General features: G+C 37.4%; 6 protein-coding genes and 1 pseudogene across 10 annotated transcripts; 1 reads left to right on the top strand and 6 right to left on the bottom strand.

Annotated features, from left to right (window-relative positions):
• Nucleotides 1-9,118: 9,118 nt before the first annotated feature.
• Nucleotides 9,119-35,938, bottom strand: LOC307171856 (palmitoyltransferase ZDHHC18-B-like; annotated as a pseudogene). Its single transcript, XR_013824102.1, has 9 exons — nucleotides 35,566-35,938; nucleotides 35,182-35,342; nucleotides 34,942-35,091; nucleotides 34,074-34,211; nucleotides 31,757-31,808; nucleotides 31,225-31,327; nucleotides 31,002-31,111; nucleotides 30,682-30,784; nucleotides 9,119-10,812 (listed from the first exon to the last, which is right to left on the bottom strand). The product of XR_013824102.1 is annotated as a palmitoyltransferase ZDHHC18-B-like (transcript).
• Nucleotides 35,939-38,037: 2,099 nt separating this feature from the next.
• On the bottom strand, nucleotides 38,038-40,386 carry pigv (phosphatidylinositol glycan anchor biosynthesis, class V). Its single transcript, XM_079895510.1, has 3 exons — nucleotides 39,975-40,386; nucleotides 38,611-39,756; nucleotides 38,038-38,527 (listed from the first exon to the last, which is right to left on the bottom strand). Exons 1-3 carry the CDS (start codon nucleotides 40,062-40,064, stop codon nucleotides 38,225-38,227), a joined length of 1,539 nt encoding a protein of 512 aa, XP_079751636.1. The 5' UTR covers nucleotides 40,065-40,386; the 3' UTR covers nucleotides 38,038-38,224.
• Nucleotides 40,387-42,230: 1,844 nt separating this feature from the next.
• Nucleotides 42,231-63,778, bottom strand: arid1aa (AT-rich interaction domain 1Aa). 3 transcript variants are annotated; one of them, XM_079893998.1, is made up of 20 exons: nucleotides 62,795-63,778; nucleotides 55,497-55,694; nucleotides 53,314-54,015; nucleotides 52,383-52,493; nucleotides 50,732-50,939; nucleotides 50,375-50,464; nucleotides 50,118-50,288; nucleotides 49,171-49,507; nucleotides 47,841-47,989; nucleotides 47,616-47,719; nucleotides 47,300-47,509; nucleotides 46,992-47,196; nucleotides 46,391-46,523; nucleotides 46,148-46,305; nucleotides 45,864-46,005; nucleotides 45,638-45,760; nucleotides 45,445-45,541; nucleotides 44,495-45,332; nucleotides 44,266-44,396; nucleotides 42,231-44,180 (listed from the first exon to the last, which is right to left on the bottom strand). In XM_079893998.1, the coding sequence occupies exons 1-20, from the start codon at nucleotides 63,701-63,703 to the stop codon at nucleotides 42,243-42,245; spliced, it is 6,954 nt and encodes a 2,317-aa protein (XP_079750124.1). In that variant the 5' UTR covers nucleotides 63,704-63,778; the 3' UTR covers nucleotides 42,231-42,242. The 3 variants fall into 3 exon arrangements, with proteins under 3 accessions (XP_079750124.1, XP_079750123.1, XP_079750125.1); XM_079893997.1 differs by having other exon boundaries at nucleotides 46,148-46,311; XM_079893999.1 differs by lacking the exon at nucleotides 55,497-55,694 and having other exon boundaries at nucleotides 46,148-46,311.
• A 6,796-nt stretch (nucleotides 63,779-70,574) lies between these two features.
• On the bottom strand, nucleotides 70,575-74,173 carry gpn2 (GPN-loop GTPase 2). Of its 2 annotated transcripts, none has more exons than XM_079895739.1 (6): nucleotides 74,105-74,173; nucleotides 73,229-73,695; nucleotides 72,997-73,153; nucleotides 72,743-72,903; nucleotides 70,877-71,007; nucleotides 70,575-70,766 (listed from the first exon to the last, which is right to left on the bottom strand). In XM_079895739.1, exons 2-6 carry the CDS (start codon nucleotides 73,646-73,648, stop codon nucleotides 70,694-70,696), a joined length of 942 nt encoding a protein of 313 aa, XP_079751865.1. In that variant the 5' UTR covers nucleotides 73,649-73,695; nucleotides 74,105-74,173; the 3' UTR covers nucleotides 70,575-70,693. The 2 variants fall into 2 exon arrangements, with proteins under 2 accessions (XP_079751865.1, XP_079751866.1); XM_079895740.1 differs by having other exon boundaries at nucleotides 70,633-70,766; nucleotides 73,783-74,162.
• A 323-nt stretch (nucleotides 74,174-74,496) lies between these two features.
• Nucleotides 74,497-79,370, bottom strand: snip1 (Smad nuclear interacting protein). The gene is made up of 4 exons (XM_079894885.1): nucleotides 79,060-79,370; nucleotides 78,760-78,889; nucleotides 76,441-77,012; nucleotides 74,497-75,328 (listed from the first exon to the last, which is right to left on the bottom strand). Exons 1-4 carry the CDS (start codon nucleotides 79,218-79,220, stop codon nucleotides 75,070-75,072), a joined length of 1,122 nt encoding a protein of 373 aa, XP_079751011.1. The 5' UTR covers nucleotides 79,221-79,370; the 3' UTR covers nucleotides 74,497-75,069.
• A 507-nt stretch (nucleotides 79,371-79,877) lies between these two features.
• On the top strand, nucleotides 79,878-81,945 carry dnali1 (dynein, axonemal, light intermediate chain 1). Its single transcript, XM_079894886.1, has 6 exons — nucleotides 79,878-80,090; nucleotides 80,241-80,377; nucleotides 80,867-81,036; nucleotides 81,110-81,288; nucleotides 81,606-81,770; nucleotides 81,847-81,945. The coding sequence occupies exons 1-6, from the start codon at nucleotides 80,010-80,012 to the stop codon at nucleotides 81,886-81,888; spliced, it is 774 nt and encodes a 257-aa protein (XP_079751012.1). The 5' UTR covers nucleotides 79,878-80,009; the 3' UTR covers nucleotides 81,889-81,945.
• Nucleotides 81,945-95,766, bottom strand: gnl2 (G protein nucleolar 2). Its single transcript, XM_079894884.1, has 16 exons — nucleotides 95,580-95,766; nucleotides 94,299-94,383; nucleotides 93,861-93,955; nucleotides 93,575-93,714; nucleotides 90,836-91,020; nucleotides 90,628-90,694; nucleotides 90,367-90,525; nucleotides 88,333-88,446; nucleotides 87,471-87,599; nucleotides 86,315-86,419; nucleotides 86,065-86,223; nucleotides 84,480-84,587; nucleotides 83,718-84,175; nucleotides 83,530-83,609; nucleotides 82,549-82,625; nucleotides 81,945-82,432 (listed from the first exon to the last, which is right to left on the bottom strand). The coding sequence occupies exons 1-16, from the start codon at nucleotides 95,641-95,643 to the stop codon at nucleotides 82,298-82,300; spliced, it is 2,160 nt and encodes a 719-aa protein (XP_079751010.1). The 5' UTR covers nucleotides 95,644-95,766; the 3' UTR covers nucleotides 81,945-82,297.
• Nucleotides 95,767-137,421: the final 41,655 nt, after the last annotated feature.

Consider the following 137,421-nt stretch of genomic DNA (forward strand, 5'->3'; position numbering starts at 1 on the left):
CCTCAAAGCGCATTAGTGTATACTCTGTCTGTAGGGATCAACAGGGCTTTGCTTTCCTAAACCTGGTGCTTTCAATTTGTATTATCCATCCTCATACATAGTCTCAACTAGAAGGACAGAAACGCCAAACTGTCCTCAGATCAGCTTTCATACTTGCCAGCACCTGTCACAACAGTGAGCTCATTCAGAGGGAGTCTATCCTAGACAGCTGGGATGGATGTGTCCCGTTTATTTTAAGATCTGATTCTCAGGATGTTAGGTTAGACAGCAAATAACTTTGTTGTTTCTATCTTTTAAGGAGGGTCCTGCCAAATGCCACAAGACTGGTCTTGTAGCCTGTTTGAATAACATGAAGCCTTTAAAGATACAACAGGGGGCTCATTCACACAAAATGTGTATTCATGCAAATCAGTAAATACCGAAAAAATGCTAGGAGCTTCCTGTAATCCAAAAACAGCCATATTTATACTGCTAAATTTAGGCTTATTCACCCGTTCAATAAAAAATAAAAAATACTGGATCTGGACAGTTCGTGCACATTAATTTTTCGTCCAATGTGGATGGTGGACCAGACTAAAAATAGTGTGAAAGTGTTTAGCAGGAAACAAACAGTGCAACTGGTAAAGTCAGATTGCCAAGCTAATTACTGAAGCCGGCTCTTTTTAGTGAAATGATGAAGTGAGGTATACTATTCCAGATCTAATGACTCTTATGAGTATGTTCTTTAGTGAAATAATAACATAAAGAGTGACCAGAGAAGTCCGATTCCCAAGCTAATTAGTTATGAGACAAGTTTTTTAGTGATTCAGTAACATACAGCGCGAGCAATGAAGTCTGATTCCCAAGTTAACACAAGCCGGTTCTTTTTACTGAATCCATAGATCCATAGAACAGCACAAGCAGTGAAATCTGACTCTTGCACAAAAGACTTGTATGAACTAGTTCTTTTCCAACTTAGATCAGTTTCTCAGTTATCTGAAGTGTATGTCATTCATTTCATCATGTGGACATCAGTAAACCATGAACTAATACTTGTGTCAGGCTTTAGAAACCTAAATCGGTGCAGTTACTGAGTGGTGCATCATATGACAAAATATGACTTTTGTTCTTTGTTTTTTTTACATTAATAATTCAAATGAATTTAAACCTAATATTTCTTTCTTACAATAAAAAGAATTGTGGATGGAACCGTTAATGAATGATCAGAATCGTTATTCCTTATGATTCACCCCATAGCTATATTTAGGAGTGTCACACCCTGCAATTTTGTTGTTCCAATCCGAAAGGACTGGCTAGCTAAGCAGAATGAGTGAGCATTTGCCTTTGGCTCCTAGCGGCCCATCCTCTGCCAGCACTGCACAGTGTCCAGTCAGGCCTACAGTAGCACCTAAGCTAGGCCTGTGTTTGGTTTGGGAGCAAGGAAGTGCGGTTGGGCAGTAGGATTTGGTCTGGCCGGCATCACCCTCCCTCCTCCCCCCTGCAAAAAAACTCCAGAGGCCTGCGGCCTAAACACTGCTGCCATTCAGCTGCCCCGCGTGCTGGGGATAAAGTTGGGATTGTTTGTCAGCGGACTGCAATGCGAGGAATGCAGAGCTCCAATTCCCCTCTGGGAAAGGAACATTGAAGTGTGGACATTCCGTCCTTTTCTCTCTCACTCTCTTTCTCTCTCTATCTAACTCTCTCTCTCTCTCCAAATCACCATTTACTCCTCAGGAACGATCCATTTACCACATTCAGCAGCAGCCTCAATCATAACGGTTGTGACTGAAGTGGAATAACAGATCGGATCTCTCCCTGGTGAGCTATTCTGAGTTCCTGGCAATAGTGAGCTTAGAGGCCCACAAGCCCCTTCACATGAGGATTCCATATCCACAGTCCACCCAACTGGCATTTCCTTGCGCACTCCATCATTCCCTGTGACATCACATTTCTGTCAGACACTCACGCAATTTCCTCCTTGCATAAACGCGGTGAACTCACAGTGCCACCAGCTTTACAGCTTGACATATGGGACCGGCAGCAAGGGGCGACGTCCTTAATGAATATGTTCCTGAACTAAACAAACTCAGTGAAAGGCTTCTGCTGAGATTTTTAAAAGCTCCTTTTGATGTTTCTCCCAACAAATGAGCCCACAGGTCTGCAATGAGAGGCTGATACAAGGAGAACTTGCTTTCTAGCTTGTTAAGAGACCACACAGCCCATAAAGAAAGATGGTGCCTGTTCATATTTGTTCAGTCCCATGACTTAGACCAGCAGAAGCATATGTTAACCTTTGACTTCTATAGAATGATGTCACTTTATGATAATCATGTGACTAGCAAAACAGTTTAATTAAAAACACCTACTGCAGCCTGACAACATCTGCTCTTCTGGCCAGCTGTGCGCTCACATGGTTCAAGAAACCACCAATGGCACGCTTGCTCTGCCTAGATTCAATGGCTGGAGAACACATTACACCAGGTGCTTGCAAGCTCATGACCATTTCACTAAATTAAAAGATAATTGGAGGATCTACCTCACTTTTCTCTACTACATGTGAGCAATATATTAACTTTTATTATAAACTCATTCATGATGTTTAAAAGCTCTCTTCTAAAACCTATAAATTGCCTACAGTACATAGCTGTCTTCAAAGGCAGAAACCTAACGGTCATTGAACCTCTTAAGTGACTGATTTGAAACACACCATATAGCCTACAATTTGCATGCCATAAAAATAAGAATACTGTGAGAAATTTAACTCAATATTGAGTTCAGTGTTGCAAAGGGATAGTCTGCATAAACATGCTTAGCGCACACAAATTTTGTTTTAATCCTTGATACTTTTCATTTATTTAATTTACATCTGTAATGCATAACAATTATATTCTTTTTTTCTCTCACTTCGTAAGCCATCTTTGATTATTTTTTTCCCAACTGAGCTTGTCGCAATGCATTATGGGGTTAGGCTACTCAATAAATTGGTAAAGACCTTTTCTTACCAAAAATAATAACTATAAAGATAACTATATTAGCATCCATTCGTTAACATTCGTTAATTCGGTAACATAAGTCAATTCATTGTATGATTACTTACGAATATATTTTAATAGCACTTATTAATTTAGCTAAATTTTGATTTATAAATATAATAAATCATAAATCATGGGCCTATAATGTTTCATTGTTCATGTTAGTTCATAATACTTAGCTATTGTTAATTTATAGACTACAACTTGAAATATATATATATATAAAAAATAGTAGTAGCAAAAGCTATGTAGAAATTAATATTAAATAAGATTTACAAATGTTATAAAAATATTGCTAATTGTTATTTCATGTTGCAATTGCATAATGTTCACGTATAGAAACTTACTTCAAAGTTACTAATAAATGTGTAAAATTGTGAGGCAGCTAAATCAATTGCTTACCTTTTAGAACATAAATCCAGGTGTGTGTCTCCCAAATACCTCAAATCATAAAGCAAGCAAACCCATGTATGTGGTTTTCGTTATTTTTTCTTCAACTGTCATGGCAAAGCAAAATTTTAAGAACTTAAGGTCAGGAAAATTATATCGGTTTCACAGACAAGGCTTAAATTAAACTAGTCCCAGACTAAAATGCATGTTTGAGCTGTTTTAACTGAAAGCAACTTGCACTGACATATCTTAAAATATGCCAGTGAGATAATTTTGTCTCAATGCACATAATGTTTTTTTTTCATTCTAAGGTACATTTATAAAAGCTACTTAAATGCCCTAATTGACCTTAGGCCTAATCCTGATTTGATCTAAGCCCTGTCTGTGAAACCGGGCCTATATCAACACATCCAGATTGAACCCTTATTAGACATTTGAAAGTAAATCTATCACCCACTTGAGGTTTATTACCACCAAACTTATTCACAGCTGTGCCATCTTTGATTTTTTTATGGGAATGAAAGAGAGGCTGTGAAGGATAGACATACAGTACATCTTTTAATGTGTTTTCGGAATGTTCTGCTGACAAACACTGCAAAAATGTCTTTCCAAGAAACTTTTTAAAAAGTCCTGACAATATGAGGTGTGGAAAATAATAGATGACCTAGGTGCTTTATACAGCTTTTTACTGTGGATGCCTTTGAAAACACATTAAGTCTATCCCTCAGAGCCTTTTGCGATAATATCAGCTACACTGCCTTTGGCTATGAGTATGTAATGCGTAATTACATTGCGTTAAGTATTTCAGGTTGGACGCATTTAGAACCCAATGACCCACAAAACTGAGCTTGTGTAACTAAAATTGTCTGCATTCTTATACTTTGGTATAGCTTTTTTTGGACCTAAGGCATCATACAGTCACACTGATGTGAAGGGTGTTTGAGTAGCCTACCTTTTTTATTATAATTATTGTTTTTTTGTTGTTGTTGTTGTTGTTTTTATTCTGAGAAAGCACTGCATGTAGGCCTATATCATATCCTGACATTTAGCCTATGTTTTTCAAAGATAACCTATAAACGAAACAATAGACAAATTGAGCATCAGCTACATTAACTGACATGTTCAATATTGACTGATGAATAGCCTATATATTTCTTCCAGTGGTTTGTTCCGTAATGCCACTGATTTAATAGCAGTGGCTCAGCAGATACGTCTGGTGCTGCAGTGCTGACTGTGGGAGTTTTGAGAGTTGGCCAGCTCTGCCAGAGGGTTCACCGCCTGTGCTTGATGACCCAAGTCGGTTCATGCCAGACCAAAGCCGTTTGAGCGAGTTAATAGCCTATCAATAGCTGTCCTCCCTCGTTGGTTAGCTCTTAACTCTCATTACACAGACCACACATTATCAAAGACACATGCAGATCACAGACCTCCTGTGGACATCAAAACTACACACATATGACATCTACTTAATATAGTGAAAGTTAATGTGGCCGCATTGTCCTGTAGTTGCCTAGAAATACTCTATCATTAACCATTAATATTAAGCATATTTTAATGGACTGTCCTGATTTTAATTCTATGTGATTTTAACCCCCCCCCCCACCCCCCACCCCCCCTACACACACACACACACACACACACACACCTATGGAAATAGCATTTAATGCTAACAGGGCACTAAAGTAAATATGGTCATTACTCAAAAAATGTAACAAGAATTTTCTGACATTTGAAAATCAAATTACACCGATTAAAAAGGAAAGAAAAAAAAAAAAAATACGAGATACTTCGTAAGGAACACTAGAAAAAAAAAACGTCAACGAATTAGGCTATAAGGAGTGACCTACCTTTTGTGGTCTGCACATCGTCAAGTTACAACATTATAGCATTCCTTCAAAAATAGGACTTATTTGGTTTCTTCCTATTGAAAAGAGGCTCGCCCTGTTCATTTTTCCATTCTTTTCTCTGCCCTGATTCGAATGACGAAACATGTGATGACTTCTTCCCCCCCCGAGGCTTCAGTTCATATCGTGCATTCCAGTCATGGATTTATGGTTTCATCGTGCTGTTTCTCCAACACTTTTCTGGATACTTATTTCAGTGATGGTTGGTTTATAACAATGGTGTTAGATTTGACACAAAGATTTAATGTCAAGATAGCCTACTCCATATCGAAAAGAGCAGTCGTGCTTGAGGGAAAACTTGTTTTGATTGTTTGGTTGAACGTGTGTGATCTTTTTAAATGAATCGGGAACCGCATTGTGTGCGGCAGACACCTTTTAGGATGTTTTAGACAGGTTGTAATTTAAAATCCTCATTTATTGAGATTGATTCAGCTATTTTGTGTTACACACCATCAGAATCATCAATCTACTCAGGCGCTGCTTTGAATGTTGCAGACGTTTTAATTTAAAAGGCTCATTAATGGAGACTGAGTCATCTCTTTAGTAACACATGATTAAAACCATCAGTTTAATTTTTTATTGACCTAAATTTGGCATGAGTTCACTGTCAACAGGACTGCACAAGATCAAGAATATTATCCTTGCTGAGTATGGATGAGTTCTCTGAAACAGGATAAACACATTCATTAAATTCAAACTTAATTTGTGCTCTTTCCAAATGTCAGCCTGTCAGGTTTATGAATACCATGAACATAATTATCTAAACAGTGAATATTGCACTTTCCCAGTGTTGCGGCAGCGGTCCGGTTGACCTGCCCTCAGTGATTCAAGGATGAAGACAAGGAGTGTCATTGTTCCTGGGGAAGCAACACAGACAGGTGTGACTCACACACATAGATGTTATTGGCATGGACAGGGGAGACATATTTCCCAGCCCTACCAAAATATTAAACATTAAATTCATTTTCCATTAAAGCTTTTCATTTTTACATGAGCCACACACTTTTAGGCAAACACATTTTGCTGTGCAGAATGTAGGCCTACAGTTGACCCAAAAGGTATTTGGACACTTTTGGACATTCAAAATATACTTAAATATTATTGCACTGGACACAAAATATCAAACAAATCGGCATTTTACATTTTATTTTAAATAACTGGTGTCAAATGTGATTTTTATTGGATGTATGAAATCTGTTATGCTCATCAAGGCTGTATTTATCGCATAAAAAATACAGTAAAACAGTAATATTGTCAAATATTATCACAAATTAAAATAACTATGTTGTATTTGAATATATTTTAAAGTTTAATTTATTCTTGTGAAGTCATAGCTGAATTTTCAGTCTTCAGTGTCACATGATGCTTCAGAAATCATTCTATTATACTAATTTGCTGCTCAAGAAACATTTAATATTATCAATACTAATACTTTTGTGGAAACTGATACATTCTTTATTAGGATTCTTTAATGAAAAGAGAGTTTTAGCAACAATGTAAAAGTCTTTACTGTCACTTCTGAGTCTTGCTAAATAAAAGTTTTAATCTTACTGACCCCAAACTTTCAATAGTGTAGTTCATCTACACTAACTTTTCTAAATACTTTTTTTCATCTTACTTTTGAACAATATATTTATTGTTCTATCATTTAAAACCAAACTGGCTTATTTATTTTTTGTTAAATGATTGCTTGAAAAGTGTGTTTGTTCTTTACTTTTAAGCGTTGTCTTGGTGTCCAAACAACTTTTTGTGATTGCTGTATCTTTGTAGCCAAAGTTGTTCATAATAACATCATATATGACATATTATATTACCATTTTGTACCATGAAATGATATTGTCATGAAAGTACGCATGCTGTTGACCTCATTTTGAAGGCTGCCGTATTAAGTTACTGATTATATGTTTTGCATTTTATGTTCTTTTTGAACACAATTCTGTTATGACATTTTCCTTTTCTTTTTTTCTTTTCTTTTTTTTCTGAAGTCAAATACTGGTTTCATCTGCAGTTACACTTGAGGAAAAGGGTAACAAAAACTCTCTTACGGATAACTGTGTAGATAACAGAAAATAGCTGATATAAATTACATCATAGCTTGTCCCCTCTTGTCCAAAACTTGTCTCAACATGTTCGAGCATGTCCTTATATATCCCTGAATGTCTGTTTCACAACCCACTGAATTAAATAGCACTACCTCATCCTAATTTTTTAAGCCACTGTCTGACACAGTGTTTCGCCAGTGACACTGTTTGCACTGGGCCGGGACATTACACATGGTTTACCAATGGCTGTGCTTTAGTCATTTAACTAGGCGGGTATATTTATATCCTTATAATGTGAGAGCTAAAATGAGGGAATAAGTGGAGTATTATTCCCCTGTTGTTCTACTTCAGCTTTATGACTGTGTTCCCCTGATGCCTTTTGAATAGCGTGGGCCAAAAATGTCTCTCCCTGACACACTGCAATGAAATATCACCTTCACTTAACAGGGTTAGTTCACTAAAGAATGTAAATTTCACCATTATGTTCTTAAAACATAAATTTACTTGAGAATCAAAACGGTGTACAAGAATACTTGTTTTCAAAGTTTAAGTTGACTTTTTTTATCCCATTGGCAAGTGATTCTCTTCAATGTCATAAGAGTATTAAATTATACTACTTCATAATTATTTATTATTATTTCATTAATAAAAAAAGCATATTCTCAGAAAACAAGCCTTAATATTTTTTAAGGATGCTTTTTATATCCCAAAACTGCAAGAACATAAATCAGTCAGATGAGCTCTAAATAAAAGCAAAACATACATGTTCTCGTATAATTCTAAATGTTGTGCGGAAGAGAAAATTAGTTTATATTTTTTTACTTATTTAATCTCAGGGATCTTTGGATGAATTTCTGAATATATACTTTATTGATTGATTCCCAAAAAGCAATGGCACAAAAAGACTCAAGAGCACAATGGTGAAAGGAGAATTTATGGATCATCCCACTTGTCTGAACCTAGTTACCAGTCCTGACGATGAACTACTATGCTAGCACCGCAAGAAAACTGATGTAGAGCTCTTTAAATTGGCAAAAGAATGAACCTGTTGCAGTGACAACTTTTAAATTAAAGAATTAATGCCAGGTTTCACAGACAAGACTAAAATTGATGTTTTTCTAAGGCACATTTATAAAAGATACTTAAATGTCCTAATGTAACTACGGCCTACTTCTGGCTTAATCTTAGCCTTGTATGTGAAACCGGGCTGAAGACTATTTAAACTATTAAACTTTGAGCATAAAGCAATTCACAATGGTAAATTACAGTATATATTATTCTACTAATCAGTAGTAATAATTTTTAACATCGCATCCCTTGATCAGTTAGCTTACAACGCAATACCAGCTCCTTGATGTTTACAAAAACAATGACATGGATATGGCTTTATGGAAGGAAATAGGATTCTATCTCCAGGGGCAGCATGGGTGGGTTAACAAAACAGCCTTTGTCTGTTACCTTTAGTGTCACACTAAAAGAGAGGCCATTGTGCTTTAGAAATGATCCTTATGGTTCATGTTCTGGAACTGCAATGGATCCATTTCCTCAGATTAAGAGTCAGCACACATTCAGACCACAACAGTGCTAGACTTGAAGTTTCATCACTGACCACTTTCACCTCTGCTCTGCTGATATGGAAAATCCCTACCGTTTGACATTATTTCCCAACACAAATTGAAATGTGCCTATAAATATACACTTGAATTATAATAATTACAAAGTGTGACCACTACAACTTCAAAAGTTAAAAGAGGTCTAGAACACATGAAGATGGGTTTTGTGCTTTTTTAATCACATGGAAATACATGCCTCCATCCCTGAAAATAGAGTTTTACAATTAACAAGGAGACTGAAAAATTGTTTTAGAGAGAACAGGTCTCACTTTTTTTTGTACAATGTTTTTAGGCACTTGGAATTACAACAGCAAACATTCCGTTCTTCATGACAAAAATAAAATTTCTTTGGTCCTTTAAAAAACCAAAAAGCAAAACAGACGTTGATTGAAACCACAGTCTGGCATAAAAAAAACAAAAAAAAAACAATAAAAAATAAAACCCTATAGCTTCATAATGCAAAACGCAGCCTTCTCTCCCCACTTACATAACCTGCAAGAGTTTAACTGAATCTATAATGAGTTTGAGAGAAGAAAAAGAAAGTTTTTTTTCCCCCTGCTACATGTGAAAAAGATCTTCGTTCACTCTGCAGAACAGAAAACGTTAGGATCGGCTCAAATTAGACATACAGCAGTGAACAGTCATTCTATATATGTCACATTTAACACAAAAACAATTGCCATTGTTTTGTAAAAGCTCTTCTTAAACGTCCATTTTTGTGTAAAAAAAAAAAAAAAAAGTTTATAAATTCACTTGCATATCGTCTTCACCACATGGGAAGGTACAAGGGCTGAAGTCGATTTTTATCAGATGTTCTCTGCAGGGGTCAGTTGCAGGGCAACCACGTTGGGTAGGAACTACTGCAGGTGTGCACCAGCGGCTGCACGTGTGCGATGTAGTAGTTACTGAAGTTGATGTCTCGCACGTAGGGTGCCGGCTGGTAATAGCACGTGACGTTGGTAACCGTGGGGATGGCGTTCTGTTCAGCCAGCACCCTCAGTGCGAGCATGGAGATAAGGTTTAATGTCTGCCGTCGTTCGTGTCCCATCAAGCAAACCGTACTCTCATTGACCACGTGGTATAACGTGACCAGACAGTCATACCGTTTGTGCTCCATTCCGGCGAAGTGATTCTGCAGGTACGCCTCGAGCTTTCGCTGTTGCTCGCCTATGTCTGGAAAGTCAATGAAGAACCGAGAGCACATGTACCGCTGGAGCGATTTCATCTCCGATTCGGAGGTCGGCCGAAACCCTCGCACCAAAAGGTGGCAGTATTTTAAGAGACCACCTCCCCGGATCTCCTCCGGGTTTCGTGTTGCGATGACCTTGTTGCACAGATGGCCGAGAGCGTCCTCAAAGTCCCCGTACATGCTCTCGCCCAACACTGTCGGATGGAAGCACTCCGACATGGGCGTCTCTGAACAACGGTCGAACAGAAGAAGGGAGTCCAAGACTATGTGGAAGGAGTCCACGCTGAACTCAAATTGCCGCCTCAGAGAGTCTACAAACTTAAGCTCGACGTTCTTGCCGGTGTTGTTGGAGAGGGAAATGAGGCTCCAGCGGTCGGTGTCATTGCAAACCTTCACCAACTTCTGCACATAGGCCTCCTTCAAAGTAAGTGGTGAGATTCTTTCCTTGCTGACGCCCTCGGGTAGGAAGTCCAGAAGGCTGTCGAGAACCACATCCTTAACCACACGGAAAGCCTGATCATCTGACAGTGAAACACCAAAAATCAGGTCCAAGTCCTTGTATCCGAGCCCCGTGTCCTGGTGCAGAACGTGACTGGCAGCAGAGCCGTTCAGCCTCACATCTCGAACCGTGATGCCTCGCTCCTCCAAACGCGCTCGAACCACCTGCAGAAATAGTTTAAGATCAGAGATTGTTTCATTTATTGGTCAATATTGGATATTTAAATGTACATATTTCCCCCTATTTTTACATTCAGATCACCTATGCTGTCATAATGCTCACTTCAAGTTACTCTTTAAAAATGCTAATCATTTAACACTGTTAAATGTACTCTTTAGCAAATCTCAAAATCATTAATGTTGTGATTCCTACACATCTTTATTTAGACACTTATTTATTTAGATAAATATAGAATTGTATTATTAGTCAGCTAATGGTTATTCACAATAACATAATTATTTTCAGCTTACCGTATCAGCCATAATTTAAATATCCCTAATCGGTACCATCTAAGCACTACGTGAACACGTAAACCCCGGAAAACGCAATACCGCACTAAGTACTGCCTTATTTGAACAATTTGAGGATACTTTGTTCTGCCACCACTGCAATTACATAATTATCTTATTAGCTAAAAAGCCTAATAAGACTAGCTAGGCTTCAATGTTGTATAGTGCATAGACTCACAGATTTATTGTATTTATTCCCACTCACACTGAGAACAATCACAGTTGGTCTATAGTCAGTGATCAATAACACATCAATTAACAATAGTTTGCAGCCGCTGTCATTTTTTCTCATTGTTGCTGTGATTCAGGCTGTCGCATTATAACATATACAACATGCCACATAAGCACATTTAACATTATTTACTATATTTGGCCTTTTAGTGTTAATCTTCTGTGCTAAATGCATTTATTTGCAAATGGGGAGTTATTATACGTATATGCACTTCAAAAACAAAAAACTAGCCTACACCTCACCAAATTAACAAACATCTTAATTTTCCTTTTCACTACCAAGCATGTTCATAATGTTCCCAGTATATTTCACACACAGACTACAGCTGAGGCTGATTGTAAAGAGTGTTAATGTGTTTATATGGAATGTGCGCTGACACATCTGTGCATCGGCAGGAATACATCCACTGAGACTTGGAAACCACTGTGTTGGCTACAGCTGCACATTAAACAAAACTGCTCGCTTAAGAATACGTGAAACTACAGAGGCAGTTGTAAGATTTCACATTCACATGAAGGTCTCATAAATCTTGAATGTGAAATCGGAAAACGCATTCATAAATGCCTAATTCAATAAAGGCAAAAATGTTCATTTTGGCACAGACCACATTTTCTGCATGCCAAGCAGATTTATATGCTTTTTATATTGTTTCGCAACCGTTCAGAGATTAAAATGTACTTAAATCAAACTCATTATCTCCGTCCAGAATGCACGTAACCTTTTTTCCACAGCTCGGTCGGATTAATGTCAATCAGCGCACCTACCCTCACTCCTGTCAATCAAATCATTAGCCTTCTATTTTTACACATTAGGTCAGATTGCAGCAATTGACCAAGTGAATGCAGTGTAACCAAGCACACATGCTGCAAATACTTGAAGCACAATTAATCAACAAGCAAATTGCAATACGGCCAAGTGCAATTTATTAAACCACAAAGGGTGGGATTTATTTAAACAAAAAGTCGGTTTACTTTATTTCATAATGGACTATTGTCAATATGAACATAAGTCAATGTTGTTTCAAAAAAATAATGCCAACGACAAACAGAAACTCAAAGATTCTTTAGTTTCCACCAGTGGATTGAGGGTTTAACCGGATCGCCTTGCAGTGCATGTGAATATTATGATATTAAGATGATGCCAAGTCAGGTTCACAATTGCATTAAAAACCTACATTTTATGGTTCAACTGTACATCACAGCCCAAAGCACAAGGTGCAAATGTGCAATCATGACATGGTTATGATGATAATGAAAACAGCCACAAAGTCCATGTAATGACATGGTGCCGTGGCAAATCATTAGGTTTAAGGAAAACGACTAACACTGAACGAGCGGCCATCTTTTGTCAATTTTGCAATGGCATGTGGAGGCTGTGCAATAAAACATCAAAGTTGTTTTTACAGATTTTCCATTAAATATAATGGGCTTCCTAGTTGGGTTTTATTGACAGGACATTACTATCCGTTCAAACCCAGGCAGATGGAGTATTAGCCTATGTAACAGAGATTGTCAAAAGCTTGACCATTTATCACAGTCCACTCCATGAGGAGCAAAACTGGATCAAAGGAGAGGAAACTGACAGATTCCACAGTTCATAGTTAGTTTCAATCTTCATTTAATTAGAACCAATAGGCTAAGGGCCAATCTTAGGCCAGTTTCTAAGATATGTCACCGTATAAAAGATGAAATAAAAGATGTCAGATTTACATATATGATTAATGTGCGTATACACATTTTCTGTTCGACTGCAAGCACATTCTCCCTAAAGGACTTAAAACAAACCCTCTCTTGTTGGATGAAACTATACTACAGGAAGTTATCTGGAGAAAAGATCAATATCTGCTTGCATGTGTAGATGCAAACCCACACTGCTTGTGTATGAGAACAAGAATTCTTTTCATTGAAAAGGGGGGCATTGGTGCTGGTTATCACTGGACTAGCTCAAGCAGTGTTACACTGCATGGGATTAAGGTCGGTTGTGAGTCGCACTCAGTGTAGGATTCGTGAGAATGTCCAAGTCATTAACAAGTCACTTAAATTTGCTAAGTGCACAGTTTTCTGTATCTGCTGGAGGGCCAAAGGCTAAGAATGTTTTGCTTATCCTTGGGGGGGTTGAGACATTACACCAATAGTTGGCCATGCAGTGACAGGCCAGAGATTGAATTTCAATTATCAAGATCAAATTTGAGTTTTTTTTTTTTTTTTTCATTTATTCTTTAAAATTAACTACTATCTATTTTTTCTTAGACTATGACTTTTTTCTACAAGTAATCCAATAGTGACTAGCATAATTTACAATTGCACTTGTATTTTTTATTATACTTCCACATATTTCTTGGCTACTAAACTATCAGTATAGTGAATAATAATACCTATTCAATTGCACATTTTTGACACTGAATTCTGTGTGCATCTGTGATTCAGATATCAACTATTCACTTTCGATTAGTAGCTAATATATTTTTAAAAAATTACTAGTAACTCTTCATTAGGTTCTAGTAGTCCCCGTTGTATTATCTATTCCAGCTTTACTTGTATTTATGAGATACTAGTATCCATCCTAGTTATAACTAGTTGCTTTTTACTTTATAATTCAACTAAAAATCTTTAAAAAACTGATTTAAATGTTAGTAACACTTGAAATACACACTAGTGGTCTAATATAGGTCTAATAGGACCTAATGTATATTCATTTAGTACTGAGACAACTAGAATATATATTAGTTACCATAACTTAGTTTACAACTAAGAAATACATACTATTAGTAAATGAAAAGTTAGTAGTAGCCTAAAACTGTAAGGTACTACCCAAGCCTAATGAAGAATAGCCAGTGAAGCAGAAATAAGCAATACTACTCACTTTTGATTACTTGCTAGTAATTAAAAAATAAGTAAGAGTAACATAAAACAAAAGCGTGCTAGTTTTAAATAATACATTTTAAAACAATGTTATATAGACACGTAAAAATGTATAGGCCTAACTAAATTTGGCTATAGCCTAGTAATGTGCAGAAAAGGTATTCAGAGAGATGTGCTTTCATAATAACCTGAACAATCTGTCGCGGTTGCACCGAAAGCGTCGGGAAGTTTCCACGTCCGTGAACTGGAACCGTCTCGCCAAGAATAGAGTCCAAACGTTGCACCTGCTCCCAAGACAACACGCAAAACCGCCGACACTGCTCTGACACATCACCGGAGGACATGTCGATGGAAAGAACAACTAGCTTTAAAAAGGCAAAAACTTCTGCTCTACTCCCGCACAGATATCGCTGTCTTTCCAAACAGATGAAGCTCCAACGCAAAATCGTCTGTGAAAGGATCAGTTATTTCACAGTTGCTCGCGTTATCAGCTATTTATATATCGAGACGGTTCGTGAGGTTATCCAGCTGCGTTAGTGATTCACTTTTCCCAATCCACGCACAAGCAAGAGTCGCTGTAAATAATGCAGTTATGCTAGAAACGCACCATCCGAATGGTATTTATACCTATGAGATTTGCATACAGGAGTATTATTGGTTGAATATCTTCTCATGAATAATGTCATGACACCTTTGGATTGGATTGGCGGAAGCGTGCAGCTGTGACACACCCACCGGCCTCGGTTATCACATCAGTGCGTATGAGCTTTGTAAGAGTCAATGACTCACTTTTAAAGAGATGAACCAGAAACAAAACGGCAAAATAAGAATAAATATATATTTTTTTTACTTGTAAGTTATCTGTATCTGTGAATTTAAACCTAGTCTTGCTTGGTACATTTATATTGTGCAAAACTGGTAAATTTATATTATGTTGTAGTCAATGTATGTTTCCCCCCCCCATTTTTTGCATAGTAAAATAAAATCTGTAGCTGTAATGTGCTGAGTAATTTTGTCAGATAATTACATTGACCAGGTTTACCTAGTGTTTGTTCTTCCCTCATATTTAAAAACTATATAAAATACTATACTGGAGGTTTGACTGAACTTGTAGTTCATTTAAAAAAAGCAAATATCTCCACCGGACATCACTTTTGGCCACTACTCTCTCTGTATGTGTGTGTGTATGTGTGTATTTGTTTGGTACATTTTATATAGCTAATAAAACACACTACTACTAGCATCGAGCAAATCAACAAGACTGAAAAGATTTCATAATGATATAATATGCATACTATTATTTGCATAGATTCCCAGAGATTTTTTACCTATAAAATATTGCCATGCATGCCTTTAGGCCATTATTAACTATAAATGTTTTACATTTTATTTTTTATAATAGAAACATTTACAATTCTTATATTTTTAATGATATGAGCCAAATAATTGAATTAAATTTGACATGTTCCAGTGGCATAACTAAGCAAAGATTAGAACAGGATTTTTCTTTACAGGTCCCAGATGAGAAAGAAAAGAGAAAACATAAACCCCATAAATCAGGAGGAAGCATCTGAACAAAAAGATGTTTAGTGAACCAAATCAGACTCAAACATCTAAAAAAAAACAAAAACAAAAAAAAACATCTGGAACCATTAACTCCAAATGATGTTAACTGCAAATACACAGTTTATTACAACTGGGACTGTCCTAAATCTGAACTTATGAGTCTCCTCTGTATTAGTGAATGAAGAATGCATGGTTAAATATGTCTTTATTCCCAATTACATGATAATGATTACTGTATAACGTTAACAGGATGTTGGTGTGGACTGCCTAAGAAAACATCCAAACATCTGTTCAGATTGAATTTATTTGGCTACACAGAGGATGAAAAGAAAGGCTGCTACGCACGATTCTCTGCAGCGTGGCATTTGTGGATGACTCACAGCTCGCAAGCTGTTGATCAGTCTTGGGGGCAACAGCAGCGGGGGTTTGTCATAATAGATTAATGTGTATGTGATCAGAGAGCTGAACTACATACCATTTCAATAGGGGAGGTCCTGACGGTGTGTGTGCGATGTCAATTTCAGTTCCCCTGGCAACAGCATCCCCCGTCGCCAGGCAGCGCGAAAGAGGGAGCCCTCATCTGTGTTCTGAGCGGGTGGTGATATGAGACACCTGCGTCATTGGCCTAAAAATAGCTTGCCTTGAGGTAGGAAAGCATTGTTGGTGAAAATCCAGGGCTGGAATGATTTAGAAGGGTCCCGAACATTCAAATAGAGTGAAAGCAATTAAGGAAATACTTTAAATTCACCTCGTTGTCAGCGAAGGCCCTGCTGGGTGGACATGGTTCTGTAATAGCAATCCGTGAAGCACACTTCTGGGTGTATCCATTCTGCATGTAGACAAATACCTTTAGCTTAAGTATCTTTTTTTTGCAAACAACCAAATAGGCTGTTCCCAGTTTCACACCCAAGTAAGTGTGCATCTAAATCCCGAAACTGTTTATAAATGATTCATAAGTGGTCTTTTTTGTTTGCAATGCAGTTCTTAGAGCATTCTTAACACATCGCCCATCACAGCTTAAGGTCATATTGAATTTTACAGCCCGCATTCTGGTGTAATTGTGCTTTTCATGGTAGGTTCTGACAATGACTTACTCAAATCATCAAAAGAATAAACACAAAGGGCTCAATACAGCACCATAATGTTGTACCATAACTAGTTGCAGTATGGAATGCATCAGACCACATCAGTCACTTGATTGGCGGATTGATTGTCATTACAAGCGGCTGATAATAAAGAGAAAATATAAATAAGGCCATTCTTGAAGGCAAAAGGCCTATAAAAGAGCATACAGCTCCCTCACTAGAATGACAAATCCTGGAGAATGTCACAAGACTGACATCTCAATGTGACTAAGCAGGGTTTGACATGATGATCATGAGTAAATTTTGTCCATACTTCATTAGAGCTCGGGTGAGGCAAGGCTTTGTGAATAGGATAGAAACAACAGAGTTATGACGTACATTACATAACACTGCAAGCGAATAGTTGGCTGAAAGAAAGAAATTCATACAGGTTTTGGAACAATTTGAGGGTCACATGTCCGCTAAAACTATTTTGGAAACAGTGGACTATTTCCACATGCCAATTAGTGCGGTAATTAAATTAATTGACATATTTTAGCAGGAATTACGTGTGTAACGGTGAACACGATAGGTGAATTACCTTTTAAAAGTTTACATTTTTTGAAAGAAGTCTCTTATACACTTACTAAGTCTGCATTAATTTGATCCAAAAATACAGTAAAAACAGTGATATTGTGAAATATTATTACAATTTAAAATAAGCTGTTTTTTTATTTTTATATATTTTAAAGTGTTATTCCATTGAAAGCAAAGCTGAATTTTTAGCATCATTCCTCCAGTCTTCAGTGTCACGTGATCCTTCAGACATTATTCTAATATGCTGATTTGGTGCTCAAGAAACATTTCTTATAATTATCAATGTTGAAAACAGATAAATTTATAGTATACTAAGAAAATTATTTTCGGGGGGGTTTTACGCACAAAAAGTATTCTCGTCGCTTGATAAATTTAAGGTTGAGCCACTGTAGTCACTTGGACTATTTTAAACATTGTCTTTACTAACTTTTCTGGGCTGGCAGATGAAATTACAGAGAAGCCTATGGAGGAGTGATCCAGCTCTCAGATTTCATCAAAAATATCTTAATTTGTGTTCCGAAGATGAACGAAAGTCTTACGGGGTTGGAACAACATGAGGGTGAGCAATTACTGACAGAACTTTCATTTTTGGGTGAACTAACCCTTTAAACAGGTACCTGAGAGATTCCCTATGACAACAATGCCATTTGTCTTTTAGTTTTGGTGTTACTAGGCCATTCTTTTAACTATTGTAGGGATTGCTCCTGTTAATGTTTGATAAGATCCACAGGTTCTTATCTAGAAGTCCCATGAGACTGTTCAATTACTGGAATCACGTTATGTAAGCTTATCTGTGATGTAAAAACATTCTTGCTGACTGAGGGACTTTTACGTAACATAACGTTGTAATTTAAGTCAAACTGAACACATCATTTTTACACATTTGCTGCAGAGCTTATTATGATCAGTTTAAACGTGTATCTTATCTCAGGTTTGCTTTCATTTCCAGATTTCATAGCTCATTGTTGCATAAGTGCAGTACACACAGGCTTCTTGTCTACCTGGTCATGGTGTACAAAATGCTAATTCTCCATGAAACCACACAGACAAAGGAACAGCCCAACCCATGATAATCTCCCTTCAGGCCCTGTAACACTTTGCACTTAAAGTAGCCACTCTATTTGATTGATTAAAAGCTTATTTTTTTGTCATGTTTGCTTTACATTTGCGTCACAAGGTGTGTCACCCGCAAATTTCCTTCAATTAACTAATCTTATGTATTTATTTATGTAACTAAGAATTATTCTCTTCAATTAACAGAATGCTTAACACTGGTTTTATGAAAGATTATAACTTGTAGTTCAGCCCTATATAATATTCAATTTAGGTGGGAGGGGTGGATGCTGTAACAGTTGCTCTTTTAAGCACAAGTGTCAAATTTACTTTAGGCCACTTATTACATAAGGATATTGTCGCTGGAGAAATGAAAAGTGTGGGTGGATATTCACAGATGAAAAAATGACTGGTACAACAGTCATTCTTGGAGGATTTATGAGCATTGTTCCTCTCTCACGGCAAACCATATGTAAAAAGATTGTTTATGTAATACAGTTTAGGAATCCAACTGGTTATATACCATTCATAAACCATAAGCCTGCAAATCTCAAGAGTGGCATGAATTGATTATGTACCACATATCACATTTTACAGCACACTTCCTAAGAGAGAAGGAAAAGCGAACCTAAGATTACAGGACCTCCCCTGAATGGAACATCCCAGATCAGGGAGAGAACCCCAGCCTTAAAAGGAACCATTTCAGGAGTTACACAACAAGCGCACATCTGTCCTCATGTATTCGAGCTGGTTCTCCGTAGCCAGCCTACCTCACCAGTGAAACGGAAGAAGCAATGATGCATACTAAAGGCCAGAATTGTGCCCTGACACACAGAGGAATCCTCTAGCAGGCAAGAAACTCTGCCAACTGTCACTGCCAGTGCAGACGTCATGTAAGCTCCTATCTCAGCAATATTATCCTGTTAAAAAACACAGCAATAAGTTCAAATTTGGTGCTTTTAGATAAACAGACCGATAGATAGAAAGATAGACAGATGTTATTCAGTGTTTCTTCTCAAATCCTAAAGGGCACATCCATCTTTGTGCAGCTTCCAGTCTCAGCGCTACTGCCAAAGTCCATAATGACAACGCATTGTCTTCCAATAAAAACAGTGAGATGCTATGATTATAGAACTATGTTCCATCTTTAGTGCTCACAAGTAAAGAGCAGTGACAAGAGATCCAAGAAAAACCACCATGATCTACAGTAGTTGCTTGGCCAATTGAATGCTTAGTAAATCTTCATAAGGCATCTATTTGTGTAGATCTGTGCTATCTGTGCCAACCACCATGGATTGAATAAATTAGATAATATATACCTTCATAATCTTATTCCTGAAATCATGAGCTTTCCAAGACAACAAAATACAGATTTTTAAATCAGAATTTTTGACTTTAGTAATTGGCTCTCAAGTAAATGTATCTTGTTTTAGGGATTTTTAGATATTTCTACTGGAAAACGAGACAAGAACACTTTTTGTTTTGCAGTGAAGTTCCATTGATAATTTTATACCATGCTAACCTCTCCAACCAACATCACGTACAATTTAATCAGGAAGATATGATTATGTGACTCAGAATCTGTTTGCTATGCCATGAGGTCATTTTATGAGTCCTGGTAGACATGCACTCTATTTAGATTCATTAAGCATCCTTTCTGGCATATCAACCTCTGTTTTGAATGAATCAGATACTGTGTGCATATACACAAATAGAGCTAAATACACTCAGCATGTGTAAGACATGTGGTTGTACTTTTTTGGGGATATTTGTTCACATATTACACACAGGGATTCATCAACCACATTACTGAGATAGCCTGAATCTCCTGTTACCTAGATAAACACAACAAGGTTTATGGAAACACTTTCTTTATTGTTATTGCACCTGCTATGACCTATTTAACATGTAGTCCGTTACATAACCTTTAATGTCTCTCCTCGTGAAAAAATACCTCTTAGTCACTGTAAACAGATGTGCTGTAAAAATGATTTGATTGTATATGTCCTAAAAGTAATAGGGAAATAACCAGATAAACAATGATGCCATAATGCACGTTGGGGAATTCACTGTGTTTGTGGACGCTGACCTTTTAACTGTGATTTTATAGCGATTTTTCATGGTTTTATAAAGATAAGCAAATTGGTTTGGATGTCAAAAGGAGCTTGTTGAATAAGTCACTACACTCTCAGATTTATGGGCTCTCATCACAGAACTTTTTTTGTTCTCTATGAATGCACTGGAGAAAAATTTATCATCCTGATAATTTGCTGACAACATCTCGCACCAAAAAATGACAATTCTGTAATTTACTCACCCTCATGTCGTACCAAACCCGTTTGACTTACTTACTTCTGTGAATCATAAATAAAGAAAGGAAGTGAGGGGGTGTCAAACTCCAAAAATGACTAAAATATCTCATAAAAGTACCAAAAAAGTGTTCAGAAGTCATTTGATAGCTTTGTATGAGTAACAGACTGTATAAGTACTATGTCAGGTTGGGAACAAAAATAAGGTAAGTAAAATATGACAGAATGTTCATTTTTACATTCAGAGACACAAATTGTAACAGACAAAAGGAATCGCCGGTGCAGCACAGATGTCTACTGATTAAAATATTTATTTAAGGTGCATAACAATGAATGACTAACGTTTCGATGTAAAGTTACATCTTCATCAGAGTCCTTGAAGAGAATGAGCAATGAAGCCATTAATAAGGATCATCAACAGGTGTGATTAAGGGGGCGTTGGCCACCCAAAAAATATTTACAAAAAAAATAATACACAAATTGTAACAATTGTATTTCCAGTTACCATGCAGGGAAATAAGTGCTAATGAGTTCAAATGAACGTTTAACCAGGGATATTAAGCAATGAACTCATTAGAGATGGAGGGAAAGCATATCAGCAGGACCCTGATAAGATCTGACCTGCTAACAAACCAAAGGTACATAGTCACGATTCTGCAGAGAGTCATTTCCAATCATGTACAATGGATTACAGAACCCTTTGTCCTAAAAAAAAAAAAAAAAAAAAAAAAGTGTTTTTTTGCCAAAATCTTTTTGTGTACTCGTTTCAGTAAAATTCCACAATCTATCACAATTTATCACAATCACACATAATCGAAAGGCCATTTAAAAATATTCAAAGTGACATTACACAAAAGCACTTAAAACAACTTTTTCCACTTTCGGGCTGAACGGTTCGAAGAATATATATTCACATTTCCACTAAAGCTTGGTTCAGCACGGCACGATTGCAAACCGTTCTCGGCCCAATTCTCAGCTAATCATGCTGGTAGAATGCGTGTAATGACATCGCCACTCAGGATTGGTCACTTGTCTTCTGCCTAGCTACCAGTTTCTCTGTAGCTGGCCAAGAGTGCTATTTTAGCAAAGTAAACAAGTTAATAATAAAATTAAAATAAATATCTGATCATCATAATGTAGTCACTATTTACATTCCATACTCTCTGTGAACTCTTGAGTTACACCAAGGCAACAACTGACACATTTGTATTACATTTCAAAGAGTTTCGTTTTCAGCCCCACGATGAAACCGGATCGGCACAGAATGGAACAGTTAAAGGATTTGTTCAAATCCTTCAAAATGAAAATTCTGTCATCATTTACTCACCCTCAAGCTGTTTCAAACCTGTATGAATTTGTTTCTTCTGCTGAACACAAAAGATTTTGAAGAATGTTGGTAACCAAGCAGTTGATGTACCCCATTGACTTCCATAGTATTTTTTTCCTACTATGGAAGTCAATGGGGTCCATCAACTGTCTGGTTAGACATTCTTCAAAATATATTCTTTTGTGTTCAGCAGAAGAAAGAAATTCATCAAACAACTTGAGGGTGAGTAAATGATGACAGAATTTTAATTTAAGTGAACTATTTCTTTAAGCAATGAGAACAGTTTACTAATGGGTTAGGATTAGATTTAGATTAAATTATACATAATTTGCTGTTATTATTGCAAGTCGCTGTAAAATAAAGATTTCCACTGCATTACATCAGCTGCATGTTCATATCAAGTGAGGACAGCTGAGTCAAAACCTCAATGTAATTATTTGACTTAAAACAAGCCTGGAACCTTCACCCTTGAACAGTACATCACAGCGGCAAGTGTGTACATGGTGTGTGGGTGGTCTATAGCGCTTCATGGAGTAAAGGGTTCACACATGACTCATAATTGGGGAAATTGATCAGTGATTCATGGTGAATTTATTTGTTAACACAAGTTTTCCATTAACATCCAATATTATTTAAGGGTCTGTTTAAGTTTGATCGTCACTGCAACATTCGAATGCAAATGATAACTAATTGTGAGTAAATGCAACTCACTGTCTATTAGCAAGCTTTGTCTAATCCTTCACCTGTCAGGCTACTGATCCAATTACAAGTGATGGGTAATTTGGACTTACCTTTGTCCCATATCTTGTCCCATTGATCAGCATAGACAGCTGATTGAGCAGAGACTGAACAACTTCTCGTGGAGGGCACAGAAAATGTGAAGTGAATGAAAACTGCTTAGAGTACCGAGACCCTATTTGCTTTCTCTGAGGAGAAAATAGAATTAGGTCCAGTTTCAGTGAATGATTTGATAAGCAATGCAGTGGCTGTAACTGCGAGGGAAGCACACATTCCCTTTTAATTTTCACCATGTGTTTGAAGTGAGTGCTCTCCAAGCGCTTTTAACACACACAATGAAGTGATACTTTACCCTTCTGTGATTTATTGTATTTTCCTCTAGGCACTCTCAACTCAGGGAAACTAATTTAAAACTCTTCAGAAAAAAAACATGCCTGAAAGCAATGGTATAACAATATGTTGCTACAGTAAATGAGAGGGTTGTAATAGTTTTTGAGGTTCTGGCAAGCAAAATGCTTTCAAACAAACAGTTTTACTTTAAAATAAATAAAAGCTTCATGTTTAAAAAAGTAGCATGAACATTCTTCAGAAATGTGTTCCACGGAAGATATGATTACAGGTGAAAGGACATGGTGGCACAATTTTCATTTTTGGGTCAATTTTGTAATACACCCTGCCATTTTCATAAGCTTATAATTTATGTAATATGTCTCGACTTTGGATTTCCTTCACTAGACTGGCTGCAGTGCAATATTTTTTTGCCTCTTGTTTGCATGAAGTTCAATATGTTCTAACTTTTTGAGGATTTTATTTCAAAAGTTTTGGGGTCTGCAACATTTTTTAAAAGAAATCAATTATTTTATTAAGCAACGGCACTGTAAATCAATCACATGCAAAAACCCAGAACCTAATTTCACAAAGTAGTACAACAATGACCTGCATCAACATCTTTGTTTATCTTGGAACAACATTCCAATCAACCAATTAGATTTAAGGGACAAGTTTACAGTTTAATTCAAGTTTCCCGCAGAAAAGCATAAAAAACTACTACTGCTGCTGTTATAGTTAAGCAAACAATATGATCAACATATTGATGCTAGTGCACCAAAACAAGCCTGAATCTTGAATATTCAGATACATAAGCCATGTCTAAATCAATGCAGACCTGTTTTTCTGGCTCAAAAAAGGAGCGCATGAACTCAGGTCTTTGAAGAATTATACCTCCAACCCTCTGCATATAGGACAAGATGTCCATCTGAAGAGCATTATGTTTTTGCCTTATCAATCACTGGCCTTGACATCTGTAATAAAATACTGCCCTCTTCCTTTGACCTGTGCCAGCAAACCCTTTGTAGTACTCAAAAGTCTAATACCATCACGAGATGAAGCATAAAAGCACTGGTATATGATTTCTTGACTGTTGATTAACCAAGAATCACCTTACATGAAATCCAACGTATGAAAACAGAAGAACCACTTGCAATGACAAACTTTCACAAATGAACAACTCAAACATAAATGTCTGGTGCATGTTAAATAATTATATTCCAAATATAGGAATTCAGGAGCCTTACGGCACGATTAAGATAAACTGATAGGAGAAACAAAAAAATAATTACAAAGAAACAGGAACAACACAAAAATAAACAGGTGAAAAAATATGCAAAGATTAATGCAAAAAAGCTTCTTTGTCAGATCAATCTGACATGTAGTACTTTTAATATTGGACACAGATGCTGACTTCTGAGAAACCTTGGCTTCATCTTCTTCTAGACTAATAAATCTAAGACTGTAACCTGCTTTTATAGCTTAGGTAAAAAAAACAAAAAAAAAACAAAAGCTTTTGGGGTGAGTTTTTGGAGTCAAAATGCCAATAAAAAATGCGTCACTGATACAAACACTGACATGCTAATGAGATCTGTAATTAAAAACAACAACAAATAACAATTAATAACAAACTAGATTTGTACTTGATTGATCTAAAGTTCAACTTTAGAAAATGTGTTTATTCAGAACACCCTGGATGGACACAGATGAGGCTACAGTAGTTCCAGAGTTTGAGGTATAATGACATAATATGCTTATGTAAATAAATGTAATATAAATTACCATGCTTATATTTAATATACATGTGTACATAACACATCATGTAATATTAAGTTATAAAGTTATAAATATTAAGTTCATTTTAATTCAAATAAATTGTCATATTTGATAGTGTTAAATTGAGTGATAAATGTCTGTTAGTGTAATTAATATGAAAATGAATGTCATTTAGTTATATTATGTGTATTTGATCTTTTTTAACAATAATCATGATAGTTGCACTGTAACAAATACCTGCAACCAGTACAAAACACCTGGGACTAATAAAAAGTGGAGCCTCAACTCAATTTCAATGCGTTCATTTTATTCAAACCTCTTTAGTACCTGAGAGATGCGCAATGACTAGTGGGTAATTTTCCCTATGCCAGTCGCAGTGCCTTTCAGATTGGAATCTCATTCAAGATGGCGAAAAACCCAGTGAAGTCCACTTCGTAGGGCACTCATGGTCGAATAGAACGCGACTCTAGTATCTAGTCCCTTCAATGTTCTATGTTCCTTCAATTTTTCTTGCCCATTTTATCATCTGTCAAATGAAAACTGTGAAATGTATCACTTAAAAAATTAAATTGCAGTCCAATTTGAGATATATCTGTAGCACACATGGATTTGTTCAATCCTTAACCCTAAGTGTAAGCAATAGTAAAGGCCTTAACAAGCACCACTAATGTGATATGAACAGTCGTAACTATTTCCTGTTTGTCTAGCATCTACAAAGAAGATGTAATTTCCACAATATTAAAGTGGCTGAGGAAGAATGTTTTGCGTCTGAGATGCAAAAGAAGGTACAAATTACTACATGCTGACAGTGTTCATTTTTGCTTAATTGAAATCAGCGTAGGTGGAAAAATAGCAACTTGTGATATCTTCAAGCCAATGTGAAGTGGTCCAGACAAAACCCGCCGTCTACAATGTGATGCTTTTGACTGTCTTCCAGTTGGATAAGAGGATGTGGTCTAGGCCAAACACCATTTCATGGCTTTGTAATGATAGACACTTTTCTTTCGCTAAAACCACATTTGATGCTGCTTTTAAAATTATCAGTCAAAACGAGCGGATGTTTTCAGTTTAAAGCAAATTATTCAAATAAAATCTAAATGACTTGGACAGGACTGTTGTGTTCAAGTTGTCAACAATTAATTCTATGTACAAAGGAAGAGTTCCTTAAATGCCAACCATAGTCGCTCCAAATGACAGCTTGATGGCACTGTGGGTAAAGCCAAATATCACATCCAAAAAAGCTCAAGTACTGTGAATGCAAATACTTGAATCAATCAAACAGGCAATCAATCCACAATGCCTCCAGGAGAAATAAACTCCTCATCTGATGCATGCAAACAAGAAGTGGAAAACTGTGCCATCTACTGTTTAAATGAATGTGTCCTGTCTGGCATGCAGCAGATCATACGGTAACAAAAGATGTTATGATTGTGTCCCTCAAAATCAGATGAAAGCATTCATACAAATAAATAACATCTGGAAAGAACATTTGTTTATTACTTTAAGTCTTCAGGTGAAAAAGGATAGTAACACAAAACACAAGAAAAGTTATACATTCTCTTACTTTCCCTCAAACACTGCTGGCAGTGATAAACTTCTATTTAAGGTCTAGTTCTTAGATGTGCAAGACATTTCTGCAACTTGTACGGTCAACTTTATTAATGTGCCAGACTCTTTACAAGAAAAAAAAAAAACTGTCTTAATGATGATGTACATGTAAATGACTCATAATTCATCACTAATCAATCTCAAGGCAAAAGGTTTCAGTTATAACAGTTCTTCGATCAAGCTTAGTAAAAACACTTTAATAATAACAATCAGAAAACAATCTTTGAACCACTAATGAAAAGTCAGAAATCCTACAGGGTTTTTCCTAAATTAAAAATGATTTTCGGTGGTATCTTACATACATGTGCAAATTTGATTGATTACACTGAATACAAATAACTAATTATAATATATATATATATATATATATATATATATATATATATATATATATATATATATGCATCATAATATGTATTTTAATTGTCATTATATTTACACAGGATATAAGAGATCTAAGCATCTGGAACTTTATGAATTTGACAATTTTTGGTAATACTTTACAACTAGGTTCAATTTCTTAGGCTTAAAATTAAAAACTTTTCACAGCATGTATTAATCTAAGTTGTAGTTAATGTTTGTTCATAATACATTAATGTTAGTTTATACAACTCGAAATGTTAAAGTATTATTATATGTAGAATTTAACATTAACCTAGGTTAACAAATGCAGTAAAAATATTTTTCATTGTTAGTTCATGATGCGTTAAACGAATGCATTAGTTAAAACTCTACAACAGAGTGTTACCAATTTTCCTACCTCAAAATGTTCAAAGTCAAACTAAAGTTTCGAACTTTCAGAATTCTAAGAAGAAAAAAGAAGTTCACTTCCACATTTGCATCCCAAAGATTATTAATTATGAATTTAGGGCTAACTAGTTATTTAAGGTGTTTGACTCCTCAATGGGTCACACAGGCTGTATGGTCTGTGGCTCGTGTTGTGCAGAAGCTTTCCATTTCAAAACGTAGAACTCAGGATAAAGAGACAACGATCTTACGGGGAAAATACCGCATCAAAGGCTAATATTATTTGCTTTAGGAAACCCAAATTTTCATGTTGGTGGCCACCGAAAAATGTTCAAAGAAGGAAAAACCCTGTATTAAAAGAGCATAAAATAAACAAATATAAAAGTTGTTAATTCACTGAAAGTCGCAACATTATACAGGAGATGATAAGCTCTGGATCAACAGTAACAGTGTATCATGTACATAGATAACTCTAACACTCAAATCCTGAGCTCTCCGATACTATTGGTGCAAATATTTTTAAACCAATGACTTTATTGTAGAAGGTCTTTAACACCACACAAAATAAACAGAAATGAACGAGTGACTCTGAAGTAAGACTTTCTTAGACCCAAGTGACCTTTCAAAGCATATAATTATTGCATAAATGCAAAAGGCTGAAAAAATGGCTTGAGGTTCCGAAAAAAACACTGATCATCTGCTGATATTTCTGTGCAAAAGGACTGAAAACCAAAAGCATCTACTAAAGATGTTTTGCAGTTCTCTTCAACAAGTGTATGTTGATGATAATGGAACAAAAACTTGAAATCCCAGTTATCTAAAAAAAAAAAAAAAAAAAAAAAAAAAAAATCAATGCAGGCTTATTCTCATTTGTTGAAAGATGGCATGTTTCCTGAGAGGATCCTGAGTATAGTACGTCACAGTTTCTTAAAAGGTGTGATGCTGTTCTCAAAAGGGATAACAGAGGAGAATATTTGCACAAGGCTGCTGGTGGGAGAGATACTGCGCTCAGTTCAGTGGGATAAAGCCCATGTCAGGAGCGTCACTAAAAATGAGCGGACTGTGGCCGAGGGAGTACGGGGGGCTGGGTAGATGCAACACAGGCTTATGGGTGTGAAGAGCAGCCCGTTTGTTCCCTCTCTGGGGGCAAGGCATGTCTGTGGGGCGTCGGGCCTGGCGGCCTGAGCAGCCGGTAGAAGGCTTGCTGGGGGGAGAGACCATAATGGAGACTGTACTTAGTAGACTCTCTTGGGTAACCGGGGCAGTTTTGGGTGTGCCCGGAGTGCAGGTGCTCTGGATCACTGTAGAGTGTGCCATTGATTCTATAAGCTCCTTTGTGCCCTGTGCGCACTGCAAAAGAATGGCAACAAAAAAGGGTAAGAGACTAAAAACACTAACAATATTAGATCACAGTCATACTTATGGGGTAGCTGATGTTGATGTTGATGTTGATGTTAAGACAGCAGAGCAAGTATGAGTATGAGAAGCTAGCCAAATAAGAATAAAGATGAAAGTAGGTTAGTACTGCCAGGAAAATGATGAGAAGAAAATGTGGAAACCAAGCATCTCGTTTTACGGTTTTCCAATGAGCTCAGGGTGAAGTGGTGCAGCTGATTTTATAAGGGGTTCTCCAGGGGTCACAAAAGGATGAAAACAACTCCTTAACCTCAGGATAAACATCCATCATGAGAAGAGGTGGAAAAGAACATGTGTGCATGATAACTAGCATGACCTCAGTCGACAGAATCCCAAGACTGGATGAAAGAGAGATAAGCACAGACGAATCTTGATGATGATACATTAATTAGGAAACAATGACATAATGGAGGAAAAACAAAACAACTGCAGACCTCTGGCGAGCACTAATATATGAACACATGACCATTATAAAATGGAGTAAAAACAGATGTCAGCTAAAACACTCAACTCATCCAGGAAAAAGAAGGAACAGGAGAATAGACGACGATATCAATGATTTCCGCTCTCATGACGGACATGTTTTATGATAGTGGTTTCAATGCAAAGAAATGGAAGCCAAGCAGACGGCCAACGAGTCATGAGAAGGTGGTCACGAATGGCATGCAAGCAGCCCCATAACACACCCTTACCATTGAATGTCACTGAGCTGCAGGAGCCTTCAGGCAGTGCAGGAGAGAGCAAACTCCTCACAGTTCTCCTCCTGTGTAAGGTTTATAACTTCAAACATCAGGGCTTGATGCAGGTCAATATCAAAACAGCACAATAAACTAATATGATTTGTATTTGTATTTGTGGACTTCAATATTTTCCCAGCTAAAAGCATTAAAAACATTTCTACAATAATATCCTCCCTGGCATGATTTTACACCACTTGTAACTCAGAGATTTTTCCATGTGCATAATCATATCTTCACACATCAGGTGCAAGCCTCATTAACTATAACTCTTTCCCAGCAAGACATCACTAGCCAGGGTTTACATTAAATATGATTAAACCTGGATAACCTCACATGCATTTTCACATGATTTTCTGTGTCAAAGCTTAGGTTTCAGATCTGTAAAATTGTGGTTTCTGTTTATATTTGCACTACTGTTTAAAAGTTTAGGGACATTAAGACTATGTTTTTGAAAGTAGTCTCTTATGGTCACCAAGGATGCATTTATTTGATTAAAAAAATAAATACAGTAGAAACTGTAACACTGAAATATTATTACAATTTAAAATAGCCGTTTTCTATTTTAATATTATAAAATGCCATTTATTTCTGTGATGGCAAAGCTCCAGTGACTCCAGTATTCAGTGTCACATGATCCTGCAGAAATCATTCTAATATGCTGATTTGGTGCTCAAGAAACATTTCTTATTATTATCAATGTTGAAAACAGTTGTGTCTGTTTTTGCATTTTTTTTTTTAATTGTTTTTTTATTTTTTTGTAATAATGTAAAAGTCCAAGTTAAATCTTACTGACCCCAAACTTTTTAACGGTAGTTCATGGCTTGAAATGCCACAGAATGCTTTTTGGTGGATGGTGGATGGCGGATGCAGTCATGCATGAGGATTTTATACCATAGCTACCAGGGCTGTACAGGGCAACATATATGTGACACATGCTAAGAAAAATATAACCTGTTTTATACCTGTGCAACAAATGTGTGGCCTGTGCTACAAAACTTTCAACCTCTGTAGCACCAGTACTATGTAAAAAAAATAAAAATATAATAATGAACATACAGCCCCGGCTACAATGCTTTAATTATAAAAAAAAATCCTCTTTATGTTATCATGATCTTGGAACTAATGCTCCAACTTGAAGATATCAAATGACGAGGCACTCTTACCATGTTTGTGTCATTCTTGGACATGAAAGGAGGGAGCTCAGCATCAGAGGTCACCGTTTGAGGTGCGTCATCTGGAGGTAAAAAGCCTCTTCTGTCAATCAAGCTGTAAAAGATGAAAAGGATGAGTGCGTGACCTATTTTGACTTTCAAAACACAGCATAGACTGAACTCGAAAAGAAGTCAAAGAATTGCACAATTAACATGTCATAGCTGAGAAACTGTACGTCAGTCTGAAGCTAAATGACAAGCAGTTGACATCCTTCACTTACTCATTAACAAACTCTGATATTTATCATTTTTAAAACATCAGCGGTACTTACCTGGGTGGCATCGGCCCACACAGCACCACACAACAGTTTGTGAAGATGTTGTTATAGGTGTAGGGATTCCCTGAATCTTCACCTCTTTTACTGGACCAAGAGCCTTTGATCTGCAATGTACAAAACACTGTAATTAAATAAGTATTGACTACATTATTAAATAATTAATTATATAGCTTTTTGATATTATTGATTAAATTTATGCATGCATGGTGATATTTACATCTTCGTTGGTTGTGAGGTTGGAGGCCACAAGATAAGTATGGAAGCCTGACAGACCCAGAATGGACCAGATGGAGAAGAAGCAAATGACCAGCTCCACAACAGTGCAGGAAGGGTTAAGGGTGCAAATTTGTTGTAAATGTGTGTCAGTGTCCAGATAAACATTATAAATTCACAACAGGAACAAGATGATATCATTTTGTTTATTCTAAGCATGAGCTGCAATTTTCTTTTTAATCAGTTGAGAAAAAAAAATTCTGAAAATAGATTTCAGTTTATCTTTGCCGTTATTGTTTATAGGTGTGATGTAGACTCTGCCACAAACTTAAAAGGGGGCTGGACACCAGCGGAATCTGTATCTAGCGGCAGCTGTTGCTGTCCTGACAGGAAAGCAGGGGCGTGGTGGAATCCTTGAGCCGATTAGGGATGAATGGGATTAGGAAATAGGCGGAACCAACAGCAGTTTAAACATATAGTGAACTCTGTCAGCCCTGCTATTGTGTGCTTTCTGTTAACACAGTAAAAAAGGATATCTGGCTGGCGTGTCCTGTATTGCCTTGATGATACCGCCGCCAACTTGTGATCCTGTTGATAAGAGTAACTGATCAGAGAACAAAACTGCTTCAAAACTGACTCACAAAAAGTCAGTCAAAACACAATCTCAAACGTATCTACAGTACTGTTAAAAAGTGTGCATTTAACTGATCCAAAACACAATAATAACTAGGGCTGGGTATAGAGTTCGATACTTTTTAGGCACCGACCGAATTGCCTCGATACCATAGAGTATCAAAAAAATGTCCAAATTTCGATACCTGAGGGCCATATCTTGTCAACATCAGTGAAACAATAAGTATGCAGCATGCATGGTGTGCCATGCAAAATCAAGTGCTGGTGATTGGCTGTGGCGAGGCATCAAAGAAAAACACTGGTTTATTTCGACTTGATAGCAACAGCGTGATGCAATGAATGGCAAAGACGAGCACCCCGGCGTTCATTGACACAGAGACATGCAGAACATGCAGGATTCATATTTAAATAGTCCTTTTACGGTTTAATATTCTCACGTTGACAACATTTCATTTGGGAGAAACTATCATCACATCACAGAAGGTGGTCTACACAGCAACCAGTCAAAAAAAAAAGTTTGGTTTCACTTAAACGGCAATGAAATATATTACTCTTGTGCAGTATAATGTACAATTTAATGTAATACTACTACTACTAGCCTCTGCTATAACATAATCTGTTCATAAAATTGATATCGAAAAAGGTATCGGTCAGGAACCGGTATCGATATCGACATTTAAAAACAAATACCCAGCCCTAATAAAAACTGTAATAATGTGAAATATTTTTGCAATTTAAAATAACTGTTTTCTATTTTAATATACAGTGGGGAGAACAAGTATTTGATACACTGCCGATTTTGCAGGTTTTCCTACTTACAAAGCATGTAGAGGTCTGTAATTTTTATCATAGGTACACTTCAACTGTGAGAGACGGAAAATCCAAAAATCCAGAAAATCACATTTGTATGATTTTTAAATAATTAATTAGCATTTTCTTGCATGACATACGTATTTGATCACCTACCAACCAGTAAGAATTCCGGCTCTCACAGACCTGTTAGTTTTTCTTTAAGAAGCCCTCCTGTTCTCCACTCATTACCTGTATTAACTGCACCTGTTTGAACTTGTTACCTGTATGAAAGACACCTCTCCACACACTCAATCAAACAGACTCCAACCTCTCCACAATGGCCAAGACTAGAGAGTTATGTAAAGGACATCAGGGATAAAATTGCAGACCTGCACAAGGCTGGGATGGGCTACAGGACAATAGGCAAGCAGCTTGGTGAGAAGGTAACAACTGTTGGCGCAATTATTAGAAAATGGAAGAAGTTCAAGATGACGGTCAATCTCCCACGGTCTGGGGCACCATGCAAGATCTCACCTCGTGGGGCATCAATGATCATGATAAAGGTGAGGGATCAGCCCAGAACTACACGGCAGGACCTGGTCAATGACCTGAAGAGAGCTGGGACCACAGTCTCAAAGAAAACCATTAGTAACACACTACGCCGTCATGGATTAAAATCCTGCAGCGCACGCAAGGTCCCCCTGCTCAAGCCAGCGGATGTCCAGGCCCGTCTGAAGTTTGCCAACGACCATCTGGATGATCCAGAGGAGGAATGGGAGAAGGTCATGTGGTCTGATGAGACAAAAATAGAGCTTTTTGGTCTAAACTCCACTCGCTGTGTTTGAAGGAAGAAGGATGAGTACAACCCCAAGATCACCATCCCAACCGTGAAGCATGGAGGTGGAAACATCAATATTTGGGGATGCTTTTCTGCAAAGGGTACAGGACGACTGCACCGTATTGAGGGGAGGATGGATGGGGCCATGTGTCGCGAGATCTTGGCCAACAACCTCCTTCCCTCAGTAAGAGCACTGAAGATGGGTTGTGGCTGGGTCTTCCAGCATGACAACGACCCGAAACACACAGCCAGGGCAACTAAGGAGTGGCTCTGTAAGAAGCATCTCAAGGTCCTGGAGTGGCCTAGCCAGTCTCCAGTCCTGAACCCAATAGGAAATCTTTGGAGGGAGCTGAAAGTCCGTATTGCCCAGCGACAGCCCCAAATTTGTGTTTTAGATTCCGTCTCTCACAGTTTAAGTGTACCTATGATAAAAATTACAGACTTCTACATGCTTTGTAAGTGGGAAAACCTGCAAAATCGGCAGTGTATCAAATACTTGTTCTCCCCACTGTATTTCAAAATGTAATTTATTCCTGTGATGACAAAGCTGAATTTTCAGCAGCCATTATTTCAGTCTTCAGTGTACTTACGTAAAGTGAGGTTAGTAATCACACAGCCAAATATAAAGGAGGTCAGAAATGATAGTGACACTATGAAGGCATAGAAAAAGCGATAGTTGCGCTTTCCAACACAGTTCCCGACCCAAGGACAGTGATGGTCGAACCGCTCTACAAGGGGGAACAGAAGAACAACATTCTGAAAAACAACGCTTACAAGAAACCTCTGTGCATTCTCATGCAATGATTATAAGGAAGGGATTTGTTTTATAACTATTACACATTCATTACCACAGCAATATGCAATATGCAATATGACATTTTGTAGCTTTTAAAGAAATAGTTCCCCCCCCAAAAAATCTGTCATTATTTACTCATCCCCATGGGGTTTCAAACCAGTATGACTTCCTTCCATGGAATTACAATAAATGGGTACATGAGTTTTTAAAGTTCAAAAAAGAAAAAGCACAGTAAAAGTTTCATACAAATTAACCATATGACTTGTGGTTTCTTTGTTTATTTGTTTTGTTCAGCACTTTGGTCAGCTGTGTTTGCTGTTTCAAAATGTGCTATATAAATAAAATAAACTTGAAAAAGACTATTCTATGGACAAAAAAAAAAAAAAAACACTGAGACACTTCTCAAAATATCTTCTTTTATGTTCCCACAGAAGAGAAAGAAAGTCATACAGGTTTGGAACAACATGAGGGTGAGTAAATCATGACCGAATATCCATTTAATAACTGCATGAAAAAACAGCAACCAAGTCATCGTTTCATTTGGGGTTTAGAATAAAATGCAGGTGAGTAATAGATAACATTTTAATCTCTCAATGAAATATTAAAAATGATTAAATATTATTTAAATGTAGAAAATTTGTATGCTGAAACTCCTGCCTTACCGACACAGTTGTCACACAGGCTGCAGTGGGATGTCCGGGGCGGACGGAACATCTTACATGTGAAGCAATATTTAAGCTTTACCACCTGGTCATTTATAAGTATCTCTTTAGTGCGGGGAGGTGGACGGTATGTTGAAGATCCAGAATTATCTTGAAAGAAACCCACAATTTTATTATAAACATTTACAAGTTAGGAGGCAAAATGAAGACAAATAACAAAGTACATATTCAAAGCCTCACCAATCTGTCTCTCTATGTCCACGGCCTCATCCGGCAAAGCCCTGGGTAAGATCCCTGGGTCTGTAAAACTGGTTTGAAGGAGGGTGAAGATGACAAATACAAATAACACCCCACCGATTACTGGAATGAAGATAGTGAGGTGATGCACCAGAAAGGGGCAACTGTTATGAATCAAGCACAAAGACAAGGACAAAGTTATCAGCTGATACAAACATGGTTTAAAAAGCTTACTTTCTGATGATAAACCATGACCATGTGGATGCAACTCTTTCAGACTGGCATGATGTCAAGAAGGGCGATGGAGATGTCTCTATTGTCAAAAGTAGTAGTATTGTCTAGCAGTGTGAACACTGGTGTCTCTGTGAGTAAGTGCATTCTACTCACTCAAATGTGAAGAATAAGCCACAGGTGATGACAATAAGGACGATGGTCAGCGGGAGCACACCGCACTGCCTGGCCAACATAATACGACCATCACAGTAGAAGCGATTGTTCCCAGGGAAAGTCTCCCATTTTCTCCGCAGGCGCTGGGAGCTTTTCCTCCCACAGGGCAGGGTGGAGGACGTTCGGGTGGTTGATGTTCTGAGCGCTCGTGGGTCTATTTGTTGATACTCACAGTTTTTCATTTTCAGAAAATGTAACTGACAGTCTAGAGTTCGGAGAGTATTAGATCTAACCTTAAGAACAGGTTAAATTAACTTGTTACAAACCAAGCCCTAACAAAGAGGAAGCTAGATCGAAACTATATATCAGCTGTGAATCTCCACCACATATTACTACAAATACCGTCAGAAATATACTGACAATTCACTTGGTAATATTAATATTAATGCTAATATTAATATAATGCTAATATTAATAGGTCAACACAACTACTGAACTTATTTAACGTTAACTGAAAGTCCACAAAGCTCATAATACGTTGCTCAATGCATTCATTTGCAACTAAACATCCCCTATAGGGATTATACCGACGAACAATTACTATATTATCATGCCATTTTGTTGCTTTCAATAACATAGGAGTCTCTTAGCTAAGCTAATTACGTTAGCCTTTTGACTAGCTGTCAACTATCTCAGCGGACGACATTACTCCACACGCGCTGTTCAACCGTCATTTGAACGACACTCGGCTCCTCGCGCTGCCCAATCGCAATGAGTCAGCTGGGAATTGAAAATTAGATCAGACCATGTTGTTTATAATTTTCTAAGAGCTAATATAACACATCGTTGAGATACTACAATATTTAATATTTACCTCAGTATCACTTCCCTAGCCGAGGACTACCTTAAGAAAGCGACCAATGACCCAATGACTCGCAAGGGATGCGTCATCTCAGTCAGACCAATGAAAGATCACTTCCGAGTGATCATTAATAAACAAAATTTAAAATGTAACAAATATATGCATAATATCCACAACCATGAATGTAACACAATAGAGAGCCTAAGTCCCTCCCCTTCCGGTCGACCACCATGGGACCTTATTTCGGAAAAATATTGTATGGTAGTCAATGGCGAGAGACAACAAATATTTTGATCTCGTTTGAATTGTGCCCTGATTTACACATATGATGTTTGTCAATTTAAAAGATACATTTTAAAGTCAAGAAAGTCGCAGCTTGATGTAAAACTGCTGAGGTATAAGACTGTGAAAACACGTAATTACAAAGACTACAAACCCAGAAGGCGCACACGAGACGTCATACCTTTTCTCTCAATGAATGAAGCTAACTTTACTGAAGCTAACGTCTGACATTTTTTCTATAGTCTTACATTATAATCGTAACGTTACGCCGTCATGCCTGAGTGTTTTGAGCCAGAATACACACATACGAGCAACGGATCTTGTGACGTACATAATAGGAGACGAGAGATGTAGTTCATTGAGCGATTTTCACATAAAACTAAACGTTACTCTTCTGTTTTATGACAAACTGCGACTTTCTTGACTTTCATAATTACCTTTTAAATTGACAAACATCATATGTGTAGTTCAGGGCACAGTTCAGACGGAATAAAAAGATAAGTTATCTCTCGCCATTGACTTCCATACATATTTTTTCCGAAATAAGGTCCCATGAGCCGGAAGCGGAGGGGCGGGACTTAGGCTCTCTATATGTATGCATTAGGGGGTGAACATACCAAACTTTATAAAATAATAAATAAATAACACATTTATTTTAATTACCCTTTGTGGGCCAAAGTGATCCAACTTGGTGTTCTCCTTTTTAAAAAACAATAAAGAAAAGAGCACTTTTTTTTTTTTTTGTAAAGCTGGTCCAGTTCTTTTTTTTTGTCTATATAAATTTTTTAAATCAGTAAGTTGAAATAAAATCGAAAATAAATATTAAATGGGAAAAAAATACGATAATTAGAAATGCTACTTTGGCAACTAACTGGAATAAGTTAGGGTTAATTTGAAGTACTAAAATTACTAAAACAGACAAAATAAAGATAATAGAAATAAAAAAATATATATATTAAAGATGGCAATTACTAAAAATTACTAAAACGTATAAAAAATAAAAAAATAAAATAAAAAGGCCAACTAAAAATATTAATCAATACTATAACAGTAAAGAAATAATATTAAAATAACATTGGAACTGTCACAGACTGTTATTAATTTTACCATTTTTGTATGAACAGACCACTTATGACACTGTGTACCCACTAGATGGTGATACAACACAATATAACAGGGGTCTTGTGATGTGACCATGTGCAAGCCATGCCTTGATGAGCCTTTTTTTTTTCCATACAAAGTACAAACCAATTTTATTTGGTCTAAGTTTTTTTTTAGCAATGTTTCTTTTTTCTAATAGAAGAGAAAAAAAAACAGGACTAATTTCTAAATGATCCAACAAGGATATTTATTAAATATTTATCTAATACAAAAATATATATATGAGGCTTTTAAGGAACACCAGAAATGTCTTAAAATAATAAAATGCATTAATTACAACAATATTTGCCAAGCAGCAATAATATTATTCAAAACTAGGCCAGAGGAATGTTATGAAGACTGAAACAATAACAGTTAAGTCCAGGGAAGGAAGTTACAGTGCAGAGCCAGACCTAAAAACCAATATGATATGAAATACCCTAGGATGCATCTTGTATAAACTGAGCAAGACTGCCATTGCATCAAGAGGTAAAGGACTTGATTATTTCTGCACATTCCCACAGCACATTTCAGGCCAGGTTTGTGATCCTTTTGTTGTTGTATTTGGTCAGGCCTGAACAGCCTTTCATTTTGCAGCAGAGGTTCATACTGAAAAAGCAGGTGGCCACTGATCCAGTAGAGCACAGGCGAGGAGGAAGCAAGAAACCGTGTCAACACCTGAGAGGACACAATAAAACAAGGCATGTTGAGCAAGTATACTACACACGTCACATGATAATGATCAATTTCAAGAATCTTACCTGCACATGCATAGAGAAAATTCCAAACAGAAGAAGGACAGAACTGTGCACAATGTAAACAAAGACTTTTGGGTTACAGAAGCCATGCGTTTTTATGTCTTTTCCTCTGTGTCCCAAACCCAAATACATACAAAACACTGGGTTAGCCAATATGTACATATATGAGGCGATGAATCCCAGAACTGCAACAGGCAGCGCCAAAATAAAGTTGGGTATCTGCTTCCATTGAAAGTATCGAAGGAAGCCCACATCCCAATAAGCATCTTGTATATACGAATACAAAAGTGGTATTCGCCATTGGCACCAACTTGGTGTTGGAGATGCTGCATCAGCCACACGGTATCCTTTGTCCTGGGCCAAATTAAGCAACACAGGGGGAACTTCAGTAGCAGTTGGATGGCAAAATGTTTGGTAACCATAAAACTGAAACAGGCAAAAAGGTAGCACTACAAAAGCTGCATAAAATGCTCCTGTGAGCACAAAACGAATAAGCTCCCAGATATAGTGATGATATCGAACGCACCCTTCTCCTTTGCTAAAGGCCCGGGTACGGGCAAGAGCCCATTGCAAAGAGAGATACAGCAAAAAGCCAGCATTCACAAGGCCATTGGCACGAGCACCTGTAGCAAACCCCAGCAGAAGACAAGCTCCTATTGTGAATCTTTTCTCTAGTAACCAGAGGCCTGAGAAGGTGAGAGCTGCAAAGAGAGTCTCTGAATAGCCTGCAACCATAAAAACATTAGCTGGTGTCAGACAGTACATCAAGACTGCAACAAGGGCAAGTTTTCTGTTGTGCACCACCAAACGACTCAGTTTGTATAGTGCCACGGCACTTATGACAAAAAGAATACTATTCACTATGGCCACAGCTAAAACTAATCGGCCATGCATTGTGAGAAATCCACACATAGGCCACAGAGCCGTGACTGCCAGTAATCTCAGGATGAGAGGAAACAGAGGAAAGAATGCAAAATTGTGTTCATATATGTATCCACGTTCTGCAATGAAGATGAAATGCTCTGCATCCCAGTGACTAAGGCCGCCAAATAATGCTTCGATGACAGGGTCAAGCAGGAGAGGGGTCTCTGATCGCGGAGGGCTAAATGCATCTGCCACATGGTCTGGAATCACTGCATTCAGTACAGCCTGCAAAAGGGCAAAACATAAACAAACGGCAATTTTTCATATGCCCAGTTCTGCAGTAGGTGTCACTCTAATCTCAATTTCACAAAAAAAAAAAAACAGCAAGCGCTTATTTTATGGAGCTTTATATCAATAATAATAAAAAAGAAAAAGAAAAGTAATAAGTACAAACACATCATTTTATTTTAGTCAATTTCAGTCATTTCAGTTGCTTAACTTACCTGTAAAAACAGGGAAAGCAGTCGCGTGAACGTTGCAAACTGTACAACTGTCCACACGTCTTGATTTACACAATTGTTTGAAGGTGACATGTTTTACAGAAACTTTCATCAACGAAAACAGAACATTTCCCTCACTGAAAATAATAATCAAATTAGGAACAGTAAATTAGCAGATACGATAAGCGTCTGAGTTTGCCGTTTAAGGCATCCTTAAAACAAAAGGAGCCAAAAAAGGCAGTATGCTTTTTTTTTTTCATTGAGTTTGTAACAGCAAAAACATCGCTGTCGCAGTCGAATAACAAAACAAAGTAGTAATTCGACAAAACAAAGTTCCAATTCGTCTCATAAAGCCACTAAATGGAACGATAGAAATAAACGACACGCACTTCCGTCATGCTGTCTCATAAATGTCAAAATAAAAGTCCCAATATCTTAACCGATACAATAGACCTGCTTTATACAAACCATTTATATTATATTATATTATTTATCTTGCCCTGGAAATGAACACCTTCAAAATAGTTATCTATTCAATTATTTTTCTACTGCATAAACCCAGAAAATATGTATATTTTACTGCAGCTTTTTATGGTCTCACTCTCAACTATTTTCATTCCTTTCAACTGATATTATTAAACACTAGTATTAGAGTAATATTGAATATTTCTCATTAAACTAATTTGTTACGTACGAAGACGTTATAAAAAAAATATTTTTTTTATAAATTTGATTTAACCTTCCATTCATAATCACATTCTAGGATAAATGGCCTGTACTTTATTGAATAAAATAAAACATCTAAATGAAAATAATCACAAACATCTTACCAAGATTTAATGTACATTTATTCTTACCACGTGGAACATATAGTATAAAGATTTCATAGTGAATAAATGATATTCATTGAGCCAAAAAGGGGAAAAAAACAAGGAATTTACATTAAGCTACATAGTCTGAAATACAAATATGCAGAATTCATATCACTGGAGAAAAAAATATCTCAACTGTGTTCTTCATCTAGAGTTATTTTGTTGTACCAGGAGATGAAATTAAAATATTTCAGTTGTTTGCTGCACTATAGAGGAACCGTAGAGGCCAAAAGATGGTTCAGTTTATATACCTAGGGATTTTGATGCAATTAACCCAACTTGAGTGTCCGCTCTTATTCTTCAAGGATAAAAAGGGATAAGAAGCAAGAGTGTGAGAGAGAGAGAGTGTGAGAGAGTGTGAGAGAGTGTGAGAGAGAGAGAGAGAGAGAGAGAGAGAGAGAGAGAGAGAGAGAGAGAGAGAGAGAGAGAGAGAGAGAGAGAGAGAGAGAGAGAGAGAGAGAGAGAGAGAGAGAGAGAGAGAGAGAGAGAGAGAGAGAGAGAGAGAGAGAGAGAGAGAGAGAGAGAGAGAGAGAGAGAGAGAGAGAGAGGTGTAAATGTACAACATCTTATATACAGTACAGCCTCAGCTGAATCTTAAGTTGAAAACCAGTCCTAGGAGGTGATTTCTTTATAGGGGTCAATTCATACAATCAAGGGTTAAAGAGAAGAGGTCAGGGTGTTGTACGTCCTTGATACTTTGGGGTTTATTCTCCTCACCAGCAAACTAATGGTTTAAAAATGGTTTAAAAACGGAGCTGACTGAGCCAACATTTTCCCCACGTGGAACAGTGCAGTACGTTTGCAGTATGTTTACAGTTGTGGAGTAATGTACAGAAAATGATAACTCATTTCTGCTGTACACGCATCCAGAAAGTTTGACCGTGTAGCATCAAAATACAACCACCAAACAATGAAGAGTCTACCTGTTAATGTGAACAAGAGCTGTGTATTATTTGCACCCTCTGGGGGAGAACAAAAGAACAATTAACCCCAAAACTCACTGTAAACAAGACAGCAACTTTGGTAAATAGTTTGTTTTTTCAAGCTATTTATTTTATTCATTTATTTGTTTTATTATAAAAAAGTTATTTCACCTCAGACAAGGACACAAAAGTTGGGGTCCCTGTCCATGTCATCTAGTTGGCATCAGTGTTACAGTTTGTGTCAGTGTGTTGAGGCTCTGGTTCATGAACCACAGCAAATTCGTGACAACCTTCCCAAAGTGAGACGCAGAGAAAAGGGGGTCCAGTGGGTGTAATATGAAAGGGCTTGCATAAATTAAAAAAACAAAACAAGAAAGTCAATTTTCTCTGCTTTCAATCCCCACTCGCAAATGGGGAGGACAGGCAAGGGGAAGTACGAAAACCAGAGAAGGTGGAGCCATAGCTCCGCACAGCTGTCATGACTGGCCTATCAAAAAGAGTACATCACAGATGACATGGGACACCAATGAGTTCATGAGTGGGGAGACAGAAAGGTCCAGTAGCCGCGATTCATAGAGCGTAAACTCAGAGTGGTTCTCCTCCACCTTAGCGAGGGCAAGCAGAGCCCGAGCAGCCCGCCGCATCATGTCCACACTTGTTGGCTCAAAGTGTGACCCCTGCATGTGCAGTAAGGAACCTTGGCTCTGCTGGAACTGTGTAGCCGCTAAGCTGTCCTCCAAGAAACCCAACAGATTCCCTACACTGGCCTTCTGTACCGCAATGGCACGGGCCGCCAGGCTGTCACCCTGTGCAAGATTGGCCAGCAGCACAACCGCCATCTCCCGACAAACAGGCACCTTTCGCTCTCCAACTAGACGCACAAGGTTCCCAAAGAGCTTCTCTAATCTACTAAAAGGTGGCGTCGCCAGAATTAGGTCCACATTGTTGTCCTGAATGCTGAGCTTACAGAGGGTCTCCAGGACTAGTCTCTGGGGGGACAAGGCGCCATTAAGCCCGAGACTAGGGAAGGGGTCTTGGGCTTCGGCTGAAGGACAAACGGCCCAATGTAGCAAGCCATCCAGCAGAGGCAGGCAGATGCTCTCAGTGTAGACTGAGAAGTCAAGCTGGCCTGAGATGTTGGCAAGAGTGACTAAGCAATTTTCTCGCAGTAGCTCCAGACAGTCCCACCACCATTCGTCTTTCTTGCTGCCAAGACTCTCATCCAGCTCTTCTTCTTTTTCGTAGGTTAAAGGTGCCTGCTTTCGCTCTGGATGCAGATGGTGGAGAAGCAACAGGCGGCCCAGCAATAGCAACAGCCCTGGGTGCTTGGACATCTCAGAGTCATTGCCCGGGATGAACGAGAGACTGCGGACGATGTTGGAGACACAAAGGCAGCGACGGGCAAGGGAATCTTGCCAGTCTGAGAGCGTGACAAGAGGAGCTTCATCCTTGCTGTGTGGCTCATCTTCTAAAATGGCAATGCAGCGCTGACCCTGTAATGATGGGCTTGGAGGTGTTGGCCTAATGTTTTCTGGAGTTGTCGCCTCTGACAATTTTTTTTCTTGATCCTTCTCTAGGTGTGATGTCCCCTCAGAGACAGTTTCTAAGCAGTCAGCAGGTCTGTCCTCCCTCAAATCTGAAATTCCGTTGGTCACTTTCTCAGTTGATGACTCTGGAGAGGCTGCCGGATGACTCTGGAGAGACTGCCGGTCCACTTCTTTTCGGTGCTCTTCACTGGATGAGGGCAATGAAGGTGCCTGGCTGTCCTTCTGAGCTCCTCTCTTCCTGTCTGGGAACTGGGCAGGTAGATGCTTCCGTTGGCGCAACAGGTCCATCTTGTTTTCAAAGTGGGTCTGGATGTGTTCTGTTGTATCACCACCACCGATACTCCAGTGCAGAAGGCCACTGTCAAATTCCTGCAATCGGCCAAGCTTATTAGAGCAGTCCACCACAAATGGATCCTTCTTTCGCACAATCTTCAAGGGAAGCTTATCAAACTTGCTAGCCTGTTTAGGCTTCTCTTGAGCCACAGCCAACTCGAGACAAGGTGGCTCCGAAGTCTTGGGTTCTGCAGATAACTCCCCTTCAATCCCATGGCAATCTTCTTTCTTCACAGAGTCATCAAGCATCCTTGGCTTTTCTTCTTGTTTTATCTGGAGCGGTGCTGAATGTTGTTCTTGATGTTTTAACCTGTGCATTTCCTCTCCTTCATCTTCCTCCTCTGTTTCTCCATCTTCCTCCATGCCCTCCACCAATACCTCATCATCCACAGTGTCTTCATCTTTTTTGAGCACGCTGGGATCCAACAGAGCTCTTTGTCCTGGATTACCAACTTCATATTCCCTCAGAATCCCAAAGATCTCAATGAGACAACGGCGGAAATACTCAACGATTAATTCCAGGAAACCAGGGAGCTACAAAAGAAGACATTAATATGTTATTTAGGATGAAAACTTAAGTAATGGAAAATATACTTGTCATTTCCCCAAAACAACTCACCTGTATAAGGTTGAAATTCGAAATACTGTTGTCGTCATATAACAAGATGTTGATGGTGTCTAAAGCCCATGTGCTCTCTGCCAACAGTCCTGATTTAAGGGACATCATGACTCTCCATGCTTCTGGAGTGCCTACAAAAGTCGTATACAGTTATCTTTCCATATCTCACAGGTCTAAGACATATAAATGACCAAAATGTAATTCACTACAACAAACAATGAACTCTTACCAATTTTTTTCATGGTAAGACGCCTGCGCGATTTGAGAACTGGCGGCGTAGCCTCAATTGATCCTGGAGGGAAGGATAGGTCTCTTCTCATCATTGGAGGCTGTACTGAGGGAGGTACAATGTGAGATGCAGGGACTGGAGGTCCCACCTTCTGCATTTTGATATTGCTGGGCATGTAGGGTGATTTGCTGGGGGAAGTCCTACTTTCCATGGGGCGAGGCATGGGCGTGGGGCTTGACACCTGCGGAATGTGATTTTGCATGGTTTGAGGAGACTGGTAGTTGGACTGCAAGGGTCTGCTCATTGGTGGACCTGCGCTACCAGGACCATATGGGGGCTGTCGTGGCCCAGGCCACTGCCCATCATGATTCATGCGTGGTTCAGACGACATCATGTCTTCAGATCGGTTCATTGTATGGTAGCCAGGTCCCTGGCCAGGACCAGCAGGTGGTCCTTGACGGTTAGGGTAACTGGGGTAGCCCATATCACCTCGGCCCGGCCACATGCCAGCTTGAGGACCGTCAGGACCAGACTGCATTGGACTGCCCATCATTTGAGGTGGCATGGAACCCTGGGAGTTTGGGCCTGTCCCTGCTTGCATCCGATCTCTTCCAAAAGGGAAAGGGAACTGATTCTGAGGACCGGGTGGACGGCGCTCCGAACCAGGGTAAGAACTGTTATACTGGTTAAACATTTCCTGCTGACCACTTGAGGGACCACTAGGGGGAGCCTGTGGTGGTGGCTGTGGCTGCTGAGCATTGTAAGGCCCACTGAACATCTCACCGTCATGATGCCGTTTAGCTGGTGGGTAGCTGCCATCACCAGGCCTTTTGTAGTTCTAAATGCAAACAAATTATATAAAATATATGTCAAGGCTTTTGGTAATTTTTATTCATTATACTAACATCAAATAGAAAAATACCAACTCATTCTATTAACTGCTTTCCTACCAATTGTTGTTGCGGGTACATTCCAGGCTGCTGATTTGGATAGGAACCACCAGGAGGCGCACCCTGCCCAGGATACTGATTACTATAGGAATCATGTCTGCACAAGCACCATACGTAAGAGAAATCAGTATAAAAGATATAGCAGATATACAAATACAATCTTCATAAAAAACAAATGGAGTAGTCGACTGACCGCTGCTGCTGTGGAGGGTAACGATTTGGAGAGTACATCCCAGGTTCAGCATTGGAAGGCATTATATTTGGCTGTGGCACTCCAGGCCCCATGCTGCCATCTGTGCCCATCCCTGACTCTGGTCTACGCAGAGCAGGAGAGGTTAGAGTTTATTGCATCATTTACATAGCACCAACAAAAAAAAAAAAAGATGAGCTTATTTACAAAAAGTAAAGATTTAGTATACCTTCTGTCATAGCCGGGGCCATATGGATACTGGTGCCGCTGGCCCATAGGTATGTTTCCCATTGGGCCTTGTGGTCCCCTGTTGCACTGATCACCGAGACTGCTGTTGGGACCCTGTCCACTAGACATGAACTGTTCTCCAACTAGGACCACAAGCACACAAATCATTATACCATGTAGCTAACCATGAACTATAATGCCTCGTAACACTATTCTAAAATATGAACTGATATACAAGGTGTACAGGACAAATTATGTTACAGAAATACAACAAACAATACAAACCTTTACGCATACCACTAAAGTGGTCTTTATTGGGTTCATAGGGTCCCATGCGAACAGGCATTTCCGGGGTGCTCATGCCTGACTGGTAGCCAGAGTTTGGGGTCATAGTACTTCTCCGTGAGAAGTCGCTATCAGCAAATGGATCTTGCAAGTTCACACTGCTCCTAAGAAACAGGGCAGGTAAGAAGCGGTTCACAGTCAAATGACACAGGCAGTAGCACAAGATAAACAAACAAAACTCACCTGCCACTTGGAATTGGGGGCATCTGGCTGTGTGGGGTGGAGGCAGGAGTAGGGGGCTTCAAGTCTCCGCTTTCCGCCATGGAGCTGCTGGTGGACTGTGGTGTCTGGGGCCCCTGGAGAGACCCAGATCCAGCTGTGACATGCAACAAAAAAAGGAGAGAAGTTTTGGAACGTTATACTTCTATGTTCTCAATTTATATGCAAGTACTACAACATCAATAGTACCACATCTTGAATCTGTCACCCATTCGAATCTGCAATCATATCTGTTAACATCTAAAAAAAAAAGTGTTTTAAGGTTTCATGACGCTTTAAAGGTATAATTTATGACTTCTGCAACCGGTCATAAGTGATAATGCTTAAATACATTAGTTCAAACAAAGAGCTTGGATTGCAACTGCAATATTAATTGATGAACTTATAGTGCTGCTTCAAATAACAGTAATTTTTTTAACTGTAAAAAATTTAGCAAAAAATGTATTATACCTTGCTTCCCTTCATTTTGGAATAGGGGTTTTTGTTGCAGCAGTTTAATTGTTAAGATTTACCTGTACTTGCTTCAATACATGGCATGAGACAAATCCAAGTCACCAGCACTCACCTGGGGAGGGAGGCTGAATTTTGGCCTGGTTCTTTTTGCTATCTCCAGATATAATTTCAGGTGGTGGGTCCTCTCCACGCTCAATTTTACATTCAAAAGCATACAGACATTGGATGTACTGCTTTTTCAGAGAGCTGGCGGCACTGCTGGAGGTCCCCACGTTCAAATTTGTGGCCAGCTCCCTCCATTTTTTGTTCTTATTAACCTGCAATTACAACAATGCCAAAGCATATAAGCAAACACCCTTGAGAGAAAATGAGTTGAGACCTTCAACATTATCAAAATGTGTATGGACAGGCTGTATATACCTGTGTAAGACCTCCAATCTCCTTGACGGACATGTAGAGGCGGAAGAGATCAAGGGGCTTACGGCCCACAGCTGGCAGGTTACTCATGCCCATGGCTTTTTCCTCTATGAAAGCCAAGTAACGGTCTACCCACATCTTTCTTTCTGGCTCTGGGCCTAGCTCATACAACCGAGTGATCTTCTCATTGGTTGTTGTGGAGGAACTTGACTTCTAGAAAGAAGCAGTTTATATGGAAGGAATTACACATGAGGTGCAACAAAGGATGACTGATTTCTGCTGTAAAGGCATTATACTTGCATCTAAATGTTAAGCAAACCTTGGATTTTGATTCTGTCTTGGGTGTGCCCTCAACTTTGTTATTTATTTTCTGGGCTTGGTTAAGTTTCCCATCCATAGCAAAGTCCGGACCAGGGGACATGCCTAGGAGAGAAACATATGTTAACCGTGATTTTAACCTGGCACAAGATTTGACTTTACAATTGAAGTACTTTAATTTCTGCTAGGTTATGTAGTATACAAAAATAAACTTTTATTATCTTACCACTAGTGTTGTTAGACATGTTACCACCCATGGGGTAGGGAGAACCCTGAGTGTTCATCATCCCAGGCATGTTGTTCATAGAGGAGCCATACGGAGGTCCTGAGCCCATCATACCAGGACCAGGAGACATATTGGTGTAACCTGGTAGTCTGTGAGGCAAAACGCAACATTTCAATTCAAATAGACTCATACCACCAGTTTGTATAAAAAAAAAAAAAAGAGAAAAGGCTAACAAAACAGACATTTAAAATGTAACGGTACATGTTTTCGTCCCGAACCGTCACAATGTTTTGTTGTGTTTTATTGAGTGTAAAAAAAACAAACAAAAAAAACATTAGTTTCTAATGATGTCTTCTAATGATTATCGCTGGTGTTTCTTACGTCACAAACTACTTTGTAGCCAATCACGCCAACGTGTGGGCAGGGCTATATCATTAACTATGCTACAAAGCAGGGGAGTCTCAAGAGAAGCCAGGTTATCCCGATATATTTTTCTGTTGATATGAAAAATTGGATACTTTTAGCAATCTTAAGTGTGTGAATTATGTACGGTATATGATGTATATTACGACGTTATGATGAACTATATGCCTTTCTCCACTGACGTTCTAAGTTGTTAAAAGCGTTTCTATTTTTAGAAGGCAGCTGTCTGACTCTGAGATGGCGAAATGGAACATGGTTTGTGTAACGTTAGGAACACATTATTAGCAGTTTGATAAGGTAGTCAAGCAAAAGGCTAATCATATTAATTACCATTATGTGTCCGGCGTTGTAAAGAGTGATACCATTGTGCAGCGTTTACTATAGTAAGTTGAGTAAAGTTACGAGTAAAGCGAGTGGATCTCTGAGCTCGTGTGAGTGAGTGGAGGCAGGGCTAATTTGCATATTGATGTTCCACGTATACTAAATGAAGCAAGGGTGTAGTTACATTCAAGCTATTTTAAGGCATGAAGATTTTTTTTTCCACTGGAAAAAAACATTTAAATATGTCATTTGGGTGATCAAAGATGAGTTTTAAGGGATAAAATTATTGACTAAAGGGGGACTTTAACACACTTCCTCAGGGGGAAGGCTACCTCAGGGGGAACTAAATGCCGCTAGTTGGAACAAACTGTAATTTGTTTCCATTACTGTCTGTATAAAATAAATTAAAAGTAAATTAATACCTTGCATTGGGGATTTGTTTTTGTTTTTCTGTTGTACCTAACTCGTATCGAACCGTGACCCAAAACCAAGGTATGTACCGAATCGTGATTTCTGTGTACCGTTACACACCTAGTATTTGTTAATGATATTGTGAAACTTCAGTTGTATTTCAGTTCTTGCGTACCTGTTGTGTATTGAGTTGGAAGGTCCGTGCTGCATTGCTGCGGCCTCCTGCGGCTTTCTGTTGAGGCCTGGAGGTGGGCACATCCCGGTTCCCACTTGAGGTGGTATGTTGCCCATATTAGGGCCCATACTGGGACTCATGTTGGGGCCCATGTTGGGGCCCATGTTGGGGCCAAAGGGGCGTGCACCCATCTGGCCATGAGGCATCCTCCCAGAAGCCATGCCAGCAAACAGTGGCCCTCCTCCTTGCCCAGACATGGGATTCAAGGATCCACCCATGCCAGGGCCTGGGTAATTGGCATTAGGCATGCCACTGTAACCAGGCTGCCTGGGGTAGCCTGAAGAGGAAGATGGGAAGTTATAAACAATGCTATATAAATAATAGTTTTACAGTGACAGTAAAGCCAGTTAAGTTCCTCAACACAGCACATTGCTTATGCCATCTTTTTGTAGAGAAAAATGTATATATTTAAGAAATCTAATCCAGGGTTACATTTTCTGCAATGAAACAAAAAGTCTGAAAACCACAATAACAGAATAAGCAGTTTGGTCAATTAAAAGTCAGCATTGGACAAATGTGGTGGGGTCTGGAAGTCTCATTGGTGGACTTCCAGGCCCTTGAGTGCTTTAGCAGCATGTAGCGCTGCTGTAACCCACAGTCACTGTAGCTGCTCAACTGACGTGAGCCATGCTACGTCAACTCCCTTTTTTCACTAATGCTAAAAATAACCACACTGTGATCCACTGGTCGCACAAAGAGAAAAAGAGGGAGAGTGAGAAGGATTTGGAGGGACAGCAAGAAGAGAAAGAAAGAGAAAGACTAAAATAAAAGTCCAATATCTGCACCTCCACTACAAATCACTTCTCTTAACATAATACCTTTTTAAAATGCGCATTTTTTCTTCATTTTTTTAGATGGTGTGAAATGTTTAGCACTATGCCACATACCTTGTGGTCCATATTGACCACCCTGAGGCCCATAGTTTGCCACAGAGTTGTTCTGCTGATAAGGAACCATTCCAGCATGCACCTGGCCTCCAGATGACTGACGAGGAGACAAAGCAGAGCTAGACTGTGGAGACCCATAGGGTGCCATCTGAGGGTTTCTCTGTATAAATCCTGTGCAGACAATAAATAAAAAGTGAGCATGAAGATGGAAAACGAGTCTTGTCATTGTAAAGTAGGACTTATACAGACTGAGCTACCTCTCTCTTGGCCCATGCCGGGTTGACTCATCGAAGAGTGCATGATCCCATCAGACTGTCCACTTGAAGGGCGGGGAGGCATCTGGTTCACTATAAATGAGAAATGCACAAATTGTGAAAAAAAAAAAAAAAACACATTCTACAACTGAGATCAAGATGAAAATATTTTGTGTGACATTGTGTGTTTAAAATGTAACATTTTGTGTTAAAACTGGAGGAAAACAGATTGCAAATGAGACTACAAAAATACATCTTATATTTAATTTCAGTAAATATTCCAAATCCTCTGCATGATGACTCAAAGTGGTTTTAACACATTTTAGGATTTCTAAATAATTTAAAGTTTACTGGCTCTACCTGGCATCGTGGCAGGAGACAGAGGCCCAGAGCGAGATGCTGAGGCGCTGGCAGGCGAGCCCACCGGGGGAGAAGTGTGGGGGGAGAAGGGTGACTGTGCTGGATTGCTCTGTTCTCCTTGACTGCTAGATACTCCAGATGTGCTGACTCCAGGACTCAGAGCACCCTCCGTACCAGTAGGTAGGTCATCGATAGAACCGGATAGGTCCTAAGCAAATAAACCGTAAAGGTCAGAAAATCAGAAACTAAAGCAACGATGGAAGAAATGATCTGTTGGTACTTCTGTTACATGTTGTGATGTACATCCGAGTAAAACAGATTATTGAAAAAGAAAAAAAATGTAGTGAGGGGACTTGGTTCTGTCGAATAGTTTTTGATTGGATGGAGGCAGATATGAATGTAAGCTTGCAGTCGATCGTAAAAAAGGGGCAGGATTAAGCGCACTAAATGATTGGAGAAGTCTGGCATGTGTCACCAGAGAGAGGTCTGTCATTTCACCGGAAGATCAAGTTATGATATTTAACAAAAAAAAAACATGCATAGATGAATCCTTCACTGTAAGATCAATGACATGCATTTATAGGGTAAATTTCCATTTCATGCCAACTTCAAAATCACTGCTTAATAATATTTAAATTCCCTTCGGAAGACAAAACAAAATGTAAGAGTACAACAAACAAACAAAACAGACTCTGCTAGGACTTCAAAATTGAAGCTGCCAGCTGACTCAAACAATTCTTCACATCATTATCTTCAGCTTTCACAGATTTTTTAAAGAGTAATCACTAAAAAAATAAATCCACATTCAGCAGCACAAGAACATATTGCAGCCTCTGGATAAGTTTTGTTGCTTAATTGTTAGAACAAGGCAAGATATAGTACAAGCACTGTACTGTACTTTGCCCAAGGACTCACAAAAACAAAAAACAAAAAAGAATCTTAAATCAGCAGCACAATAGCCAATTTAATTGTACAACAAAATAATTAAGTTTCATCTTCTTTAGAATAAATCTCCCAGTGGCAGCTTCTTCCACTCTGCAACAATGAACTCTGGCACACATTTTTTCTCTCTCTGGGACACACACACACACACACACACACACACACACTCAAGTGCTCTCGTACACATACAATCACACAGCCACAGGCTGCTAGCCTTATTTATCTCATCTGGGAAAAAAGAAAAAAAAAGTGAGATCACAGCGTCCCTGAGGTTGCCATGGCTACGGTGGTCGGCTGCACGTGTGCTGAGTCAGCGCAGCTGGGTGTCTCTCCATGTGTCCTTTTCAGACACAATCTCGCAGGTCATAACACACTCAAATGCAATTATAACTCAGCGACAGAGGCAGAATTCACAAGGAAAGTAGATAAAAGGTACCGAGAGAACCAATGGCATATATTTTCGTGAAAGAACACATGAAGTTCTCCATTTAGTAACAATCTCAAAGGTCCAAAATAAAGGTGCAGCTAAGGCTGAATTATGTTCACATCTTCAAGCTAATTACCTTGAACTAAAAGTCAACATAAAACAGAACGCTTTTGACTGAAACAACTTGATTGTGCATTTGTGAATCCGCCAAATTCACAATGCATCTTTAAATGCGTCTGGACGCAGTCAACAGCCTGTGTGAAATGAAAGTGTCAGACTCACTGGTAGGCTGGAGGGTCTGCCCTGCATGTCCTCTGTGCTGCTCTTCGATGCCAGAGGCGGGCCGGAGGTTGGAGCGCTGGACTGGGAGCTAAAAGACTCCTGGGAAATCTCCTGTTGGGGAAAAAGTCATCCCAGGTCAGTCGATATAGGTATTTAGGACAGTGGACGCATGCATAGATGCTTTTGCTTACAGATGTTATGGGTGCGTTTAGGTCAGTCTCAATGTTAATAATTAAAGTTTCTGTTTTTGTACTTAAGAATAACCAGTTACAATACTACTTTTATTACCGTATAAGTCTGTGAATGCGGTGGCACTGTGAAATGAAATGCATTCCAGATTTTAAAATAAATGCAAAAGCCGTCATCCAATTTAGTTCAAACACACAAAGTGAATATTAAACATGCAATTCACATCCCACCTTTACATAGTAAATAAACATAGTAAATAGGTTGACAAAACATCATTCAGTGTGGAAACCATATGTATTTACACTTGTTACTGGCAGACACATTGTCAACACTTTACAATAAGGTTACATTTGTTAATGCATTGTGTATAAACTAACAACCATTTTCATGTTGTTGTTGTTTTTTTTTTACAGCATTTCTTAATCATTCTTAATTCATGTACGTTCATAATACATTATTATTAAAAAATATAGACTAAATTCAAAGATTTCTTTTTTCAACATTTTTGAAAGTAGTCTCTTATGTTCACCAAGGCTGCATTTGTCTTGTCAAAAATACAGTAAAAGCAGTAATATCGTGAATTTTTGTTTTTACAATTTAAAGAACTGTTTTCTATTTTAATATTTTAAAATGTAATTTATTTCTGTGATGAAAAAGCTGAAGACTGGAGTAATGGCTGCTGAAAATTCAGAGTCCTTTCATTTTCATCCACCACTTGGATAAAGCAGAAAGCTTAAGTTACCTGAGGAGGAGGAGGAAATCGCTGATACGGTGATTGTTGTTGTTGCTGCTGCTGTTGCTGCTGCTGTTGCTGTTGCTGCTGCTGCTGCTGTTGCTGTTGCTGCTGCTGTTGCTGCTGTTGTTGTTGTGGGGGATTCTGGGAGTATGACGTGGGCTGTCCCTGCGGCATCTGTCCGTGTCCCGCGGGCTGCTGAGAAGCAGGTGTTGGCGTCTGCGGTGGCTGCTGTGATGGTGGTGGTGGTTGCGGCTGCTGCTGCTGGGGACCTTGGCCGGGCGGGTAGCTGGGCTGGGGCTGGGGCTGGGATGCAGGAGGGGCCTGGGAGCTCCCCTGCTGTGAGGGCTGGGACTGAGGCACCTGTTGCTGTGGATAGGGAGACTGGCTAGACTGGGATGTTGCTGAGGACTGAGAGTACGGGGAGTGGGACTGGGACGGGCCCGGCGATGGGCCGGGCATTTGCCCCTGAGGCTGCTGGGGCATGTGGGGTTGTTGGTAAGGAGGGCCAGTCTGTACATGCGGGCCAGATGACTGGGGTGCATGAGGTTGCTGTGAATAAGGTGCCTGACTTCCTGGTTGACCAGGGGAAGGCTGGGGGTATGACGACTGCTGCTGCCCAGAGTGAGGCCCCTGACCATGTTGGCCATAATAAGGCTGCTGCCCCTGCTGCACGTAACCCCCTGGTCCCTGCTGTCCGTATGATGGCATCTGCGAAAACAAGTAGGATGGCACTAAAGATCATTACACTCATGGCATTTCCTATACTGATTTAAATCATGCGGGTAAATGGACAAAAAATAAACTTCTTTTCACATGCAATAGACAAGGTTCCCACTTCTTCTGACAAATGAATTTGCAACACTGACACTTTTATTCCTGTTAATTACTGTAAACCTGCTTTGAAGCAATCTGTAGTGTATTAAGCGCTATAAAAGTATACTTGACTTGAATTTCCATGACTTTTCCAGTCGTTCTTGATTAAAGGATTAAAAGATTTGAATTGCTACTTAAAAAATAAATAATAATGTACAAATGTCATCGGTGAGGCCAAAAATGTCCTTAGATTTGAATGTAGCAAAACAGAGAATAGCTCAAAATGTTTTAACACACAGCATAAGAAAAATGGATATTTCCACATCAGAAATTTCCATGACTTTACCAGGCCTAGAAATCAAAATATTAAATTCCCTGATATTGTTAATATGAGTTTAAATGGACAAATATCAACATAGGGACAGAGTTTATTGCTAAAGTAACAAGATCAGACGAGTTTTATTTATAACCTGTACATAATGAGCCCAACAACATGTTATCCTTCATATTCCCTAAATAATAAGAAATTGATAAAAATGTGGCTTTCTTTTACCAGAAAGTGTGAGCTTGTCTGGCATCACATTTGTAATAATTTATTAAGGCTAGGAATGGCTAGAGATCCCATGTCCCACCTGAGATCCAACCTGGGATATAATATGCTACATATTGCTATTTTTGTCATGTTTTGTAACACCAAAAACCAGCCAAGAATTAAACCATTTTAATTCAAATTAAGAACATAATTATTCTTAATCTTAAGGTGACGATACACAGGGCAACTTTTTGAGCAATGTTGCTGGGCAATCTTGCTGAGCGATTGTTGCTTGGGCACTTTCCCATTGAAAATGGGCAATACATTTCTATCTGGATCATTTAGATCGCTCATGGGCCCTGTGTCTCCTCTGGTTGCCCGTTGACGGCAACACTGCCCAGCAACATTGCTCAAAAAGTTGCCCTGTGTATCATCACCTTTAGTCTTCTTTTCCTCACAAGAGCATGGATTCTGGGAGTTAAACATTTTGTTTGGTGCTGCTAAACTAACTTTAGAAGCTTAAAAATCCTGCTTAAGTAGTAAAAAAATTACATAGACACCAGTACATCGAAATCACAATTGAAGAACACTGCACAATAATCCAGTATTTCCCCCAACATAAATTTTTTTATCCAAATGAGCGAGTGCATTGCAGTGTTACAAAATACGCATTATTAGTTACAACGTTTCCAGAATATTGTCATTTAATAACAAGAGTGCAGCACATAAAGCAAAAAACAGTATCAATGGGGGGGCAAAAAACAGTATAAATGCCGTAACATACGCCATCCCTGAAAGCCAAGTCAAAGTGTTAACCCTTAAAACACTAAGAAAGAGCAATGACCTGTTGGCCGTACTGCATACGTCCTTGCATGCCCATAGGGTATCTCTGAGGGCCAGGGGGCCCATAGCCCTGGCCTGGGTAAGCAGGGCCCTGCTGGGGCCCTGAAGGAGGCCCTTGATGGGGCTGCTGGGAGTAAGGCCCACCTGACCCATATGGCTGACCGCGCATTTTCCCCATTTGATCCATGGAGCCTGGAGTCTGTGGAACGAGAGTGACAAAGAGGTTTTGAGCAAAGGAAACTCAGATAATGACAGAAAAGCATAAAGTGAGTTTTACACAAAGACATCTACAAAGCCTTCAAAAACTCAAGGACACATTTTCCAAAACCATAAATTCTAACTATTATACTGTGCTACTGCACTCCCACACTGGAGAATTTGATTTTAAAAAGCCAGGGTGGAAATGAAAGAAGAGCAAGGACAGAATAAAAATGCAAGAAACCACAAGAGAAGAAGAGAGAGAACAGAACAGCCAGAGGGGGAAACGATAGTGGAAAAAGGAGAAGGAAAATGAGAGACAGCAAATAACCCTCTGTTGCCGATTCCCACGGTTATTAACCTGACCGTTACCTTGCTCAGTCTTAGTTAAGGAAGTCAACAGTGCTATATATAACTCATTTCAAATGGAGGGCAGTCTGCCGAATATTTAACACATCCCAGCTGTAGCTCCGCTTGAGCCGCGGCCAAGCCAGCTTTTCCTTTTTTCGGAAAAAAGACGGCAATCTTGGCACCGAATGAATGACACAGGGCTTAATGACATGAGTGGAGAAGTCCAGCTTGACTTGCAATGAGATGAGTGCTGTTGCATAAAAGTCCAAAATGAGGGGTCATGTAAATATTGGAGTTGGAATAGCAGTCATGTTTTTGTAAACTAGCAAATATTGGGAACAAAACAACTGCACAAACATAGCCAAAATATTTCGAGTTTATAGAACATATATTGATATATCGTACAAACGACATAGGATGAAACAATAGTTTATATCGATATACTTAGTATTATGTTACAAGCGTATCTGAAAAAGTGCGGAGGACACGCAGTGAGCTGCTGTGGGGAAAGTGCATAATCCAATTTGTCCCAAACATGAGACATGCTTGATGTTAAGGCTTCAAAATAACTCGTAAGATATAGTTAACGCAGCTTGCCCCATCAGATGCTCTGACAGATATGTGTGCCGTTTAATGCGTTTGAGATGTAGTGTGCGCAACCTACTTGTTACAATGTTAGAATGTAATGTGATTCTAACCCTTTTTTGCACATAACATATAGCATAGCCTACATGTAGGGCTGCACGATTATGACAAAAATCATAATTGTTGACGATTCCCTTGAAATTGTAACTGCGATTATAAAATTACAATTATCACAATTTACATTGAATGATGTTTTGAATAGCTTTATACCAGTGGTTCTCAACTCGTTTGGCCATGGGACCCATATTTTTCCATGGTCATCAAGCCATATACATATATATACATATACATATATATATATATATATATACACACACACATACGTACTGTCCCCCTTTACTTAACATAGACAAAAAATTTAAGAATATGACTAATAATGAAAAATAAACAGTAGGCCTATGAGGTTAAGTTATTAAACAGCAGTCCCAAACTAGTTTTTGTTAATACGGTGTTGGTATGAGGCACCACAGTCATGTAAAAATATACAAAATAACCCAAAGTGAAAAAGTGGCATTTTGGGGCTATGGAAACAACAGTTACCATGATGAACTGAACCATTAATGAAACATGGAAACTGCTCCTGATGAATAGAATGAACATCATACACTACCTGCATGCAAATCCTTCTCAGCTAACACACGACGTACAAGTAACGTGATTTATTGGTATTTTACTTTTTTTTCGTGACTTTCTAATTTACAACGTAACCACATTACATGCTTGTGGTTTCTTTTGCGCTTTATAGGCTATATTTCCTGACAGGACAGGACAGTCAGTTTTTCTGAGGTGAGATACTTTTATTTTAGCGTACACTTACGTCCTAAGGTGCTGGGTTCTCTGAAGTAGTCGTGATCTGCCTCTCAGAACGTAACATACTTCAAACACACCTCTTAAGCAAACAGAATAATGTAAGAATTTTGTAATCGTGGCATCCGTAATCGTAATTAGAAATTCGATTAATTGTGCAGCCCTACCTACATGGTTACATTAAATCGGTTTTCATAGAATTCAATACGAACATCATTTGTAGGACATTGTGCAGGATGTGAAATTATTATTTTTTAATACAGAATTTATCCAAACAGAAAGAGAAAATACTGAAATATATAGCCTACTGTATATCACTATTCAGCAAAAAAAAGAAAGAAAAAAGGATGAACTACAGGATGCCCTAGGATGAACAACAAAATACAGCCAGTTTCCAACATCCATTCCTTCTGAATGCAGAACATGGCAGTACGTTAATAATAATCTGACTGATTCAAACATTGCTGCCTAACACTTTTAACGCAAAAAAAAAAAGATTTTACTACATGTATATTTAACATTTTTTAAATAACAAGTGAATGTTAATTTAATTAATAACATCCTTATGACTTAACATTAGTGGTCAACAATCCTGTTCTCTTCCAGGGGGAAAATAAATGCCTTGTTGCATTCAATTATAGTTGCCTACTTCATACTAGTAATAGACTTACTCACACTTCAACAAACTCAATCACATCAGACAGAAAATCACATCAGACTGTTTTTTCTATCATAATTCTCCCTGTACATTGACAACAACAAAAAAAACAATCAGAAGCATGAAATATTAAGCATACATTCATCCATTTTGTCTGTTGTATTTTCATAATGTGAAATCTATCCAACATGAAAAATTAAATCCTGAAGGTCAGCTTAATACATGATTACAAAGCAGCCAAATAAATACTCCTCACCTACACAATTTTTCTTACAATACACAATATACAGTATGAAACACAGTTCAAAGTTTGGGGTAAATAAGACTGTTTTTATTCAGCAAGGATGCATTAAATTGCTCATGAGTGACGGTAAAGGCATGTACAATTTTATAAAAGATTTCTAAATGCTAAATTATGTTCTGGTTTCCACAAAAATATTAAGCAGCACAAATAGTTTCAACATTGATAATACATTTTTCTTGACTACCAAATTTTAGAATGGTTTCTGAAGGATCATGTGAAAATTCAGCTTTGCCTTCACAGGAATAAAGGACATCAAATATATTAAAATAGGTGATCAAATAAATTTAGCCTTGGTGAGCATGAGACTTCTTTCAAAAACATTTTTTTTTAACACTATTATTTACCCCAAACTTTTGAACAGTAGTGCACCATATTACAGCATGTAAAACATATGGCTGGGTGACAGATTGAATATAAACAATAAAATTAAGCAAATGTGTGTATTATGGTGATGGTTTTAATGAGCTTTTTAATTGGCCATTAAGTTTCCTAAAGAGTAAAGTCAAACAGATTCATGATCCCCTTTTTAACTCCAAGGATGAAAGTTATGAAAGATATTTTAAACATGATGTCTCTGACACTTTAAATGTATGCATAAAACATCATCAAACGGCTGAAAAAAATAAAAAATAAAAATCAAGATATACCATGACAGGTGTAGCTATAATTGCCAAGATCCTGTCATACATTACGTTTTTAAAATGTCAACATTTATCTTGAATCATGCTACAGGTACGATTATGACACTATAGTAAGCATCAGGTGATGATAATTATTACGATAATAAAATATACTCAAGTCCATTAGGCAACAGATCAATCATTATAATATTAATGTGATTTTTTTGGCATAATTACATTTTAGCTTCCTTTTAGAAGATAGGTGAGCAACATAACTGTAGTGCACCATAAGTGTAGTTGCACACATTCATATTACATTTGAATCTCACACTGATATCACAAAGCCCTTCTTTTCATCTTGTATCCGATGACCCAGAACATAAAAACAAACACTGATTTGGGTTTCACAAAGTCAAATGACAATGTACAAATGACGCATTTATGCCTATGCTGACAATAAAGCGCTATTGTGACAAATTTGAAATGCATATGTTGATATAAAGTGTTAAATGTCTGATGGAAGCAAAACTAGGAAACAAATTGACAACAGTAAAATTCAGTGAACACTTTTAAAAGACCCTTTGTTTAGTCTTATTTTTAATTTTGCTTTTAAACACAGCCTAATTTCTTCTAGCGAATTCAAGTCAGATCTTGTAAAAATGGATGGCACAATCTGTTTGTTCTTCACAGATGACCACTGACTCAAACATGACCAATGCTTAAACATCATCACTGAACGACACATGAAAAATAAATAGACAAGAAAGTACACTGTGTTGTCCTATCAAATTTGGACCAGCGAAACCTCATCTAGGATGCATGTCTAATATCCAAGAGGCTTGTTTTGAATTTAGCTTTGAACAAACCTTGAAAGGTCTACGGCTGTAAATGCTCTGGAGTGTGAAATGACTGAGGGCAAGCTGCTCGACAGTTTCCAGTGTCCGAACGGAAAAAAATAAAATAAATAAAAGCAGCACATGGCTAATCTGCATAAGATAAAGTGAGGGCTCCCTTGGCAGGAGAGGCTGCTGGACGGGCGCTGTGATTGGCCACGCGGGGATGGGGTGGACACTAGAAGACTTACAGATCGACTGAAGCTGCAGTAAGCATAACTCTGTTTGAGATTCAATAAGACCAGTATAGAGTCAGAGTTCAAAGCTCTGAAATGAATGAATCAAGCTCTGTACAAATTCTAAATGACCTACACTACTGCTCAAAAGTCAGTAAGATTTAATAATTAATGCTTTTAGTCTGCATTAAATTGATTAAAAAAGTGAGTGACAGTACTTTTACATTGTTGCCAAAAAAATATAAATTTAAATTTCATATAAATGCTGCTCTATAAAAAAAATAAATAAAAAAAAAGTAGTTTCCACAAAAATATTAAGCAAAATAACTTTGATAATTATAAGAAATGTTTCATGAGCAGCAAATCAGCATATTAGAATGATTTCTGAAGAATCATACCATACTGAAGACTGCAGTAATGATGCTGAAAATTCAGCTTTGCGTCACAAGAATAAGTTACATTTTAAAAGATATAATATTATAATATATAAAATAAATGCATTACAGACATATTTCAAAAACCTCTCTTTTAAATACCAACCCCAAACTTTGTGAATGATATGTATGATCTGGGTTTCAGTTAGTGTGGTTAGATGGTTTGAAAACTAATCAACAGATTTTTCATCATGATACCGGAAACATTTTTGGCCCATTTACAGATGCTGTGGAAATTGAGGACCAAACCATCAAACAGCTCTTCTTTGGCAGTAACTTAAACCCACAGATCATACTTCACTTTGACAGGAACTTGTCTAATAAATTGATATTTTCCAAGAAAAAAAGTGAGCAAACCCATAGAGATCCAAATCTAGTTTGCAAAAAGCATGGATAATGCTCAAATTACTAAGGACATTCATAAAAAAAAAAAGGCCCATTGATTTTGGTATTTTTTCACAAGTTCTCATACTTCACAAAATCATATAACTTCCGATTAATTTTCTTCAATGAAGAAAATTAAGAAACTGAGCAAAAAGAAAAACCTGCAAATCACCAAGTTTCAACCCCCTTATCAGATGCACAGTTTGCACAGCGACAAAACTGAAGCACATGTAGCCTCAACTTAGCATTAGAAACTAAGTTAACTGTGGTAAACAGATGTAGGCTAGTTCAACCTTGAAATTGCACTTAAAAGTGTTTGGACATATCCAAGACAAACAATCATGATAGGGACCACATGAACAAGAATTTAGCATGCAGTGAATGACCAGACAGGAAACAGTGCACAGCATCATACTGTAAACAACTGGAATGAATTAAAGAGTTCAAAAAGGGTTTCTAGCTCAATATCTAACAGGCTAGAGAAATAAGACACAGGCTATTCAAGTGTCTTCAATAATCAAAACTTCAAAACTGCACTAAAGCTTCCCAGTCGATGAGTGGCAAAGTCTGAATTACAATTTTTGCTGTTACTGACATTTTAAAATTCAAGTTGTGAAAAAATATCTTGGTCTAGTGCACCATCACAACAGATACAAGCAACAAGATTTGCAAAAATTATAAATTAATTACTATTTATATTATCTTTTCCCATACATGAAACATTAATAAGGATAACTGACATGTATTTTATACACGCATCATATACGTTGTATAAAAGTTTATAAAATATTAACTGACAACATGTTGTTAAAAGTATCAGTGTCTGAATACAACCCTCAGTTATTAAATTAATAAACTCCTACTTCCAACATGTAGAATTCACCCTAAATATACGCATCTCATTAATTTCACATATGCATGACTGAAAGAGTGAGGGAGGTGAGGAACATGAACTAATCAGCAAGTGTTTCTGTTACATCATATGCAATTATAAATGGCCAAGAGCACAGGATGCAGAGCCAATCAGATCTCAGCGAGCATGTCAACCCAAGACCAACTGTCTCCTGCCTTTGACAGGAGGATTTTACCTCCACAATTCAAATCCCACTGCAAACCAATCTGCACTTACTCAAATCACTGGGCTTGTGTTTACAAGCTGCGCGCATAGACACCGACATTCAGTTGGAGTCTACGCTTCAAAACTAAAGCTTTTCCTCTTCAAATGTACTAGTAACGTCATTTTAAAGTGCGTTTAAATACATTTTAGTGCAAAATAAGGTTAATTAGTCTGTTTTTCTCGACCATAGACGCGTGACACGCACGTATCGGTTTACACAACACGGGTTTTTCCACATGAAATATCCGCTGATTTTATGTTAATAGCTCTCGTAATTAACATCAGAACTGACAAACAATACAACAATCGGATACAGCTTACATATTAGGTAGATATACAGAAGAATAAAGCATATAAAACACAGAAAGGCCTAAGAGGGAAAAGCTAAATGCGTTTAAGCCTCCTTGATGGAGAAGTAGCTTGCGCTAAATAGGCATTTTCAACCGGAGATCTACCTTCAACTCATCCAATAATAGCCAACCGTTTTCGTCTCACAACACACGTCCAGCCACGAACCTAGTGGATTTTCGAAAGTTTCGTTATTTAAACTAAAAATAAAGAGTTAAATGATGAGCTGCTATGGAAAACCAAGGAGGCAGCCATTTTATAGAGTCTCTTGCTTAGACAATAGCAAGTGCGTTTCAACCACTCATATGACTTGAGCAAAGCCAGAGAGATGCAGTTTTACAAGGCATTAGGGTTGTAATTTTACCTGATTTCTACCCAGGGGCTGCCCGGTACTTCCAGGACTCATGGGTGGCGGGTGATGGGTCCTTTGTTGCCAACCCGGATGGCCCCCACCGTACTGCCCGCTGCTGCTGCCTAACGTTATATCTGCTGGTCCCTTAACACCGTCCTGGCTGTTGAAGTCGCTCGGTGGGTAATTCGGGTAGCCCCGACCACCGCTCGGGGAGGTGAGGAGCTGGTTGAGAGTCGGGGTGGATGTTGGCTGCGGGTTTCCCATGTTATACCGCTGATTGCTGTAAGATGCAGCCGCTGTTGGCTGCTGCTGTTGCTTGGCTGACTGCCCCCCTACCGCCTGAGCTTGAGGAGCGCTGCGCGGAGAGTTCATGCCGTAGCTCTGGCCCGGGTACGGGCTCCGGTTCCCGAACGGACTGTAGTTGTTGTACTGGTGGTTCGGGAAGCTGTGATCATGGGAGTTGGGTTGATATGAGTCCATCATGCTGCTCGACAGCGCGCCTGGCCCCGCTGCAGCTGCCATGCCAGGGCTTTGTTGTCCGCCATGTTGATGAAAAGGGGCCCGTCCGTAGTGCTGCGCGTAGCTATAGGAAGCTGGCTGAAACCCGGGCGCGTGATGGTGTACCATCCCGGGGTGGTTGTTCCCCTCCGGTCCGGTGGTCTCATTTTGATTATTGTTCACCCTCGACGGATTCCCGTTGCCGTTCTTCATCTCCGACTCCCCTCCTCCCCCAGCATTTCCCACATCGGCCCGGTCCTGCAGTTCCCCGCGAGCCGGAGATCCGCTGTTTAGTCCCGGTTCCTTATTTTCCTGCTGCTTCTCCCCCGGTACCGACTCCTCCTTTGGGTCTCGATCCGGTTTTTTCAGCTCGGAAGGCGGGCTGGTGTTGAGAGAGGTAGCGCTGGCGACCTGAGCGGCCATGATCCCCCCCCCTCTCCCTCTCGGCGAGTCGGTCACAATCAAACGCGAAACATTGAATGTAAATACAATAGTTTTACAACAATTTACCCGTGTCCCGACTCATCCCCACCCCTTACGCCGGACCGAATCCGGACTCCACCGTCGGCCCCGTTTTTTAGACTCTCTCTCACCGAGTTCCCGGGAAATGAAATTTAACCGACACGGAATTTGTGGGGGTTCTGTTGCAGAAGTAGACTACAGCCGAGGAACGGATCACACCAGCACGAGGCTCACTTAGATACAGCCATTTTACCGAGGTGCGCTGAGACCAGTAAAATATGGCTCGGACTCTCTTCGGAGTGCGGAATGGATTCGGAGAAGGGGGGCTGGTGGTGAGGGAGGGGGATGTTAAATTGACGTTGCATAACGGCAAGGTTGAAAACGGCTCCTAGAACAGATTTTGGTGGGAAAACTGTGGCTGTAGTGAACTGAATGTAACCATATAATCAGGCATTACCATGGCATTGGTTGTATGCATTCTCCCCATGAAGTAAGCTTGTCTTACTGGTTTTCTCTAGTATTACCAAAGTCTGCAGAGTGACACACTCGAAAGAGAAAATGCTTCCCATATCTTTTGAGGTTGTCAAAGACTGTGTGTCTTGTATTTTGGCACAAAAACATGAAAAAACCTATGCAAGATAAATGTAAATACACTCCAATTCAATTCACATTTATTTGTATAGCGCTTTTCACGATACATATCGTTTCAAAGTAGCTTTACAGAAAATGTGTGTCTACATTACAATTTTGTCCAATTAATGTATTTCAGAAATGTACATATACAAATTACACTTAGCTAACAATGTATTAAAGACAGACATTTAATGAATGAATACATGTTTTTAACAAAATGATTAGGATACATAGAAAATAATAATAATTTAATAATTAGGTTAATAATTTCCATATTGTAGGGCCTATACAGTACATGTTAATGTTAATACATTTAATTTATCAGTACATACAAAAAGTACATATAAAAAAAAACTATTTTTGGTTTTCACTTGATGCAAAAGAAAGGCCTATAAGAGTCCTGAAGTCAAACCGGTTAAGAAACTGTTTTAGGGGGTTGTGCTGATTGAAATGCGTTAGGAAAGTAAGAGAAGGGAGGGTTGGTGGTGGGTTGAGCTAGTCTGCAAGCAGGAAGTGAAAATGAAAAATGAGAGGGAGGGAGAGAGTACGAGTAAAGAAGAAAATCAGATAAACCACACAAAGTGGTTGAAAGGCAGAATACATTATCATCAGAAAATAAGCCCATCTATTTATACTGTGGTTCAGTTTGGTATCTAAAAAGAGATAGAGAAAGGATCTCTGGGGAAAATATCTTTTTAGGAGAGAATAACACACCGTCTCTCGTTCTCTGCTCTCCCCACCCCCTCTCTCCCTGCCTGCCTGCCTCTCACTCGAGCTGAAGCTTTGCTGCTTGCAAAAGCAGCACAACTCTGCTTTGGTATCTCAGTATGGGGGATGGGCAGAGCAGCACAGCACAACCTTAATGCAATGCAGAGCCGCTAGCATTGCTGGCCAACTCTAGTTGTGTCCTGTGAAGTAGGGAGATCCTCTCTGGCACTTTTTAAGAGTATATTGAATCTGGGAAATGTAATTCTCCCTAGTGAAATGTATACATATTTCATCTTAAGGCAAAGAATATGGAAATCAGATGAATCATTTATGGAAACTGTGTGATATAGTGTTTCATATGTTTGATTTGGAGAGCTAAAATCTCTTTGTTAATATTTATTTGAAACCGTCAGTGAATGATAGAAAGGTTAAGTATTTAAAAAAAAAATAATTGATGGATAATATGGATAGTATAATAAATATATAAAGCGTAAATATATTATAAATCATGCTGTTATTTTACACAACAAAATAGCTGAAACAATTGTGAAGATAAAGTTAATTTATGATAATATACATTTTTTGGAGATAGAAGAACAGCTAATAAAAAATGATTTCATGTCAGTCCCATCATTTTCTTTCTATACATTAGCAAATTCTTTTTACACTAGCACATTTTTTACATTTTATGCCTTTTACCAGATGCTTTTATCAAAGTAGCATTTTAACAGTGCATTCAAGGCTGTCATTTTAGCATCACTGATACATACAATGAAACTGAAACACTGGCCGATAGTGTTGAAGGTTTTACGCCTATATTCACTGATTTTACATAACATCAATAAGAGCAGAGTGTGAAGGTTGAATTAGCAGAGCAATGGCACAGCTGTATACAATATTGCAATGCACACAACATAATGGGAGACATTTTAGAGTTCAAAAGAGGACAAATTGTTGGTGCGCGTCTCGCTGGCTCATCTGTGACCAGGACAGCAAGTCTTTGTGGTGTATCGAGGGCTATGTCGGCATACCACCATGACGAACCCAGTGTTGGGGGTAACGCATTACAAGTAACGCGAGTTACGTAATCAGATTACTTTTTTTAAAGTAACGCATTACTTTTAAATTTACAACAAAATATCTGAGTTACTTTTTCAAATAAGTAACACAAGTTTTGCCATTTATTTAGCCTACTGACACCTCTCTTGTGGAGAGAAATGCAGAGGCATTGTGTGCGCTGGGTAAACATGATTTTATTGTAGTAGACTAAATGGAAGCAGGCCTTTCTACTCATCTCACAGGCACTAAAACAGATTCAATATTCCTCAAAAGGAATAAAAAAAATGAAAAAGTTTGCAAAAATGAAATGCAAACCCAAAAATATGGGTTAAATAACACATATACACTATGTTTTTAATCTTATTTTATTAACCAATGTCTTTGCTGCTGAGTGCTTACCTTTGATGATCCAATTCAACCATACGAATAAGCAAAAATTACTTTTATATAAACATCATTTTTGTTTCCTTTTTTTTTCTGAAGATTGTTTTGTTTTTGTTATTAAAAAACAAACAAGCAAACAAAGCCTAGGTGAGAAAAAGTAATGCAAAAGTAATGTAATGCATTACTTTATGTAAAAAGTAACTAAGTAACAACTTTATTTAGGGAGTAATGCAGTATTGTAATGCATTCTTTTTTTTAGAAAAGAAACTTTGCCCAACACTGGACGAATCACATCCAACAGAGTAACTGTCGACACAAGAGGAAGCTGTCTGAAAGGGATGTCCAGGTACTAGCCAAACGACATAAAACCACAGCTACCCAATTCACTGTAGAATAAAATACTCTCCTGTTTACCAAAACTGTTCATCGGGAGCTGAACCTTTGGTCACTCGTGCTAATGCCAAACGTCGCTTTCAATGGTGCCAGCAGAGGAAATCTTGGGCTGTGGACAACGTGAAACATGTATTGTTCTCTCTCTCTGAGTCTGAGTCCATCTTCACTGTCTTTCCCACATCCGTGGGAGTTATGGTGTGGAGAAGCCTCAAAGAGGCTTAACATTCGGCCTGTTGCGTGTCCAAAGATCAGTGAAGGTTTGAGCTGCAATATCATGGCATTCCCTACTGTGCTTGATGGGCACGTCACTGCCAAGGACTACTGAACCATTCTGAAGGACCATGTGCGCCTAATGGTTCAATCGTCCTGAAAAGGATGCTGTGTATCAGCATGATAATGCACCAATACACACAGCAAGACTTATGACAGAATGCTTTAATGAACATGAAAGCGAAGTTGAACTTCTCCCGTATATATGCCTATATAGTTTAGTTTTTAGTTATTTTAGTACTTCAAATTAAAATGAAAAATGTTGCCCTGGCAATGAGCTAAAACATATTATTTATTGTTTATTTATTTCAGTTAATATTTATTTTATTTTAAGTAATGAAAAGGTGTTGTGGTTTTAGTTTTAGTACTTTACAATAATAACCTCGATTCAAGGTATACATTTTATACCTATTCCCAACTATTTTACACTTTGGCGATTCGGTGGCTGACTGGTATGAATTCGTATCTCATTTGTATGTTTTGGAATGATTCACATTGTACAGATTCATAGAAAATCATCTACTCGTAACATGTTTTCCTGTGAGATCAGTTTGGTATTCCAGATCAAACCCATGACCTTAGTGTTGCAAGCATCAAGATCTACCAGTCAGCTACAAAACACACAAATATGTTTCAAACTGTGATATTTACTCTAAGTAAACTTATAAATGATCCACATATTTAGAAGATATTTAAAAAATCTTAACACTGAGATAAAGACAAAAAGTAATTAAATCCAATAACTTGTGCTAAATAGTGGAAATTTAATGGTTGCAGATTTTCCGTCTAAACACTGTCATTTCAAATATGTCGCTCTTTGCCTAAAATGTCTGAGAGCAAATGAAATCTGAAAGACATATAATGATTTTGCTGAGATTTGCAAGCGAAAAATGAAAGCCAAACAAGTGCAGCTTTCATCTGTCCTTGTTTGTCAACAGTTTTAATGAGGCAGAGTACAAAGTATGTCACATTTTCTGTGTAAACAAAACCATGTGTACTCAAACCTTTTCATGACCCTTGGTGCGCCAATAAGCCACATGTATACACTGCTGGTAAAGGGAGGAAACTGCTCAGCAGAGCCCTTCATTCAATCAGAGTTTCATTCAATCCCTTGTTCTCAGACACACCCCCACATGGGAATCCATAAAGTAGCAAGAGCAGACACAAGGAAGTTGGTCCTCAGCCAGCAGGTTGCTGGGCAGCCGTCACACACACAAAATTACCCTGTGAAGTGTGCTAGGGAAGGAAGTGCCACTCCAGAGAGCCATAGGAAACCATAACTGTGGCATACACTCATGACATTTATAACAACACAAATATTTATGGTGACTTCATGATGACTTCATTTGCCTGAGGAAAAAACAGGCTTATATATATATATATATATATATATATATATATATATATATATATATAACTTTTGTGTTGCTTTCTTTGTCAGGTTCTTGACAAAGCTCCCAAGGATTTCATGTGATTTTCAGACCATTAGTACAAAAATGTACTCATTTTTATTTGTTTATTAGCCTAGATCATGAAATCATAGACCCCAATTGAAAGAAAATGTGCAAAATAAAATATTTCCTATATAGCAGCATCTTTTATTTTAGTTCAATAGCCACACACCAACTAGTTCCTGTCAGACTGAAATATCTAAACTTCTACAATCACCCTATGATGACTAGAGCAAATAAAGTGTCAAGCTTGAACATACTCAGAACCTGTTAAGCAGAAACAGATTTCACATTGCCAACTCCATTCCCTGTCTGTCTCCTGTTTTTACCCGGCGGATTTGACTAAAATGTGCACTGGATCATAAACCGACATTGATACCGCTTTGGCACATGAGGTTCTAATGACATACACAGTGTGCAATAGCATAGTCCACTCCCCACACAAGAATATTATAATATGCACATTATTTTTCAGTTACCTATAACAGTATATCACAGCATATATAGATATATAGTTAACTTATAAATTATACCAAGTCATCTGACTGACACAAGCGGTTTGAGCAGTCTATGTTTTTGAGACAGCAATGTAATTTCTTTACTCCATTCCGCGTTTTCCATGGTTCCCAAACCGAGTGCGCTAAGAGGCGAAGCACTTCTTTCTGGTTCCCGGAATACTTCCGTGGCTCGCACAAGTAGCCTCTATGTGTTAAGGTGACTGTTGTGTAGATTTATTCCTGCGAGAGTATTCCTTTCATACATAAGATTAAATTACTAGATCATATTGTACTGATATTAGCAAGAAACACCTGACCAAAAGACAAGTTCTACAAACACCGAGCACAAGTAACGTTAGCCTATGTGTTAAGGTGATTGTTGTGCAGATTTTTTCCTGAGGAATGCTGTGGCACTTTTTTTATACATAAGCTTAAATTACTATATCATATTTTACTGATATTAGCAAGAAAAACCTGACCAAAAGACAAGTTCTACAAACACCGAGCACTATAACATAGTTGTCATGTCTCCCTCTCGTGTACAATGCATTCCTGTATTCTTCCGCGGGTGAGAAGGCCTTTTCAAGGTCCAGACTACACATGATATGAAAGGTGTTCCGGCTCTGCCACAAGTTCGCAAAATACGCGCCCTGTATCATGAGAGCGAGTGAGAAAATCTGTGCAAATTATTAAACTAAATCTGAACCTTTTATACTGTTTTACGAGGGTGTAACCAATAATAAAATAACCAGCGTTCATTGATTTCCAAACGAATTGTTGCCAATTTCACACATTTAAGCACGACAATAACGTGTTAGTTTAATGTGATCCATATGAATTGTACGGTTTTAATACTGTCAGAGTATTAAAAATAAGGCGACTGTAGTTCCCTAAAATTCAATAATAAAGGAAGAAAAGCTGACTTGTGTGAACAGGTAGCCGTTACGACTGTGACCTCTAGTGGTGATACTCTCATTGCGTTTACACACTGATCTTTAAGATGCTCATAAAAGGAAGTCCATGAGTTTATTTATGGATCATATTTTTTAAACCCAAACACAAGATCTAGATCTACAAAACTGAGGACTCAGTTCCCTTCTATCTGTGCCACTTAAATTGAGATAAGGATTCATTTTTACTGTGGATCAACAGTACTTTGCTTAGACACATCCATTGCTTCGTTGATAAACCCCCCCAGCTTTTTTGAATTAGAAAAGTTATTACAAAATACATTTTTATTTAATTATTTACTTTGTGAACTCACATCTAATAAACTGAATGGTCTAGTTATTGCTTATGTTGCTTCATTTTGAGACATGCATCTAAAACTATTTTAAGTGCTCAAGACAATGATTTCCTTGTTGTTAGATGCAAATCAGTATTTTAACGTGGGGAACAAAACAATAATTTATTTATTCAATTTTTTTTATTTTTTTTAATGAATTTGACTAGCTCCTTTGTGGAATTTCAACATGTCTACAGTGTTTTAATTTGTGAAATAAGACAGCTCTGCTATTTTTTCTTTTCTTTTCTTTTTTAATCAATATAAAAAAGGGTTACAAATCCATGACTTCATCCTCCACAGTTTTCCCCGCGGCCTCCACATATTTCTCCTGTACACCAAGAGTTCTGAGATAAATTATTAAGGACAATCTTACAAGATTGTGATTGCATAAAGGAATGGAAGTGTTAACACAACTTTCACAAAAACAGAAAACTAAACAGTATGATAAGGATACGTGCTGAACTGGAAGTCTGCTCCAACAGCAGCAGACATCATGGCCTGCATGTTCCTCTCCTCCAGGTCTCCAAAGCAGTAGCCATTGGCTTTGTCCACAGTTCTCAAAACTTGCATCATGCTTTCCTTGTCCTGTAGAAAAACAATGGTCAAAAGAGATACATTTACATTCATGTATTTGGCAGGCGCTTTTATCTGAAGTGACTAGGGGTGTTTTCACACTTGCCAGGTTTGGTTAGATTAAACTATGGTGAGATTGATCTGTTAGTGTGGTTCATTTGAATACGTGTGAACGCTAACATCCGAACCTTGGTGCACCAAACAAGTAGACCGAGACCCCTGAAAACGAACTCTGGTGCGGTTCGACTGAAATATGAATGCAACACAGAGCAAAGACATCTAAACAAACCAAAAACAGGACATGAGGTCACAAGATGCGACCCTAAAGAGTTTAGCCCAGCACACAGCATTGTTTGGGATGTTCGGTAAGTACAAAATATATATATTTATTTTTTAATACATATACTTTGGGGTCGGTGTTAAAAATGACAGTGTGACTGCTAAGCAAAACAAGACTAACCCCCGGTTTCACAGACTAAAATGCATTTTTGAGCTTTAACTGAAAGCAACTTGCACTGGCATATCTTAAATCATTTTGTTATTGGAATTATTTTGTTTTGTCTCAAGATGCACAGCAGTAATGTTTTTTTTAATGCACATATATAAAAGCTACTTAAATGTCCTAATTGAACTAAGGCCTAATCCTGGCTTAATCTAAGCCCTGTATGTGAAACCAGGCCTAAATGTATCATTTTTTCTTTTTTGGTTCAGACCAAAAGAACCAAGACAACCAAACTACAACTGTGAACACACCCTAAGGGTTTGGTTTGATCAAAAAACACTTCGGTGCATCTGCTCTGTAAGTGTGAACGCTGCCATCCGAACCTTGAAGTGCACCAAACAAGTGGACCCGAAAGTCACTTTTTCCAGGGGTCTCCGTCCACTTCCAAACGAACTCTGGTGCGGTTCAACTAAAATACGAACATTACACGGACCAAAAACCTCTAAACGAACCAAAAACAGGACATGATGTCACAAGATGTGACCCTAAAAAGGACAAAATGCTCAATTATATCTGGTTCTTCTTGGCATAGGCGCTGTGTTGCCCATTACAGTTTGGTACAGGCATCGGAACCACTGTCTGTTTGTGCGCAATAGAGGTTCTTGTGACTCCTTTACACATTTTATAAGCCGTTTGGGGGTTCCTAGCTGGTAAAAATACCACATACACTCCTGAGCAAAAAAAAAAGGGCAAAATATTTAGTGGTCTTTTAATGGTCTTAACCATTTTAATCACAAATCACTGGTCAGGAAATTAGCAAGAATTGCACAAATACTGTAGATAAAGTAACAAAGTATACAAGTTCACCAACTTGTAGACAGCTATTTACAGGAAGAAGAGTCAGTGCAGTTCCACTGAATGTTAATGGCTTCAAACAGTTCATGAGTTGAAAAATGTCTCCCAGTTCATTTGAGTTTAATATGAGACCAAATATTTAATATAGGATTCAAATCTGGACTCTGACCAGGGCAAAACATGAGCCTGATGGACTTGTTCTCAAACCACTTGTTGGTTGTCTTTGCAATTTAGGCAGGAGCATTGTCCTGTACTATTTTTTCTTCAAGGTCCGGACCAAAAGAACCAAGACAACCAAACTACAAGTGTGAACACACCCTTAACACTGCATTCAAGGTACACATTTGATCAGTTCTAGCTTTCCCTGGGAATCGAACCCATGACCTTGGTGTTGCTAGCGCTATACTCTACTGTTTGAGTTACAGGTAAATTACAAAAGCGTGCACTAACCTGGACGTTAAGAGGTACAAAAGACACCAAGCTGTAGTCCTGGATCACTTCAGCTAACTTCACATTCAGGTGGTGAAACTTCTTGAAGAAAGGGTCCAAAGCGAGGTGCTCCACCAAATACGACAGGTCAAGAACCTCAGTGTAGAAGTCCAGATTGAATGCTTTTAAAAGAGAGTTTGTATTAAAGGAAAAGTTAATCCACAAATTATTCTTTCTTCAGACATTCTGCATCAGTCTTGACTGTTTCATCTTACCAAGTCTGCCATATTGCTCAATGAGGTCCATTTTTGAGAGCACATTGACATGTGGCAATTCAACCTGCAGCATGGTGGACAGGGACGTACACAGGACAGAGATGAACTTGGCCGGATCAGCACAGTAATGGGAATCCACCAGATGCACTGAAGTCAGCTGCAAATATCAGAAGATATCAGACAGGAAATACATCTTTATAAATCAGAGAGAAGTTACCCACCATGTACTTACCCTAAAATTCCACTTTGACAGCTTTGCAAATATATTCTTCACCGAGTTATGATGTGTGTAGAGTTCCACCTGACCTGGGCAGTCAAAAAGGAAGTAGCAGTCATGGTGGTGCTTCAGTTTGTTCTCTAACCAGTCCAAATTTGCCTCTAAATATTCCATAGAGTAGATGAGGCCACCATTGGGGCCAAGTTTTAGACTGTCCATCACATCATCCAGAGTGATGAGCTCGGATATGTCCACGGCACATGGATAAGGCAACGTTTCATTGGCAGGATCCAGGTTTACAACAACCACCTTGCGTCCAAGGTGGCTCAGGAACTCCTGCATGCCCCGGCAATAAGTGGTTTTACCTGAACCAGGTGGACCGATCACAACCTGGCCAAAATGTAGAGCTGGTTTTGAAGGATGTGATGACATCATGATGAAGAGAGGTTCACCACTATGCAAACGGACAAACTAGGTTCCATCTAAAAGAGAAAATAACAACTTTTTAGAAAATAGTGCGAATTTTAAAGTTAACAAATGAACCAAAAATGTAATTCTGTATCATTCACCATTTACTTGTATTGTAAGGACAGTGCTGTCATTTCGGTATGGAACAACATGAATGTGAGTAAATATAGAATGAATATGATCTCTTTAAGAGAAGAGTATTTGACATTTAATTTTGAATTACTGGTAACCGTTAATTATTATTATCCTTATTATCAGATATTGACTGTAGATTTGCTCAGGAATAACGTTAAATCTGTACAGGCACCCGTAAACAAAATATTTTAAACAGATAAGACAAATAGGTGAACTAGAATTAACGTATACTGAAAATAAAATATGTATAATGTCGTAAGACAAACACACATAAAACAAAACGCAAACCTTTAAATGTCAGTGAATTATTTCGCTGCATCACACCGCCATAGACATGCTGTGAACCGGATGTTGATTATTCCAAAATAAGAGTCCCATAAAACTGACTTGATGCTTTAAGTGAATTCAGAAACGATACAAAACCTGATTAATCGTGCGAAATCAGCGTAAAATAGCATAAACTCGTCAGTTCTTTATAGTCATAATATCAGATTACTTATCTAAACTGAAACATTAAAAATATAACATTATATAATCACTGCATATAGAATTAAAATATATATATTTTTTAACTTAATGCACATTTGACAAATAACGTTTGGCTCATCAGAGGGACTATCAATTTCAAATATCCTCATTTGCTCTCACAACGTGTGCAGTCAATCAAAAGGCAAAACATTATTATTATCCATATTTATTTTACAATACAAAACATCTAAAAATCAAATATGAATGTACTGTGAGAGAATAGAAAATATCTAAAGAAAGATGGCATCTTTTGTATAGCAATATTCAAATTAGTCTCATTATTTTCTGAATAACCATGAGAATGATTCACTTGCTGGCGCTAACTACCAGGATAAAGTATGTCTCTAATCACAGACTATAAACTAAAACACATGAAACAAGCACACATCAAATACATCCAGTATATTTACAGTAACCAAATCTGGACATTATATGCACTTCTTCAAGAGTATCCAAAATATACGTTTTTTTGAAGATAGATTAATTATTTCTGGCTTTGAGCACTTGCTTTGAGGGACAACACTGTACACAGTTTGACGGGATACAAAAGCTATCCACCTGAGAATAATCATACAGACAACTTGGGCAGGCCGAAGCACGATTGTTTCATTGTCCACAAGGAAATTACAAATTGAGCAATTCATGCTCGCCCTGTTCCTACGGAGGAAATTCTTTCAAAGAGTCCAGCACAAAACAGGTAACTTTGGTAAACGCTGAGGCGAGAACTACTCATCCAGGCCTTCATCATCCTCTTCTTCTTCCTTCTTTGCGTCAACCTCGGCTGTGTCGGAAAACTCATGAAGGAGCACGTACTCTCTGCTGCTGAAGCCAAACTTCAGCACATCCTTTTCTTTGAGCTCGTAGTAACGCTGAGATTCTATACGCTGATTGTTCAGGTAGGTGCCATTACCAGAACCCAGATCGATGATGTACGGCTTCACTCTCCTGCCCGAGGTGCCGTCCGCCCGTGTGAACTCCACTAACCTGGAGATGATAAAAGTCAAAGAGAAAAGGCCAATTAGTATGGGAAAAAATTTCCACATAAATTCAATAAATAAATTGTCACGTTATGGCATGTGACGGTATCAAAAACTAAGCTACCAAAAACTGTCGTCCTAACAGGTCCAACTTTTTCATGTAACAAAAAGAACATTTAAATACAATAAAACAATACACAAAAATGTATAAACTAAACAAATGTTTCAAACAGATTAAAGTGCAAAAGAACTATAGAGAACAATAGGTTAGGTAACGATCCATTAACTAACATTACCTAACAATGACCAATATCTACATTTATTACAGTAGTTATTATTCTTTGTTAATGTTAGTTAATAAAAATACAACTGTTCAGTATTAGTTCAGGTCCATTAAAATTAATATAACAGATACAACTTTTGATTTTGATACAGTATTAGTAAATGTTGAAATTAACATTAACTAAGATTAATAAATAATTTATAAGTATTTTTAGTGTTAATGTTAACAAATAAATTGACTAATGGAACCTCATTTACTATAATGCTACTGAACAATAATAAAGAGTCAGAACATTTTCAATCAATGTCTAAGACACGTTTAGTCCAGATTAAAATGTAAAAATGTTTACGTTCGCAAATAAATAGTCTATTACGTCTTTAAGTATTTGGTGCTGAGATAAACACCACAGCGAATACAATCTGAATGTCTCTTTGAAACATTTAAATACTTTTTAAAATAACATTTAAATCTTTTCTTTGGTATTGTGACGTTATGAAAAAAGGGCAGGGACTTGGTTCCATGCATCGTGGTTGATTGGATGGAGGCAGATCTGAAAGCAAGTTTGCAGTCAATGGGCCTTTTTCACATTTCTGGGGTTCTCAGAAGCAGGAGTCGTCATAGATGGGAAACCCTATAGTGGTGAACGGAAACTATAACATATATCATTTTTGCGTTCCCATTTGCTCCAATAGAAAATCCATGATAGCATTTCTAGGTGAGTGAATGCTGTAGAAATATTGTTCATTGTTAGTTCATGTTAATTGGTGTAGTTAACTAATGCTAACAAACGAAACCTTATTGCAAAGTGTTACCAAAATATATTTTGTTGTTCTGACCTGTACTGAAAAACAGCATGCTGTTTGGAACAAGAAGGGTGGTCGATAGGAATGTCTGCAATCTTCCTCTGTCGTCCAAGTAGATACGCACTCTGTCTGTGGATGTACATGACTGGGAGCGGCTCGTCGTTCTTAAAGGGGTACAAACGCCATCTTCTTTTGGGTATACGGGCCTCGGGAGGCTCATTATACTTGATCACCACCCCCCTGAATGTATTTGTATCTTCCACCAAGGCACCTGATAGTTCAAAGTTGGGCTTTTCCTTCTCAGCTGCAGGGGCGGAATCACTATCCTGTTGACCACCGAAGTCCTGCTCCCCGTCGTCACCACTGCCACTCTGAGCCTCCTGTCTGAGGCGATTCTCTCGCCGCCGTTCATTTTGTCGTTCCCTCTCAGCCTGCTGTTGCTGTTGTAAGTGGGCATCACGTTCTCTTCCCCTATTTCTGTCCTGTTCTCTGTCTCGCTCTCTTTGCCGTGGACGCTCTCCCTCCCTTTTCATTCTGCGGTCATTTGAATCATCCCTTCTCTCACGAGGCCGATGACTTTCGGGTCCTCTGTGATCATCTTGCTCCTGTAATAAGAACAAAATCTCCTTAAAACCTCCACTTAGTATGCCTATTTAGCAACGTGTAATGTGTATATTATATATATAATATATATATATATATTAGGGCTGTCAAACGATTAATCGCGATTAATCGCATCCAAAATAAAAGTTTGTGTTTACATAATATATGTGTGTGTATGGAGTATAATTATTTTCTATATATAAATACACACACATGCATGTATATATTTAAGAAAAATGTGTTATTTATATATAAAATATTTATATATAATATAAATTATATATAATATAAATATATACACAGTATATACATGCAAATATTTTTTAAATATATACATGCATGTGTGTGTATTTATATATAGAAAATAATTATACACCGTACACACACATATATTATGTAAAAACAAACTTTTATTTTGGATGTGATTAATCGTTTGACAGCCCTAATATATATATATATATATATAATTAACTTCATTATAAAATAAATATAGAAATATAATATTGGGCCTGTATAGAACATTTTTAAAGTTATAAAGCAAGCTTACAGAACTAAACCTATATAGAGTGACTTGTATTTTAAACTTCTATTAAAGAAGATAATTTACTGCATATAAAATGTGTCATTTCATGTTTTATTTTATTTATTGTGTCAAATACAGTTTTATAACAGCCTCTTTGCACCTCAAAAGACCATTGAAAACTTGATTCCTCATGGCATGACCCCTTAAAGACAGCTTTCCCATCAATTAATGATCATGATCAAGATTATACCAGCATCAAAAATTGTATATCATAATGTTGGTTATGTAATGCTGTAATATAATTGTAAATAACATATTTTTTTTATAAACAATGAAAATAGCTTATTAAATATTCTAAAATACAATAACCACAATGTAACATTTAAAAAAACTTGTATTTTAAATTACTATAAAATAAATTAATAAAACTAACTATATTAATATGACTTTATTGGGTGTGTAAAGGCCTGTCCACGTCAAGAACAGTAACTAAAAAGATAACTATATTGGTGTCCACTCCAGCACACAATATCGTTCTGTTGATCATAAGTGCACTGCAGTTTTGTCGTCTGCCACTTTAAATGTTCGAGCTTTTTAATGGATTCTGATTTGCTGCCAATGTTTTTATTGTTCATTATCTGGGAGAAAAAAAAAATCATGATTCCAATTATATTTATGATCTGTGCCATTATCGTTATAGTTGTGGACACTGCTATTGTTTTACGATTTTTAGAACTATATCTTTATTATTCTGTAATGTAACTGTAAATCAAATCTTTAGTAAACAACAATGAAACTCAACATGTTTGTAACTATTCTAAAATGTCCACAAATTAACATAAAAGAAAAAATCCAATAACTAGTATTTTAAATTCCTATATATTGCCTAATATATATGTATGACTATATTGAGTCTGTAATGCTGTAATGTAACTATAAATAAAAAAAATGTGTAAACCATAATAAAATATCCCAAAATAATAAATATCCACAATTTAACATATTAATAGCGTGTATTTTAAATTCGCTTTAAAAGAAAATAATATAGCCTGCTATATATTAAGGAGTCACATAATGTTTTATAATCACAGTTTTTCCCAACTGAGGTCCAAGTACAAGTTTTAGTGCCAAAACCCTCTGTGGCCTTTAATCAGTTCAAAGACAGTTTTCTCGTCAGTTCATGACATAACTCGGTACAAGTTGATCTGTTTCTGTATTGAGCTCACCCGCTTTAACCTGATGTCAGTGCTGCGATGCGGGCTTCTGCTGGTCTGGGGTCGAGGTGACCTCTCCTGCTGTCTGCCCGATGAACGGTCTCTTCTCGCTGGCGATCTGTCCTTTCTTCTGACTGGTGATCTACAAATACAGTTCAGGAAACATTCTGTAAGAAACCACTGGCTACATATAAAATAACCTGTTGATCCTCCCCACATATTACAGTACTTTTTAAGCCAATCTCTTTATTCGGCTGAGCTGTCATTTAAGATAAACAGAGTGTGAGGTATAAGGCTGCTTATATAAGTTACCTGCTGTCTCGTCGTTTCGGTGGAGGGCTGTTGCTGCCGCGGCTGGAGCCTGAGCTGGATCGACGAGCCCGCGGAGGCCGCGCGGGACTCACTTTTTCTTGCTTGATTTTTGTCTTTACAACCCGGCCAGGAGATTCTCTGTGTCGTCTCCTGTTATCCATTATGAAATAAGCTTGCCTATTAGCTTCGTAAAAAGCAAGAGTCGTTCATACCACAGGAGAGTATGAGGAGAACATGAAAACAGATTCAAACCACATTTACGAAACTCCCATGTACACTTCCGGTCCGATGATTGTACGCTGAAGAAATCTGTCCCTCCTTCTATGTAAAGCACTTTAGTTCCGCTTTCTTCAGGGCATCAATGTAACGAGTTAAAAAGAGATTATCGAGAAATTAAATAAGAAACTTTTTAATAATATACAATAACCAATATGTTACAATTTTAACTGGTTAAATTACGCAAATAGTAAAATAAAAATGGAAATAAATTAATAACAAAGTGTCAAAGCGTAATAAAAAACAAATAAACCAAAAACAAGTATATAACAAGTAAAAGGATGCCTGTTAACTTATAAATCAAAATCATATTTAATACGTGCGCCAAAAGCCTTTTTGCTTTAATGTGTAACAGTTAGTGCCACCAAGTGGCGAGTTGTGTCTTGTGCTTTAGAACAGAAATATTAGAAAAATAAAATACCAAAATATATTTATTTTAAAAGGTTTAGAAGTCATAAATATTTAATTGGTAAATTTAGCAGTATAGTTTGTAAAGAATTTATTTCCTACCACTCCTGCGGACTGAAGTTCCTTGATGGGACGGACAAGCCCGGTTGTTATAGCAACGTAAACAACGAAACGAAACTTCTACATCCTTACCGAGGGAATTTGAAGTCTTCCTAAAACAAAACGCAGATTTTTTTTTTTAATTTCTGCACTTTATCATTATAAGCATGATTACTCCGTCTGACTCCTTGTTGAAGTATGATTATCCGGTGTTAGTGAGCAAAAATACAGAGAGGAAGTCTCCAAAGGTAAGCACAGTTATTGTAACAGTTAACTGTTATGTAGCTAACGTTAACGTTATACGAATAAAAACAAACCTGCTAAAGTATAACGTTACATGGTTGTTGTAATAAAGCGTTAACACTTGATTTTCATATCTTCCTTCACATTTGACACAGAGTCGCCCTTTGAAAGTGAGTCCCCAACAGATTGTTGACGCCGGCCCGGTCCCACCACCACCCAAACCCAAGAGTCCCTCAGTGGATGCCAGCAAGCAGCAAACCGAAGAGATCCTAAATGCCATTCTACCACCAAAGTAAAATAAACCTCTTACAATGATTAGAAGTTTTCTTCAATCGAGTGCTGATACCTACCAGTAATCACATCACACATTAACGTTTAAAATGTTGGGCTCAGTAAGATAAATAAAAAATAATAACACTTTTATTCAGTAAGGGCACATTAAATTGATCAAAAGTGTCAGTAAAGACATTTATAATTTTACAAAAGATTTCTATTTCAAATAAATGCTGTTCTTTTGAACTTTCTATTCATCAAAGAATCCTGAAATAAATGCATCACGGTTTCCTCAAAAATATTAAGCAGCACAACTGTTTTCAACATTGATAATAATCAGAAGATATGTTTCATGAATAGCAAATCAACATATTAGAATGATTTCTGAAGGATCATGTGACACTGAAGACTGGAGTAATGATGCTGAATATTCAGCTTTTAAAAAAATCTCACTGTCCCCAAACTTTTCAATGGAACTGTATAAATCATACAAATGGTTCTGTTGCAGGGAATGGATGGAGGACAACCAGTTATGGGTGCAGCCAGTGTCCAGTGCTCCATGCACACGAATGGATGTTATTAATTTGCAAGAACAGCTGGACAAAACCCTGCAGGAGAGGCAGGCCAGAGAGACCGGCATCTGCCCAGTCCGCAGGGAGCTCTACTCTCAGTGCTTTGGTAAAAATACATATATTCTAAATGAAGTGTCTTGACATTGATTTACATGACATTTCCTCTTTCAATCTCTTAGATGAGTTAATCAGACAAGTCACCATTAACTGTGCCGAGCGGGGCCTCCTGCTGCTGCAAGTAAGAGATGAGATTCGCATGACCATCGCTGCCTATCAAACGCTGTACGAGAGCAGTGTGGCCTTTGGCATGAGGAAAGCACTTCAGGGGGAGCAGGGAAAGTCTGACATGGAGAACAAGGTCCTTATAGGGATAGTTAAATCAAAATCTTCTGCGGAACACACAAGAAGATCTCAAATGTTTTATTTGTCCATATAATGAAAGTCAATGGCATCCAAACTGACATTTTTTTTACTTTTGTGTGTGTGTGTGTGTGTGTGTGGGGACACACACACACACACACACAAGAGACATAATATCTTATGTCAAAATAAGATATTATTCAAAATATCTTTTTGTGTATGTGTGTGTGTGTTCTGCAGAAGAAAAATCATTATCTTTAAAGCATGACCGGACAATTACCATTATCTACTCATTGAGATAAAAACTCTTGGTAGATTTCAGAGTTGGAGAGCGAGAAGCGAGATTTGGAGAGGCTATTTAACGAGCAAAAGGCTAAATGTGAAGCAACCGAGAGACGGGAAGCAGAACGGCGGGAAATTGAGGAAAAGAAGCATGCCGAAGCGGTCCAGTTCCTCAAACGAACCAACCAGCAACTCAAGGTAAAGCAGAGATCATCATATTCAGGATTTCTGACATTACTTTTTCAGACTCTAATGTGTCCATTTATTTTTTAAGGCACAACTGGAGGGCATAATTACCTTGAAGAATAAAGCCTAGATATTATTAGAATATTAATACACAAACTATTCAGTTTCAAAAAATAAAACATTTATAAAAGCACCTGTTCTGAGTATTTATTCTTTTTTTTTTTTCTCCAAACAAAAGAAAAAGAATATACATAGATACACGGGTACATGATCCACCATTCAACACTGCTGAATCAGGACACACTGTCTTAAGTTAAAAACTTTGAAAATGCACAGTGCTGAAATGAATTGTAGTCATAATGTTCATGAGGATGTCTGGAGCCACAGTATGAATAAAGTGCATTGGAACGATTGCATCACAGATCAACCAAACCTTCACCGTTACACAAATCACTGTGACTCCACTCCAGATGTTCCAATTTAGCCACCGGCATGACGATGGAAACGGGGATTGATGTGACTGGGTTTCTGACCAGGTCTTATCGCTTAGCTCGTTTGGATTTCTTGCCATCCAAGGGCATTTTTCGGTTTTTATTCTTGTTCTTGACATTGTGCGTCTCATAATAGCGGACCCCCACTTTCTTCACTTTCTGTGCACGCTCCAGGCTTCTTTTCTGTTAGGGTGAAGTAGTTCAACAGAGAGAAAGGGATTAGTTTGGTCTCAAATTCATTTGAGATGTCTTTACTATGGAATCAGAAAGATTGAGAGAGCTGGGAGAACAGTGCATACCTCTTTAGATGTGAGTTTGGTAGCCTGGGCAGGCTCCTCATCTTCCACAGCTTTCCTCTTTTTGCCCACTGTCACAGCTGGAAAACAAAAAGAGGTTGAGTGTCTTTTACTCACTTCTTTACAGCACCAGACATCCCATAATCATTGAAACATCTCTGAAAAGACTCAGAGGAAATATTCAGTGTATTCAACTGGGTTTGCAAGTCTTACCATGCATTATGGAGATTTTTTAAATATTGTTTATATTGCTGTCTATATCAATATTTATTAATATTATTGTGAATTTTTAAATACTGTTTAGGATCAGTAATCATTTGTTTTGAAAGAAACGTAAATTACTTTTATTTAGCAATGATGCATTAAATTGTCAAAAGTGACAGTAAAGACATTTATGATGTTAAAAAGATTTCTATTTTAAATAAATGCTGTTATTTTTAACTTTTTATTTACCAAAGAATCCTTAAAAATCTATCACGGTTTCCACAAAAACCGGTTTTCAATGTCAATAATAATAATAATAATAATAATAATAATAAGAAATATAGTAGTTAATGTAGTAGAAATAAGTAAATGTAGAGGTTTTGAGTAGCAAATCAGAATATTAGAATGATTTCTGAAGGATCATGTGACACTGAAGACTGGAGTAATGTTTTCCGTCAAAAGAATAAATGACATTTTAAAATATATTTAAAAAGAAAATATATTTTTTTTAAATTGTAATACTATTTCACAATATTACTTTTTCTACTGTATTAAGTATTACTGTATTTTGATTAAATAAAGGCAGCAATGGTGAGCATAAGATAATTCTTAAAATTAAATTAAAAGATTTAAAAAAATCTTACTCCAAAAAATTCTATAAAAATATAAATTTATAAAACCAAAAATATAGATGTTCATTAAATATGCAGTTCTAGAGGCCATATCTTTTTTTAATACACAAGCATTTGGCATCAACTTGGGTTAGTTGGGTGGGTGTACCTTTCCGTTGCAGATTCTTTGCAGAATTCTGCTTTGCTGTGGCTTCAGTGAACACCTTTTCGGAAAGGCCTTTAGGAATGCTGTAAAAACAAAGACAACACATTAGAATATCAATAGGTAAGAGCTAAACACTGAACTCAAAATCACAGAACCCTCTCATAACCTTTTCAATATCAGTTTAAACATACCGTATGGCGGAGAAGTGCTTTGACTTGGCACGATCAAGAAACTGTTTCAATTTGGCAATCTTCATATCCATCTCTTTATTCACTTCACGTGTGCTCTTTTTCTCCGCTGGATTCTCAGAGGATTCTTCTTCCTGTAGTTCTCCACTCTGCTCTTTTTCCTCATCCTCCTCATTTTCCTCATCTTGCTCATCTTCTGAACCCAAGGGTTCCAGGATGTCAGGCATCTCGACAGGAACAAGGTCCTCCTCGCTGAACTCCGGAGCGACGTTTAATTTGCCAAAGTTCTGCTTGACATTACTGAAGATTTTCTGCATCTCCTCTTGTTTCTGTCTCAGCAGCTTTTGATCTTCCTGCTGGCTAGATGAGGCCCCCTCCACATCCTGAGCTTCAAGTCTGTTTTCTAACTCTTCCTTCTCGGTTTCCTTCTCAGCCATTTCCAGCATCAGTTTTGCTTTGTACTGATTGGAAAGATCAAGTGTCAGTTTAAGACTATAAATGTTTAAAAGTGCATTAGGGTCTGCTAGTATAAAGACTGGCAAAATTCAAGTAATTTTGTTGGCCACAGTGACTTAAAAAAGGATTTGTACCAAGTAATTCAATATGCATTAAGGAAGTTACATATAAACAATGTTTTCTGAGGTCTTTTAGAACACAATGCTCTAATTTTACAAAAGATTAGTCTTGGAACTCATTTTTGAGTAGAGCCTGAGCTATTGTTTTACTAAAAGAATCTAAATTTTGTGGAAAATTAAGAACATTTACCTCTTCATCCATCTCGGCCCCAGGCGGCTTCACAAAAAAGGGGATGCGTCCCCTCTGCCAATCATTCAAAACCATTTTAGACACAGTAGACAGATCTGGCTCTCCACCCTGTATTACCAGAACAACACAAAACACCAGTCGTTACAGCACAGACATGTACAGTATTTGGACAAAGACAAAGATGTGAACTAACCCGTGTAGGGCTGGGTATCGATTCAGATGTTACAATTCGATTCGATTTCGATTTTCGATTTCGATTCTAAATTCGATTTCGATTCGACTCAATGAATTTAATACAAATCCTATATATTAAAAAAAAGTGAACATAAGTTTACAAGTGGTTAATTAATAAAAAGAAATTAAGAGCTACAAACCTGTATATTAAACTTTTTATTTTAGGTACACTTGGGTACATTAAAACAGAATCATATTTACCTGTGCCCTTCCTGTTTAACAGGGAGGACATTACAGAAATGTAATAAAGTTATCAAACAGCCTGCGCTGCATTAATTATAAATTATATATATACTAATCCTTATTAAAGTTACAGAAGTTCTTTAGTCAAGAGCAGTGAGTGTTTTTCTCTGTTTCCTTTGTTCTTTGATTAACTTTAACGACAGAGATAATTAGTGGACACTGTTTACGTACTGTCCCTTTAAGACCAGCCGCTGCTGCCAGAGACGCGGATCTCAAACGCGCCTCATTCTATCACGAGTCACAACAACTCTTCACGTTCATCAAAAGACTGCTCTTATGTTATGAAGATACTCGACAAAGACATTTTGGCATAATTGTGTGTGCTATTGTTCGTTCAAGTGCGAAAGAGAACTGTATTCTGGGCTGTCTTGTGCGCACGCACGATATCAGTGCTAGTCTTTCTGTCACAGTCATGACATTCACAGGCAGCGTGCTCTTGTCGCGAACGAATGGTTTAAAAACATTTGCATGAATAAGAGCGGGATTATGTAACACTAGCCAGAGGATGACAAAAATTCACAGATGCTGCGTTAATTGCGTTAACAGCCCAAATTTGTTTATTTAAAAAAAATCGCAGCATTTTTTGCGTCATATATGTGTAGGCTTGACAGCGCGATTGCGATATGATTAATCGTGCAGCACTAGTTGAGGTTATTTTATGATTAAGATAAAAACATAAAATCTCACAGCATTAGCTATAAAATGGAGTTTGCAAGCCTATAAACAGTGGATGAAAACTAATACTGGCTTTTGGGTAATAGATAAATAAATATGGAAAAAAAATCGAGAATCGATTTTGAATCGACCACATTTTAAAAAACGATTAATCGAAAAATCGATTTTTTTGCCCAGCCCTAAACCCGTGTAACCAACATGTAGGCCAAAATCCTTTTAGAAAACTCAGATTTTGAATTAAATCTTAGTGGTTTTGGCATAAGAGTAGCATAAAATGTGGCTATTTGAACTTTAATTTAAATGTTTTCCACCAGCTTAAAGTAAGCAAACTGTCACATCTCAATCGGACACGCTAGAGGAACGAATAAACAAATGTGCCGCGAGGACCGAGCTGACAGTTCATTTTATCAGATACTCCACCATCAGGCCAGACCTTAAGCAGTTTTCCGGTGCGAAAGGCGAGCTTTTCCAGGAAGTCCTCGGCGGAGCTCCAGGATGGAATGCGGTATGTCTTCTGGATGTACTCCGCTTTGGCCCTCTCCAGCACCGCTCCGATGTGATCCTCCGGAGTTCGGATCTTCTCCACTTGGACCTAAAAGCAACATATATAAAATAAGTGGATGAAGTGGCCGCTGGGATTGCAAAATCGGAACGGTTGACTTTGAGAGTCCAGGCCATCGTACCACTCCCTTCAGCACAATGTCAGTCTCGCTGTCGTCGGAGGGGTAGACGACGCCGGGACAGTCGATGAGGAAAAGGCGTCTCATTAGTGTGATATACTGCCAGACCTGTCAGACAGAAACAAAACAGTTGGTTGTGGCATAAAGCTTAAGCATGAACCAGTCCATAGATTCATCCATTTCCTCCATTTAAGAAACCACAAGACCGAAAACATTTCAATATAACGAACTGCATTTAAACAAATGCGATTTATAATAACTTGTGTCAAGTTAACAAGCAGTCAATTCACTTTTGAGTTAATAAAAATGAAGCTAAACAGGCCTAAAGAGTGACTGAAGCAAATGTAACATTTCAACATTAGGAAAAACTAGTTAAAGAGACATAACAAAAAGAATTGTAATCAATCAAATCAATCTATTTATTTCATAATCGAACTAGAAACTCTGTTTTTAAAAGAAAAGAAAATAGTGGAAAGAAAACGTCTAATAATTGAAGAATCACCCAAATCAGGGCACACAAGGGAGATTTTATATTGTACAATTTATCATTTAAAACATAAACAGAACAGTGTGGAAGTCCAGATTTGTTTAGAATTTGATTTCAATCTGGCCTCTGTCAGTAATGTGTTTTTCCTTCGCCTTGAACTTTCACTCGCTCTCAGTTCCATGTTTGTAAAATGAGAGGAAAAATTTGACAACATAAAAAAGTAATTTCACACAAAAACATGAATACACAAAAGTAGAAGCCAAAACCAAACTGCTGGAAACTTAAGCCATCCAAAATGTTAACACATGTCAGGAGCTGGCAGGTAGTCTTACACTCGCTACAAATAAATTCAGGATCATTTAATGACCCTTAAAAGAAGAGTCGCTCAATCGTCTGATGTTTACGATCAGTATGTAACAACTACAAGTGGATGTTATAAGAACAGATCACCAAAAATGAAAAATCTTAAATAGAAGGCGACTTGAAATGCAGTTTAAGTGCTGCATGTGTTATTGGCTGGTTGACAGCCTTTCCTCTTTATTCATAGCATGGAAAATAGCAGCTTTAACATTGTGCTAAACTTCTCCTTTTGTCACATATTATTATTATTAACAATAATACATTTATTTTATGTATATGAGATGAAAACAAAAAAAGCTTCTGAGGTCTTACCTTAGTCTCACCAGCAAGGGGTGCCACGTTACAGACTTTTTTGGAGCGCAGGGTATTGATAACAGAGCTCTTTCCAACATTGGGGTAACCAATGAAACCAACACTGATCTGCTTTTTGTCTGAGTGGAGCTGAGCAAAAATCAATATGGACATGTTAATAGTAGGCAAAAGTCATTTTGAAAGTAGCAATTAAATAGAAGAGTTACACGCATATTGTCGAGCCCTCTGATATAATGTCGGTTTCATGGTATCAAGGTCAGGAAAACAAGACCTTGGAAAACCTTGGAAAATCTAAGAAAAACCTTGGATCAACTCTTCCCCCAATAATTTGCACACATTGCCTCTCACATTTCACGATTCACTTTTAAAAGGGGGCTCCTGCCCAAGAAATGAAGACTTCATAGGCCTCTTAAATGTCATTACACCTTCAGATTTATATTGCACGCATGGTAACCGGGATATTTTTGTGCCGGTGTTTTCTAACTCATCTAACTCGTCTTGTCATATAACTCTCACAAAATTTATGTTACGTAAGCCCACTCTCCTTTTTAGTATTTCCAAGTTTTTGTTTACGGCCGTGCTCCCAAAAATAGCTCAGAGGCAGATGTGAAGACAGGAGAGGAGCCCAATAGTATGGGAGGGTGGGGAGCATCTGGTACCTGACCAAACCACTGCTGTCTTTATCTGTTGCCATTACGGACCAGAAAACAGGCTGATCTTGTCCTAAAACTGCAGTTTGAGTAGATAAATGTTGTGGAGCGAAACCGCTGTGCATTTAAAACCTGCTGCCCATGGTTTCCAAGGCATGGTGTGTATGATGTGTGTCCACATAAAAATATGCTGTAACTGTTTAAGGTCTTACCTTGCCAAACTGCCGCAGGAGCTGGATAAGGGAGCCCTTGCCGAAGGAGTTGGTAAGGCTGGCGTGAAAGGCCAAAGTGGGGTGTTCCTGAGAAAGAACTGCAACCCAGCGTTTCTACAACATACATACATGTATAAGCAAGAATCTGTAGAATGATCCTAAGTGAATGATCCTTGTACGACAGTTTATATAATGATTTATTAAACGTCCATATTAATTTTTTTTCTTCCCAAAATGCATCCCTCTTTATGAATCGCAGTTCATCTTAAATTGTGTGTACATGTGTAAATGTACTGTAATGTACAATGTAAATTGACCTTGAGCTAAGGAAAGGCGCCACATAAATAAAACTCTTTCTTACAAATATAGAATTTTTTTTTAATGTTTATCTTTGATATAAATTCTAAAACTAAATCTGGTCCTCAATCTTTTCATAAGAGTCAATAAGCAGTAAAAAATAAATTGAATGCATATTTCTCTTTCATATTACATTTTCTTAATGTTAAATGATTTTAATTGCTGGTATAGGAGTGCAAAAAAAGAATGCATGCTCTTCAGTTGGCGTATACACAAGTCTTTCATGTCAGTTTCTGCCTTTATAAATCCCGTTTTGTTCTTCACTTCTGATGTAGGATGAAATCCATGGGATTTAGGATCAAATCTGGTCAAATGTGGGTTTTCTAAATGTCTCCCAATGTCTAGACATTAGAAGTGATCTATGAAATTAAATGTTTTTGAGAAGAGAGAACACATAAAAAATAAAATAAAAAAAAGCACAAGGGCAAGGGCTGCCCAACAAGAATCACTGCAAAATGATAAGTGATTCCCTCTCAACAACAAAAATAATGGGTTTCCCAATCATTTTCCTGTTAGGTTTACAAAAGACCTGTCATAAATCTGAAGGAGGTAGGCAAATGTTTCTTCGGCTTGAATGCAAAAGTCTGCAGCTTATAAACAGCTGGTAGAGCTCCCTCGTTTCCTGTTGCTGCATTTCAGAATCGCCAATAACACAATTTACAAACAACAAGAATTATAGATGTGAAAGATTGGAAAATATCTGTCAGGGAAGGAACTTTTAACTGGTTAACTATTACAAAAGTTGGGCAAGCCAAGATAAACATGCCTGTCTGTCAGTGAAACAAACTCCAGAGACGGGATAATTGAATGTACGGACAGGACACATTGCAGACAGTGGCCTTTTCCCAAAAACCCTAGTGAGCAGCCTTGCTGTCTACTGCCAACATAGGCAGTTCCCTACATCCTAATTGTCCAGGAACAACAAAAGCGACCATTTTGGATAGCTCTACACAGACAGGAATTTATTAAGTACTTGCTAAACAACATGATCCTCTAATAGGCATATAAATACATAACACATAAATATGGGATAAAAGTGTTTTTTATTAGATTTAACTATTTTGCAACTGAATGTACAAGTATATTTATCATTAAGACTTCTGACATTTCTATCACCAACTTAAATAGATATCAAAAGAGGCTAGAATTATAATAACGCTAAGCTAATAACACTAATACAAATACACAGCACACACAAAATGTTGGGTAAATAGTGTTTTTGTTTAGTATTACCAATATCTTCATTCCAAAATATAGTTTTTTTTGCTCCTGAATAAGTCGATTTATCATCAAGATTTCAAACATTTTCTTTCACCAACATAAATGAATTTCAACACAGGCAATGTTAGAATGTTGCTAATGACAAAATACTCTGACACATACTAAGCACAAACAAATGCTGGAAAAAAAATATGTTTAATGATATTTTTAAGCTAGATTTAGATTTGTTCTTAATTTAGAAGTAGATTTATAATTGACATTTCTGGTACTGTTTCAGCCATTTTGGATGGGCTTTCCCCCCCACTTAGCTTACTGAAGTGCACTTTGCTTGCATTCTACATTGAGTTTCCCCAAGTGAAGGTATCTCAAAAAGCATCTGGAACATCATTCCAGCCTACATAGGCAGCTCAACAGGTTATGGAACTAGTATGGAAGTATTCAGCTTTATTTTCTTACCGTAACCCATGTGGGAATGAGATCACACTTGTTGAGCACAAAGATGAGGTGCTTCCAAGGTTTCTCTTTCTTTAGGTAGGACTCAATGCTCTGGGAACGAGTGCCCATAGGGTCCCGAGCATCTAGCACCTGGATAACGACGTCCGAAGAGTCGATCACCTGTGCAAAACATGCTTCATTTTAAGATGTGGCATCATTTGGCAGTACTGTGGTTTTTATTAAAACTTTCAGAGCAAGTTGTTGTGAGATGGTTATAGCTACCTTATACAGCTCGCCCCAGATCCTCTTTGACTGACCCTTCTTAAAGATTTCCTCCCGAGCCTCGTCCCTGCAGTGATGGGGAAATGAAATGGCTTTGAGACATTTATCCAGTTTTTTCATAAATACCATATTTGCTATACCAACAGGGCATAGTTTCTGCAGTAGGGATGTACTGAGCTATAGGAACTTTAGAAATCACTCCACTCACTTGACTCCGCTGTCCTCAAACACCAAATCACGGTCTTTTTCAGTACTGTAGCTCTGAGCCGAGACCTCTGCCTTTTCAGCAAAGTCCTTCAGCTCTCCCACAGTCAAGTTGGGCCTCTTTCTTTGTGCCTTTGGCCCAAAAGTGGTCTCGAACGTCTCTGTGTCCAGAATGTGCACCTTGGAGTTCTACAAGATCCAGCAGATGATCAATTGACATTCATATTTCATGAGAACTGACTGTTATATCCTCCTATCATGATCTCCACAACTTTAGGAATTTCTTTTGCATTTTGACAGGTTTCTATGCCCCATTCCTAAGAGGAAAAAAGCCCCAATGATTTTTGGGAGAGCGGAGTGTACTCAACACATTTTATGGCATACTAGAGTGTGTCATAAAATGTTGTTCCATACAAAGCAACATGAATGCTTCTATTAAGCATATATTAATTTGACTTTGTTTACATAGCATATAAATATATTTAGTTTTTTTAAAACTGATCTTTTGGATTGACCTTCTGTTTGATGAAGTGCTGAAATCTGTTTGTTTAGACAGTGTGGTCTGACTATCTACTACAGTAAAGATTTATGCGTCAACAAGATGCTAAGAGACATAATACACTAAATAAGGTTGAATTTGTATTTGGAAAGCATTGCACACTTTGTAACATCCCAAACAAAGAAAATTTGAAATCCGATCTAGACGCATTCCAAAAAAAAAGATCAGATTGTAAACTTTTTCAAACTAAATGCAGATGTGGTTTAAATCAGATTTGTAAACACCAGCTTTACACATTTAGAATTGTATATACACTACTGTTCTGGTGCCAGTAAGATTCAAATCAGCATATTAGAATGATTTCTGAAGGATCATGTGAAACTGAAGACTGGAGTAATGATGCTGAAAATTCAGCTTTGCCAACACTAGTTAATAAAACTAGAAAAAAGTTGTTTTAAAATGTAATCATATTTCAGAATATTATTGTTTTTATTGTATTTTTGATCAAATAACTGCAGCCTTGGTGAGCATTTCTTTTAAAAACATTTTACAAATCTTACCGACCCCAAACATTTGAGCAGCAGTGTAGCTAGAATATAACTAACATTTTAACAAAAAGGCAGCTAATTTTACAGTGCTGATAAAAACAAATATTCCTATATCAAGATCACACAAATCCTAAGAACAATGAACGAAACATCTTACACGTTTAACTTCACCCGGCTAAATTGCAATCTGTAATTACCTAAAAAAAAAAAGAAAAAAAAAGGAAGCCATACCACTGTTGCAACAGAGGATGGAATAAAACGACAAGCAATTTACAGATCTTGTCAAAGCCAGTAACATTTCTCGTAAGAAATTCTACTTCTGGTAAGGTTGCATTTCTTTGGAACAATTGACGTGGATGATAAAAAAACAACCTGATTTGAGGCTAACCACCACATCACAACATGTTCAAAATATTTCTGAGAAAGAGCAAATATGTGCGCAAACAATGGGCACTACGGCACACGCTGGAGGGGCTGCTCAAACACCACAAATCAAAAAGAGAGGACGAAAATATATATGTACAATAATTAAGCCCGTATCATCAGTTCCCTGCAACCAAGGTTGAATACAAGAACAAAAACATAATAAATGTCACAGTTCTGAGACACAGAATAAAAGTAAAGTGGGATGTTCATTACACAAAGTCCTAAAAGGTTTTGCTCACACATGGAACAGTTTAGATCCTGAAGTGAATCAACAACAGTTGCAGAAGGAACATGAAGAACTGAGCAAAACATTACATTTTATTCTGAGCACATATTTTAGCTCAGTTCTTTAACACTGGCAAATGGCGAGCCCTCAGGTGCCAAAGAGCAAGTTCTAACGCAGGTCAGGCCGTAGACTCACTAGTACACCGCTGTCAGACTGACAAAATCATTTTGCTGTGGTTAGCACGCGTTGCACGAGGTCTACAAGTTACGAGACGTTTAGGCAAGAGGCGAAAAACAAATACAAATGAGCAAATGAAATGCAAATTGTTTATGAGAATTTGCCGGAAATGAGCAACTGGTCATTCAAGTCGGAAATGGACTTTGTGAGTGGGCAATTTTACTCTTGAAGTTTATGGTCAGGGACATTTTTGCTTTATTTTTTTCTAATCATAACACACAGAAACTCCGTGTATCATAAAAACAGCACTACTAACAAACTATTATCAATCGTTTTCAGTAATTGAAACAAAACTATATGAAAAACGTAAACTTAAATGTAAACTAGAAATTAGATGTTAAATTGGCAAAAACTGAAATAAAATTAAAGCTAAAACCAATAAAAATGACCAGTGAATGGCGCACAACTAAATTACTAAACTTTTAAATGAAAACTGAAAATAAATATAAAAAAAAGCTCATTTGAAGAAATACCATAATAAAGCATAAATACTAAAATAACACTACCGCGTGTAAAGGCCAGAGTTAGACGTTAACATGTTGCTAACATAGCATTTTGATACTCTAAAATATGTCAAACTTAAATTTTTTCTGTTTTAAGTGAATTATAAATATATTCACATTTCTTTGATGTATTGATTTTACAGAGCTCATCCCAATGAATTATGGGACTGGCTGCTCAGCCAATCTCAAAGGGTTTCAAGCAAACAGCCTACCTGTCTCCTCTCAACAGGCTACATTGGGACTAAAAAACAGGATTTTTGTATTTAAAAACAGTGGATGTATACCAACGTATCCGCATACTCACGTGTGCCTTTATTCGGTCATGCAGCAAGGACATCGGCAGCTTGCTCTGTTTCATCACTACTCTGTACGGACTTTTCTTTACTGCGTTCATCTCTTCTTGGAATTTCTGCAATGATGACTGCTTGATGACACGTGTATTAGCTGCATAGGGAGCATATGGGAAAAGCAAATCAATATTTATATATTCAGATCCTAAACCTACTTGGAAAAGAGGACAATTGAGGCTAATTCCCCTCAATAATCATTCACACAGATTAGGATTCAATAAAACTCTAAAATGCTCTTACCGAACCACTTGATGTTGGGCTCAACTCTGGCCACAGTTCCAGGGGCAACTGTGTTCTGGTATTGCAAGGGCTTGATCACCTTACCTCGATTGTTGCTGTGAGCATAATGAAAAAACATGCATGTTTTATGCAACTAATTCTTGTCAATACCTCACGACCCACTACAACTATATAAAGACATGCTTACAAATATGTAGATGTATGTTGGATATGCTGCTACTGCTAAGATGTATAGTTTGGTGATTTGATTAGAGTAATTGACTGTATTCTTGTTTTTATTTTATTTGTATGGCTTTCTGTCTTGTATTGCTTTGTGGACCCTAGGGAGATTAGCAACCACTTTCTGGAAGCTAATGGGGATCCAAATAAAGAACTAGTGTTTGCTACTAATCTGAAACTTGTATATGTCATTTTGTAAATCACAGGTCAAACTGTTACCATCTCTGCTTCTGTCTGTACATATTCAACCGTCGGATGGTGGCACGGTCCCTCATGTTGTTCCCTCCAGCTCCCTTGACTCGGTCTGTAATGTTAAAAAAATATGGACACACATTGTTATACACAGGGACATATAGTTCAATCTACTTTAATTTTGGGTGAACTGTGATAGATTGTTTAACTGGAACACAAGGGTTAACAGAATGGGGTTTTGAAAGAAGTCTATGTTCACCAAGGTTGCATTTTTTTATTAAAAATACAGTAAAACAGTAATATAATGAAATATCAAAGTAACTGTTTTCTATTTTAATATACTTTATAATGCCATTTATTCCTGTGATGGCAAAAGCTGAATTTTCAGCATCATTACTCCAGTATTCAGTGTCACATGATCCTTCAGAGATCATTCTAATATGCTGATTTGATGCTCAAAACATTTCTTATTGTCATCACTTGTGAAAACAGACCATCATATTATTCAATTATATTCAATTATCGTCAATTATTCTTTGATGAATAGTTCAAAAGAACAGCATTTATTTAAATGTCTTCACTGCCACTTTTTTGATTAATTGAATGCATCCTTGCTGAATAATTTGTATTAATATATATATATATATATATATATATATATATATATATATATATATATATATATATATATATATAGTATTAATTTGTAACATGTGTCCTTAAACTTATCCTTGATTACATTCAATACCTATGTTAACTTCAGATCAGCAATCATGTGGGCATATATGCTAAATATTATTTTTCAAAAAGAAAGATCACCTTCTGTTTTTAAATCGTTTTTTATGAGCAGTGTAGAACCAGGATTTATAGCAAAATAGCACTGAAAGTAACAAATCTTTGGGATATTTAAAAATGTGACAACCATTGTAGTGACAGCACAATAATTGCTCAGACTGATAACTGATCCGGAACATTTTTGAAAAACAATCAAACATTGTGGTAGCAATCTAGTACCATTTTTATTTGATGTTATAATTGTCATGTAAAAACACGGCACGTTTGGCACACTGACACGGTCATCACTATACAAGTGCCAACAGCCTCTGATGGGACATTTAAATGCTTGACAGAAGTCGTGGTTACACACAATCAACGAGTTACCCTGGACGAATAGAGGCAAGTTGCTTTACAACATGCAACAGTGAAAACATAACTACAGAACGACTCGTATACTTCTCAACAAGAGTTGGCTAATAGCTTAGCCTTGCTAGCAGTTCACATTCAGACCAGCTGTTCATTTCATCTTACCGGGATTACTGCTGGAGGTTGAGGGATTTATGGAGCTTTTCCCCTTGTATTTTGGTTTAACCATTGTGATCGATTACTCCGGTACACTCCCAATACTGTGAATATAGATATAAAACAGTATTTCAGTCCACTGTAGATTTCCACGTGTTACAATAAACTACACAACCCAGGAAGTACGTCATCAATCAAGCGACAGATTTTCATCTTTTCCCGTTGAGAAAAGTCAGTAGCTCCTCGGACTCATTTCAAGAATATCTAAAAAGCCACAGTTTACCCATTGGTATGCAATGTACCAATGTAAATATACCAAAATGTATTTGAAATACATGTATTTTATGCTAAGTACACTGCAAATACATTTACACTTTATGTAGGCCTACTTAATATAAATACCCTGCAATTGTACTGTTGGTATACTAAATTGATCAACTTCAAGTCTGCTAAATTGGAACAACTAATTTTGTACTTAATGGAGTTATGTGGAAATAGTGCTGAGGTCCAACTAAAGATAAACTTAAGTATATTTGATTGTGCTACAATGTAACTATTGCAAGTATACTTTAAGTGCACTTTAAATATCTTTAATTTAAAGACTGATGTATAGATCATACTATATTTACTAAAAGTGATATTAAAACACATTTTATGCTTAATATTAAGAAATGTGCATTGTGCAATAAACAAAGTACTCAAAAGTTTCATTAGCTTCATGCATTATGTCAGTAAATATGTTAATGGTTTTGTATTATACTAACTTAGTATGAAATAATGTATTTTAAATACATTTCGGTATAGTTTTTTTTTCACTAGAGGTGTTATGACCTTACAATTGAGAGAGTATGCTGTATTTGCATTTTTAAAAATGCTAGTATAATACCGCAGGACAGTTAAACTAATGATATGACAAACAAAAAAACTTTAACATATGAATAAATACTAAAGAAATGGAGTTGCAGACACTATATAAACTTGTACTTATAAATTCATTAATAATTTAAATGAAATATTGATATTGTTAAGAAAAATGCACATATTGTGCACCAATTACTCATATTTTAAAATACCATGTTTTTTTCTCCTTTTATTTGTTCAGTATATTTGGGTCTGAAACAACACAAAGGTAAACCTGAGCTATTTGTAACAATGTCTTCTCGGACTAACACAGCATCATTACAGTTATTGCTCCCATGCTGTTTAATTAACAGGGAAGCATATTTAATTTGGGAAACTCTTATTTGCAAAAAAATATCAGAATGACTATTTCTAGGCCAATACATGCATGACACTCATGTAGGACTCTGTATACCCAGAAGAGGGCATGCAATGATAGTTATTGCTTCAGTTGCATTATCCTGTTCCATGACTTCAAGCTTCAGCAGTGTCTGTTCGCTACATTTAATTAAGACTCTGTCTTCTGCTTTTGGACCGATTAAAGAAAGCCGTTTGAACTCTAAATTTTGATGCTATAACGAGATGTATGACTTACCTGTTTTCTTTCGGCACATGTTCTACTCTACAAGATTACATTCCACTCAAGTTAAAGAAAACAAAGTGGAAAAAGGAACAATAAACTTTGCATATTCTCAAAATGGTATTATAGAAAACATTACACAGATGCATTTAAACAGTTTTCAGCTTGGAGCAACGATAAATTTGTGTTGTGTTGCCAGCCGGTGTATCGTGTAAACTTAAAACCTGCACAGAGCCTGTGTGGAATGCGTAGATAATGGCTTCTGGGGCGGCCAACACAGTCAATGAGAACCAGGCATACCTTGTATAATACTAGTATTCTATAGACTTAGGGTCAGATTTTCTAACAGCTTGCGCCAGCGTAAACCCTCCAATGCACAATAACCATAAAATATGTTTAATGTTAAAATTCAATTAGGTGGAGTTAACATGACCTCAGGACATGTTAACAACCTATAGGCCTATTAATTTTTCCCTGTTTAGTACATCTGGCCCAAAAAATCCAGGACAATAGCCTATCAGAGATCACCTTTATTAGTTTAACATCTCACAATATTCTATAGATAACTTTTATTCATAAATAAAAACTTTTATTTGTACTATTTTCTGCTATTTCAGCATAAAAAAAAAAAAAAACAGTTTAGAACTTTCCTATATGTCGTATTTTTGAGTCATTTTTACACTGTTCAGGAATTAGAGAGGTATAAGGAATAACTCATGTAGTCGTTTGAGCACAGATTTGCACTAGAAACAGTTCAGACTCTGTCATGTTCTTTTTGTCATGTTTTTCTTCAATTGTTCGCGTTTACTCTGTTAAAATCAAATGTGACAACATCAGAAATGCTCAAATAGAGTTCGACCAAGAGAGAAAACAAAAACAATGCATAAATTATTTTCAGATTTAATTTTCCCTTTTAAAACCCACGTTACTCTGACGGCCAGCTTGTCTTAAACAAGAAGCTGACAGCATAAAAGAGAATGAGAGGCAAATCATCATGATTTCCTGAGACGTTTTCTCAGAGGACTGTCTCTGAAAAGCTATTAAATTGAATGGAGTTGCGGTTACGTGAAATTCTATATTTTGTTTCCAATCCCTTTATGAAAGCTCCAGACATTTTGCTCATTTCGATGATTGCTTGGTATAAACCACCATAAAAACAACACTTTTCAAAATTGGATTGGATTCAAAAAGTATATTGTTGTCTATGAAAATTTGTCATCAATACATTTGAAAATGTATAGTATTAATTAGAGCAATTTATGATTTGGTTGCACTGAATATTTGAATAAGCACTAACAGTTATTAAAAATATGTCTGGAGCAGGATTTTTTTTTTTTTATTCCAGAAACTACAGAAACTACTTTTGATGTGCTGGTTACATTTGCCAGATATTACCATAATAAATAGTATGTAAATAAATCAAAATTGCATTGGAAAAGTCAAATGAGGCCACGTTTCATGCTAAACACTATAATAACAGCCCAGGTTTAAATAACTCTTTTCAAATAATAGAAGATATTGAGCTGTCTCCTAAAATAAAAGATTCGGCATGCATTATCCTGTTTTATTGAGCAATTCAACATCAATTGCAAACAGGTATGCTCCAACAACCGATGCCAGAGTGAGAGGTATTTTTAAGATGGCTTGCTGATAGGTCCACTTTGTTTTCGTCAAGGAGGGAGAATTGGCTTGTTTGATTTTTCCGTCAAGATTGGGTAAAGTTGCAGATATCCCTTTAGGTATTCACCTAATCTGTTCTCGGCATTGCCAGTAAACAGGCAGCCACATGGGAGAGAGTAATGATGGATCAAGACCAAAGCCTTTGCTGGATTTTGGATGTGTCTGGCTGGTGATGGGAAATGCACTAAGCAGGCTATTTGTTCAGGGCCTGCGTCACCTTTATCATTCAGGTAACCTTGACTGTGATCAATAACTCATACTTCTTACGTCAATAAAATTCTTTGCCTTTCCTGTTTCTAAAGCAGAAAAGGAAAGTTAAAAAACATCATAGCATCACACATATATTTTTGCAAAGAAGAAATACTTCTTTGTTTGTTATATACAACCAAATCTATCTGAATATATGGGAGGTGAACAATTCTGACTATATTTTTAATTATAAAATTCTGGATTCATTTGTATCTTATTTACTTTATAATACCAAATATTAGTTAAAAGAATATTATAATTGAATGTAACTTATATGGAAAAGTTATATTGGTAGCACTTCACAATAAGGTTTCATTTGTTAGTAAACATGAACTAACAATGAACAATACTTCTCCAGCATTTATCAATCTTAATGTTAATATCAACATTTACTAATATCAAAAGTTGTATTTATTAACATTAGTTAACGCACTGAACTAACATGAACATTATTAAGTAACATTTACAAAGGTTAATAAATGCTGTACAAATATGTTGCTCATTGTTCATAGTTAAGTAATGCATTAACTAATGTTAACAAATGAGCCCTTATCGTAAAGTGTTACTGACATATTTAATAATATAAAGAGTGTGTGCATACAAATATATTATAAATTATATTACAATAAATATATAATTATACTTATCATAATTATCATATTTAATATGAATATTAAAATTGTGTTCATGAATTCCTATTCTTTACAAATATTTCAGTTTTTCCTTTTTAATAAATGTGCTAAGTGGTCACAGATCTGTTTTTTTGCTTTGTCATTAAGGTGGAGTGTAGATTGATATGGATAAAGAGTAATTTAAAGTAGTTCAATTTAAGGCAGCAACAAAAAATGTGTTTGAATATTTTCACAGTAATAATATTCAGTGTTAATGTGTGCATATAAACCTGATTTCCAAAGTCAACTTTAACAATAAATCAGATGATTCTTAGAAATGGCCATAACAAAGCCAATGCAGGTTACATGTTACACATCAAGAAATCTTTTTTTTTTTTTTTTATGTCAGCACATTTAGATTTATTAAGAAAATGCACTAAAGATGAAAGCTGAAGCACAACTACATGTGTCACATAATCATCTGTAGTGCAGAGACGGATCTCTAGCTCCAGAGTTACCTTTCAACAGTCAGTCATCATGGCCAGCCACGTCACCCCTTTTGCACTGAGCAAATCATAGCTGAGTCACTGGTAAATGATACAAGATTAAAGTTTAAAAAAAAGAAAGAATTGAAAGCAGACAGTTTGTCCTTTTAAAAGACCAAATGCAATCAATTATTCTCATCAGCAAAGGGAAGTACATGAAGCTATACTTAAAGCAGGATTAAGGCTAAACTGGTCATTTAACCATCAAGATAAATTCCCTATTGGCAACACTTGACTACTGGCAAAACAGAGAGGCAAAACACTAACAGACAAGACACAAAACAGTCGCTTTTTTATGCAAAAGCAAAAGGATGAAAGCACAATTGCAGGCAAATTAACACAGTTTGACCTCACACTTATTATCTACAGTTTATTAATTTATTTTAAGAACCTGCAAAGGAAATGAAAATGTCTGTTTGCACACTTCGTGACTTTGTACTTCAATACAGGAAGTCATATCTCACACCAGTGATAGGCAGTGAATATTTTAAGTCATTACAAAAGCCAAAATCTTTGTTTATTAAAATAGTTGTTTTTCTGGCATTCAAAGACATTCAGCAGTTTGATTGAAACAGCTTTCGAAGGAAAAAGTATCAGAGTTATATTTTTTTTGTATCAGAGTGGTTAATGTTATTGGCAAACATGTGGAAATGCAATACGAACATCATCTGTATCTCAACAAGTGACGTCACAATTCATTCCTGACAATCATGGAAGCTTTCTAGAGACTTCACATTACGTGTAGTTTAACAGAGTTAGCAATGCTATAAAACTTTTGCTGGATAGTAGTTATTAACAGCTTCATAAGAAAAGTCGGTAACACTTTACAATAAGGTTTCATTTGTTAACATTGGCTAAGTACTAAAGTACATTATTAACATGAATTAATAATGAACTGCACTTCTACAACATTTAATAATCTTTGTTAAAGTTAATTTCAAAATTACTAATACATAATCAAAAGTTGTATTTGTTAACATTAGTTAATGCACTGTAAACAATGAACAACTGTTTTTGTATTAACACAGATGAACAAATACAGTAACAAATGTATTGCTTATAAGTTCATGTTAGTTAATATATTAACTAATGGTAACAAATGAAACCTTATAGTAAAGTGTCACTGAAAAGTCCAAACATTACTTTATGTAAATATGACTTTTACCTGATTAACATGTTTCTGAGTGTAAAAACTATGACAAACACATAAAAACATAAGTAGTGATACAAGACCGAACAGGATTTTTTTTCCGGGTTTATAAATGTAAACATGCTTCTGGTTAAACAAAAAGAATCCCAAATTCACAATCTTTTATAAACACAGTTCTTTGGTCAGACCATAATATGCTGTGGCAGAAATCATAAACATTTTTTTTTTTTTACTAAAACATTTCAGCTCTCACTTTGTCACTAGACACATTCCAGATACAGAAGATGCTATTAAAAGGTACGTCTCTTTCAAATCGAAACCACGCCGCTGGATAATCAAAACATGCCTCATGACAGATATTCCATTACACTGCACGGTCAAGTCGAGTTGAATTGCTGTGTCTTATGATTTCATATGTGCAACTCTGGATAATATTTCAGGAGGACATGTTACTCATCTTTATCGGACAGCAATGAACGGTTAGCATGAAGCACTGCAGGCTTAAAACACTTTTTATGTTGTCAGCACAGCCATTTTTTTTAAAACAAATGCTTTCTTCATGTCTATAACCTTTGCCAATTATATAATGAAAGAAGAAAGGTGTTTGTTAATAAAGTTAAGAAGTTAAGAAATATATATATTTTAATTGCTTTAGTATAATGACATTAAAAAGGCCAATGACTATTAGTAAATTTAGTATTTCATTGAACATTATTGTTGTACTTTATATATAAAAAATGACTGCCTTTACACTGTAATTTTAACTGTAAAATATTGTAAAAAGGCTATGGGAATAAACTGTTAACAGTATTACCGTAAAAAACGTAAAAGATCTAACCGGACATTTCATGTAATTTTACAGTAAAATACTGTTAAATGTATAGATTTTATAATTTACAGTGAAAAACTGTAAACTGACATTCCCAGCATTCTCTGTGTGACACTTCATATTTCAAGGTATTTTGTTCAAATCATTTCTTTGCAAATATAATTGTGTATCAGTTATGCACATTTGGGTTTTATGTTACATCTCTGTTGTTTGATGAATGATTATTGCATTGTTTAAGTGTCATGTTTTACCATGATGGTGTTTTGTGTTTGCATGAAAGACTCTTGTGCACCTTCTATATAGGTGCAACAAGGTTAGATATGGGAAGAAGGAGGTGGGAACCGGCAAACATTCAAACAAATTTTACTAAAATAAATAAAAAAAATACAAAATTAAAGTAAAGACAGCGGTCCCTCACGGTCGACTGCCGCCACACATAATAAAACTAAACACAACATGAATCCAGGCCTGGCCTCTCTCGATCTCCATTGTCGTCGCTCCACCTTTTATGCTTCCGCTGGATACAAGACCGGTGTGTCTTACAGGTGTCGCTCAATAGCAATCACGCCACCGGCCTCGCACCGTTCTCCCACGGCCCTCTGCCTCGTCCTGCTCGCCACAATAGTATAATTCAGCTAGTGGAAAACTGAACTTCTTCATGATTCATCATGTGGCTTCCTCTTTTACCACTTGCATAGCGTATATGTTAAATGTACAACATAGATTTTAGTAGCAGTGAGTAGACTTAAGTTGCACATTTTCCTGTAAAATTTACAGGTTGTTCTGTTACATCTGTTACAATGTTACATTTTTACTGTATTTTTTGTTTTTACAGAATTATTCTGGCAACCACAGCTACCAGGATGTTTATTTATGTATTTATTATTATTATTATTATTATTATTATTATTTACAGTGGGCAGTCCCTCACATGCAGCCCATCATATTTGGGGGTCTTTATGTGCATAAAAAAATGAAAACAATTTAAGGAGCAAGTGAATACACACTGCTCAATGCAAATAGGCACATCTGAGCCAGGACTTGTGTGTGTGTGTGTGTGTGTGCTTTGTTCTTTTTGTGTGTGTGGTGTTACATTAATCCTCTAATGTGTTTATCCTCTGTTAAGTTACTCCTTAAGCTTCCACTTGTTTAGCTCTTCGCTCCCTGGAGCCTCAGTTTTCGCACCACATAAATCACAGGGCAGCATTATCTGCTGGCTGCAGCTGATGGAGATAGTGCCAGGAACACGCTCCTTAAACCACCAGTGTTTATAAGGACCCCTCTCCTATGTAATTCACCATAGCTGTAGACAAGGAAATAATATGGTTAATATTTTGATCCTAAAATAATGCGCGACGAACCCAGTGAACTTTGCCGTACTCTTTTTTGGCCCTCTCGGTGGGCCTCTTTATACTGTGTGTCAGCACTGTGTCTGTTTTAAAAAAAAAAATCAGCCAGAAGCTCTTCTACTTGTTTCACAGCAAGAGACAGGAAAACATTTATCTATAAACCGACTAGCCAGGAGCATAAGAGCCATCTGAAAAGTGTGGGAATGCACATTATAGCTTTTATTATTATACATTATATTATACATTAATTTATTTATTATACATTATAGCTTTTATTATAGCTTACTACAATTTATTATAAGCTTAGCAGGAATTAAAGCTTGGCTTATGAATATTTATGGAGTTACTTTTACATTACTAAACATGTAAATGTAATGGTTTACATGACTAAAAAAAACAAGATTTCAATTTACTTAATTAAAATGAGCTAAAGTAACACACTTCTTGAACATTTGATCATAATTTGATTTCTGTCACGACAGCTCTCTGAGTGTTTGGCATGGTAATGGATATGACAATGCTGATATGGTTGGTCTTAGCGGAATAGATCTGCTATGCTGCTGCTGTTATTGATACTAAACAAGTACGGGAATTGCTACTGCCAATAAATACATGACACACTGCTGTGAACAAGTAAGACACGCTGCTGCTGTACAATTTAACATACATGAATTACCTGTAGCAGATCTATACAGGTGGAGCTGGGGAAGGTGGAGGGTTTTCTGAAAGTGCGCTGCAACTGCTACAGCAAATGTCATACCAAGTATTTGAAGGTTGAGCAGCGAGCTCATTGGCTACTGATACAGCAGGAACCAATCAGCGTATTATTCCCTTATAGAGAATGATGTGATTGCAAGCAGATTGAGTTATGGACCGATCAGCCTACGCCATCTGGAGTTTCATGATAGAATTTTGTATTTCATCACATTCAATTTGTAAAATGGAAGTTTAAGTTGCATGAAACGGAAATTGCAGGAAGTTTTGTTCCCTATTGTGATGTATTTCTTAGTGAAACTGCATGTCGAAAAAGAAAAATTGTAGAGCAGGACTTGAATTGAGAATCGGGAATTGACTGGATCATTGGATCGTTGTGGTTTGCAATTGCTGTGATCTCATGTGAGTGACAGGTTGAACGTGGATGGACGTGTTTGCTGTGTGTGCAGTCGTGCCAGTGGTGTGAAGATGTAATTTGACCCTCTTTCTCAGCTTCTATGTTTGTCTAAAACCAGTGAATTAACTAAAACATATTGTAGAAGGCAAGTAAATAAGCTATTCCATTTTAACATGCAGTACCATTTTGCCTGGTATGCTCGGTAATGGATAGTCTGTTCGTAAAGTGACTTTGTAGTGTCTTATATGGCACAACTAATGTTGAGAAAAATATCTACACGCTGGTTTCCTTCAAGACTTGTGTTAATCTAAAGTGTGGCTCTCCACCCATAATCTCAATTTCACGAACCTCTAGTCCTGCCAGACCAAGTCTGTTTTAAGTCTAGCCAAAATAAACAAGCTCTTCCATCTCGAAAAAGTCAGACAAGCTGTCATGAACTTCTAGTCTCTCTTTGCATCACTTAAATGCATCTTTTAGATTCAATGAAGAATCATTAGCTGTGGAATCATAAGTGAATTTATTTCTTTAAATTTCTTATTTACTCATAAAAAGCTCACATCACAGGGCAACCCGGGAGCCTCTGACTCCAGTGGTTATCTTTTGCCCTTTAACATAGATAGGACAACAGTGCATGCCATTTAGCTCTCAGTCATGTTCTTTCTGACTTAGGCTTCTGTTCTTTGTTCACTACCTAGACTGTAAAGACTCAGACCCATCTCTCCAGAGGAAGTAAAGATTAAAAGAGGGCACACTACTATAATCCATTCTATCTCCTGGAAAACATCCAGTTTCCACCCTTTCACTTAGGGGTTAGAGGAAAAAAATCAGCTCACACCAGAACTTTAGAAAAAAATACTTTGCTGGATGTTGATTGAGTGCATAATGTTCAAAATGTCAGAACTTTGTGAATTATAAACCAATGCTTTAAAGGTTCCCAAAGGAACACATCTGGGGTCAGTTCTGATCACTGGCTCTCCTCCAGTCTGGCCGAGGAAGAGCAGGTTGAAAAGAACCACTAAATTACCGAAAAGTTGTATAATCTCATTTAATTGTAAGAAGTAAATGTTAGCTGTGTAACTGTGTTACAGAAGAACCACATAATATAACATCTCTAAATTGAATTGGTCATGGAAGAATTGTTGGCTACTAAAATATTCTGAGAATCTGAACCAAAATCATGCAATTCCCCATTCTAATATGATTCCCATTCTCATAACTTCAAGAGGTCGTAAGATCCCCATCCTTTTGGTTGGACATTACAAAGGGCTTTTACTGCATTGCACAATCTAGAAGAAAACAAATTATTTGACCAGTCTCAGTCATTTCATGACATTTTGCCTATTTTCTGTGGGTCAAAAGTATATCTTGGTCTGCAATCTCTATATCTAACCAGGTGAATATTTTTTCATGTATCTTGTCAAAGGCTGCACATTGTCAGAGAAGTGTTGTTGGCACTTCTATTTCCCCTATACGCAAATACAAATGAGTTGATCAAAACAGGCCAAAAAGCACGCTCATTTAAATATTGATTTTGAGTGTCAGCAAACTGTTGTTATTTTTCAGGACAACAGGGAAATTTGTTCAGAAATAGTTATTTCTTCAAATTTTAGAGCAGTGAGCCAACTATTCTTGGATTCCTTGCCTCCTTTGACCGAGAAATTGAATGACTTTTCCTGTTTCTCTTCCCTGCTCTTTACTCAGGCCCATGTCTGTTTGACATCAAACTGGCCAGAGATGATTAGTGTTTGGGGCTGATGATGTTTATTCAGATTTTTTTTTTTTTTTTTTTTTAAAGTCAGAAACCTTGACTTTTCATCAGCTGTTTCCAAGAGAAATATATGTGGTTTCAGTAAATAGGGGTCTATGACTTGTCATATGTCAGCCTCAATCCCATCTTTAAATGCTTTTCTGGCTCTACATCATGGATTTGTTTAAAACCAGGCAGTGGCATTTGCAAGGTGAAAATATCATTACGCACTCATTCTGGGGCAGTGTTACAGGGTAGGCATGTTGTTTGTGTGCCCTCAAACTTGCGTAGCCTATACATACCTAATGGAATTAGCCTTGTTCTATTATGTTAGGAATCTTCTTCATTCGTCTGACCTACGACATGGTTCATCAATCCATCACACTCAATGTTCTCCTGGGATGTAAATTTACATGAGTTATGGATGCATTTTAGAGACAGTATGTTGATACCCATGGGCACTTTGTAACCACAATCCAGCAATGGATGAATCTCCAAGGTGCTTCTGCTGGTTACACATTCACTCTCTGTTGTGTGTTTTCATGCTACCTCTCCATACACAGGTCATAATGTCTAACCTGAATTAACCACAGTAAAAACAAGAGACCAGAAATTTGTTTTAACAATTAACACACATGACATGTTTACCCAGCACAATCCAGCAAAACAACATTCTGTTCCACTGCTTTCAAATAATTTAATGATCTCTGCCAAGGTGGTCATAAAAAAACCCAATTTAACTGGCTTGTAATGTGAATCTGACAATATTTCTTATTCATCTTACATTCAAATGTTTCTTTGTTTAAAATGTTACTGAATCTTGAAACTTTGTTTATTTCTGTTTCTGTCTTTTACCAACAATGATTTGTGGGTTCTCATGATCAGCATCATGTTCAAAGTTAAAAACTTTTAAATAAAATGAAATGAAACACTTATGTTTATTTTGTATTAAATAAAGGTGCCAAAGAAATCAAGTCAAGATTTATTGACTTTGATCAAAAGAAGCACAATGAACTTCTGTTTGCACAGAAACTTCACAAAAGACTAGTTAGAAGATTGAATGGTATCTATAATGTTGATGCCAAAGATATGCACAAAACAAAAATATATATACAATTGTTAAATGTAGAAATTACAGGAATTGCTTTATGTGATACATATTTTTTCCAGAATATTTAAAAAGCTAGGTCACCCAAAATATACACATATTATTTACTCAATATAATTTGTTCCAAACCCATTTTACTTTCTTTTGTGGAACATAAAAAGGGTGTTTTGATGCCTGTTTATGCTGCTTTTTAACCATTTGATGAAAGGGAATGGGGGCTGAACCGGTAAAGCTCCAATAATTACAAAAAGTCAAGTCACCATAAAACAAATTCAAATAAAACTATATATACGAAGAAAAAATATTTTCACTGATAATATACAAAATGTCAGACATTTCTGATTTTTCAATTGGGATCTGTTCCTCACACAGCATCTCCTTTTATATTCCACAGAAGAAAGAAAGCCATACAGGTTTATAACGACAAAATATTTTAAAAATTTTGGGTGAACAATCCCTTTAAACTTTCAGATGGGTCAAGATGACCTCCAGTATTAATGGAGGGTACAGACATTCAGCAGTATGAGAAAATGTTCTTAATTTGCAGCCAGCTCTCAGTAGAGATGACGTTTTCGGCCAAATATAACATTCAATCTGATGCATGCTCCAGGACCTGTAAATTAGAGTAAGGTCCCCCATGCTCCTCTGATGAATGAGACTTGCCAGATATAATGGTGTTCTCTAGCCGAGAAGGCATCTGCGCAGGCACTTGCACTGCCAAAACTGTCTTACTACACTTCCTTCCATAAATTTGCTGAAACCGAGGTCACACCATTTCTATGTGTCCAGGCTTCATGTCAAGTGAAAGAAAAGAAGTTCACGCTAACATACAGGCAAAAAGGGGAAGATAAGTTGCATCACCATGGAAAAGTCAACCCTGACAAATAGATGTGTCCTTGCTCTTTATTTCAGCAGTTTTGTAAACTTCCAATGAAGTGATATAAAATTTAACTGAGTTCTGACAGAAATTCATGTCTTACACCTCATTACTGAGACTGTACTATTTTGTGTGTTGAGTGAATGGGGCTTTTACCAGCACATAACCAACAGCCCAAGGATATCATTTGGAACACAGCTCCAAATGATCTCTGGTATGAATTAGTCTTGTCTACTTCCCTGTGACTCGTCTTTATTCAGAATGCATGCCAATATTTGTACCAACAATTGCCTTAGTAGAATGTGGTCAATTGCATTTTTCCTGATTTAATTTTTCATCAAGTTTATCTAAAATCTCCACAATATTGTAGAGAAAACATATGACATCAACAAAGTGATCTGCTCATCTTCATTACATTTTTCCTTACTCACATTCCAACTAAATATTTTTCTTCTTTTTCAGCCCTGCACTTCTAAATGTTCACTCAGAAGAAAGCAAAACAAGTGGCACAAAAACAGCCCTTGACAGAGACACAGCACTCATGACTTCGAAGTGCCTGATAAATTAATTTGAACAGTTGGGCAAACAACACTTTTTGAGCAAACAACACCTGCCCATCAAATTAAAAGTCTCCCTGCCACCCCCTGCAGCTGCCTGTATTGGGGCGTTAGCCTTCAGCCTTTCTCCTTCCTCCAGAGCCACAGCCAAAAGCTGGCTTTCTCTGCCTCCTCCTCAAGCTCCTTCACCATCTTCCGCAGGTTTACCCCGCCATGCCAGACTCACGGAGTAGTTGCTCCATTGCTCTGCTGACAAAGCCCCCGCATCCGACCTCCACGGGGTAAACATTGGCATTCCAGCCTGCCTCCTGGCACTCCGCTGCCATCTCGGAACACTTTAGATGTTTCCGTTCATGGGCTGCTGTAGAGTTTCCTTCCCATTGGATGGTAAGTTCAATGATGATGACTATCTTATCCTCAGCTGACCACATGAGGATGTCTGGAAGGAAGTGGTTATTGTTATCTCTCTTGGGAAGACCAGCTGCTTTTTGAGGTCCACCAACATTTGCCACTCCCAGGTTTGAGGAAGGTATTTCTTTCTTGTGCCGATACCCGGTAGATGTTACCTGGTCTGACAAAGGATAATAGTGTAAACTTTGGCGTCTCAGGCGTGTAATTTGCTGCTATCCTACTCTTCTCCAAGAATTCAGCCAGCTTAGTGAGGACTTGATCGTGATGCCACCTAAATCGTACCTGTGTCAGCACAACCTTTCATCCTGAGAGGATGTGCTGCAGGCTTGCCTTGATGTTACCACAAAGGGAACAGCCGACCTCATCCCCAAACCACTGAGTGAGGTTTAAAGGGCGTGGGAGGGTATCGTAAACTGCCCTTATCTGAAAGCTGAGTCTTGCTTACGGAGGTCTTCAGATGTCTGCCCAGCTAATATTATTCACCGTAGCATCCCATTGGGTCCAGGCACCTTGTTGACCCAGGGACACTGCCTTAATGTGGAAGCGCTCCTGCTCAACCCTGGTGACCACCATGAACCTCCACCACCATGAACTTCCGCTGCATCTTGGAGGCTTTCGACCAGAACTGTTGTGGTGTTTCCCAGCCTAAGCCAGCCCGCTCAGTCTGGACCAACTCCATGACCTCTCTATGCTTCAGGCTGGAGATGGCATTATTTACTTCGTCCTGCACCTTCCACTTACAGCCTGTGCAGATGTAGACATATATATATATGTATGTGTATCTTATTCACATATCTTTATTTTTTATTTTACTAAGCTTCTTATAAAGACATACTTGGCAATAAAGCTCTTTCTGATTCTGATTTAGCAGTAATAAGCTATTTTCCTGCACAAAATAAAATAGAATTGTAATATAACAGTATAATATGTAACAATAATGTTTACAGTGGCTTCATAAATTAATTAAAAACATAAAAAAGCAAAACACACCTGATGCACACTCTTTGTTTTTCATTAGAAGTAGAGTTTAAAAACCTTGCTGTACATGCCATCTTGCACCGACGAAAGTGACTGAAGGCACCTGACATTGTCAACACGACTTCCCAAATTGGAACTTCTCAGGAGGACTAATGCTGCCTTCACATGTTATATCAGAATTATCATAAGTACAAGTTTCCTATTTAAAAACTGGACACCCTCTCAAGTTGTGTTTCCCACTTGGAAGTTTGGGGATAATTTTGATACCCAAGTTCCCCGAGAAGGATTGCTGCTGAGACTGCTATTCTTTAAGCCTATTCGTTTCATTGCCTTGTCTTGTTGTTAAGTTGTGCATATTTACATATATGAATAATCATTTGAAGCATATTGTATGTATCAGCGAAAATAGCCTGTATTTAACCGAAATACCAGAATTGTCAGCAAGCTGACTATATAGCTAGTGTGGTGAATGTTTATGGTTGTCAATGAATGGGACACTAAAAATCATTTTGGATTTAATAATTCCCAATTAATAGGCAAGAATAAACCTGGTGTGCTCCATGGTTCCTGTTCTTTCCGACAACAAAGCACTTGAATGTGCCAAGCTCGTAATCACCACTTCAGAAGTGGGAAGCGTATCATCAATGTTCCACCTCTACAACAAAGAGGCGTCCCATAAAATTAACATCATGGTTGACAACACCCGGCTACAACACCAGCCCTTCCCCACATACCTTGGCGTGAAGCTTGACAGAACACTGTCATTTAGACAACACCTGGACACGGTCAAGGCAAAGACAACCTCCTGTGACGCGCTGATATGGCACCTAGCCGGCACCACATGGGGAGCCTCCACAAAGATGCTTCACATCTCCACCAAGGCCCTGATGTTCTCAAGTGGCCTGGTGCTGTAGCCCCCATGTAATTAAGCTGGACACTGCCCTTAACACCGCCCTAAGGACTATCTCCGGATGCCTACTCCAACCAACCAACTGCCCGTCCTCGGAGGAATTGCCCCTTCAGAGGTCAGGCGAGAAGGAGCAATGTTGGCTCTCGCTCGAGAAGCACAGGCAAGTGAATCCCACCTCCTCCACAAAATCGCCACGGAGACACCACAGCACATGCGCAGCATGAGGTGTAAGACATGAAAGCAGCATTGGAATCATCGTAAATACAAGTTTCCTAGTTAAAAATTGGACATGCAGTCATGCACGCCCTCTCAAGTGGTTTTTACCACTTGGAAGTTTGGGGATCATTTTGATACCGGAGTTCCCGAGTTGGGTGTTTCAAATTGAAATATTCTGCACGAGTCATGCACAAAGTTTACAGTACCTTTATGGAATTTTGCTTGCAAGTTCAGACCCAGAAAAAAAAGCAGCATTCCTCAGCACATATCCTTGTGCTCATCTACTAAGTAAGCAGAGTTTGGAATGACATGTGGGTGAGTAAATGATGGCAGAATGCTCATTTTAGGGTGAACTATCCCTTCAAGGATGAGGGGAATTTTAAAGTTCTTCCATGGTTCTGTCTTGGGTGGGGCAGAACAAAATAAAAGGTGTCTGGTGCCATAACTTCATAATCAACTATTTGACGTCTGGCTTTATGAGGGCAGAGCCCATCTGGTACTGTTATGACTTCTCCATAGAATAAGATGTATTTACTATTGTGTTTATTTACTGTACTGTGTGTTCTTCACACACAGCCGGTGTGTGATGAGAACATAAGTGTGCAATTTACTGCCACCTCACTTAGCCTGCGGCTCACACATCTGGAATGGATCAGATGAGAAGGCTGAAAAAAAATTAAGAAGCAGTTTAAACAGCAAAATATTTAAATTGAGCCAGCTGATAGGATGTGTGAACTCACACTCCTGCTGTACAAATGCAGCTTGTGAGAGCATCTGGTGCAGAGGCTTGATTTCAAGCAGACATAAGAGGGATGCACAAAGAAAAGCCATATAACACAGGTCATTCAATCTTCATATTATAAAGCTCTTTCACCAAGAGGCCTCTTCATCATATGAAATGTTTGTCATTCCAGTTTTTTTAATTTGGCGACCAATTGCTCATTTAGACACACTGGCAGCATTTGCGTGTGTGCTGAAAGCACAAGGGCTTTGGTGTATTTTAGTAGAACAATTAGGAGAACAAAAACATACAGTTCAGTTAGTTTATAGGTTCACAAGAGAAGTGTTTTTGATGTATTAATGAGACGGCAGTTCCATATGGTTGCCTGCAAACTTCCCCTTGTCACTTCATCACACAGCATGAAAAGAGAAAACGTAGGAAATCCCTAGTGGCATTCAATGTATATGGCCTGTATGTGGAAATTGGCCACACGTCCAGACACATCTGCAGCATGGAAGGTTTGTGGCTTATGGTACATGTCTGTTATTTACTGCGGACAGTATGCCTGAAAAGTTCTGATTTGAGAAAAAATTTTTTTTCAGATTTTCCTGCAGTCTGAACAAAGGCTTACTGACCCAAACCTTTTGAACAGTAGTATCTGTATAACATTAAACCAAATATTAAATTAACTTCAACCAAAGCTAAAGTTTTTAATGTATAATTATGGCAATCCAATGATTAAGTAGCTCCAGTTTCCAGATTAATGTCACCAATCATAGCCATTGTGACAATATTAAAAAAAAATGTAGTCAAACAAATTACATAATTTGTGTTAAGAGAGGATTACAGAGGGCCAATCAGTGGTGGACTCAGTGTTTTTACTGAGAGCTACTTGCCAAGAGATGAGCTCATCTAAACTCCCAAAGATTACAGCTATGGGAATGTAAGTGTGAGCGTGTATATCTTCCCTGAGAAATTTATTTGCTTTATTTCAAGCAAATAAAACCACCTTTAAAACAATCTTAAAACACTTAAGATTTACGTATTTCAGACAAGGAAATTTGGCAGTAATTAAGATGGAAAAACAAGCTACATTAATGTGTCATATAGGAAACGTTAAATTATGACCTGAATTTTACTATTTCTCCATAAGGGATCGTATTTCTTGGCTGGGTATTCTGATAATGATAAAACAACTTAACTAACATAATACATTATTTTATGATGGAGTTCGGCTGTTTCACACTGCATGTATAAGCGAAACATTATTATTTCAGTTCTTTATTATCTCATCTTTATTAACAAGTTACAGCATTCATATCGTCTGATTGATGTAGCCTATATAATATTTTAGCTTTCTCGTTTTTCTGGAAACTTAACAGATGCACTCAGAAAAGCATTACAATGACACAATGGAGTAGTGGACTATATCTATATATCATGATAAAGAGAGACACTTTGTACATTCATAAATCATCTGTTTTGGGGGGTTTCAGACAGCGCTCGAACACCGAATTGATTCCTCATTTGCGTGTCCTTGCCCCTTAGCTTGAACGGACACATAAACACAAAATTATGTCAAAATACCCGTCTAAAGGCTTGTCTGGGCAAGTATTCTCTCGTTTATGCCATAAGTAAACAAAAGAGAAATAAAATTGAGAAAGAAAACGGATGTTTGTCAGTTTTTTTCGCTCCTTGCAGTCGGTCTTAAAGTGACAGCACAAACCTTATCCTACTGTTGTCTGTGTCAATAATATTAATAAAACAACAAAATACAGCTTTAACAAAGATTTTTAATTTCTATATTTAATTTCTACAGTGAACAAATGGTGTTATTTTACATTTAGGCTTAATTATTAATTTCTGTAGCTTAACTGAATACTGTTAGACTTTGTAACTTTGTTATTTAGTATTCATCTCTACTTGTAATATTTGTTCTTATTTAATTATTGGCTGTTCACTTGTTTTAAATAATGTGTGAACTTTATCAGTTAGGGTAGTAGTTTTTGATGTAGTATCGAATAACTTCAAGTGAGCTTTAAGTAATAAATGAAAAGCAGTTACAACCCCCCCCCCCCCCCCCCCCCCCCCAATTATATATATTATTATTTATTTCTTTTTCTTTGCTGATTCGAAAAATTATCCGATCCGTGGCTCAAAAACCGTAAATGATCCGAACCGTGAATTTTGTGATCCGTTCCGTGTAACAGACACTCCAATATCACTTAAGTCTGAAAGTTTAGAGCAGCTTTCATTGAACTTTACAGAAAGGAGCTCTGGAGAATTTTGAATTTTGAAAGAATATTGTTAGACTTATGCCTTGACCTAAGTGACCTGAATCTTCTATTTTTTTGACAAAAGCAAATGAAACCATGGAAGTGTTTATTTGAAAGTGCTGAAAGTGTTTGTTTGAAAAGTGTGAAAGTGTATATTTGAAAGTTTGAAAATGTTTATTTGAACCTTGAGAAAGTGTTGAACTTGCCCTTTCCATTTCTAAATTGTTTTATTGGTTGCATTTTATTTGTTCTCTCTCTTTGCTAATGCAATGTTAATTTCATTTATTGAATTTTGGGGATTACTGTCTTTACCGACTGTACCATGTTTGACTGTACCATGTTTGTTCCACTTTTATTGTAATGACTCCATCTGTAATTTAGTATGTATCTTCTGCTTGTATTTTGGTCATAAGCAATATATATGATTGTATCAGTACACCCAATCTTAAATTGCTTTGAATAAAAAGTAAGACCTGAATGGCCAATGTTTCCCCAAACTGCATTTTTTTAGTTAACTTTAAAAATGTCTGTTTTTAAACACAGAGGTTAAATCTGGTTCCATGACCCAGAGGATTTAGAATAAAACACATTTTAATTCTGTCAAATTAAAGTTAAATCATGCAATCATTCAGATGTTTTTGTCCATACATACTTTAAAGCTCATAAGAAAGTATTTATTTGTTCAATAAACAAACAAAAGTGCTATAATAAAACTGTCAGGTGCAGCACTTCCTCACCATGAGACAAGGCTGGCAAACATGTTGCTTCTTCTTATTATTGTTTTTTTTCTTGATCTCACACTAAATGTTGAAAGGTATATTTATGGAGCAAGATTGTAAGAGTTGTTTCAGATGGTTTCAATTCATCAGCTGGATCATACATCTGTTCCTGCTTCAGACAGTAAAACAAATGCTTAACATACAAAAAAATGTTTATTTTGGATTACGTTTGCATCAGCCTCTCCAGTCCTAACAACTTGTCAAATATGTCCAGATGTATTTGTGTATTTTCAGATGCTGAAATCTTCAGTGCGGACAAAGGACTTCATTTTCAGTTGACTGGCACAAATCAAGTACATTGATCAACAAGAGCTTGTGCCTTCTTTTCATTATTCATTTATATATATTTTGAACATCAAAATCTCCATTGTGATCATTACACAAATAACTTTTAAAATGTATCTTGATGTAAACGATGAAATAATGGTTTATCATGCTCAATCGCTAAGAAATATTCAGTTAAGCAGGCAGGAGTTCTGTGTTAAAGCTATAATATTTTCTAGTAAAACAACAAATGCATATAACCTGAAGCAACATTGTGAGAAGATAATGCAAAAAGCATGAAATGAAAGCAAATAAAGACATCGACCAGTATAATGTATCTACGGGTATTTGTTCAGCATTGCTGGCACACAATGAAATGTTTTCTGAACCATTCTTTCTATATCAGCAGTGTGATCTTCCTGTAGCTCAAATAGTAGAGTGTTAGCGCTTGCAACGCCAAGGTCATGGGTTTGTTTCCCAGGGAAAGCAAGAACTGAGAATGTAAAATGTGTACCTTGAAATGCAATGTAAGTCGCTTTGGATAAAAGCGTCTGCCAAATGCATAAAAGTAAATCTAACTAGATTTGATCTAGGCCTATATTTTATAAAGAGCTCCAAAAACAACCAGAGTTGACTAAAATATAAAAAATAAAAATAAAAAAAAAGCAGATGAAAGAGTTGCCAGTAAAAGGTTGTGATGTTAATGATATTTGTAAGGTAAAAAAATTTGTTGAAATTCTTAGAGCAGCTTTGTTATTACATTTTCTATTGAATTCGAGTTTACAGGACTGAATTTTTTACTGAAAATGAAGAAAAAAATTAGCTGAGAAGGAAAATATAGTCAAATGCATGCAACCAAATGCTCAAAGAGCTAAAGCAGGACGTTTCTCGCAAACACTTCCATTTGATGTCGATGAACTCATTACCCTTGTAATGTAAAAAGCATAAGAGTTGATACTGGCAGGACATACTAGACTGGATAGAGTGAAAAAGAGGACATTTCCATTGATTAACACATTTAACTGTTCCCAGACATCTGTGGAGAGGTATAAAGTAAAGATAATAACAATAAATTTATAATAATATTAAAAAAATATATGATTAGTCAGATTTTTATTGGGTAATACATGGAGCTTGTAGATGCTGGGCAGGGAAACTGCGGTAGTTGTGAGATTTAACATTTAATGCATCTCCTTGGAGCAATAAATAATGCTTTGGAGAGCAGGTATTGCATAATGTTCTGTATGAAAAGAACAGTGGCAAAATAATCAGTTGAGAAAAAAAAAAACAATTGACCATACTGACACAAGACGTCTCCATGGTTTTCAATATACACTTGTGATCAGGAAAAAGGCTAAATGACAATAACAAGAACTAACACAGCATGCCGTCCTAAAATCTATTCAAAGTGACCACAATTCTTTTTTTTTTTTTTTTCTTTCACAGAAAATCCTTCTCCACCACTCCACCAGACGCCAGGACATTTGATGTACTACCCAGCAAGAAAAGATGTCCAGTTTTTCCTTTGCAATATCACTTATATCATTTGAAATGATCAAAGCCTTGTACGTTGTTCCACTTTTCAAAGGGCTTGAGAAGGGAGATTTTATTCTGTTAATAACTACACATTTGGAAGCATTAAATATAACTCAGAGATTGCAGTGCAGTCCGTTCCAAGCAAAACACATTTAGGAAATATTAGCCTGGTTTTCTTTGATTTTGTCCAAAGCAGTGGAAACATGATATACAGTACAAAGAACAAAATTAGGGAACATTAGAGAAGTGCTTATTTGATGTAATATACTGTTTTTGATGTTGTCTATATTTCACTAAAATAAAATGCACATAAAAAAGAAACAAAAGGAAAGATGAACCGAAAGATAGGCTAATAGTGATATTACAAGACAAATAAGAGCTTTCCTACATTTTTACTCTTATTACTCTATTCAGTCCAAGTTCAACCCAATAGAGCTGGTAAGTCCCGCCCATCCGTAAAACCCCAAGTGGACCTCTAAGTTGAAAAATCGTCAATGCAAGTGAATGGGAGAAAATAATTATTTTCTGGTCCCGTTTGAATTGTGCCATGAATGTGAACATATGTTGTCTGTGAATTTTTTAAATAATTTTTCATGTTACGAGTTTGACAGTATATGGTATGATTCTTCGGCTAGCAGTTGTGGAAAAGACATAACGAGAAAGACTACATGTCGCCTATGTGACGTCACCCCATAAAGTTGACTTACCCGTGGTTTTCGCCAACCTCAACGATTTTGTCCTCTCCCTGAAAGAAGGCAGTAAAGTGCACCAAAGACACAGCCATGTTTACCGGGATGTTTCAAACGCGTCGAAAGCAGCTGTAGTCCACAAAGTGCTCTCACACAAAGTCTAACCGTATCAAACTTCTACCCGCTAAATTGTAGCATTCTTCACACGAAAAATTATATAAAAAATTCACAGACAACATATGTTCACATTCATGGCACAATTCAAACGGGACCAGAAAATAATTATTTTCTCCCATTCACTTGCATTGACGATTTTTCAACCTAGAGGTCCAGTGGGGTCAGCGGAAGGGGCGGGACTTACCAGCTCTATTGACCCTTCGCATGGAGTTTGATTGACAGGCGATCTGACCAATCATATTTCGTCATCCGCCGAATCCGCCATTTTTGTCCGCCAAAGCAGTCAGGGGAGTTAGTAGATTAACGTTGGAGAATTTGAACTTGAAAAACGGAATGTACTTATGTCTTTCCGCAGTTATAACAACATTCCTTCTTATGTTCTTTCATGTTTATTTGATGCTATAAATTAACTAGAAGGAGGAGATGATCGGTAGCTTTAAGAGGCTGTACAGCGATCTGACACATTAAAGAGCCACAAAACGGTATTTATTGTTTAAATTTCTTTAAAAAATTACCAAATTTGAAAGTTGAGACTTTGTTACATATCAAAAGTAACATGGTCTGTCCTGTCTGTCAGCGCGTTGTCAGTGTCCTCTCTGCTCCGAGATGTATAACTTATTTCACTGTGTGAGAACGTGGTGTGGCTTGTCGGACATAGCAACATAGTAACTAATGGCCGGGTCTTTGCAAACGGTCAATTGCAATGGAAATGTACTGTATGTGATTTGGATACCATTTTGTTTGGATATGGGTTATGCATATTAGGTAAAGTTTCATAAAGTGTTGATAATTTAGTAATATTGTTGCTTAAACTCTACAACATTTGAACATGGGGTACCAAAGATGTGTCTTAAATCTGTCTGGTACAAGTAAAACCCATTTAAGGCTACTGCGTATTGCCTACATTAGCTTGGGCGACCATCATCTTGCAGGAGTTTGAGAGCAAAGAACATTAAGGTATGACCATGAATCACTTCAGTATAAATTCTCAGATACACTTATGCCAGTCAAAGGCTAGGTTTCCTTTCTTAAGTGCCCAGGGGCTCGTTCTTCGTACGTTGCTTATTACATCCGAGATCAAATGACACATCCAAGATTATATCATCGTGCTAATCATGATCCGGCTAATTGGGTTCTTCGAACTCACCTGTTGTTTATGATTAGTATCGCTGGATTGAGTTATCTGAGATAACTGCGCGTTCATGCGCTGGCTTAAAAGGGGATATGTATCGATCGTAGAAACATTGATCAGCAACGCTGCTATTGGCTGCTCAGCGTAGCCAAAGAGCGCGCTCAGTTTTTCTCCTCAACAGAGCAAGATAGTCGAAGTTTATTCGGAATTTTAATGTTTAATCAAAACGCCAGGGAACACCTCAAAGTCTGCAAAAGCCAGGAGAGAGGGCTGGCAAAAAGTAGCAGACAATTTAAATCTGTTAGAAGTGGCCATGTTAGATGTTTTTATCACTTATTAGCCTTTTTTGTATTTTAATAATTGCACAATTACAATTTGTTTATTGTAATGTCAGAATCACCACACTAGAACATGGGAACAAATAAAAGTGAAGTACAAAAATATTCTACACAGCCTAATGGTAATTTTTAGTTATATTATAGTCTCTTCTCTTCTATAAAAGGCACTGTTAAATAAATGGTTGTCTGTTTATAAAAGCAACCAAGAAAAAGGCTGAAAAAAAGAAAAGATCTTAGTAGCCTACACTGTAAAATAATTGTACAAATATTGCTGCATTAAATGAAGGTCGCATTAAAAGTAATGATGAATTGCTTTGACTTGTGAAAGTGAAAACTGATAAACTTATTAATGTAAAAATATTTTGCCATGAGTTATTGATCACATTTTCCCGAGTGTAGTTCATTGTAATGACATTGTGTTTTCCTCTTTTGTGCACTTTTACATAATACACCAACACTTGTATCTGTTCCCAAGAAAGTGGTGGCTGAAATATGTGCAGTAAGTGGACATTCTCTAACTTTCCAAAGGAAAGAAAGTATAAGACTTTGTAATGTCCATTTGTTTCCATTGCACTGGACAGTGAATAAACCCTCTCAGATAACTGTCATATGGAGGAACTAGCCTACCTGCAAGTGCATAAATAACTTTACTTAATTTATACTTGTATGCTTTATGGCTGCAATATAAGTTGCAGGATTCCACATCTACAGAAAGGCCTATGAGTCTGCACAGACAGAGGAGACATGGGCCTACAGGTGGGCAGTGTATAGCCAACTTTTCCTTTTTATTTGTTGCATGAGGCATGTGTCTAATATCTTGTTGCAGGCACTTGACCACTGGCTTTTCTTTACAAAGAACAATTGAAATAAAACTCAAGGAACTAAGCATATTTGTCTTTTATTAAACATTTAATGATTTTTTTTTTTTTTTTTTTTTTTTTGGCAATGTTGTGTAATATGGCACATGTAGCAATGTCACAGGCCCTGTCAGGTGTGCAACCCTCAGACTTTTCAGACACTGAAATCTTCCCTTTAGTTAGCTGAAGTTCATTTCATTGTGTGCCCTTGTCCTGGCTAGAGCTGCATTGTAACTGGTTTGGGTCAGGGAATGGGGTCATAAAACACCTGTCTGCAGGAACATGTCATAATCACCTATGAAAAATGCAGTTCTGTTAGGATCAATAAGTGTATGTAATACAGTGAGCTTGATATTTAATTGTGGAACTTTCCTTACCACTTTCAAATAATGTGCAGGAATGTGAATCTCTGAAAATTCTTAAGTCATGCACAGATCCTGACCTTTTTGCTTTCACATTTGTGATTATGGAAGATTTGTCAACTGCCTTTTTTTTATTTGATTTAATATTATTAATCTGGAATATTAAGAATCCCAATTGTAACTGGGCTGCACATTTACATTGTGAACCCCCTTTCTGTTCACATAATCCCCTTCATTGAGGCCTTGATGGCAGCCTATAGTCTATGGTACCAATCACGTTAGTGAAGCCTGAGTGACATACTGTAATCGGCATGGTCATGATTGTATGATCTTCATAAAAAATGATGATAGCCTAAAAAAAAATTTGCTTTAAAAAAAACTGCTTTACAACATTGGGTCTAAAGTGGCTTGGAAATGCCAAAAAAAAAAAAATGTTTTTTAAACCTAAAAGCGCCAGGTAAACTCCAAATGACACGACAGACAGCCCTTTCCATCAACTTCTCCGCATCTCCAATAGTGTAAAGAAAAGAGCCACTCGCAAATAATCTTAGGGCAATGCAAACAGTTTGTGCTGTATTTAAAGCCAGACTCCGACAAGTCGAAAATAAATGTGCGTTTCCAACAATTTAATAATGTAAACGACAATCTCACGAGTCACGAGAAAGAAAAAAAAAACATCTCAGAAAGTGCACTATCGCGCTGCGCTGGACTTCCCGCATCAGCTCCGCTTATGAAGCCGGGATCTAATCCTGTTTACATGAAATAAGCCTGCTCCCGAGCAGGTTTGAGCTTGCGCATGTGTTGCTATGACAGCAAGTCCAGGATGAGCTTCGAAGAACCAAACGATCCAAGATCATGCCAAATCGTCAACAATCAAATCCAGCTAACTGAGTTAGCGACGTACGAAGAACGAGCCCCAGGTCTCGAGGAAAGTGCATAATAAAAACAAACCTCTCTCTGGCTGAATGTGGGCTAGCTGTCAAGAAATTAATTTGAAAATTCATGCTTGCACCACAGGAGCTTTTCTTTTTGGCGTTTGATGCTATATTTGCTTTACTCTATTAATATCAGCTCAGAGTCGTCTTCAGATACACCTGTCAAGCGTAAAGATTCTCAACCTGATCATCCCAGAAAAGAAACCCTCTGAGGTCTCTTACTGGGAATTGCATTATACAATCATTTGTAATGTATTTCTGCAAGGGGTTAGGCAAATAAACAAAGCAAACAAGTTCAGTATTGAAATCCTGGTCAGACTTGGGCATTAGCCTACACCTGGTTGAAATGTCCTTTTTAAAGAGATTAGATTGTTTTCAACAACTTTATTTTTACCTTGGAAGGATGACATGGTCGAACATGTGGTAAGATAAATAAACCCATAAAACATGGCATTGGACAACGGTCTTTTCCTCCTCCTTCAGGTAAGTTGAAAAAAGTTTGAAAAAAGATTTTTTTGACCTGCTGGAGAAACAAAGAATCTTTAGAAGAATTTCTGTTTTGTCCAAATTGTTAGTTCACCACCCCTTTGCATGTCTCTGTTTATGATCAATGGAGTCTCGTTGATACTGGATTGTTGTCTACGCCTACATCAGGTTGGCAAACAGTAACCTTAGCTATTGTTTTATGCTCCACTAGCCAGTATAGATCATCCTTTTGCACAAAAGCCAGGCAATTCCTCAGCTTTATGGCTTCGATATTCAGGGCCTTACCTTCACCTCAGGCTGCCTTTGCCTCCCGGAGATGAGTAGTGCCGGTCAAATAAGGGCACAGCCTTTGAGTTCAAGCCCAAAGAGCTCATACCACAGGACATAAATTGCTCTGCTTGTTAGGGCTCTGTAGAAAATGTCTGTGTATCTGACTGAAGACAAGAACAGAGAGAGCAAAAGCTAATGACTGAAATACCATCAGTCTCTGAGAGAGATGAAGATGACCTGGAGTTTTCTCAAAGCTTCACTGAAGTGTATGAGTTTTCTGTGCTAAATACAATCCAGTTGTTCAGTCCCTCTAGTAAAAGATGTTGTATATTTGTGCTTTAAAGGGGACATATCATGAAAATCTGACTTTTTCCGTGTTTAAGTGCTATAATCGGGTCCCCAGTGCATCTACCAATCCAGAAAACGTGAAAAGTGACAACCCAGTAACTTCGTTTTGGTAAGCCTTTCTCTGCAAGCATGTGAAAAAATGAGCCAATCAGATTTCGCTCCCCTTCTGACGTAGGAAGGGGATCTTATTATAATATTACTGCCACTTAATCTGCACGTTTCCACCCATGGCGCCACCATTTGTTTTTCTCAAGGGACAACAGTGTAACCAGTTCTAATGCAATGGCAAAAGTTTGAGCAAAGCATGCAAACTGTTCTGCCGTTGGCTGCACAGACGAGCACAGAACACTATTTGACAAAAAAATGTCACAGCTGGTTTATAAAGACCTCAGGGAACTGTGTCAACTTTTGTAAAAGTTAAACTTGATGGTACATGCAAGTCGATGAGATGAATCAATGTAACTCCACAACAACTACATTAAAGTATCCACTAACCATTCAGAAACGTCCAGGTGCAGTCTAAAAGTTGCAACCTCTTCCTGAGTCTCTCCGTAAGGCTGCACTACTCCGCTACTGGTTATTTTTGAGATTTTGGATGAGTGACATTATTCGGGTGTTTTGTTATTGCTGGAGTATCCGAAGCTCGTGCAAAGGGCTTGGCGACGTGACGTCACGGCTCTAGCGCCGCGGTGGCTGATGGGAAAAATCGCCATTTTGTGAGGCCACTCGCGCGTCGAGGCGCCGAGGAAGTTTTAGTTGTTTTTGGATGTAATGTTCGTTCACAGTCACACGATCGACGGGGCATAAAATTAGACAGCGGACTTTTTTATTGTTTCCCGGCCTGAAAACAGAATGAATGAGTCATGTGTCCGATGTGACCAAGCGGAGATGGATGGCCTGGATATCCGCCATAAGACGCACGGACATACATTCGCAAACATCCCAAGATCATTGAAAGTGTGTTCCAGGCATTTTCATTCGGGTAAGTGTATAAATTTCACTTAGCAAATGATTATGTGTTTTTTTCCCGAGAGTGGTAGACATAGGTTCATCTGCATTTTCTAACTTAGCACTATTCTGTCGACTTTGCGGCAGTGAGCAAGCTAATTTAAGCTAATAAAGTGCGCTGAATGAATCATGTGATCAAAACAAAGCACTCCGCTGAGCCACTCAGATATTCCGAGGAGTAACCCAGCCTGAACTAGAGAGTTATTTTTTATCACTGTGACTGAAGCACGAGAAATTCTCTTTATATTCTCTTGCAGGCACCTCATACGGATCCATATTTCCGATCAGTGACATCTTTTCCATGTACCGTTTTCTTGCGTCAGGTAGAAGTTTGTCTCTGTATAGTACATTTCGTTCTTTTAATCGACTTTTCAACATTGTTTTCGTGTAGTAAGTGGTTGTTTTAAGCATAGACAGTATATAAACGTCTCGCCCGATGTGGCCTCACAAAATGGCGCCGCCCTATTGTTTATGTCCCAGAATGCACTGCGCAGTGACGTCGGTTGCCAAGCCCTAATAGAACGGAGGCGGGGAGCAGCTCATTTGCATTTAAAGGGACACACACAAAAACAGTAATAGACTTTTCTTCCATATTGTGACATGGGGTCAGTAATATTTTTTTTAATCTTGAAAAAGAAAGAAGTCTCTTATGCTCACCTTGCATTTGTTTAATCAAAATACGGCAAAAACAGTAATATTGTGAAATATCATTACCATTTAAATAATTGTTTTCTATTTTCATATTTTTTATTAAATGTAGGCTAATGTATTCCTGTGAATACAAAGCTGAATTTTCTTCATCATTACTCCAGTGACAGTCTTGATCCCATGATCAGATATAATTTTAATGTGCTGATTTGGTACTCAAGAAACAGTTCTTATTATTTTCAATGTTGAAAACAGCTGTGCTGCTTAATATTTTTGTGGAAACCATAATATATTTTTTATCAGGATTCTTTGATGAATAGAAAGACCAAAAGAACAGCATTTGTAACATTATACAGTAAAGGTATTTACTGATCAAAGTAATATGTCCTAGCTGTATACATTTCTAAAAATATATAAAAATCTTACTAACACTAAACTTTTCAGGGCCTTGGTTCTATCATCAGTTGTTGAGCTAGCAGTTGATTGTAAGAAATGGGCGGGTTTAAGCATAGTAAATAAGCAGAATAAATGATTGGAAAAGACCCACAAATGTCACCATGCAGAGAGACGTCTGTCTTTCCACCAGAAAATCAAGTTATGACTTTGGTCATAGTAATAAGTTTGATTAAAAATGCAGAAGATGATGGTGCTATAGGCTTAACTGAAGTCTGAGGATCCAAACATGTGCAAACTTGCTTTTCATGCTGGAATACCTTTGCTACATAATTTCTTAGGCTACTATTATTTGGCCGAAGAACCAGCGAAATAAAATGTTCCATAATTCAATTTGAATCTTTTAGATCACCATCTGAAAGATGCATCTGCACTGATGCAAGATTAAACTTGAGAATGTTTCATGTTGTTCTTTTGAAACTTAAGAGCACATCACTCGCACCTGTTTCAAATCGCCTTGAGAGTAGCACATGAAAAGTTTCTAGTGTCTTTTGAGAGACAGTGCCGAATCATTTGTGGAATGGATCATCACAAGGTCAGCTCGATTACAGAAAGGCCCTTATGTTCTTTATTAGACATCACACAGGAACGTGTTCCTGTTTCTAAAGGAATCTTAAAAGATTCTTTGCTTTGTATCCCTAAATGAAATGTTTTTGCATGATCAAAAAGAACCAATCACCATGAGGATGCCTTTACAGAACAGCACCAGATCAGCTGATGACATTTATCTTAACCAAAGCGAACACTTTTATTTGATTTTCCCCCAAAATTGTTCAGTCCATATTTTGCTGCTTCTCTCTTCTTTCTTTGCTGTCATGTATCATGACCTGACTAAATGTCTTTTCACACACACACACACACACACACACACACACACACACACACACACACACACACACACACACACACACACACACACACACACACACACACACAGTGTGGGGTGGAGTATTTTATGTTGAAAGTGTAAAACTAAATAAAATAAAGGTCAGTAGGTCAATCAATGCTATTTTCAGAAACTTGTGAAAATTCATTGGATATTAATTTTGTCTTTTACTTGACTAATTCAATAGATTTCTGTCACATAAAGGTATGCTGAAAGATAGGCCACATTATTCTTAACAGAAAGCCAAGGCAAATGACTGTGGCTGTGCAAATGGCTAAAATAGCCGAAGATCACAATTTTCAGTATGCATGCAATAATGAATATTGAAATAATGCTTTACATATCACAATATAATGCATTGTTTTGCATTGTTCTCTATAATTATAGAAAAATATAAAGATTAAAAAATATTTGTTAAACAAATTGTAAATAATTATATGTTTCATTTGGTTGTTGGCTAAAGGTGATACCACCTGCTGAGACGTGTGTAAGTGCTACTTGTAGCCAGTGCTATTCTTGACCGTTCATGAGTCATAATATGGCCAGCACATGTTGGCAGTTCTGGGCACATTGTTTCCAGCATGATCAATTCTCATCTTGAAGCAGTGGGAAAGGATTCAAAGCAAATACTTACCATAACATTCTTGAGTTCCACATTTACTTGCATGGCAAGGCAAGATTTTGTTTGAATGTTCTCAGTACAGATTTTGGATGACTTTTGAACAGTAAGATGAATTGTAGCAAAAGGATAATTTGCAATAAAACAGTCAGTGTCTTCCATATTTACTGGACTTCAGTGCAATTAAGAATTATCTTGTCTCCAAACAACTCACAGTGGGTTTTCTAAATGTATCACTATTTTTTAAAGATTCGTTTGAATAAATGGTTCAATGACTCACTCATAAAGACAGTCTCTAGTTGCCACCTACTGATGTAACATGCAGAAATAAAAATTGCACAGATTGGCAGTCTGTCTGGAATGTGCACACACACACACACACACACACACACACACACACACACACACACACACACACACACACACACACACACACACACACACACACACACACACACACACACACACACACACACACACACACACACACACACACACGTGAATCCACTGCTGCTTCAATGTATAGCCTATGTAATGGTTGATAATAATCAAGGTATTAATCAATATTTTTCCTTCTAAATATCAAATGAGTTGAATGACTTCTCTAAGCTTGTGAGATTTTACTTTGTCATAGAAGTTGATTATCGAAAATGTTCTTTTCATGTATTCTTTAAACATCTGTATGAAATATCTAAGAGTTGACTGAAGGGTCTGGCCCATGCCAGGAATGCAGTAATAGTGCTTGCTCAATTAGCCCGGCTTCCAGAAATGAAATGTGGACTTGTTTAAATGTGTCAATACATACATCTGCTTTTCTAGGGTACCCTGATGACTATGGGTCGCAAGGGTCATTGGAACCAATAGTTTGAGTGACCATTTCATAGTTGAAGTCTTTACTTTATTGTTAGATTAAATTGTCCTCTCATTAAGAAGAAAGAACATGTTATCTTGATGTTTTGAGAAGAGTCTCCTGTTTATGACCAAATCCAACCTTGAAGAAGCTGTGTGTCGGTGTGTGTGTTAGTATTCTTGGTTACAGGTTAAGGAACAAGTGGCATTATTGGAGACTGACTGACTTGTTTTCTTCGACATGATGGGACAGTCTTGTGACCTCGGAGGACCACTCGTACCTAACTCAGGGTCCTGGTGGCAGCCGTACAGACTATGTAGACGTGCTACTGCCTATCTGTCCATGTGTGGAAAATTACTATTTTTATCTATTTCTTAGCCAATCAGAATCATTCAATCTGAAGCAACGACGTAGCTTAGACCTTGGTGAAGGGTATAATTGCTGTGATCTTTGTAACTGTAAGCTGGACGGCCTACGAACTCCTTGTGAGTCTTGAAACTGACCTCTGCCTGATGAAACTGTAAACTATCTTCAGTAAAATTTTCTTTAATTTATTATAATTCTGACTCTTGTCCTGAATTGACTGCACTTTTAACTCCTGGTCTCTAATCATATCTGGTCCTTGGGTCTTTAACTGTAAATCCCCTAACAATATATATATATATATATATATATATATATATATATACACACACTTTATAAACACAAACTTTTGTTAGATGCGATTAATCGATTTGACAGCACTATGTTAAACATAATTAGTAAATATAAATAGTATTGCTTGCCAAAACTATAACATAAAAACCAGAGACATGTCAAAGTGGCTGCTATTAAACAGAGAAAAAGTGATTTTCCCGTGGATTCCCACACTTCAGCATTAGATGATGGTCATGTTCTTTTTGGGAGGGGATTAACATTTCTGCAAATGCTGCAGACCCCTAGTGAGCGACTAACTCGATGGCAGACAATGTATGAGCTGTGGAGGGATTAGGGTGTCTGCATCACACCCTGTTTATACCACCCTGCCTTTCACACTAAGTTTGCAGAAATGTCAAATCAGTCAAAATGGAATGTTGCCCAGCCATAAGAGAGCTGTAGGATCAGGTCAAACTCCTGTTGCCAGGCTGTATCACATTGTGCAGCCTTAAAAGGCCACTTTGGTTTGATTTCAAAGCTGATTTGATTTGACTTTCAGACGGCACGTCTCTCATATACACTTCACGCTGTGACCATTATTGGTTCCTTGGTTTGAAACGAGAGGAGAATGGATGGGCTTTTATTTCTATTATATATTTCAATGATACTATTTTAACACAGTAAGAAAGTCGATCAACACATATAAACCAGATTTATTGGTAAATGTAAATTGATAAATGTATGAAAACTGAGTTCAGGAATTCCTAAGTTTATTGCATTTCTTTTTTCATCATAGTGGTTTGTTTGCTCTGATGTATTGCAGTGATGAAAAGATCTCATATGGAGATGACGAGAAAAAGAAAACCAAACAAATTAATGCCTGCTTATAATATAAATGATTCTGTCTTTCATCAGTAACACATGTACAAAGAGTTTGTGTCAATGACTACCATATGAAGAAAACCATACAGGCACAACTTCAGAAAGCACATCGCACATGCACCGAGGAACTGAAGTGTCACTTCACAATTTGTTCGAGTTGTGCAGTGAAACATAATAGATGGATGACACAAGCTTTATAAGAACAAAAGAAAAGTACAGTGGTGTGGACAGAAAGCAATCATGCACTGAATATCCTCACGAAAAGACAGAAAGGATGTTACCATTTTGGCATTAATGAAGACAGAAGAAGGTTTATCACTTCACCCAAAAAGCTGTATTATAGAAAAATGCTATATAAATGCTGCTCTTTTGAACTTTCTATTCATCAAAGTATCCTGAAAATAAAAAGTATCATGGTTATAATAAGAAAGGTTCCACCAAATCAGCATGAACGATTTCTGAAGGATCATGTGACACTGAAGACTTCTGCTGTGTGTTTATGGCATTATTTGAAATCAATTGCCTAATGTGAAAGAAAAAACAAAAATGATCTATATGCACTACCGTAATTTTAAGAAGCAATAAGTAAATCTGCACATCTCATGTATGATTATGAGTACAGAATCACATCACAGATTCATGACAGACTGATGGTCTGTCTCAACAGACATTATCACAACATTTCACATGGTTCTTTTACTCCCTGGACAAACTTGAAATGTTTAAGCCATTATTAACCCATGACAACATGGCATTGTACTTTATTTCATTTCGTACTCCGGCCTATTATTCATTTCTATCTCATGATCTAACAAAATGATTATGATGAATCTTTTTTTTTTCCTTTTTTTTATTTTTTTTATGTGATGTATCCATGTTTTATTTTGACATTTACATCCTGATGCTGGAGTCATAAAGCAATCATTAAACATAATTAATCCCCAGGTCCCTCCTTAAACCGGCCATTCTGCAGTCTACCCTGGAGGTATTACAGCAATCTTAACTACCATTGGCTGATAGACTTCAGCAAAAATTATTACCTTAATAAAGTCTATTTTATAATATTTGCATGCACAAGCATCTTACATCTGACACTGCAAAGGCTGTCTGTCTCATTTTAAGTGCTCCCTCGGGGAAGTTTCTTGGCAGGATAAGTGATGTGTGGCACTCCCATTTGGAAAGGGACCGCAGTGATGCCGTTTGAGTAAATATGGGCTTTTAACTCTGTTCCAAGTCATCTCATTGCATTTTAGGTTAAAGTCCATGTCATTGCCTTCTATATCCTTGCCTTCTCCACCACACTCTCTCTACCCTTTTAGCTGGAAATATGAAAATAATACTGCAACGTCACCTCATGCTGGAGACCTCCAGAGACCAAATACAGCTGGAGGCGTCTGCAATCACCAAATTTAAGAACCGTGTTGTAAATTTAATTAACGATCACAGCAAAGCTAGTAAAATTCAATGTCCAAGAACACTGTTTATGGGTATTTAACTTTTAATAGCAATGATGGTGGGAGCTGGGAATGACTTTTGATTTGGCATGGAAAGTGTAAAGAATCCTGCTGATACTTGCACCACAGGTTAACAACACAATTTCAGTTCACAGCAAAAAAAAAAAAAAAAAAAAAAAAAAACAGTTGCTTTTGTTGAGATTTAAAGTGAATAACATTTTTCAAGGAAATAATATATGACATTAATGATACAGTGGACTCTTTATATTGAACCACTGTTAAAAAATAAAATAAGAAGAAATGGTAAATGCCAAAAAAGATCCTCTAATAGAACTTTTTTGGTAGAATAAATTTGGTATTAAGATTAAGAGTCAATACTAAATTATTCCATGTGACAATGACCAATTGTATAAGACACATGATAGTTGCTTTGACCATTTTAGAGACTTGCTTTCTGTTCCCTACTAAGAAAGAGGGGTGTCTGAAGGGATAGCAAGCAGATGCTTGGCCATAAACTTCACAAGTCCTTCCCAAATGAAAACCAAAGGTCATAAATCTCATCTCAGTAATGGCCGTATGTGCTGTTATAAAATCACTCGTCAAAATATTACAAGATTGAACTGACATCCAGAAATGGTCCGTAATTGTTAGGGGAGAACGAGGCTATAGTTGTCAGTTTGAAGTCCAGTGAATACTTCTTAGTGTTGGTTTATTTTTGAAAGTCAATTTCTCTAGTCATTAAAAATTTATAGTCACAGAAAATTTACATGGACATTGCTCAGGTAAAAAGATACAGTTTATTAAATACACGATAACCAATGCAGGGCATGTTGTCACATTTTTCTTCAAAAATTAAGAGTAAAACAATTATGAAAAACAGAACAGTTCATCAAATGATAACAATATTTATGGCATGTGAGCCTAATACTGGCATTTGGATGTGCTCACCTATTTTTTAAAAAAAATATTAAACTTTTATTTTTATGAACAAATTAAATGTATAACATTTAAAATATATTTGACAATTTACCTTCATCATATACTTTAGGTGGAACGTAAATGTATGGTTTTACTGTACTTCAAAATTACTGACCAAACCTTAAAGTACTTAGGTATATCTCTTGTGACATCTTCCCCATGTGGTATTGTATCTTCTATAAAGTAGCTCTCAGACAGGATTTATTCCTTTGAATGAGACCCCACTCCAGAAAATCCTTTTCCCACCATTTCTTAAAACCCGATGCTTTCTTTTATGTCTTGCAACCACTGTGAATTCTTCACCCTTCTTGAAGACACGTATTATACTCTTCTATATAAGCGAGACCACCACTGCTTTTCTTTCGCCTCTGTCTTCATGGGGAACGCTGGATTAAAATCCTGGGGGGTGGATTATGGCAATAACCGTTTATTAATTTCTACAGACCTCAAAGGTACAGTATGATCTGTGAGAAAAAGAGCAGGACAATAGAACTCCTTCATCTCCTGGTGTCTGCAAAATTCATTGCCGTGTGTTACTTTACAAAGCGCCAGTGAAAAGAAACAGATGTTGTGTATCTGATACTTTTAAAAACAGTGTAAATCATCGCTACATCTGAGTATACATTTTTAAGATGATCAATAATACCTTTACTTAAAGCTTTTCAAGTTCCCCTGAGAACAAAGGCTTAAAGATCCGGTTTAAAGATAATACTTCATAAGCAATTCAAAGCAGAGGAATTACAAACTTGTAGATTAATCAAGCAGCGATTCTGCCCATATCTGGACAAAACGTTAACACAAAAAACATAAGGAGTGCTATATATTGAAAGTGAAATTATTTACAGTAATACAACCTATTGCCAATGTTAACATACTGTATGTCATCCAGGTAATATCATAAAGCATGTATACTTAAGGATGAGAAGCTAGTACAATGTTGGATGCCTGTATATTTATTGAAAAATCCACAACTCCACTGCAAACATATTTCATCAGAAACAAAGCTGCAGTCCATTTCAAAGCTTTTCAAAATCTCTTAACATAAGTATTAAAGGGGTGGTTGATTATGATTTCACTTTTCTAACTTTAGTTAGTGTGTAATGTTGCTGTTTGAGCATAAACAACATCTGCAAAGTTACAACGCTCAAAGTTCAAAGCAAAGTGAGATATTTTCTTTTAAAGAAATCGCTTTTTTAAGGACTAACAAACGGCTGGTAGGGACTACATGACATTCCTCCCGGGTTAGTGACATCACTATCCCTAAAATTTACATAAACCCCTCTTTATAGATTATCATGACAGAATGCTAATCAATGACTAGAAGATAACATAAGCTACATAAATTCATCAACTAACTATTCAGAAATGTCCTGTTGCATTCTACGTGTCGTCACTTCTTCTTGAGTCTCTCCATCATTGTCTGACTCCGGTTTGAACATAAAAGGCGAAGCGTTTTTTTAAATTTTAAATACATGTCTGTGTGAGGTAATCAAAGCTTGCTAAGGACACAAGCTGTTGAAGCTCCGCCTTCTGTGCCGGGAGCAGCAGCTCATTTGCATTTAAAGGGACAGACACAAAAACGGTGCGTTTTTGCTCACCCTCAAAAAGTGACAATTTTAACATGCTATATAAAAATATCTGTGGGGTATTTTGAGCTAAAACTTCACATACACACTCTGGGGACATCAGAGACTTATTTTACATCTTGTGAAAAGGGCATTATACCACCCCTTTAAAAACATTAATGATACCTGAAACAGTGCAAGTTTCTGAGTGTACTTTTCTAAGTGACTGGACTCGCCTGGCCTGGAAGATGATAAAATCAGCAAAAAATCCCCTAGACAACCAAGCAATCAACCGCTAGCCATTGATAGACAGTAGCATTGCTAAAAGAAGCAAATATATATTGGTATTCACATCGAAGTAGTAGCGTTGCTTTTATGTATGTTTTACATTACTATTCAAAAGTTTGGGGTTTGTCATTTTTTCAATAAAATAAATTTTTTATTCAGCATGGATGCCTTAATATTATCAAAGGTGACAAAATATTTATATTTTAAATAAATACTTAAAAAAAAACAAAAAAAACTTTCTATTCATCAAAGAATCCTGAATCCATGGTTTCCACAAAAATATTAACCAGCACAACAGTTTTCAACTTTGATAATAATAGTGTTTCTTCAGCACCAAAGCATAGAAGGATCATGTGACACTGAAGACTGGAGTAATGATGCTGAAAATTCAGCTTTGCTCTCACAGGAATAAATTACATTTGAATATATATATTAAAATAGAAAAGAGGTTATTTTAAATTGTAATAATATTTCACAATATTACTGTTTTTATTTTATTTTTGATCAAATCTTACTCTAAACGGTAATGTACATGTTTTGTTTCTTGACAATATTTTAGCAATAATGATGTCTGTATAGAATCAGAACAAGCTGGAATTCTGAAATGAATGACTCTTTTAAGTCAGTTTAAAATGATCTAAATCATCAAAGTAGCCGATTGACAGGTTTTGAAAGCTTTAGCTTTAGCTTGCTGATAGATAAAATGAACTCTCTCACTTTCATAACCACACACTTTCTCACATCAGTAACATGGACATCTTATGCAAACTCTCTTTTTATGTGGTTTGCATGAAGTATTATCATGTAGAAAATGACAGCTCTGAAGAATGGCTGAGATTAGAGAGATGTGCATACAACGACTGCTGCCGAATGCTTTACTGTTTTCAGCTTCATGGGAGGTTGTCATGGTCCTGGCAGCCCCATGCTGTTGGGATGCTTCTCTCAGCAGGCCTTGGAATAAATATTGACAAATTTGTATAAATCTGTTTGCACTTTAATAGGTTTAATTAATTAATAGGATTAATATTAATTAAACTTGAGATTAATTAATTGCATTCACCATCTTCATGGATTTCACTGTGATACATAGGAAACACAAAAACAGCACTTTTCCTTCTCACCCCACATTTTAAGGAAATTGCAAGGTTGCAACAGATCAAGGCAACCCAAAATACTTGTAAGCAGATTTTAGACTACTGTAAATGTCATCTGTAGATGGTTCAACGTTCTCATGGTATCTGTTTAGAGGAATCTCCAGGAACTGATGTTTATGGCCCCCTGTTGGATTGTGAGGAAATGGAAAATGCCTTATGATTGATGTCAGCTTCATATGCAGTCAGGTCAGGTCAACACTTAGCTGTGAATGGACCATACAATACTGAATGCTGATCTCAGAATTGTACAGCACACACTTTCTCAGACTTATTTCTATCAATGAACATTACATTAAAAGATTGAAACTGAAATAAAAAAGGGAAATCATTTAATTTAATATGTCGGACAAAATTACCTAATACAAATAACTATTCTGAACCTCCTGATTACCGGTGCAGACTGTTAAATATCCAGAGAAGCTCATTATAAATTCTTTCCTTTATATACTGATCCCTCTCAGTAACAATAAAAAGACAGGAAATGACTCCCAATTATCTAAATTAAAATGGCAACACCTAACCCTCATTTAAACTCACAGAATGAGAGAAAAGAGAGAAGCTGCACTGTGGGCTAACTGTTGTTTTTCAGTGGAAACTTTTGATAAATCTTTTATCCTTGAACTAGGAAAAACTTTTAGTATGATTCCATGTCATGCAAGATTGGTTTATATGAGGCCAGACCTGGTGTAAACAATACATATTTTCTTTTATATTGGTAGCTCAGCCAAAACTCATAAGAAAACTCTCCTGCTCTTTATTAGACTACGGCACGCACTCTCAACTTTGTCCTAACAACAGACAAGCAATCCAAGGATTGGTCAAGGAGTAAACAAGCTAAAACAATGGAGGAAATCTAGATGACTTAGAGATCATCATGATATGGGTTGGTGAAAAAAAAAAAATCATAGCTTGCTGGCACAAAAATTGCAGGCTAAGCCTCAAGCTGGGGTGGGCCAGGAACACACAGTACACTCATGGCAATTCGTAACTATGTTATTGCCCATGGCAATTCGTAACCATACCAACCAAACTGGTTGTCAATTTGTACAATCTCATTCATACTGTTTCATATGATCTGCTTACGCCCTAATTAGGGTTAGGTTTAGGAGTTGATTAGGGCTGGACCTTTCTTTTTTTTTCCTGAAAATCTTATTTTTGTACAAATTACCCCCTGGTTTCACAGACAAGGCTTAAGCTAGTCTTAGACTAGAATGCATCTTTGAGCTGTTTTAACTGAAAGTACTGTAACTTGCACTGACATATCTTAAAATATGTCAGTGCCATTGTTTTGTCTCAAGATGCATACCAGTAATGTTTTTTTTCTCTAGGGCACGTTGTATGTAAAAGCTACTTAAATGCCCTAATTGAACTCAGGCCTAATCCTAGTTTAGTCTAAGCCCTGTCCGTGGAACCGGGCCTAAATTGTACAAATTCATTCGAAATCCAAAAGTTACATTTTCTCATGAGATCGGGATGTTCATTTGTATGAAAAGCTGGTGATGCACTATATTTATACTGTACAATCGATCATTCATTATGACTGGATTAACCATAGGCCTACGAGTACAGTGGTGGCCACTTACAGAAGACAGTCTTGCATCTGACATCTGCTAGTTTTTTTCTTCCACGCATTTTGTCAAACACCAGTGCTGGTGAGTAACTAACTTATTTCACCTTAAACAAATTATTTTTTTCAGGAGTGCAATTAGAAGTTCAGCTGTTTTCAAAGTTCAGTAACAATTAAGCTACATCTACCAACAAGCAGCAACCAAATGGTATACATCGCTTTGTGTTCTGTCTCATGATCAAATGTGCCCGCCGAAACGGTTCTTCTCTCTGTTATGTAGCGTTTGCCGATTTATCATAAATCGTCATAAATTCTAGAATAAATTGTTAAATCAATCAATCAATAAATAAAAATCCTAAAATGGTCAACTCTCTTTTTGGAAAGTTGGATTCATTCTATTCAATCGGTTCATCCTGCATCGGTTCATCCTAAATGGCCCTCTCTAGCTTTGGAAAGGCCGATTCATTATAGTGAATCGGTTCGTTCGGACGGTTCACGTAAATTAACAGATTAAAGCTACACTGTGTAGGATTTTCTCCCATCTAGCAGTGAAATTGTTTATGACTACCAACTGAATATTACTTTCTAGCCCCTCCCATTCCGAGGGCGTTTTAACTCCTAAGGTGGCCATATTATTTCAAATCTGCCGGCAGTCGCGAGTAATCTCCCCCTCGCATTCGTCACGGTGCCACTGAGTGTCAAAACGCGAAAGGCGAAGCTTGAATTTCCAGGTATGTCCCTCTTTGGCTAATTCATTTTCAAGATGGAGGCGCAACATGGCTGCCGCCATTCGAGCGACTCGCTCGTATTCTAAATGGCAGATTCTACGCTTACGAGAATACTTGATTAGTTGGTAGAAGTAATTACACATTAATGAGCACATATCATTTTGAAAGAACAAAGTGTTTTTTGCTAAGAGTCGCTTTTTGCGACTTTATGTAAATGTAATTGTTTTATTGTATTTAATATAATTTGTTAAATTTTGCTACTGATTTTCCAAACAGTAGGCCATTTAAACATGTTATACTTATTATGATGTGGTTCTTAAAGCATGTGTTTGGGTGTGGTATTTCTGAAAGAATATTGTAAAGAATCTTCTTTGAAACTTTGTTTATGTTAGCGTGACTTCGCAGTGGTAAGCACATGCAGGCTAATAGCTCACTGGCAGGTATAAAGTTCCTTTATTTGCTAAATGATTTGACAGAGTTTATAATGTCAGCCTTGTAACATTCTGAATGGCTGTTTAATGTGTTGCTCTGGATGCTGTCCATGTGTCCTGGCATAGAACCATCATCAGGTGCCACGCAGCTACTCATACCAGCAGCTAGAATGTGACTGTGTTGGAAACATCAGCGCTATTTGTTTACATTATAAACCGAGTGCCATGGGGATGATGAAATTAAATTTTTATGTTTCTAATGTGCAAAATATAATAACTTTGGCTAGATTTTAAATAAAGATGTTATTTAATGCTTTAAAGGGATAGTTCATCCAAAAATGAAAACTCTGTCATTACTCACCCTCATGTCGTTCCAAACCTGTAAGACTTTCGTTCATAAGACTTTCTGTCCTTCCATTGACAGCTACGCAACTACCAATTTGACTCTTCAAAAAGTTCATAAAGAGAAAAAAGTTTAAAAATGTATCAGCGAACATAAACAGAAGCTCAACTGAATCTGCTTGACGCACAAGAACAATCCTCTTGCGGAAGCTCAAACGTGCTGTGTAACACAGGAGAATGAACCTCATTGGTTTTCGCACGTCAAGCAAACATGCTTGAGCTTCCATTTACCATAACTGATGTGTGAGTTGATGAATGTTTATATGCGGATAAAAACCTAAATTAAACCTGTTCATCATATAAAGCTGAAAAATAATAAAGGGT

Source organism: Squalius cephalus, assembly GCF_949319135.1.
Source record: "Squalius cephalus genome assembly, chromosome: 15".
Taxonomy (NCBI): Eukaryota; Metazoa; Chordata; class Actinopteri; order Cypriniformes; family Leuciscidae; genus Squalius; species Squalius cephalus.

Excerpts from the sequence above, each read along its gene's own strand:
- pigv (XM_079895510.1), bottom strand. The coding sequence starts at position 40,064 with ATGTCACCTTCAAACAATTGTGTAAATCAAGACGTGTGGACAGTTGTA. Across the intron at positions 39,757-39,974 it reads TGCTTTCCCTGTTTTTACAG|GCTGTACTGAATGCAGTGAT; the intron begins GTAAGTTAAGCA and ends GCCCTTTTGCAG. Across the intron at positions 38,528-38,610 it reads TTTTCTCTATGCATGTGCAG|GTGTTGACACGGTTTCTTGC; the intron begins GTAAGATTCTTG and ends GTGTCCTCTCAG.
- arid1aa (XM_079893997.1), bottom strand. The coding sequence starts at position 63,703 with ATGGCCGCTCAGGTCGCCAGCGCTACCTCTCTCAACACCAGCCCGCCT. Across the intron at positions 45,761-45,863 it reads GGCCCCGGCTATGACAGAAG|ACCAGAGTCAGGGATGGGCA; the intron begins GTATACTAAATC and ends TGCTCTGCGTAG. Across the intron at positions 44,181-44,265 it reads CGAATTTCAACCTTATACAG|CTCCCTGGTTTCCTGGAATT; the intron begins GTGAGTTGTTTT and ends CTTCTTTTGTAG.
- gpn2 (XM_079895739.1), bottom strand. The coding sequence starts at position 73,648 with ATGATGTCATCACATCCTTCAAAACCAGCTCTACATTTTGGCCAGGTT. Across the intron at positions 73,154-73,228 it reads TGTCAAAGTGGAATTTTAGG|CTGACTTCAGTGCATCTGGT; the intron begins GTAAGTACATGG and ends TGATATTTGCAG. Across the intron at positions 71,008-72,742 it reads TTGTACCTCTTAACGTCCAG|GACAAGGAAAGCATGATGCA; the intron begins GTTAGTGCACGC and ends GTTTTTCTACAG.
- snip1 (XM_079894885.1), bottom strand. The coding sequence starts at position 79,220 with ATGGATAACAGGAGACGACACAGAGAATCTCCTGGCCGGGTTGTAAAG. Across the intron at positions 77,013-78,759 it reads CTGACATCAGGTTAAAGCGG|GAGCAAGATGATCACAGAGG; the intron begins GTGAGCTCAATA and ends TTCTTATTACAG. Across the intron at positions 75,329-76,440 it reads CATGCTGTTTTTCAGTACAG|GTTAGTGGAGTTCACACGGG; the intron begins GTCAGAACAACA and ends TATCATCTCCAG.
- dnali1 (XM_079894886.1), top strand. The coding sequence starts at position 80,010 with ATGATTACTCCGTCTGACTCCTTGTTGAAGTATGATTATCCGGTGTTA. Across the intron at positions 80,091-80,240 it reads CAGAGAGGAAGTCTCCAAAG|AGTCGCCCTTTGAAAGTGAG; the intron begins GTAAGCACAGTT and ends CATTTGACACAG. Across the intron at positions 81,289-81,605 it reads AGTCTGACATGGAGAACAAG|ATTTCAGAGTTGGAGAGCGA; the intron begins GTCCTTATAGGG and ends AACTCTTGGTAG.
- gnl2 (XM_079894884.1), bottom strand. The coding sequence starts at position 95,643 with ATGGTTAAACCAAAATACAAGGGGAAAAGCTCCATAAATCCCTCAACC. Across the intron at positions 86,420-87,470 it reads CCCTTGCTGGTGAGACTAAG|GTCTGGCAGTATATCACACT; the intron begins GTAAGACCTCAG and ends TCTGTCTGACAG. Across the intron at positions 83,610-83,717 it reads AAGCACTTCTCCGCCATACG|CATTCCTAAAGGCCTTTCCG; the intron begins GTATGTTTAAAC and ends TTGTTTTTACAG.